This window comes from Telmatherina bonti, assembly GCF_933228915.1.
Source record: "Telmatherina bonti genome assembly, chromosome: 9".
NCBI lineage: Eukaryota > Metazoa > Chordata > Actinopteri > Atheriniformes > Telmatherinidae > Telmatherina > Telmatherina bonti.
Genome location: NC_136627.1, coordinates 8,183,972 through 8,328,150, shown reverse-complemented (window position 1 = coordinate 8,328,150; position 144,179 = coordinate 8,183,972). Strand labels below are relative to the sequence as shown.

At 42.4% G+C, this 144,179-nt stretch overlaps 2 protein-coding genes across 2 annotated transcripts in view; one reads left to right on the top strand and one right to left on the bottom strand.

The window, feature by feature from the left end:
- Positions 1–38,901: 38,901 nt before the first annotated feature.
- Positions 38,902–105,910, bottom strand: LOC306760546 (solute carrier family 12 member 9). Its single transcript, XM_079246441.1, has 13 exons — positions 105,499–105,910; positions 99,327–99,461; positions 96,988–97,125; positions 95,855–96,166; positions 92,760–92,867; positions 92,571–92,682; positions 75,322–75,479; positions 72,906–72,988; positions 60,508–60,632; positions 49,651–49,843; positions 42,958–43,132; positions 41,884–42,030; positions 38,902–40,559 (listed from the first exon to the last, which is right to left on the bottom strand). Exons 1-13 carry the CDS (start codon positions 105,707–105,709, stop codon positions 39,607–39,609), a joined length of 2,850 nt encoding a protein of 949 aa, XP_079102567.1. The 5' UTR covers positions 105,710–105,910; the 3' UTR covers positions 38,902–39,606.
- Positions 105,911–142,562: 36,652 nt separating this feature from the next.
- Positions 142,563–144,179, top strand: part of chrd (chordin) — an 18,724-nt gene continuing 17,107 nt past the window's right edge. The window contains exon 1 of the mRNA XM_079246125.1: positions 142,563–142,759. Within this exon, the coding sequence (XP_079102251.1) occupies positions 142,579–142,759 (181 nt within the window). The 5' untranslated portion in view covers positions 142,563–142,578. The remainder of the gene's footprint in view (positions 142,760–144,179) is intronic.

The following is a 144,179-nucleotide window of genomic DNA, read 5'->3' as shown; positions in this document are numbered from 1 at the left end:
TATCCCTTTGTAGCTGCTGCAGAATTAGATTGATAAAGTGGAGGTTGCCTGCACTTCCAGTTCAAGTGTAATATACCCAGATGGATGGTCCCCAATTCATTAGGGTCTTTCAAAGTCAGGTGTGCTCAAATGTTGTACAAACAGTGGCCAGTATGGGGATTAAACTCATGACCTTGGCGTTGTTAGCACCATGCTCTGACCAGCTGAGCTAACAGGCCCAGACATGGCAGACTTTTAGAGCACAGAACATTGCTCTGCTCACAGTGATGCCGGTAAACAACCAATGAAAATTCTGTTCATTCATTCACTTTCCGAACCGCTTATTCCAATTCAGGGTCGCGGGGAAGCTGGAGCCTATCCCAGCTGGCTTTGGGTGACAGGCAGGGTACACCCTGGACAGCTCGCAAGTCCATCGCAGGGCCAAATAATGAAAAGGATTTTTTCTTAAATATAGTTCAGCAGCATTTACTTCCCAATTAAATCAACTTTGCCCAATTTACAGTATTTTTATCAAGAATTAATGATGCTCTTTCACTGTAGGTTTTCAGGCAGGCAGAAACACTGTCCTATGTTATTTCATGGAGCTCAAATCACAACTTTTGGCATGCACACAGTGTATATACAAGGTCTCTTTTCACAGTTTACTAGTAAGCCTGATCTGGCTGGAATGGTATAATCTGTCAAGATCTTTTGGCTATGGCTGTGACTAAAGTGGCAAAATGCTTGTCTTCAACAACAACCTCTTGTTGAGTTTCTCATCTCATGTGAACAGTTGCCCTTAACATCAAAGAATTCATCCAATAGTCAACCACGAAGGGACTCGAACCCTCAATCCTCTGATCCGAATTCAGATGCCTTGTCCATTAGGCCACGTGGTCAGAAGATGCACTTGTGTTGCTGTCGATGCAACAGGCCAGTCGTTCCATATTGGTGAGATTTTCTCGTTTTGGTTTTCACGCCTTCCAACCCAGCTCTGACGGATTTGAAAACAGCAGAAAACTGGCAGACTTGATCAATGACATCCCTGCACCCCTCCACCAAGCCTATGCTCATAGTGTAGAGAGATTGCCCAGTTAGGCCTAAATTTCTTCAAAAGTCTAAACCAGACTGATGAAGGCAAGTTTTTGGCTTCATGCCTGACTTTGGAATCAAGACAATCAACATGCTTTCCTGTGGACACTGGAATAGCTGTAAACCTTTGCCAGGATTCAGACGGAAGTTTCTTATGTTGCCCAAACTGTCTTTTGTATACCCCACGCAGGGCTACAATTGTTTGCTTTAGTCTGAAGAAGTATGGATAATCAAGTTGTTTGCTATGAGCTGCAGCTGTCGATGAACCCAACAACAAGGAACAATTGGAGTTGGTTGTACGTCCAACACATTTATGATGAACTCTGCCAGTCTTGGCCTTTCTCCCAAGGTTCTCTCACAGACCATTGGGCAGAAATTCTTTTGTTTTTGCCAATTTGAATGGGAAGGGGTTAAGGGTGTGGTCAGGTGACAGTGGTTTCCAGGAAATTAGCATTCTGTGTTAGCATGAGCAGTGGTTTAGCATTAACAGGGGTGACTTGCAGCCATGTGTGAAGCAATTGTGATGTAAAGGAGACACTCCTTCCACAAGCTTGGTTGATTCCTCAATGGGAAATGGCTGTTTATCCCTTTGTAGCTGATACAGAATTATATTGATAAGGTGGAGGTTGCCTGCACTTCCAGTTCAAGTGCAATATACCCAGATGGATGGTCCCCAATTCATTAGGGTCTTTCAAAGTCAGGTCTGCTCAAATGTTGTACAAACAGTAGCCAGTATGGGGATTGAACCCATGACCTTGGTGTTATTAGCACCATGCTCTGACCAGCTGAGCTAACCGGCCCAAACATGACAGACTTTTAGAGCATAGAACATTGCTCTGCTCACAGTGATGCCGGTGAACAACCAATGAAAAGGATTTTTCTTAAATATAGTTCAGCAGCATTTACTTCCCAATTAAATCAACTTTGCCCAATTTACAGTATTTTCATCAAGAATTAATGATGCTCTTTTGACTGTAGGTTTTCAGGCAGGCAGAAACACCGTCCAATGTTATTTCATGGAGCTCAAATCACAACTTTTGGCATGCACACAGTGTATATACAAGGTCTCTTTTCACAGTTTACTAGTAAGCCTGATCTGGCTGGAATGGTATAATCTGTCAAGATCTTTTGGCTATGGCTGTGACTAAAGTGGCAAAATGCTTGTCTTCAACAACAACCTCTTGTTGAGTTTCTCATCTCATGTGAACAGTTGCCCTTAACATCAAAGAATTCATCCAATAGTCAACCACGAAGGGACTAGAACCCTCAATCTTCTGATCCGAATTCAGATGCCTTGTCCATTAGGCCACGTGGTCAGAAGATGCACCTGTGTTGCTGTCGATGCAACAGGCCGGTCGTTCCATATTGGTGAGATTTTCTCGTTTTGGTTTTCACGCCTTCCAACCCAGCTCTGACGGATTTGAAAACAGCAGAAAACTGGCAGACTTGATCAATGACATCCCTGCACCCCTCCACCAAGCCTATGCTCATAGTGTAGAGAGATTGCCCAGTTAGGCCTAAATTTCTTCAAAAGTCTTAAATAGACTGATGAAGGCAAGTGTTTGGCTTCATGCCTGACTTTGGAATCAAGTCAATCAACATGCTTTCCTGTGGACACTGGAATAGCTGTAAACCTTTGCCAGGATTCAGACGGAAGTTTCTTCTGTTGCCCAAAATGTCTTTTGTACACCCTAAGCAGGACTGCAATTGTTTGCTTTGCGTTAGTCTGAAGAAGTATGGATAATCAAGTTGTTTGCTATGAGCTGCAGCTGTCGATGAACCCGACAACAAGGAACAATTGGAGTTGGTTGTATGTCCAACACATTTATGATGAACTCTGCCAGTCTTGGCCTTTCTCCCAAGGTTCTCTCACAAACCATTGGGCAGAAATTCTTTTGTTTTTGCCAATTTGAATGGGAAGGGGTTAAGGGTGTGGTCAGGTGACAGTGGTTTCCAGGAAATTAGCATTCTGCGTTAGCATGAGCAGTGGTTTAGCATTAACAGGGGTGACTTGCAGCCATGTGTGAAGCAATTGTGATGTAAAGGAGACACTCCTTCCACAAGCTTGGTTGATTCCTGTTTATCCCTTTGTAGCTGCTGCAGAATTAGATTGATAAAGTGGAGGTTGCCTGCACTTCCAGTTCAAGTGTAATATACCCAGATGGATGGTCCCCAATTCATTAGGGTCTTTCAAAGTCAGGTGTGCTCAAATGTTGTACAAACAGTGGCCAGTATGGGGATTAAACTCATGACCTTGGCGTTGTTAGCACCATGCTCTGACCAGCTGAGCTAACAGGCCCAGACATGGCAGACTTTTAGAGCACAGAACATTGCTCTGCTCACAGTGATGCCGGTAAACAACCAATGAAAATTCTGTTCATTCATTCACTTTCCGAACCGCTTATTCCAATTCAGGGTCGCGGGGAAGCTGGAGCCTATCCCAGCTGGCTTTGGGTGACAGGCAGGGTACACCCTGGACAGCTCGCAAGTCCATCGCAGGGCCAAATAATGAAAAGGATTTTTTCTTAAATATAGTTCAGCAGCATTTACTTCCCAATTAAATCAACTTTGCCCAATTTACAGTATTTTTATCAAGAATTAATGATGCTCTTTCACTGTAGGTTTTCAGGCAGGCAGAAACACTGTCCTATGTTATTTCATGGAGCTCAAATCACAACTTTTGGCATGCACACAGTGTATATACAAGGTCTCTTTTCACAGTTTACTAGTAAGCCTGATCTGGCTGGAATGGTATAATCTGTCAAGATCTTTTGGCTATGGCTGTGACTAAAGTGGCAAAATGCTTGTCTTCAACAACAACCTCTTGTTGAGTTTCTCATCTCATGTGAACAGTTGCCCTTAACATCAAAGAATTCATCCAATAGTCAACCACGAAGGGACTCGAACCCTCAATCCTCTGATCCGAATTCAGATGCCTTGTCCATTAGGCCACGTGGTCAGAAGATGCACTTGTGTTGCTGTCGATGCAACAGGCCAGTCGTTCCATATTGGTGAGATTTTCTCGTTTTGGTTTTCACGCCTTCCAACCCAGCTCTGACGGATTTGAAAACAGCAGAAAACTGGCAGACTTGATCAATGACATCCCTGCACCCCTCCACCAAGCCTATGCTCATAGTGTAGAGAGATTGCCCAGTTAGGCCTAAATTTCTTCAAAAGTCTTAAATAGACTGATGAAGGCAAGTGTTTGGCTTCATGCCTGACTTTGGAATCAAGTCAATCAACATGCTTTCCAGTGGACACTGGAATAGCTGTAAACCTTTGCCAGGATTCAGACGGAAGTTTCTTCTGTTGCCCAAAATGTCTTTTGTACACCCTAAGCAGGACTGCAATTGTTTGCTTTGCGTTAGTCTGAAGAAGTATGGATAATCAAGTTGTTTGCTATGAGCTGCAGCTGTCGATGAACCCGACAACAAGGAACAATTGGAGTTGGTTGTATGTCCAACACATTTATGATGAACTCTGCCAGTCTTGGCCTTTCTCCCAAGGTTCTCTCACAAACCATTGGGCAGAAATTCTTTTGTTTTTGCCAATTTGAATGGGAAGGGGTTAAGGGTGTGGTCAGGTGACAGTGGTTTCCAGGAAATTAGCATTCTGCGTTAGCATGAGCAGTGGTTTAGCATTAACAGGGGTGACTTGCAGCCATGTGTGAAGCAATTGTGATGTAAAGGAGACACTCCTTCCACAAGCTTGGTTGATTCCTGTTTATCCCTTTGTAGCTGCTGCAGAATTAGATTGATAAAGTGGAGGTTGCCTGCACTTCCAGTTCAAGTGTAATATACCCAGATGGATGGTCCCCAATTCATTAGGGTCTTTCAAAGTCAGGTGTGCTCAAATGTTGTACAAACAGTGGCCAGTATGGGGATTAAACTCATGACCTTGGCGTTGTTAGCACCATGCTCTGACCAGCTGAGCTAACAGGCCCAGACATGGCAGACTTTTAGAGCACAGAACATTGCTCTGCTCACAGTGATGCCGGTAAACAACCAATGAAAATTCTGTTCATTCATTCACTTTCCGAACCGCTTATTCCAATTCAGGGTCGCGGGGAAGCTGGAGCCTATCCCAGCTGGCTTTGGGTGACAGGCAGGGTACACCCTGGACAGCTCGCAAGTCCATCGCAGGGCCAAATAATGAAAAGGATTTTTTCTTAAATATAGTTCAGCAGCATTTACTTCCCAATTAAATCAACTTTGCCCAATTTACAGTATTTTTATCAAGAATTAATGATGCTCTTTCACTGTAGGTTTTCAGGCAGGCAGAAACACTGTCCTATGTTATTTCATGGAGCTCAAATCACAACTTTTGGCATGCACACAGTGTATATACAAGGTCTCTTTTCACAGTTTACTAGTAAGCCTGATCTGGCTGGAATGGTATAATCTGTCAAGATCTTTTGGCTATGGCTGTGACTAAAGTGGCAAAATGCTTGTCTTCAACAACAACCTCTTGTTGAGTTTCTCATCTCATGTGAACAGTTGCCCTTAACATCAAAGAATTCATCCAATAGTCAACCACGAAGGGACTCGAACCCTCAATCCTCTGATCCGAATTCAGATGCCTTGTCCATTAGGCCACGTGGTCAGAAGATGCACTTGTGTTGCTGTCGATGCAACAGGCCAGTCGTTCCATATTGGTGAGATTTTCTCGTTTTGGTTTTCACGCCTTCCAACCCAGCTCTGACGGATTTGAAAACAGCAGAAAACTGGCAGACTTGATCAATGACATCCCTGCACCCCTCCAGTAAGCCTATGCTCATAGTGTAGAGAGATTGCCCAGTTAGGCCTAAATTTCTTCAAAAGTCTAAACCAGACTGATGAAGGCAAGTTTTTGGCTTCATGCCTGACTTTGGAATCAAGACAATCAACATGCTTTCCTGTGGACACTGGAATAGCTGTAAACCTTTGCCAGGATTCAGACGGAAGTTTCTTATGTTGCCCAAACTGTCTTTTGTATACCCCACGCAGGGCTACAATTGTTTGCTTTAGTCTGAAGAAGTATGGATAATCAAGTTGTTTGCTATGAGCTGCAGCTGTCGAACCCAACAACAAGGAACAATTGGAGTTGGTTGTACGTCCAACACATTTATGATGAACTCTGCCAGTCTTGGCCTTTCTCCCAAGGTTCTCTCACAGACCATTGGGCAGAAATTCTTTTGTTTTTGCCAATTTGAATGGGAAGGGGTTAAGGGTGTGGTCAGGTGACAGTGGTTTCCAGGAAATTAGCATTCTGTGTTAGCATTAACAGGGGTGACTTGCAGCCATGTGTGAAGCAATTGTGATGTAAAGGAGACACTCCTTCCACAAGCTTGGTTGATTCATCAATGGGAAACAGCTGTTTATTCCTTTGTAGCTGCTACAGAATTAGATTGATAAGGTTGAGGTTGCCTGCACTTCCAGTTCAAGTGTAATATACCCAGATGGATGGTCCCCAATTCATTAGGGTCTTTCAAAGTCAGGTCTGCTCAAATGTTGTACAAACAGTGGCCAGTATGGGGATTGAACCCATGACCGTGGTGTTATTCAGCACCATGCTCTGACCAGCTGAGCTAACCGGCCCAAACATGGCAGACTTTTAGAGCATAGAACATTGCTCTGCTCACAGTGATGCCGGTGAACGACCAATGAAAAGGATTTTTCTTAAATATAGTTCAGCAGCATTTACTTCCCAATTAAATCAACTTTGCCCAATTTACAGTATTTTCATCAAGAATTAATGATGCTCTTTTTACTGTAGGTTTTCAGGCAGGCAGAAACACCGTCCAATGTTATTTCATGGAGCTCAAATCACAACTTTTGGCATGCACACAGTGTATATACAAGGTCTCTTTTCACAGTTTACTAGTAAGCCTGATCTGGCTGGAATGGTATAATATGTCAAGATCTTTTGGCTATGGCTGTGACTAAAGTGGCAAAATGCTTGTCTTCAACAACAACCTCTTGTTGAGTTTCTCATCTCATGTGAACAGTTGCCCTTAACATCAAAGAATTCATCCAATAGTCAACCACGAAGGGACTAGAACCCTCAATCTTCTGATCCGAATTCAGATGCCTTGTCCATTAGGCCACGTGGTCAGAAGATGCACCTGTGTTGCTGTCGATGCAACAGGCCAGTCGTTCCATATTGGTGAGATTTTCTCGTTTTGGTTTTCACGCCTTCCAACCCAGCTCTGACGGATTTGAAAACAGCAGAAAACTGGCAGACTTGATCAATGACATCCCTGCACCCCTCCACCAAGCCTATGCTCATAGTGTAGAGAGATTGCCCAGTTAGGCCTAAATTTCTTCAAAAGTCTTAAATAGACTGATGAAGGCAAGTGTTTGGCTTCATGCCTGACTTTGGAATCAAGTCAATCAACATGCTTTCCTGTGGACACTGGAATAGCTGTAAACCTTTGCCAGGATTCAGACGGAAGTTTCTTCTGTTGCCCAAAATGTCTTTTGTACACCCTAAGCAGGACTGCAATTGTTTGCTTTGCGTTAGTCTGAAGAAGTATGGATAATCAAGTTGTTTGCTATGAGCTGCAGCTGTCGATGAACCCGACAACAAGGAACAATTGGAGTTGGTTGTATGTCCAACACATTTATGATGAACTCTGCCAGTCTTGGCCTTTCTCCCAAGGTTCTCTCACAGACCATTGGGCAGAAATTCTTTTGTTTTTGCCAATTTGAATGGGAAGGGGTTAAGGGTGTGGTCAGGTGACAGTGGTTTCCAGGAAATTAGCATTCTGCGTTAGCATGAGCAGTGGTTTAGCATTAACAGGGGTGACTTGCAGCCATGTGTGAAGCAATTGTGATGTAAAGGAGACACTCCTTCCACAAGCTTGGTTGATTCCTGTTTATCCCTTTGTAGCTGCTGCAGAATTAGATTGATAAAGTGGAGGTTGCCTGCACTTCCAGTTCAAGTGTAATATACCCAGATGGATGGTCCCCAATTCATTAGGGTCTTTCAAAGTCAGGTGTGCTCAAATGTTGTACAAACAGTGGCCAGTATGGGGATTAAACTCATGACCTTGGCGTTGTTAGCACCATGCTCTGACCAGCTGAGCTAACAGGCCCAGACATGGCAGACTTTTAGAGCACAGAACATTGCTCTGCTCACAGTGATGCCGGTAAACAACCAATGAAAATTCTGTTCATTCATTCACTTTCCGAACCGCTTATTCCAATTCAGGGTCGCGGGGAAGCTGGAGCCTATCCCAGCTGGCTTTGGGTGACAGGCAGGGTACACCCTGGACAGCTCGCAAGTCCATCGCAGGGCCAAATAATGAAAAGGATTTTTTCTTAAATATAGTTCAGCAGCATTTACTTCCCAATTAAATCAACTTTGCCCAATTTACAGTATTTTTATCAAGAATTAATGATGCTCTTTCACTGTAGGTTTTCAGGCAGGCAGAAACACTGTCCTATGTTATTTCATGGAGCTCAAATCACAACTTTTGGCATGCACACAGTGTATATACAAGGTCTCTTTTCACAGTTTACTAGTAAGCCTGATCTGGCTGGAATGGTATAATCTGTCAAGATCTTTTGGCTATGGCTGTGACTAAAGTGGCAAAATGCTTGTCTTCAACAACAACCTCTTGTTGAGTTTCTCATCTCATGTGAACAGTTGCCCTTAACATCAAAGAATTCATCCAATAGTCAACCACGAAGGGACTCGAACCCTCAATCCTCTGATCCGAATTCAGATGCCTTGTCCATTAGGCCACGTGGTCAGAAGATGCACTTGTGTTGCTGTCGATGCAACAGGCCAGTCGTTCCATATTGGTGAGATTTTCTCGTTTTGGTTTTCACGCCTTCCAACCCAGCTCTGACGGATTTGAAAACAGCAGAAAACTGGCAGACTTGATCAATGACATCCCTGCACCCCTCCACCAAGCCTATGCTCATAGTGTAGAGAGATTGCCCAGTTAGGCCTAAATTTCTTCAAAAGTCTAAACCAGACTGATGAAGGCAAGTTTTTGGCTTCATGCCTGACTTTGGAATCAAGACAATCAACATGCTTTCCTGTGGACACTGGAATAGCTGTAAACCTTTGCCAGGATTCAGACGGAAGTTTCTTATGTTGCCCAAACTGTCTTTTGTATACCCCACGCAGGGCTACAATTGTTTGCTTTAGTCTGAAGAAGTATGGATAATCAAGTTGTTTGCTATGAGCTGCAGCTGTCGATGAACCCAACAACAAGGAACAATTGGAGTTGGTTGTACGTCCAACACATTTATGATGAACTCTGCCAGTCTTGGCCTTTCTCCCAAGGTTCTCTCACAGACCATTGGGCAGAAATTCTTTTGTTTTTGCCAATTTGAATGGGAAGGGGTTAAGGGTGTGGTCAGGTGACAGTGGTTTCCAGGAAATTAGCATTCTGTGTTAGCATTAACAGGGGTGACTTGCAGCCATGTGTGAAGCAATTGTGATGTAAAGGAGACACTCCTTCCACAAGCTTGGTTGATTCATCAATGGGAAACAGCTGTTTATTCCTTTGTAGCTGCTACAGAATTAGATTGATAAGGTTGAGGTTGCCTGCACTTCCAGTTCAAGTGTAATATACCCAGATGGATGGTCCCCAATTCATTAGGGTCTTTCAAAGTCAGGTCTGCTCAAATGTTGTACAAACAGTGGCCAGTATGGGGATTGAACCCATGACCGTGGTGTTATTCAGCACCATGCTCTGACCAGCTGAGCTAACCGGCCCAAACATGGCAGACTTTTAGAGCATAGAACATTGCTCTGCTCACAGTGATGCCGGTGAACGACCAATGAAAAGGATTTTTCTTAAATATAGTTCAGCAGCATTTACTTCCCAATTAAATCAACTTTGCCCAATTTACAGTATTTTCATCAAGAATTAATGATGCTCTTTTTACTGTAGGTTTTCAGGCAGGCAGAAACACCGTCCAATGTTATTTCATGGAGCTCAAATCACAACTTTTGGCATGCACAGTGTATATACAAGGTCTCTTTTCACAGTTTACTAGTAAGCCTGATCTGGCTGGAATGGTATAATATGTCAAGATCTTTTGGCTATGGCTGTGACTAAAGTGGCAAAATGCTTGTCTTCAACAACAACCTCTTGTTGAGTTTCTCATCTCATGTGAACAGTTGCCCTTAACATCAAAGAATTCATCCAATAGTCAACCACGAAGGGACTAGAACCCTCAATCTTCTGATCCGAATTCAGATGCCTTGTCCATTAGGCCACGTGGTCAGAAGATGCACCTGTGTTGCTGTCGATGCAACAGGCCAGTCGTTCCATATTGGTGAGATTTTCTCGTTTTGGTTTTCACGCCTTCCAACCCAGCTCTGACGGATTTGAAAACAGCAGAAAACTGGCAGACTTGATCAATGACATCCCTGCACCCCTCCACCAAGCCTATGCTCATAGTGTAGAGAGATTGCCCAGTTAGGCCTAAATTTCTTCAAAAGTCTTAAATAGACTGATGAAGGCAAGTGTTTGGCTTCATGCCTGACTTTGGAATCAAGTCAATCAACATGCTTTCCTGTGGACACTGGAATAGCTGTAAACCTTTGCCAGGATTCAGACGGAAGTTTCTTCTGTTGCCCAAAATGTCTTTTGTACACCCTAAGCAGGACTGCAATTGTTTGCTTTGCGTTAGTCTGAAGAAGTATGGATAATCAAGTTGTTTGCTATGAGCTGCAGCTGTCGATGAACCCGACAACAAGGAACAATTGGAGTTGGTTGTATGTCCAACACATTTATGATGAACTCTGCCAGTCTTGGCCTTTCTCCCAAGGTTCTCTCACAGACCATTGGGCAGAAATTCTTTTGTTTTTGCCAATTTGAATGGGAAGGGGTTAAGGGTGTGGTCAGGTGACAGTGGTTTCCAGGAAATTAGCATTCTGCGTTAGCATGAGCAGTGGTTTAGCATTAACAGGGGTGACTTGCAGCCATGTGTGAAGCAATTGTGATGTAAAGGAGACACTCCTTCCACAAGCTTGGTTGATTCCTGTTTATCCCTTTGTAGCTGCTGCAGAATTAGATTGATAAAGTGGAGGTTGCCTGCACTTCCAGTTCAAGTGTAATATACCCAGATGGATGGTCCCCAATTCATTAGGGTCTTTCAAAGTCAGGTGTGCTCAAATGTTGTACAAACAGTGGCCAGTATGGGGATTAAACTCATGACCTTGGCGTTGTTAGCACCATGCTCTGACCAGCTGAGCTAACAGGCCCAGACATGGCAGACTTTTAGAGCACAGAACATTGCTCTGCTCACAGTGATGCCGGTAAACAACCAATGAAAATTCTGTTCATTCATTCACTTTCCGAACCGCTTATTCCAATTCAGGGTCGCGGGGAAGCTGGAGCCTATCCCAGCTGGCTTTGGGTGACAGGCAGGGTACACCCTGGACAGCTTGCAAGTCCATCGCAGGGCCAAATAATGAAAAGGATTTTTTCTTAAATATAGTTCAGCAGCATTTACTTCCCAATTAAATCAACTTTGCCCAATTTACAGTATTTTTATCAAGAATTAATGATGCTCTTTCACTGTAGGTTTTCAGGCAGGCAGAAACACTGTCCTATGTTATTTCATGGAGCTCAAATCACAACTTTTGGCATGCACACAGTCTATATACAAGGTCTCTTTTCACAGTTTACTAGTAAGCCTGATCTGGCTGGAATGGTATAATCTGTCAAGATCTTTTGGCTATGGCTGTGACTAAAGTGGCAAAATGCTTGTCTTCAACAACAACCTCTTGTTGAGTTTCTCATCTCATGTGAACAGTTGCCCTTAACATCAAAGAATTCATCCAATAGTCAACCACGAAGGGACTCGAACCCTCAATCCTCTGATCCGAATTCAGATGCCTTGTCCATTAGGCCACGTGGTCAGAAGATGCACTTGTGTTGCTGTCGATGCAACAGGCCAGTTGTTCCATATTGGTGAGATTTTCTCGTTTTGGTTTTCACGCCTTCCAACCCAGCTCTGACGGATTTGAAAACAGCAGAAAACTGGCAGACTTGATCAATGACATCCCTGCACCCCTCCACCAAGCCTATGCTCATAGTGTAGAGAGATTGCCCAGTTAGGCCTAAATTTCTTCAAAAGTCTAAACCAGACTGATGAAGGCAAGTTTTTGGCTTCATGCCTGACTTTGGAATCAAGACAATCAACATGCTTTCCTGTGGACACTGGAATAGCTGTAAACCTTTGCCAGGATTCAGACGGAAGTTTCTTATGTTGCCCAAACTGTCTTTTGTATACCCCACGCAGGGCTACAATTGTTTGCTTTAGTCTGAAGAAGTATGGATAATCAAGTTGTTTGCTATGAGCTGCAGCTGTCGATGAACCCGACAACAAGGAACAATTGGAGTTGGTTGTATGTCCAACACATTTATGATGAACTCTGCCAGTCTTGGCCTTTCTCCCAAGGTTCTCTCACAGACCATTGGGCAGAAATTCTTTTGTTTTTGCCAATTTGAATGGGAAGGGGTTAAGGGTGTGGTCAGGTGACAGTGGTTTCCAGGAAATTAGCATTCTGCGTTAGCATGAGCAGTGGTTTAGCATTAACAGGGGTGACTTGCAGCCATGTGTGAAGCAATTGTGATGTAAAGGAGACACTCCTTCCACAAGCTTGGTTGATTCCTGTTTATCCCTTTGTAGCTGCTGCAGAATTAGATTGATAAAGTGGAGGTTGCCTGCACTTCCAGTTCAAGTGTAATATACCCAGATGGATGGTCCCCAATTCATTAGGGTCTTTCAAAGTCAGGTGTGCTCAAATGTTGTACAAACAGTGGCCAGTATGGGGATTAAACTCATGACCTTGGCGTTGTTAGCACCATGCTCTGACCAGCTGAGCTAACAGGCCCAGACATGGCAGACTTTTAGAGCACAGAACATTGCTCTGCTCACAGTGATGCCGGTAAACAACCAATGAAAATTCTGTTCATTCATTCACTTTCCGAACCGCTTATTCCAATTCAGGGTCGCGGGGAAGCTGGAGCCTATCCCAGCTGGCTTTGGGTGACAGGCAGGGTACACCCTGGACAGCTCGCAAGTCCATCGCAGGGCCAAATAATGAAAAGGATTTTTTCTTAAATATAGTTCAGCAGCATTTACTTCCCAATTAAATCAACTTTGCCCAATTTACAGTATTTTTATCAAGAATTAATGATGCTCTTTCACTGTAGGTTTTCAGGCAGGCAGAAACACTGTCCTATGTTATTTCATGGAGCTCAAATCACAACTTTTGGCATGCACACAGTGTATATACAAGGTCTCTTTTCACAGTTTACTAGTAAGCCTGATCTGGCTGGAATGGTATAATCTGTCAAGATCTTTTGGCTATGGCTGTGACTAAAGTGGCAAAATGCTTGTCTTCAACAACAACCTCTTGTTGAGTTTCTCATCTCATGTGAACAGTTGCCCTTAACATCAAAGAATTCATCCAATAGTCAACCACGAAGGGACTCGAACCCTCAATCCTCTGATCCGAATTCAGATGCCTTGTCCATTAGGCCACGTGGTCAGAAGATGCACTTGTGTTGCTGTCGATGCAACAGGCCAGTCGTTCCATATTGGTGAGATTTTCTCGTTTTGGTTTTCACGCCTTCCAACCCAGCTCTGACGGATTTGAAAACAGCAGAAAACTGGCAGACTTGATCAATGACATCCCTGCACCCCTCCACCAAGCCTATGCTCATAGTGTAGAGAGATTGCCCAGTTAGGCCTAAATTTCTTCAAAAGTCTAAACCAGACTGATGAAGGCAAGTTTTTGGCTTCATGCCTGACTTTGGAATCAAGACAATCAACATGCTTTCCTGTGGACACTGGAATAGCTGTAAACCTTTGCCAGGATTCAGACGGAAGTTTCTTATGTTGCCCAAACTGTCTTTTGTATACCCCACGCAGGGCTACAATTGTTTGCTTTAGTCTGAAGAAGTATGGATAATCAAGTTGTTTGCTATGAGCTGCAGCTGTCGATGAACCCAACAACAAGGAACAATTGGAGTTGGTTGTACGTCCAACACATTTATGATGAACTCTGCCAGTCTTGGCCTTTCTCCCAAGGTTCTCTCACAGACCATTGGGCAGAAATTCTTTTGTTTTTGCCAATTTGAATGGGAAGGGGTTAAGGGTGTGGTCAGGTGACAGTGGTTTCCAGGAAATTAGCATTCTGCGTTAGCATGAGCAGTGGTTTAGCATTAACAGGGGTGACTTGCAGCCATGTGTGAAGCAATTGTGATGTAAAGGAGACACTCCTTCCACAAGCTTGGTTGATTCCTCAATGGGAAATGGCTGTTTATCCCTTTGTAGCTGATACAGAATTATATTGATAAGGTGGAGGTTGCCTGCACTTCCAGTTCAAGTGCAATATACCCAGATGGATGGTCCCCAATTCATTAGGGTCTTTCAAAGTCAGGTCTGCTCAAATGTTGTACAAACAGTAGCCAGTATGGGGATTGAACCCATGACCTTGGTGTTATTAGCACCATGCTCTGACCAGCTGAGCTAACCGGCCCAAACATGACAGACTTTTAGAGCATAGAACATTGCTCTGCTCACAGTGATGCCGGTGAACAACCAATGAAAAGGATTTTTCTTAAATATAGTTCAGCAGCATTTACTTCCCAATTAAATCAACTTTGCCCAATTTACAGTATTTTCATCAAGAATTAATGATGCTCTTTTGACTGTAGGTTTTCAGGCAGGCAGAAACACCGTCCAATGTTATTTCATGGAGCTCAAATCACAACTTTTGGCATGCACACAGTGTATATACAAGGTCTCTTTTCACAGTTTACTAGTAAGCCTGATCTGGCTGGAATGGTATAATCTGTCAAGATCTTTTGGCTATGGCTGTGACTAAAGTGGCAAAATGCTTGTCTTCAACAACAACCTCTTGTTGAGTTTCTCATCTCATGTGAACAGTTGCCCTTAACATCAAAGAATTCATCCAATAGTCAACCACGAAGGGACTAGAACCCTCAATCTTCTGATCCGAATTCAGATGCCTTGTCCATTAGGCCACGTGGTCAGAAGATGCACCTGTGTTGCTGTCGATGCAACAGGCCGGTCGTTCCATATTGGTGAGATTTTCTCGTTTTGGTTTTCACGCCTTCCAACCCAGCTCTGACGGATTTGAAAACAGCAGAAAACTGGCAGACTTGATCAATGACATCCCTGCACCCCTCCACCAAGCCTATGCTCATAGTGTAGAGAGATTGCCCAGTTAGGCCTAAATTTCTTCAAAAGTCTTAAATAGACTGATGAAGGCAAGTGTTTGGCTTCATGCCTGACTTTGGAATCAAGTCAATCAACATGCTTTCCTGTGGACACTGGAATAGCTGTAAACCTTTGCCAGGATTCAGACGGAAGTTTCTTCTGTTGCCCAAAATGTCTTTTGTACACCCTAAGCAGGACTGCAATTGTTTGCTTTGCGTTAGTCTGAAGAAGTATGGATAATCAAGTTGTTTGCTATGAGCTGCAGCTGTCGATGAACCCGACAACAAGGAACAATTGGAGTTGGTTGTATGTCCAACACATTTATGATGAACTCTGCCAGTCTTGGCCTTTCTCCCAAGGTTCTCTCACAAACCATTGGGCAGAAATTCTTTTGTTTTTGCCAATTTGAATGGGAAGGGGTTAAGGGTGTGGTCAGGTGACAGTGGTTTCCAGGAAATTAGCATTCTGCGTTAGCATGAGCAGTGGTTTAGCATTAACAGGGGTGACTTGCAGCCATGTGTGAAGCAATTGTGATGTAAAGGAGACACTCCTTCCACAAGCTTGGTTGATTCCTGTTTATCCCTTTGTAGCTGCTGCAGAATTAGATTGATAAAGTGGAGGTTGCCTGCACTTCCAGTTCAAGTGTAATATACCCAGATGGATGGTCCCCAATTCATTAGGGTCTTTCAAAGTCAGGTGTGCTCAAATGTTGTACAAACAGTGGCCAGTATGGGGATTAAACTCATGACCTTGGCGTTGTTAGCACCATGCTCTGACCAGCTGAGCTAACAGGCCCAGACATGGCAGACTTTTAGAGCACAGAACATTGCTCTGCTCACAGTGATGCCGGTGAACAACCAATGAAAATTCTGTTCATTCATTCACTTTCCGAACCGCTTATTCCAATTCAGGGTCGCGGGGAAGCTGGAGCCTATCCCAGCTGGCTTTGGGTGACAGGCAGGGTACACCCTGGACAGCTCGCAAGTCCATCGCAGGGCCAAATAATGAAAAGGATTTTTTCTTAAATATAGTTCAGCAGCATTTACTTCCCAATTAAATCAACTTTGCCCAATTTACAGTATTTTTATCAAGAATTAATGATGCTCTTTCACTGTAGGTTTTCAGGCAGGCAGAAACACTGTCCTATGTTATTTCATGGAGCTCAAATCACAACTTTTGGCATGCACACAGTGTATATACAAGGTCTCTTTTCACAGTTTACTAGTAAGCCTGATCTGGCTGGAATGGTATAATCTGTCAAGATCTTTTGGCTATGGCTGTGACTAAAGTGGCAAAATGCTTGTCTTCAACAACAACCTCTTGTTGAGTTTCTCATCTCATGTGAACAGTTGCCCTTAACATCAAAGAATTCATCCAATAGTCAACCACGAAGGGACTCGAACCCTCAATCCTCTGATCCGAATTCAGATGCCTTGTCCATTAGGCCACGTGGTCAGAAGATGCACTTGTGTTGCTGTCGATGCAACAGGCCAGTCGTTCCATATTGGTGAGATTTTCTCGTTTTGGTTTTCACGCCTTCCAACCCAGCTCTGACGGATTTGAAAACAGCAGAAAACTGGCAGACTTGATCAATGACATCCCTGCACCCCTCCACCAAGCCTATGCTCATAGTGTAGAGAGATTGCCCAGTTAGGCCTAAATTTCTTCAAAAGTCTTAAATAGACTGATGAAGGCAAGTGTTTGGCTTCATGCCTGACTTTGGAATCAAGTCAATCAACATGCTTTCCAGTGGACACTGGAATAGCTGTAAACCTTTGCCAGGATTCAGACGGAAGTTTCTTCTGTTGCCCAAAATGTCTTTTGTACACCCTAAGCAGGACTGCAATTGTTTGCTTTGCGTTAGTCTGAAGAAGTATGGATAATCAAGTTGTTTGCTATGAGCTGCAGCTGTCGATGAACCCGACAACAAGGAACAATTGGAGTTGGTTGTATGTCCAACACATTTATGATGAACTCTGCCAGTCTTGGCCTTTCTCCCAAGGTTCTCTCACAAACCATTGGGCAGAAATTCTTTTGTTTTTGCCAATTTGAATGGGAAGGGGTTAAGGGTGTGGTCAGGTGACAGTGGTTTCCAGGAAATTAGCATTCTGCGTTAGCATGAGCAGTGGTTTAGCATTAACAGGGGTGACTTGCAGCCATGTGTGAAGCAATTGTGATGTAAAGGAGACACTCCTTCCACAAGCTTGGTTGATTCCTGTTTATCCCTTTGTAGCTGCTGCAGAATTAGATTGATAAAGTGGAGGTTGCCTGCACTTCCAGTTCAAGTGTAATATACCCAGATGGATGGTCCCCAATTCATTAGGGTCTTTCAAAGTCAGGTGTGCTCAAATGTTGTACAAACAGTGGCCAGTATGGGGATTAAACTCATGACCTTGGCGTTGTTAGCACCATGCTCTGACCAGCTGAGCTAACAGGCCCAGACATGGCAGACTTTTAGAGCACAGAACATTGCTCTGCTCACAGTGATGCCGGTAAACAACCAATGAAAATTCTGTTCATTCATTCACTTTCCGAACCGCTTATTCCAATTCAGGGTCGCGGGGAAGCTGGAGCCTATCCCAGCTGGCTTTGGGTGACAGGCAGGGTACACCCTGGACAGCTCGCAAGTCCATCGCAGGGCCAAATAATGAAAAGGATTTTTTCTTAAATATAGTTCAGCAGCATTTACTTCCCAATTAAATCAACTTTGCCCAATTTACAGTATTTTTATCAAGAATTAATGATGCTCTTTCACTGTAGGTTTTCAGGCAGGCAGAAACACTGTCCTATGTTATTTCATGGAGCTCAAATCACAACTTTTGGCATGCACACAGTGTATATACAAGGTCTCTTTTCACAGTTTACTAGTAAGCCTGATCTGGCTGGAATGGTATAATCTGTCAAGATCTTTTGGCTATGGCTGTGACTAAAGTGGCAAAATGCTTGTCTTCAACAACAACCTCTTGTTGAGTTTCTCATCTCATGTGAACAGTTGCCCTTAACATCAAAGAATTCATCCAATAGTCAACCACGAAGGGACTCGAACCCTCAATCCTCTGATCCGAATTCAGATGCCTTGTCCATTAGGCCACGTGGTCAGAAGATGCACTTGTGTTGCTGTCGATGCAACAGGCCAGTCGTTCCATATTGGTGAGATTTTCTCGTTTTGGTTTTCACGCCTTCCAACCCAGCTCTGACGGATTTGAAAACAGCAGAAAACTGGCAGACTTGATCAATGACATCCCTGCACCCCTCCAGTAAGCCTATGCTCATAGTGTAGAGAGATTGCCCAGTTAGGCCTAAATTTCTTCAAAAGTCTAAACCAGACTGATGAAGGCAAGTTTTTGGCTTCATGCCTGACTTTGGAATCAAGACAATCAACATGCTTTCCTGTGGACACTGGAATAGCTGTAAACCTTTGCCAGGATTCAGACGGAAGTTTCTTATGTTGCCCAAACTGTCTTTTGTATACCCCACGCAGGGCTACAATTGTTTGCTTTAGTCTGAAGAAGTATGGATAATCAAGTTGTTTGCTATGAGCTGCAGCTGTCGATGAACCCAACAACAAGGAACAATTGGAGTTGGTTGTACGTCCAACACATTTATGATGAACTCTGCCAGTCTTGGCCTTTCTCCCAAGGTTCTCTCACAGACCATTGGGCAGAAATTCTTTTGTTTTTGCCAATTTGAATGGGAAGGGGTTAAGGGTGTGGTCAGGTGACAGTGGTTTCCAGGAAATTAGCATTCTGCGTTAGCATGAGCAGTGGTTTAGCATTAACAGGGGTGACTTGCAGCCATGTGTGAAGCAATTGTGATGTAAAGGAGACACTCCTTCCACAAGCTTGGTTGATTCCTCAATGGGAAATGGCTGTTTATCCCTTTGTAGCTGATACAGAATTAGATTGATAAGGTGGAGGTTGCCTGCACTTCCAGTTCAAGTGCAATATACCCAGATGGATGGTCCCCAATTCATTAGGGTCTTTCAAAGTCAGGTCTGCTCAAATGTTGTACAAACAGTGGCCAGTATGGGGATTGAACCCATGACCTTGGCGTTATTAGCACCATGCTCTGACCAGCTGAGCTAACCGGCCCAAACATGACAGACTTTTAGAGCATAGAACATTGCTCTGCTCACAGTGATGCCGGTGAACAACCAATGAAAAGGATTTTTCTTAAATATAGTTCAGCAGCATTTACTTCCCAATTAAATCAACTTTGCCCAATTTACAGTATTTTCATCAAGAATTAATGATGCTCTTTTGACTGTAGGTTTTCAGGCAGGCAGAAACACCGTCCAATGTTATTTCATGGAGCTCAAATCACAACTTTTGGCATGCACACAGTCTATATACAAGGTCTCTTTTCACAGTTTACTAGTAAGCCTGATCTGGCTGGAATGGTATAATCTGTCAAGATCTTTTGGCTATGGCTGTGACTAAAGTGGCAAAATGCTTGTCTTCAACAACAACCTCTTGTTGAGTTTCTCATCTCATGTGAACAGTTGCCCTTAACATCAAAGAATTCATCCAATAGTCAACCACGAAGGGACTCGAACCCTCAATCTTCTGATCCGAATTCAGATGCCTTGTCCATTAGGCCACGTGGTCAGAAGATGCACCTGTGTTGCTGTCGATGCAACAGGCCAGTCGTTCCATATTGGTGAGATTTTCTCGTTTTGGTTTTCACGCCTTCCAACCCAGCTCTGACGGATTTGAAAACAGCAGAAAACTGGCAGACTTGATCAATGACATCCCTGCACCCCTCCACCAAGCCTATGCTCATAGTGTAGAGAGATTGCCCAGTTAGGCCTAAATTTCTTCAAAAGTCTTAAATAGACTGATGAAGGCAAGTGTTTGGCTTCATGCCTGACTTTGGAATCAAGTCAATCAACATGCTTTCCTGTGGACACTGGAATAGCTGTAAACCTTTGCCAGGATTCAGACGGAAGTTTCTTCTGTTGCCCAAAATGTCTTTTGTACACCCTAAGCAGGACTGCAATTGTTTGCTTTGCGTTAGTCTGAAGAAGTATGGATAATCAAGTTGTTTGCTATGAGCTGCAGCTGTCGATGAACCCGACAACAAGGAACAATTGGAGTTGGTTGTATGTCCAACACATTTATGATGAACTCTGCCAGTCTTGGCCTTTCTCCCAAGGTTCTCTCACAAACCATTGGGCAGAAATTCTTTTGTTGTTTTTGCCAATTTGAATGGGAAGGGGTTAAGGGTGTGGTCAGGTGACAGTGGTTTCCAGGAAATTAGCATTCTGCGTTAGCATGAGCAGTGGTTTAGCATTAACAGGGGTGACTTGCAGCCATGTGTGAAGCAATTGTGATGTAAAGGAGACACTCCTTCCACAAGCTTGGTTGATTCCTGTTTATCCCTTTGTAGCTGCTGCAGAATTAGATTGATAAAGTGGAGGTTGCCTGCACTTCCAGTTCAAGTGTAATATACCCAGATGGATGGTCCCCAATTCATTAGGGTCTTTCAAAGTCAGGTCTGCTCAAATGTTGTACAAACAGTGGCCGGTATGGGGATTAAACTCATGACCTTGGCGTTGTTAGCACCATGCTCTGACCAGCTGAGCTAACAGGCCCAGACATGGCAGACTTTTAGAGCACAGAACATTGCTCTGCTCACAGTGATGCCGGTGAACAACCAATGAAAATTCTGTTCATTTATTCATTTTCCGAACCGCTTATTCCAATTCAGGGTCGCGGGGAAGCTGGAGCCTATCCCAGCTGGCTTTGGGTGACAGGCAGGGTACACCCTGGACAGCTCGCAAGTCCATTGCAGGGCCAAATAATGAAAAGGATTTTTTCTTAAATATAGTTCAGCAGCATTTACTTCCCAATTAAATCAACTTTGCCCAATTTACAGTATTTTCATCAAGAATTAATGATGCTCTTTCACTGTAGGTTTTCAGGCAGGCAGAAACACTGTCCTATGTTATTTCATGGAGCTCAAATCACAACTTTTGGCATGCACACAGTGTATATACAAGGTCTCTTTTTACAGTTTACTACTAAGCCTGATCTGGCTGGAATGGTATAATCTGTCAAGATCTTTTGGCTATGGCTGTGACTAAAGTGGCAAAATGCTTGTCTTCAACAACAACCTCTTGTTGAGTTTCTCATCTCATGTGAACAGTTGCCCCTAACATCAAAGAATTCATCCAATAGTCAACCACGAAGGGACTCGAACCCTCAATCCTCTGATCCGAATTCAGATGCCTTGTCCATTAGGCCACGTGGTCAGAAGATGCACTTGTGTTGCTGTCGATGCAACAGGCCAGTCGTTCCATATTGGTGAGATTTTCTCGTTTTGGTTTTCACGCCTTCCAACCCAGCTCTGACGGATTTGAAAACAGCAGAAAACTGGCAGACTTGATCAATGACATCCCTGTACCCCTCCACCAAGCCTATGCTCATAGTGTAGAGAGATTGCCCAGTTAGGCCTAAATTTCTTCAAAAGTCTAAACCAGACTGATGAAGGCAAGTTTTTGGCTTCATGCCTGACTTTGGAATCAAGTCAATCAACATGCTTTCCTGTGAACACTGGAATAGCTGTAAACCTTTGCCAGGATTCAGACGGAAGTTTCTTCTGTTGCCCAAACTGTCTTTTGTACACTCTAAGCAGGGCTTCAATTGTTTGCTTTGCGTTAGTCTGAAGAAGTATGGATAATTAAGTTGTTTGCTATGAGCTGCAGCTGTCGATGAACCCAACAACAAGGAACAATTGGAGTTGGTTGTATGTCCAACACATTTATGATGAACTCTGCCAGTCTTGGCCTTTCTCCCAAGGTTCTCTCACAAACCATTGGGCAGAAATTCTTTTGTTTTTGCCAATTTGAATGGGAAGGGGTTAAGGGTGTGGTCAGGTGACAGTGGTTTCCAGGAAATTAGCATTCTGCGTTAGCATGAGCAGTGGTTTAGCATTAACAGGGGTGACTTGCAGCCATGTGTGAAGCAATTGTGATGTAAAGGAGACACTCCTTCCACAAGCTTGGTTGATTCCTGTTTATCCCTTTGTAGCTGCTGCAGAATTAGATTGATAAAGTGGAGGTTGCCTGCACTTCCAGTTCAAGTGTAATATACCCAGATGGATGGTCCCCAATTCATTAGGGTCTTTCAAAGTCAGGTCTGCTCAAATGTTGTACAAACAGTGGCCGGTATGGGGATTAAACTCATGACCTTGGCGTTGTTAGCACCATGCTCTGACCAGCTGAGCTAACAGGCCCAGACATGGCAGACTTTTAGAGCACAGAACATTGCTCTGCTCACAGTGATGCCGGTGAACAACCAATGAAAATTCTGTTCATTTATTCATTTTCCGAACCGCTTATTCCAATTCAGGGTCGCGGGGAAGCTGGAGCCTATCCCAGCTGGCTTTGGGTGACAGGCAGGGTACACCCTGGACAGCTCGCAAGTCCATTGCAGGGCCAAATAATGAAAAGGATTTTTTCTTAAATATAGTTCAGCAGCATTTACTTCCCAATTAAATCAACTTTGCCCAATTTACAGTATTTTCATCAAGAATTAATGATGCTCTTTCACTGTAGGTTTTCAGGCAGGCAGAAACACTGTCCTATGTTATTTCATGGAGCTCAAATCACAACTTTTGGCATGCACACAGTGTATATACAAGATCTCTTTTTACAGTTTACTACTAAGCCTGATCTGGCTGGAATGGTATAATCTGTCAAGATCTTTTGGCTATGGCTGTGACTAAAGTGGCAAAATGCTTGTCTTCAACAACAACCTCTTGTTGAGTTTCTCATCTCATGTGAACAGTTGCCCCTAACATCAAAGAACTCATCCAATAGTCAACCACGAAGGGACTCGAACCCTCAATCCTCTGATCCGAATTCAGATGCCTTGTCCATTAGGCCACGTGGTCAGAAGATGCACCTGTGTTGCTGTCGATGCAACAGGCCAGTCGTTCCATATTGGTGAGATTTTCTCGTTTTGGTTTTCACGCCTTCCAACCCAGCTCTGACGGATTTGAAAACAGCAGAAAACTGGCAGACTTGATCAATGACATCCCTGCACCCCTCCAGTAAGCCTATGCTCATAGTGTAGAGAGATTGCCCAGTTAGGCCTAAATTTCTTCAAAAGTCTAAACCAGACTGATGAAGGCAAGTTTTTGGCTTCATGCCTGACTTTGGAATCAAGTCAATCAACATGCTTTCCTGTGGACACTGGAATAGCTGTAAACCTTTGCCAGGATTCAGACGGAAGTTTCTTATGTTGCCCAAACTGCCTTTTGTATACCCTACGCAGGGCTACAATTGTTTGCTTTAGTCTGAAGAAGTATGGATAATCAAGTTGTTTGCTATGAGCTGCAGCTGTCGATGAACCCAACAACAAGGAACAATTGGAGTTGGTTGTACGTCCAACACATTTATGATGAACTCTGCCAGTCTTGGCCTTTCTCCCAAGGTTCTCTCACAGACCATTGGGCAGAAATTCTTTTGTTTTTGCCAATTTGAATGGGAAGGGGTTAAGGGTGTGGTCAGGTGACAGTGGTTTCCAGGAAATTAGCATTCTGTGTTAGCATGAGCAGTGGTTTAGCATTAACAGGGGTGACTTGCAGCCATGTGTGAAGCAATTGTGATGTAAAGGAGACACTCCTTCCACAAGCTTGGTTGATTCCTCAATGGGAAATGGCTGTTTATCCCTTTGTAGCTGATACAGAATTATATTGATAAGGTGGAGGTTGCCTGCACTTCCAGTTCAAGTGCAATATACCCAGATGGATGGTCCCCAATTCATTAGGGTCTTTCAAAGTCAGGTCTGCTCAAATGTTGTACAAACAGTGGCCAGTATGGGGATTGAACCCATGACCTTGGCGTTATTAGCACCATGCTCTGACCAGCTGAGCTAACCGGCCCAAACATGACAGACTTTTAGAGCATAGAACATTGCTCTGCTCACAGTGATGCCGGTGAACAACCAATGAAAAGGATTTTTCTTAAATATAGTTCAGCAGCATTTACTTCCCAATTAAATCAACTTTGCCCAATTTACAGTATTTTCATCAAGAATTAATGATGCTCTTTTGACTGTAGGTTTTCAGGCAGGCAGAAACACCGTCCAATGTTATTTCATGGAGCTCAAATCACAACTTTTGGCATGCACACAGTCTATATACAAGGTCTCTTTTCACAGTTTACTAGTAAGCCTGATCTGGCTGGAATGGTATAATCTGTCAAGATCTTTTGGCTATGGCTGTGACTAAAGTGGCAAAATGCTTGTCTTCAACAACAACCTCTTGTTGAGTTTCTCATCTCATGTGAACAGTTGCCCTTAACATCAAAGAATTCATCCAATAGTCAACCACGAAGGGACTCGAACCCTCAATCTTCTGATCCGAATTCAGATGCCTTGTCCATTAGGCCACGTGGTCAGAAGATGCACCTGTGTTGCTGTCGATGCAACAGGCCAGTCGTTCCATATTGGTGAGATTTTCTCGTTTTGGTTTTCACGCCTTCCAACCCAGCTCTGACGGATTTGAAAACAGCAGAAAACTGGCAGACTTGATCAATGACATCCCTGCACCCCTCCACCAAGCCTATGCTCATAGTGTAGAGAGATTGCCCAGTTAGGCCTAAATTTCTTCAAAAGTCTTAAATAGACTGATGAAGGCAAGTGTTTGGCTTCATGCCTGACTTTGGAATCAAGTCAATCAACATGCTTTCCTGTGGACACTGGAATAGCTGTAAACCTTTGCCAGGATTCAGACGGAAGTTTCTTCTGTTGCCCAAAATGTCTTTTGTACACCCTAAGCAGGACTGCAATTGTTTGCTTTGCGTTAGTCTGAAGAAGTATGGATAATCAAGTTGTTTGCTATGAGCTGCAGCTGTCGATGAACCCGACAACAAGGAACAATTGGAGTTGGTTGTATGTCCAACACATTTATGATGAACTCTGCCAGTCTTGGCCTTTCTCCCAAGGTTCTCTCACAAACCATTGAGCAGAAATTCTTTTGTTTTTTTTGCCAATTTGAATGGGAAGGGGTTAATGGTGTGGTCAGGTGACAGTGGTTTCCAGGAAATTAGCATTCTGCGTTAGCATGAGCAGTGGTTTAGCATTAACAGGGGTGACTTGCAGCCATGTGTGAAGCAATTGTGATGTAAAGGAGACACTCCTTCCACAAGCTTGGTTGATTCCTGTTTATCCCTTTGTAGCTGCTGCAGAATTAGATTGATAAAGTGGAGGTTGCCTGCACTTCCAGTTCAAGTGTAATATACCCAGATGGATGGTCCCCAATTCATTAGGGTCTTTCAAAGTCAGGTCTGCTCAAATGTTGTACAAACAGTGGCCGGTATGGGGATTAAACTCATGACCTTGGCGTTGTTAGCACCATGCTCTGACCAGCTGAGCTAACAGGCCCAGACATGGCAGACTTTTAGAGCACAGAACATTGCTCTGCTCACAGTGATGCCGGTGAACAACCAATGAAAATTCTGTTCATTTATTCATTTTCCGAACCGCTTATTCCAATTCAGGGTCGCGGGGAAGCTGGAGCCTATCCCAGCTGGCTTTGGGTGACAGGCAGGGTACACCCTGGACAGCTCGCAAGTCCATTGCAGGGCCAAATAATGAAAAGGATTTTTTCTTAAATATAGTTCAGCAGCATTTACTTCCCAATTAAATCAACTTTGCCCAATTTACAGTATTTTCATCAAGAATTAATGATGCTCTTTCACTGTAGGTTTTCAGGCAGGCAGAAACACTGTCCTATGTTATTTCATGGAGCTCAAATCACAACTTTTGGCATGCACACAGTGTATATACAAGATCTCTTTTTACAGTTTACTACTAAGCCTGATCTGGCTGGAATGGTATAATCTGTCAAGATCTTTTGGCTATGGCTGTGACTAAAGTGGCAAAATGCTTGTCTTCAACAACAACCTCTTGTTGAGTTTCTCATCTCATGTGAACAGTTGCCCCTAACATCAAAGAATTCATCCAATAGTCAACCACGAAGGGACTCGAACCCTCAATCCTCTGATCCGAATTCAGATGCCTTGTCCATTAGGCCACGTGGTCAGAAGATGCACTTGTGTTGCTGTCGATGCAACAGGCCAGTCGTTCCATATTGGTGAGATTTTCTCGTTTTGGTTTTCACGCCTTCCAACCCAGCTCTGATGGATTTGAAAACAGCAGAAAACTGGCAGACTTGATCAATGACATCCCTGCACCCCTCCAGTAAGCCTATGCTCATAGTGTAGAGAGATTGCCCAGTTAGGCCTAAATTTCTTCAAAAGTCTAAACCAGACTGATGAAGGCAAGTTTTTGGCTTCATGCCTGACTTTGGAATCAAGTCAATCAACATGCTTTCCTGTGGACACTGGAATAGCTGTAAACCTTTGCCAGGATTCAGACGGAAGTTTCTTATGTTGCCCAAACTGCCTTTTGTATACCCTACGCAGGGCTACAATTGTTTGCTTTAGTCTGAAGAAGTATGGATAATCAAGTTGTTTGCTATGAGCTGCAGCTGTCGATGAACCCAACAACAAGGAACAATTGGAGTTGGTTGTACGTCCAACACATTTATGATGAACTCTGCCAGTCTTGGCCTTTCTCCCAAGGTTCTCTCACAGACCATTGGGCAGAAATTCTTTTGTTTTTGCCAATTTGAATGGGAAGGGGTTAAGGGTGTGGTCAGGTGACAGTGGTTTCCAGGAAATTAGCATTCTGCGTTAGCATGAGCAGTGGTTTAGCATTAACAGGGGTGACTTGCAGCCATGTGTGAAGCAATTGTGATGTAAAGGAGACACTCCTTCCACAAGCTTGGTTGATTCCTCAATGGGAAATGGCTGTTTATCCCTTTGTAGCTGATACAGAATTATATTGATAAGGTGGAGGTTGCCTGCACTTCCAGTTCAAGTGCAATATACCCAGATGGATGGTCCCCAATTCATTAGGGTCTTTCAAAGTCAGGTCTGCTCAAATGTTGTACAAACAGTGGCCAGTATGGGGATTGAACCCATGACCTTGGCGTTATTAGCACCATGCTCTGACCAGCTGAGCTAACCGGCCCAAACATGACAGACTTTTAGAGCATAGAACATTGCTCTGCTCACAGTGATGCCGGTGAACAACCAATGAAAAGGATTTTTCTTAAATATAGTTCAGCAGCATTTACTTCCCAATTAAATCAACTTTGCCCAATTTACAGTATTTTCATCAAGAATTAATGATGCTCTTTTGACTGTAGGTTTTCAGGCAGGCAGAAACACCGTCCAATGTTATTTCATGGAGCTCAAATCACAACTTTTGGCATGCACACAGTCTATATACAAGGTCTCTTTTCACAGTTTACTAGTAAGCCTGATCTGGCTGGAATGGTATAATCTGTCAAGATCTTTTGGCTATGGCTGTGACTAAAGTGGCAAAATGCTTGTCTTCAACAACAACCTCTTGTTGAGTTTCTCATCTCATGTGAACAGTTGCCCTTAACATCAAAGAATTCATCCAATAGTCAACCACGAAGGGACTCGAACCCTCAATCTTCTGATCCGAATTCAGATGCCTTGTCCATTAGGCCACGTGGTCAGAAGATGCACCTGTGTTGCTGTCGATGCAACAGGCAGGTCGTTCCATATTGGTGAGATTTTCTCGTTTTGGTTTTCACGCCTTCCAACCCAGCTCTGACGGATTTGAAAACAGCAGAAAACTGGCAGACTTGATCAATGACATCCCTGCACCCCTCCACCAAGCCTATGCTCATAGTGTAGAGAGATTGCCCAGTTAGGCCTAAATTTCTTCAAAAGTCTTAAATAGACTGATGAAGGCAAGTGTTTGGCTTCATGCCTGACTTTGGAATCAAGTCAATCAACATGCTTTCCTGTGGACACTGGAATAGCTGTAAACCTTTGCCAGGATTCAGACGGAAGTTTCTTATGTTGCCCAAAATGTCTTTTGTACACCCTAAGCAGGACTGCAATTGTTTGCTTTGCGTTAGTCTGAAGAAGTATGGATAATCAAGTTGTTTGCTATGAGCTGCAGCTGTCGATGAACCCGACAACAAGGAACAATTGGAGTTGGTTGTATGTCCAACACATTTATGATGAACTCTGCCAGTCTTGGCCTTTCTCCCAAGGTTCTCTCACAAACCATTGGGCAGAAATTCTTTTGTTTTTTTTGCCAATTTGAATGGGAAGGGGTTAAGGGTGTGGTCAGGTGACAGTGGTTTCCAGGAAATTAGCATTCTGCGTTAGCATGAGCAGTGGTTTAGCATTAACAGGGGTGACTTGCAGCCATGTGTGAAGCAATTGTGATGTAAAGGAGACACTCCTTCCACAAGCTTGGTTGATTCCTGTTTATCCCTTTGTAGCTGCTGCGGAATTAGATTGATAAAGTGGAGGTTGCCTGCACTTCCAGTTCAAGTGTAATATACCCAGATGGATGGTCCCCAATTCATTAGGGTCTTTCAAAGTCAGGTCTGCTCAAATGTTGTACAAACAGTGGCCAGTATGGGGATTAAACTCATGACCTTGGCGTTGTTAGCACCATGCTCTGACCAGCTGAGCTAACAGGCCCAGACATGGCAGACTTTTAGAGCACAGAACATTGCTCTGCTCACAGTGATGCCGGTGAACAACCAATGAAAATTCTGTTCATTTATTCATTTTCCGAACCGCTTATTCCAATTCAGGGTCGCGGGGAAGCTGGAGCCTATCCCAGCTGGCTTTGGGTGACAGGCAGGGTACACCCTGGACAGCTCGCAAGTCCATCGCAGGGCCAAATAATGAGAAGGATTTTTTCTTAAATATAGTTCAGCAGCATTTACTTCCCAATTAAATCAACTTTGCCCAATTTACAGTATTTTCATCAAGAATTAATGATGCTCTTTCACTGTAGGTTTTCAGGCAGGCAGAAACACTGTCCTATGTTATTTCATGGAGCTCAAATCACAACTTTTGGCATGCACACAGTGTATATAAAAGGTCTCTTTTTACAGTTTACTAGTAAGCCTGATCTGGCTGGAATGGTATAATCTGTCAAGATCTTTTGGCTATGGCTGTGACTAAAGTGGCAAAATGCTTGTCTTCAACAACAACCTCTTGTTGAGTTTCTCATCTCATGTGAACAGTTGCCCTTAACATCAAAGAATTCATCCAATAGTCAACCACGAAGGGACTCGAACCCTCAATCTTCTGATCCGAATTCAGATGCCTTGTCCATTAGGCCACGTGGTCAGAAGATGCACCTGTGTTGCTGACGATGCAACAGGCCAGTCGTTCCATATTGGTGAGATTTTCTCGTTTTGGTTTTCACGCCTTCCAACCCAGCTCTGACGGATTTGAAAACAGCAGAAAACTGGCAGACTTGATCAATGACATCCCTGCACCCCTCCACCAAGCCTATGCTCATAGTGTAGAGAGATTGCCCAGTTAGGCCTAAATTTCTTCAAAAGTCTTAAATAGACTGATGAAGGCAAGTGTTTGGCTTCATGCCTGACTTTGGAATCAAGTCAATCAACATGCTTTCCTGTGAACACTGGAATAGCTGTAAACCTTTGCCAGGATTCAGACGGAAGTTTCTACTGTTGCCCAAACTGTCTTTTGTACACTCTAAGCAGGGATACAATTGTTTGCTTTGCGTTAGTCTGAAGAAGTATGGATAATTAAGTTGTTTGCTATGAGCTGCAGCTGTCGATGAACCCAACAACAAGGAACAATTGGAGTTGGTTGTACGTCCAACACATTTATGATGAACTGCCAGGCTTGGCCTTTCTCCCAAGGTTCTCTCACAAACCATTGGGCAGAAATTCTTTTGTTATTTTGCCAATTTGAATGGGAAGGGGTTAATGGTGTGGTCAGGTGACAGTGGTTTCCAGGAAATTAGCATTCTGCGTTAGCATGAGCAGTGGTTTAGCATTAACAGGGGTGACTTGCAGCCATGTGTGAAGCAATTGTGATGTAAAGGAGACACTCCTTCCACAAGCTTGGTTGATTCCTGTTTATCCCTTTGTAGCTGCTGCAGAATTAGATTGATAAAGTGGAGGTTGCCTGCACTTCCAGTTCAAGTGTGGAAGCAATTGAGATGTAAATCACTCAATCACTCCTTCCACAAGCTTGGTTGTGTTCCTAGATGCACTAAGTTCTAATTTTGATCAAATAAATTACTCCTTTACATCTGAACAATCCCATGTCTACAGCAGACATGTTGACGTGGTGACGTGTCATTGTTCGCCTGAAACTTGCAACAGGAGCATACAGTGTGTGGAAACGCAAATAAAGTTATATTTTAATTTGTATTTGATATCTCATGTTTTAAAAGTCTTTCGATATCAAGACTTGTTGTCTACACATCACTTTTTGGAAGACTGATGTGTAGACACCACATACATCAGAAATAATTGTTTTGATCCTCTTACAGTTTTTACTTAAAAGTAGTTACTCATTACTTCTGTAAATTGAGATGATTGCACTTGTTTTTGCACGACTTATTACTTTACTTTTCCCGTGTACTAATTTACCGTGTAAATACATGGAGAAACACTCTGCATACATTTGCTGTCTGTAGGAATAAATATGTCCACAGGATGATGGAAAGTGAGATAAAGCTATGCTGTGTTAAATTCTACTGAAAGCTATGAAAATGTGAGGAGGAATTCCCCCACGACTCATTAACTATGTGTTCTCTATAAATTAGATCTACAAATGCTTTCCTGGATGAACCTTCATGTCTAACTTCCAGCTGGGGTCTCTGTTGTAGGTTTTAGTGAACGTACTAAAAAAAATTTTTTGTTCAAAATATCTTGCATGCCATCAGCATTTTCTGATCTCTTGGTGGAATGATTTTGCACAGCAGCTGTTGGATCAGACTGATCAGCTTTAGACAGTTTCCTTCCACTGATATTAAATGTCAAAGAATGTCAGCTGAATAAAAACTTAAATGAGTTCAAAACAGTTTTGATTTTTTTCTATGAAGTTTAGAAGTGGACACTCAAGTGAGCAAATTTCATGAAATCATTAGAAAAAGAGCCATGGCATTATAGCTTTGTTTTATTTTAAAATTACATGATTAATTTTTATGTGAGAACTACATTCAAATAAACTCTTAAACCATTTAAGTTAATTTTGTACATTACAGTATTTGTTACTGTTGGTGGCATCAGTTTTTTGACATAGATATAAAAAAAAAAGTCATTGACAGCAAACTTTTGTCTGGTGTGGACGAGATGGGGCTCCCACAGAGCTGGGAGGAAGAAAATTGGCCTTCATTCTGGTACAATTTTGAATGCAAATGGTGAGTGTGCCTTTTTTTTATTGCTGGTGTCCACATAAAGGTGAATTAATTCCATCTGGGGATGGAATAAGGAATAATTTAAACAAAATACTTTGTCAGACATAAAGGAGCAGACCCTGCACATCTGAGAATGTTACTGTCACCATCAGCTGCTTGGCTGATTGTTATGAATTGGCTCAAACTGATTTGTCTGTAAAGTGCCTTGAGATGACATTGTGATTTGGTACTATACAAAATTAAACCTAAATTAAATTAAATTGAATTTCCATCACTCTTTTAATTGTCCAAAATCCAAGTGTCGCAATAAAAAAACTGGTAATGAAACACATCAATCTAGAAAAAAAAAATCTCTGATTGCATGAAAATTTTACCCAATCATGTCGTTTTTCAGACGTGCAAATGAAACATTCAACCGAATGAAAGAGATCTTCAAAAGGGAAGTGTCTGCAAATGCTGCACAAACACTAACCAGAATAGGAATTAAACCCGTGACCTTGGTGTTATTAGCACCATGCTCTGCTACCAGCCAAGCTAACTGGCCAACTGGTACAGTACCTCCAGAGCATTGTGAAAAGGATTTTTGAGCAACATAATTCAGCACCATTCACTTCCAAATGAACTTTACCCAGTTCACAGTGTTTTGATCACAGATTACCGTGGCTGTGGCTATGTAGGTAGGCAGGCAGACAGTCACACTTGCTTCTGTTTTCAGTGGCTTGCAGTGGCACATGGCATACACAGTCTTCAGCCAGAATCTCTTATCTTTGTTCACAACTCTGACCTCAGGTGTTTTTACTTGACATAGGCCTTTTCTTCAACTGTGGAAGTATGCTTGAAGTAACAATGTACACGAGATGTTCGAACAAAGTCAGCCCCACTTAAACAACAAATATATTTCTGCCTGATCGAGATTCAAAGGTAAAACTGATCTTTTCCATACTCGCACATCATCAAGCCACTGGTGCATCTACTTTTGGCTTGAACTGCGTCATTTGCAGCCAATTTTGTACCTTTACTTTTTTGAATGGGTAACTGACTTCACTGTTGCAGAATCCATTTCATAATTTGCATGGCTATAAATTTTGTTTATGCTTTAAAAGTTTGATTCAACACACAGACTCAATCATTTTACCCACAAATAAACTTTTGTGACATTCGGTTTCTGCATTCATGACTGCATCCACAACTACAGTACTCGTGTTGTTTGTGCAGGCTAAATGAACGTTGTGGGTGTGCTTTGGCTTAGGAAACCCTCCATTACTCGTCTGCTCCTGCTGCATGCTAGCATGAACATTCTGCTCACTGTGTTATGCTCTTAATTACAGCTGTAAACACAAACAATGCTTCCCATTTACAGATTTTACAACGCTGCAGATGTCTTGTCTGGGCTCTCTCGGCTTTGCCTGATTTGTTTAAAGTGTTCATTCCTGTCTTGACTGTGTAAGGAGACATCATTTGTTTGTTCCTTCAACAACAGGGGCGACCAGATTCATCGAATATGAGTGGGTAGATGAGATGGAGGGCAATTTAATTTTCATCGTTTAAAAGAAGCGATTATATCTTAGGGAGAGTATCTAAAGGAGGTGAAAAGCAATAAATGATAATGACATATGATAAAAGTAAACAGAGCAATAAACTTTTTTCATCATTTTTTTGTTGTTTTTTTTTTTTTTTTACTGTTGATTTGGGTTGCTGCTCTAAAGACAAGTACATATGGAATTATACCAGTTCCTTCAGCAGTTCTATAACAAAATTAATTCTTGCAGATGATTTAGTAGTTGTATAAAATTGGGTGGCAACTTGCATAAGAGCCCTGCGATGGACTGGCAACCTGTCCAAGGTGTACCCCGCCTCTGGCCCGAAGGCTGCTGGGACAGGCTCCAGCTCCACAGCGACCCTTACTCAGATTAAGCCGGTTCAGAAAATGAGTGAATGAATGAATGAACTTGCATAAGAGTTAACGTTTCACATATGTAACTTATTGGATAATTACCAGGATCCTGTTTCATTATTATAATTTTACTTTAACAATAGAATTCTGACATTCCTCAAGAAATTTTTAATAAAGATATCAAAATGATAATAATAAATATAAAATAAAAATAAATAATTAAAATAAATTAAAAAGGAAGCAAATCCTACAGGTTTTTTACTTTTTTCCTTCTTTTTTCCCTTGGCCATACTGATATTCATTTTTACATTTCAGGAAGTTGGTGAGCCTTGTGGGATTTTTCCTCCCAAGTTTCCTCCCATAAATTCTGATCAGTTTTCACCTGCACTGATTAGTAATAAGTAACTTTGGAGTGTTTTGATGTTTTTCCACAATGTTTTTTGATTGTGGTTGTATATTTGGGAATAAAGAAGACCATTCATGTTTGGAGCTGTGTGATGGTTCATCTCCTCACAGCTGGCAGGTTTCTGCTTCTGGTGTTTTCCATGTTCTCCTCAGGCCAGTGTGGGTTCTCTCCTGGTCCATCAGCTTCGCCCCACAGTCCAGAAACATGATGTAGATCAAGTGGTTCTGCACTGACCCTGGGAGTGAGTGTGAGTGCATGGATGATCATCTCTGGATTGCAAACTGCATTTTGCCTGATGATAACTGTGATAGGCATGAATGAGTACTGAAACAAGGCTTTGCTGTCTTGTGCTAAGAAAACATGATGATCATGACATGGAACCAGAACAGCTCTTAATGGAGCAAGTCTGATTATATAGAAGGTTTGCTTTTCTTTTCTTTTCAATGAGTTATTTCTTTTGAGAAAGAAATCGTAGTTTTACCTTTGAGATGTTTCAACTGTTCCCTCAGTTTGTCTTCAGCAGCTATCGCCATGGCAAACCCCTGGCCACCAACCTAGTCGTGATGGACTCGGATCTTAAACTTGATAGACAAGTTAATGTGGTTGTGAAAAGTAGTTTTCATCATCATCAAGTTTTTGCTAAAACTGAATATTTTTTTTTATCTTTCTCTGATTTTGAGTGCCTCATGCATGCTTTTATTTCCTCACGTCTGGACTATTGCATCCCATTTTATTCTAAAATTAATCGCAGCCCACTTTATTACCTGCTGTTAGTCCAGAATGCGGCGTCGCGCCTCTTAACAGGTACAAAAAAAAGCATGAGCACACCTGTCCTATTCTTCCGTCTTTGCACCGGCTTCCTGTTGGTTTTAGAGCTGATTTTAAGGTTTTATTGTTTGTTTTTAAGGCGCTGAATGGACTGGCCCCGAAATACAATTCTAACCTCATCCAAATCTACACTCCAGGTCAGAGGGCCAGCTCTGCCTTATGGTCCTGAAGACGAGGCTTAAAACTCGGTGGGACGGGGTCTTTTCTGTTGCAGAACCTAAACTGTGGAATGCCCCGCCCCCCCCCCCCCCCACGTCAAAACAGCCCCCACCCAGAGTGTTTTAAGTCTCATCTTAAGACTCATTTTTATTCTCATGACTTTTAACACCGCATGACTTGTGTGGTCCTCTGTGTCTTTTTATTTCATTTTAATAAATTATTTTTTTGTATTTTTAACTTTTTATTGGGATTGATTTTAAGCTTATTACTTTGTATTTATTGCTATTTTAGCAGAGTTCATATTTTAGTATTGTAACAGTTTTTTTTAAAACTGTTTTATAATATTTGTGCAGCGCTTTGGAAACTGTTTATGATTATCAAATGTGGTACAGAAATAAAGTGGACTGGACTAAACGTAATCCGACATCCGTTGTGACATTTGTTTATCGGCTGGTTGGATCCTGGTGGATTTCTTGGAAATCCAAGACCTGCCTGGAAATGTGACATGTTTATAGCAGTCGACACGCCTCCTGATGCCCGGTGGTCTTTGGAGGAGAGACTTCCATGCATGGGACAGAAGGAAAGCCCCGTAGTCGCGGTAGATGGTGTCATCGCATCACCTCCTGATTTCTACAGCTTCTTTAATCCACTCTTATCGCGCTTCGTACACTTCTGATCCACAACAACCAATACGTTTTACAAATGAATAATAACAGAAAAAAAAAGAACAGACTGCATCAAATCTTCTCCTCCATCCAAACCTGCAAAAGGTCACATGATTTGTGTTCACATGATATGCATTTCCATAACACTGAGAACTGCAATAACTAAATATCGCAATAAAAAAAAAATGCTCATGGAAACACCTACATTTAGAAAAAAGGCTGAAATATCATTAAAAAGTTTTTATGCTCTCATGAAGTGGTTTTTCATACGTTTTGATAAATGAGCATGTTGCAAAAGCGTAACGGAAACACTTTAATTTACGGCTTCCGGTGAAGACGGCGCGGTGCGGAACAAACAACAGCGAATGTCAGAGTTTTAGAAATGAAAATGAGGGAGAAAGGTTTTGAAAAGAGCAAATTCTCCAAAGCAAGTTGAAAAACGGTTCTCATAAAATTTAGTCAGCCAGACAGTTTTTTTTTTTTTTTTTTTTTTTACAAAACTTAGGCTCGTGCGCAAAAAAAGGAAACACCTGCAAATCGCAATTGTTTGTCCAAACATACAAATATCGCTTTTATTTTGTGAAAAATGTAATGGAAACGCACCCTGTGATGGACTGGCCAGCTGTCCAGGGTGTATCCCGCCTTTTGCCCACAGACTGCTGGGATAGGCTCCAGCTTCCCCGAAGCTGAATGAATGAATGAATGAATGAATGAATGAATGAATGAGTGTAATGGAAGTGCAGCTGTGGATTTGTTTCTGAAATTGTCTAAAACACTCATTTTCAGCTGTTTGTATTAATTTGAAACTTTTAAAACGTAAACTCTATCATAGTTGTGCAATAAAGGTTTATTTTTCTGCATTCCAGCTCTGAATCAGGTTTTGCAGTGTTGAGTTTGCTAATGTAAAAAAAAAAAAAAAAAAAAAAGCTGCAGGGCAAAAAGAACAAGAGATGATGACAGGAGGGTGGAGGGTGGGTGCAGCAGCAGACACGAAGCGCTGCCCCATGGGGGGATTTCTGAAATATACGTGTGTGTGTGTGTGTGTGTGTGTGTGTGTGTGTGTGTGTGTGAGCTAAAATGAAGATAGAAACCACGGGTGTGTTTTTGCCTCAGAGTGTAAAACTCAGTTCTGTCATGTCTGCAGCCTGATCAGAGGAAACTTGTCACAACATTGCCACTTCCACGGATCGTCAGGTCCAAAACCAGCAGGGACGTTGTCGGCACGCGCGCGTCATCGCTGATCATTTCTGCAGCGCTTTAAATTTCATCTCCATCCCCGCAAATTTTACATCCACTTAATTGTATGTGGCATGCAGATTTCCAGAGTCATCAGATGGAGGGAGAGAGATGAAGCCGCGAATGTCAAACAGGATTTGGTCTCGCTGACTCCCAGATTGTATAAGTAGCTGAGGCCAAACAGACCTCTGGCTTTTTCTCTGAATCATGTTTGCATTCAGATGTGCAGAAAGTTGGAATTTGTATTCAGATTCACATTTAAAGAGTTTCAAATCCTCATAATCTACTGTTTACAGCAGCAGAACCCCTCAGAAACACATCTGAGCTGGATTATTGTGTGCTTACATGTATTTACATGCAGTAATAACAGACTCAGGTTTAGAACAAGTGTCACCTAAAGATTTCGTCTGGAAGTTATTCACACTGGGAGCAGCATATTTTAGTGTTTGAATTGGAAAAAAAAATGAATAAAATGTTAAAATATCAAAATCTTTGAGAGAAATTTCTGATCTTCTGATATAAATTCCAGAAAAGATGTAAATATTGATAACTGGTAGGAGACAGCAGACAGGTTTTGCTGATGTAAATATAAATGATGTAATTGTTTGGTTTTCAGGTTTTGTATCGATGTGAACATCAGGACTGTGTTGAAGCTGAAAATGGATCATTTATGATTTAAAAACGTTTGAAATCCTCATCTTTAACATCGTCCTGCAGCTGCAGACGTGTCAGAGCCTTAAATTTAAAATGTGGTAACATTTAAACGTATTTCTGAGGTTAGAGGCGGATGGAGCGAGATGTCACACACAGATGCGCAGACTGGTGAGGTTTGTGTCATTCAGAGAATTTCTGATTTTAATCGTTTGTCTGATGAATCCATGTTCACATGATTTCAGTTTCTTAAAACCAGCTTTTATGTTTAAAAAAACTCTGGTTATCGTATCTGAATGAGTTACTTATGTTAGAACCCTCCTTTATAATGGAAAACAGGCCATTTAGCACAGCTAATGTCCCGTTACAGGAAGACTTCCACAAGTCTTCCTTATTCATGAAGGTACAAAGCTTGCTGTGTCGAGGATCCCACATCTGTCATAAGGGAGAAAAAATGGCAAAATCCCTTCATTATCTGGTGACATTGATAAAAAGTTTACGTGGGGTCATGCATTAATAAATCTTAGAAAAAGATCCACCAAGTAAACTTGTTTACAAGTCTATCAAGCTCACTATTAATAACTATTAGTGTTTTTGTCCTGTTAGGAGTTTAACATCAGCAGGCTGAAGGCTCTGTAGACCAGATAAGGTCTGTGTGTTTCCGTCCTGGTTCATTTAGTCTTTCCAGACAGGAGCCCTGTCAAACCCCCCCCCCCCCAGAGGTCTATCAGAGGATGAGCCTGACTGTGTTCATCACTTACATTTGTTGTTATTACTGTCTTTGTAAATAAAGCTGTAAAAAACAGTCAGGATGCCGTTGGACTTTCATCTCATTGGCCAAACTAAGTCAGCTGTTTGGAGAAATTCGTCCCCAAACTTGAACAGGACTTCAAGTTTTAAGCCATTTCTCTTCAAATGTAGCTAAATTTGGTTAAATCTAGAGTTCAGTTTATAATAGTTCTAGGATTTTCATTGACAGGTTCTTTTCTTTCCAAAGAAGCATCTTCACCAACAACGCCAGTAGACCTGAAGCCGTCAGTCTGCACACACTCCTCCAAACATGAAATTCTCCCCGGGTCTTTCACTCACTGATTGTCAGCCTCCCTCCTCCTGAACACATATCAGCAGTTATTTGGTCTTATTTTCTCCAATCTGCTGTTCACCTCGGTGCTGAGATGGAATCCATTTCTGCCCGCCCATCAGTGAGGGACGGCGCAGGACGAGCTAATCTGGCTGGCAGGCTCCATCTTGTATCTCCGTGTCTGAGCTGCTGAGCATCTCAGTCCTGATTTCCCAAGTTTACCTCAAACAAACAGAAAGAGCCCTCAGCTCTGCTAGGAGACGCACAAAGTCCAGACTCCCCAAGCTGTCAGGAGGAAAAAAATAAAGTACTGAGCAAATGGAAAAAGGACATTTATTCCTTCTGTAATTTCAGTTTACACTTTATACATATTTCATTTTTAAACAAACTTTTAATGTTTTATTCCCTCAGTGTTTGGAAGAAACGTAGTGTCACTGGAGTGATGAGTTTAGTGTCCAAAGATCTGCAGAAACCCAATGAAGACACTTCCTTCTGAGTCGAGGAGTCAAGTTCAACCACAACATGAGGAGAATTTAATCATCACACATCTTCAGATTGCTGATAGAAACGGTGAAAAATCATTTAAAAGAAACACGATTTGTCAGCTGCAATTCAGCTGGTTTAAAAATCCCCAAAAAGCAGCTTTTTTTAATGCAGAATTTACAGAAACGAGTTTAGAGGCTGCAGGTCGTTCCAGACTACAAGCTGCACAACCGAACAGGTATGAAAATGTTTTCAGCCGACTTAACAGGAGGCCTGCGGAGCAGCGAGGGGCGCCGCGGAGTGAAAACAGTGATTTCTACAAATCCCAGCGGGATCGTGGACGATGGGTCGCCTCTGTGGCTGTAAACACGTAACGTCTGCGAAGCTGCACAAGATGTTTGGCAGAGGAAGGAAAAAGTGCACTTAGATAAAAGGAGTAAAAGGAATGTCGTCCTGAGATCCAACAGGAAAACTTTGGAATAAAACCTTCAAGATGATTCAGGAGCAGCAGCTCTGCTGTGAGTGATCAGAGAGCGACAAGGCGCCGGCGCCGCCTGCAGGCGCTCAGGAGCTCGACTGGAAGTTAAGAGCAGAGATTCAAAAAAAAAAAAGAGCAAAGGTTAAATGAGGAGACGTTTAGATTTCTGTCGTGTTTGGCTCCTGAACATGTCAGAGGTCAGTGGTGATGACGGGTGTGACGCCGTGGATGAGAAGCGTCGGCCCCAAGTCCTGAGTCAGCAGCTCCAGCTGGTGCAGGTAGGAGGTGTAGCGCCGCGTGTCGGCCGGGGGCCGCGGCAGGTAGAGGAAACGCACGGCGGGGGGAGGCCGGGCCTCGTCCAGGATCATCTTGTTGACAGCCGTCAGGTAGCTGTCCGACAGGCGGGTGGCGTTGCTCGGAAAGCTGTTGACGAAGTCGTCTTCGCACTCCTGATCGTCGACCCCCGCCGTCTTCTCGTTGGCGCCGTCATCCGTATTTGGCTGCTTCTGCCTCCAGCCGCCTTGGCGCTGCCAGTGTAGCGCCACCACCTCGTCCCAGTGCACGGGGTAGATATTGGCCTTGATCCTCAGGTCCTTCAGCAGCTGCCGCAGCTTGTCCTCAGACGCCCTGACGCTGCGGCCCTCCTCCACGCACAGGAAGAGGCGCAGCGTGGCCTTCCTCCAGGCTCTCACCATGTTGAGGATGCACGCCAGCTGCAGCAGGAACAGCGAGCACGTGTCCACGTAGCTGCTGCTGTCGGGACGCAGGAGGTTCACCGGCCAGACGTCGACAAACACACCCCCCGTCCCTGAAGGCGAGGGGGGCGGCGAGAGGACCTTCGCTCGGTCAAAGCCGCTGAAGTATCGAGCTAGCACCACGTTTTTCAGCATCTTCATGGCATCAGAAATGATCGCCACGTACTCCTGAGGTCCGAGGACCTTCCCGTCCCCCAGTTCACCTCCATCTGGTCTGTCGGCGGACCCTCGCAGGGAGGGGAAGTGGAAGAGGGGAGGCTCCTGTAGCTCCTGGGAGGGGCTCAGGGCGTCGGTGGACGAGCTGGACGACTGGAAGGGATCCACCAGCTTTTCCTCTGGAAGACAGTCGTCATAGAAACCAAGAACCAGGGTGTTGGGCCGCATCCCACCTGAAGGAGAGGACAGGTTGACAGAGATCATCATCATCGGTGATTCTGTTGGACATGAATCAAACTGATTCAGTTTGTTATGGATGAAGAAAAGCATCTGTTCCCTGAGATGCTATAAGAAATGCAGAAGATGGTCTCTAAGGACCCGTCTAGCAAATGGTTTAAGCGAGTTTGTAAGTCAGAAAGAGGAAGGATTTGTAAAAGCCGTCGCAGTGAAAGGAACAGAAGTCGCAGGAAAATGCAGCGACCTCTGGACGTTGCGCTGGCGGGTAAAGCAGAAGCACTGAAAGGAGGAAATGATCTAAATGACAGCAGCGTCGTCGGACAATGAACTCCTTGAAGCTGGTGATAAAATGTGGAAAATAGTCTATAAGGAACGCCATCAGCACACTGACGGAAAAATGACGATTTAGGGGTTAAAAACAAACAACTTCTGCAGCAGATGTGTTAGTTTTTGTGTTAATTTAGCAGAAAATCTTGTCTTTTTAAAGCAGGATGATTAAAAGCTAACTGTTTAAAAAACAAGCAAGTAAAAATAAAGTTTCAGGTCCAGATTTACTAACAATCTGCAGCTGCTGCAAACTCTGCTTTGGTGTTAAAAAGTCAAGTTTAACGTTTTTTCTCTGGAAAGCGAGACATTTCAGCCAACAGTCTTCAGTCACAACCAGAAAAACATCATCCAGCATTGCTCAAAAAGCAGCAGGATTATGGGACAAGATGTTTCCTAAAGGAGATAATAGACACACTTTCCCATTAAATATGATGGAAAAGTTTCTAAACTTGACTGGTGCTTTAGTTTAACAGAGACCAACTGAGTCCCAATAATAGTTTTGGTTCAAAAACAGCTTAGATGTCACATTTCTCTGCTTCTGCCAAACTGAATAAACCATTAATGACCAAAACTTAGTTTACATTGAAATAACTGAAATAAAAAGACCAGGAGTCGGGTACATCCAGTACATCCAGATGGCCTCTTTATTAGGATGGTTGGAAAAGGCTCGTGTTTGCAGGTTAAAGCAATCTCACCTCAGTGGACAGTTAGCATCGGGATGCTAGCTTAGCTGAGCTGTTGCTAATTTAGCAACTTCACATTTTTTCTTTAATATTGTTGCTGAAGGAAATTAAGAGAACTTTGTCAGGGATTTACTGGTCGAGACGTTTTATTTTTTAGAAAAATATTTTTTAAAATGTAAATATGTAAAAGTTGGTGGAAGATAAAATTCAAACAAAGTCGCATAAAAAACCCAAAGGTGTCATTTGCAGCTGAAAGAAACATAAATCTGGCTCTAAATGCACTGTGTGTGCTGCTGGCAGCGGTACTGACCCAGTCCTGAGATGAAAAGGAGATGTTGGACACCGTGACGAACGGAGTCCGCCAGCGTCAGGTTGACGAAAGCCTTGATGTTTAGATGGTCCACCAGGGACAGCCAGGAGTCGTACTGGGACTGCAGGGGGTCGGATGGTAAGGTCTCTGAGAGGCAGGAGGAAACACAAAGATCATCAGAGGTCTTTCTGGCCAAGAACCTCAACGTCAGTATGACTGAAACATGGCGGTAACACAGAGAACAAAACACAAAGTAAAACTTAAAAAACATCAGGATGCTCCAAACCAACATTCCTCCAGCTTATAGAGTCAAGTTCTTCTTTTCACACGGATCAGTGGATCAATCAAGAATTAAAAAAGCTTCTAAGTGAAGGAAACGACGTCGTGTCGACCCAACAGAAAACCTGGTTGTAAGCTGGATCTTTCCCTAAGGAAGGGAAGCGGGACAGAAACGGCTGAAGGGTGTCACATGGGACGAGAACTGGACTGTAAATCAGGGGCAACAGGTCTGATGGGGGGGTGAGTCCTCCCCTGAGTCATCCAGCAGAGACATGGAACAGAGGACAGAAACATCTAATGAAGAGCTTTGGAAAGTCTTAAAGAAGCCTGAACTAATCCTGAGAAGTCGCATCTAAGAGATTTAAATCATGTTAAAGAATAAAGGAAAAAAAAGTCGCTTTCAGGCTCCTCTGACTTGGACAGTTTCTGTAACATACACTGTTTACACGCATGTTTCAGTAAATTACTGCATCTATTTCAACTTTCCAGCCAGTAAACACGGGACACACACTTCTATCTGCACATTCAGGCCGTCTTCAGCTCCTAACAAGACGTTTCAAATGGACACAAGTATTTTATGAAGCTTGACAGAATAAATGAAAATTAGGAGGATGGTGTGGAAAGAGCAGAGAATCCTCGACAAGAAAATCCACTTGTGTGTCCCCGTGGGAAAGAGGAGCTCCTTTATGTGAGTAATTGAGAAAAGAGCTCTTGGTGGATAATGAACATCTTTTTCCCCCACTCTGGACGTATTCATGGTTGGCTCCAGATTCTCATCATTCTGCGTGTCCTTACCGAGGTCTCCCAGCTGGACGTGTCCCAGCACGTAGAGGCCGCTCTTTTTGATGTCGTTAATGAAGGTGATGAGGCCCACGCTGCTACGGGGGTTGGATACCATCAGGAGGACCTGAGGCCTCCAGAACTTGACGTGGTCTTTCCTCACGTCCAGCATCAGCAGGTATTTACGCACCTACAGGCAGGAAGAGAGGCGCCACAAAGTAACTGCATAAGTGTGCACGTTCGCTGAAAGCTGCAGGAGTAAATAAGTAAATAAGTGTTATTGATCATCAGAGCAGCCGAGCTGAAAACGTCTTACTGTAATAAATTCTAATGAGTTTAAAGCCTGTAGGATTTAAATAAAGAAACATTGCTGGTTAGTGACATTTCATAAACAGAGTTGGCACAATAATTCATCTAAATTAATCAAACACATCAAACTCTAGAAGCTTTTTATGAATATTAGGAGGGGCTGGAAAAAAGATCTGCGACGGAGCGCCGACCGTTCCAGGCTGAACCTGCCTGCTGAGTGCTGGGATCGCCTCCAGCTTCCCTGCAACCCTGAACTGGACTCAGTGGTACAGAAAAGGAATGAATAAATGTAAAAAACATGATAAAACTTCCAGAAACTTCTGAATTATTTTCCCACCTGGTGCCTTTAACATTTGGGGCATTAAGGCTGTGTTGATAAATAATTATAAGGGTTTGGTGATAAAAGTGTAATAAATACAAATGAATGAGTAATAGAGTAAACCAATGTGGATAGAGGTGTACTAGAAGTATTATAATCAATTATATAGGTTGATTTTTGTGAATGAATAGTTTATATGATACGATGTAACATGAATGGACATGACATGCATGCATTTACTATGTAAAAATGGATGTAAAGAGATCATTTTGAAGATGTAAATAGCTTGTATTCCAGGACTGAACTGAAGTGCTGATGTGCTGTGAAACTTTTCACACGTTTTTGTTTGTTGATGTTATAATTGTGCTGGACCCCAGGAAGAACAGCTGTAGCTTGCAACAGCTAATGGGGATCCTTAATAAACTCAACTACAACTGTGGACTCGTGTATTTGAGTGTTCAGATGAACAAGAACTGGACCGGACCACCTCCAACAGGCTTTTTATAAGAACGGCCAAAGCAGACTTCACCTGCAGACCGAGGTCCTTCCGAGTGCAGAAAAGTCTCTTATGACTCCATTAAGGCCTCAGTCATATCACATGGCGTGGTTTGCTGAAGTGGCGGAGAGAAAGAACTGAACGGTCTCAAGCCTGTGGAGGTGGTGTGGGACAGGAGGATGATGGCAAAGCTGTCATCCATCGTGGACATTGCCTCCCACCCCCTACAGGAGACTGTTAGAGTCCTGGAAGGTACCATCAGTAGCCGGCGTCTTCACCCACGACACACAACAGAAGTACCGCAGGTCCTTCCCTCTGCTGTCAGACTCTCATCAGGCCTGCACCCAGCAGAGATCATCATCCTCCATCGACAGCTTCATCATCGCGCAACATCCAGTCATACTCGCTGCATGTATACATGTTTAAACCTATTTGTTCAAAACTAACTTCCATACACGGCTTTTTCACACAGTATTTATAACTGCTCTACTTTCTACTGTTAGCTTCTGTTGTATGAATGTAAATATATGTGTGTTTTATTTCTTGTTTTGGTTCTGTGTGAGTGTGTATACTTTACCCAGCTGTCTGTCTGCAGCACCAGATTTCCCCAGCGAGGGATGAATAAAAGGCCCATCTTATCCCATCTTCAATAACTCAAATACATATTTTCATAGATATTTTTTTTCTTTGGAAAAAAATGTTTTCTGGGTAAAAATGTGTAAAAAAAAAAAAAAAAACACCACAAAGCAAGCACACAAACTGGGTCTGATCTTCGTTGCTCAGGAGTTTTAAAAGGATTCCTGTGTGAAGCTGGTTCACAGGTTTGTGTTTAGATTAATCTGTTATTAAACCGAGTCTGAAGACTTTCCTGTTCTCACGCATCTGATTGGCTGATTAAAACTGAAGGATGCTGAATAACTACTCCTGTAGAATAAAGGCCAACCAGATCAGAAGTTCCCTGCTCGAGGGTCTTTTTGGTTGTTGGCGATGTAACGGAGGCGTCTACTTTTCCTGGCCGGAGTCTTCAACTCAAAAATTCCTTAAAATAAACTTCATTATTTTTCTAATTGCTCAACCTCTATCCACGACATGGATTCTCCACACAACCTTGTGTGTATTCTGTCTTATCTGTATTCATGTTGTTTGGTAACCATTAGGACTATAAACTACCAGGACTGTGTGTGTGTGTGTGTGTGTGTGTGTGTGTGTGGATTAAGATATATGAGCATGTAATATGTGTGTGTACATGTCATTCAGATTGTCACTATGACTAATGTGCCTGTGTTATAGCTTATGAATGTACATAAAAAATACCAGTACGTATTAATGTGTATAACGACGCGTGCTGGAACACACCATCATCAGGATTTCCAGCATGTTGTCGAGGTGGTGGCAAACGTCACCAAGCTGAACCAAACATCACATCTACAGTCTGCCGGCAGTGATCAAACGATAAAAATACAAACGATAATATTAAAAATGATAAAAGCCGCAAGTGGCATCCATCGGGTCTGAGCTTCAGTCTGAGGATCTCATCTCGGTACCTAATGGCAGTCAGGCTACCTCTGGCGAGCACATGGAGGGCTGTGCGGCCCTCCAAAGAAATGCCACCCCACACCATTACTGACCCACTGCCAAACTGGTCCTGCTGGAGGATGTTGCAGGCAGCAGAACGTTCTCCACGGCGTCTCCAGACTCTGTCATGTCTGTCACATGTGCTCAGTGTGAACCTGCTTCCATCTGTGAAGAGCTCAGGGCGCCAGTGGCGAATTTGCCAATCCTGGTGTTCTCTGGCAAATGCCAAACGTCCTGCACGGTGTTGGACTGTAAGCACAACCCCCACCTGTGGACGTCGGACCCTCATACCACCCTCATGGAGTCTGTTTCTGACTGTTGGAGCAGACACATGCACATTTGTGGCCTGCTGGAGCTAATTTTGCAGGACTCTGACAGTGCTCCTCCTGTTCCTCCCTGCACAAAGGAGGTGGTAGCGGTCCTGCTGCTGGGTTGTTGCCCTCCCACGGCCTCCTCCACGTCTCCTGATGTACTGGCCTGTCTCCTGGTAGCGCCTCCATGCTCTGGACACTACGCTGACAGACACAGTAAACCTTCTTGCCACAGCTCACACTGATGTGCCATCCTGGATGAGCTGCACTACCTGAGCCACATGTGTGGGTTGTAGACTCCGTCTCATGCTACCACTAGAGTGAAAGCACCGCCAGCATTCAAAAGTGACCAAAACATCAGAAAGTATCAGAACTGAGAAGTGATCTGTGATCACCACCTGCAGAACCACTCCTTTATTGGGTGTGTCTTTCCAATTGCCTATAATTTCCACCTGTTGTCTTTTCCATTTGCACAACAGCACGTGGAACTGATTGTCAATCAGTGTTGCTTCCTTAATGGACAGTTTGATTTTACAGACGTGTGGTTGACTTGGTGTTACATTGTGTTGTTTGGGTGTTCCCTTTATTTATTTGAGCAGTATTTATAAAAAAAAAAAAGCCCACATAATGCAGACAATGTGTATTTTACGTAAAATGTGTTCATGTGTTGTGCTTTTCTCAGTGTGAAATAAATATAATAAATATTATCCTATTACTCAGGTCACACTGTTTGTCATTTTTAAGCTGAAAATCACTGAAATGCAGTGGAGCTGTGCCCTGTAGTCTTACTGACAAACTTACTGACTGGAAAAATGGGCTTCAGTAGCTTCAGTTTCAGTACCAGCTGATCAGACTGGTGCCACTGGTGTAACTGGAGTGATGGGAACAGCAGACATTATGTGAAAAAGGAAACTTTAGTGGTTTGATGAAGAAGGTCGAGTCTCAGGTACTTCCAGCCAAACAAAGAGCTTCAGGATGACTTTAATCCTTTGAAAACACTGAGGGTGTGTTTCATCGGCTCCTGGTTATGACACTGGATTGTTAGAGAAAAAAGCATTTTCTTTGTGCTGGAGCTCCCATTTAGGATTTAGCCTGAAAAGACCCAAAAAAATCATTCTGATAACGACCAACTTAACAATGCAAGTTCAGCTGGATCTCCTGAAGCTGCTGAGTGCGTCTCCCCGGCGATCCATCAAAAATAAAGACGGAAGCAACATTATTATTTCCATCATAATCACCACGACTATTGTAAAAGATGAAAAACAAGGTCCCAGAGGCAAAATCCAACTGCCTCCACTCATCTAATCATCCGTCTCTCTTTATCTCTCCGTTCCTCCATCTTCTCATCCATCAGGCTATCATCATTTCACTGCTGCTTCTGTCTCATCCATCACTCATTCCCTCTCCCTGCTGATATCCTGCACCTCGTTCTCTTCCCACGATACGAATCAGTATTCCTCTCCTCCGTCCGTCTTTCTTTTCTCTCCTGAACTCTGCTGTTGATCAGCCTCCATCTCCAGTTGTGTTTCGTTGTTGCTCTCATGTCTGTTTCGGTCCCACACCTGGCACTCCCTGCAGCGCGGATCGAGCTGATGCATCGCCTACATGTGTGCCCTGTTTTACCAGCTTCAACCCTTTTATTTCACCACACTTCAGGTTTATAAAGTAAAGCTTCGGGGGGATTCAAAGAAATGATTAATATTTAACTCTTCAGTTACATCTGGTGCATATTAAAAATGTAAGTGATGTCATTACATCAGGTTATAACGGATAGGTAGAAATGTGCACGACTGCAGGTCAACAAACAGCACAGGCTTTATTAAAACTGATACTACAGTCCTTTATCAGTTATTATCAGTATTAATAACCAACCACAGGTGTGTTGAAAGTGATTGTGTCATAAGTACCGATTTATTATGGGTCCATCATGGTCTTTTGTCACTGGGACAAAACCAGTTGTTTGTGTAACAAACTGATTGTTTACAGCAGGAACACTGAACTCTGGTCCCTGAGCGCCGCTGTCTTGTGGTTTTAGATGTTTATGATACAATAAGACACAAATATTACCTGCTCCAACACAGCTGACTCAGATGACTGATTCTGTGCAGTACCTGATAGGATGTTGGGTCCATTTCATTTGATTCAGGTGTGTTGAAGCAGGACTACATAGAAAACCTGCTGGATTTCCACCTTTGCAGAACTGAATCAGAAACCCAAACTAGGGAATGAATGAATGCAACGAAGGTAAAATGAAATTAACTCCTCTCCGGGTCGGGAGTCAGGTCCTGCCTCAAGTGGAGGAGTTTAAATATCTCGGGGTCTTGTTCACGAGTGAGGGAAGGATGGAGCGTGAGATCGACAGACGGATCGGTGCGGCGTCTGCGGTAATGCGGACTCTGCGCCGGTCTGTCGTGGTGAAGAAGGAGCTGAGCCAGAAGGCGAAGCTCTTGATTTACCAGTCGATCTACGTTCCTACCCTCACCTATGGTCATGAGCTGTGGGTCGTGACCGAAAGAACGAGATCTCGTATACAGGCGGCTGAAATGAGTTTCCTCCGCAGGGTGGCCGGGCTCTCCCTTAGAGATAGGGTGAGGAGCTCGGTCATCCAGGAGGAGATCAGAGTAGAGCCGCTGCTCCTCCGCATCGAGAGGAACTAGTTGAGGTGGCTCGGGCATCTGGTCAGGATGCCTCCTGGACCTCCCTGGTGAGGTGTTCCAGGCACGTCCCTCTGGAAGGAGACCCCGGGGAAGACCCAGGACACGCTGGAGGGATTATATCTCTCGGCTGGCCTGGGAACGCCTCGGGATCCCCCCCGCAGAGTTGGCAAATGTGGCTGGGGAGAGGGAAGTCTGGGCTTCCCTGCTTAGGCTGCTGCCTCCGTGACCCGACCCGGATAAGTGGCAGAAGATGGAGGGATGGACGGATATCCTCTCAGGCCGTGATTCTGAACGCGTCCAGTAAAACTTAAATCCACACCGCAGCTTGCCGCTGCTCCCCCCCCCCCCCCCCCCCCCCTCATTGATTTTTAGGGAGTGATGCCTGAGATAGCGGCGGCTGTCTGGTGAACAAAGAAAAGGGATGAGGATGAGGAGGAAAAGTGCAATAAGTTAAGTGGTTATCATATTGTTCTGCCTTATGACAAACCCAACCCCCCCCCCCCCCCCCGCTCCCCACCCCCTCCCTGCCCATCACCTCTGCCAGCCTGCAGCCTTGGCAGAAGCTGCTGGGCTCCAGGCCCTCCTGGCAGCAGCGGCCCCTCTCCTTGAGAGCAACAGGCACACCACATAGAGGACAGAGGCGGCTGGATGATGCAGAGCGGTGTGTGTGTGTGTGGATCTGTGCCATACATGCTGTGTGTGCGCATGTGTGCGTGCATCTGGTAAACCTGATATATAAACTTGATAGCTGTTGCGAGGATGACACAGTAAAATGTGTACAGAAGAGGGAAAAAAAATGGAGGATGTGTGTTTTCGTCTGCTAAATGCAAAGTGACTGGATGAAAGTGTGTGTGTGTGTGTGTGTGTGTGTGTGTGTGTGTGTGTGTGAGAGTGATTCACTATAAACCTGATAGAACGATTGCTTGGCGGAGGTACAGGCTCTTGTAAAGCAGAGGGGATGAGATTTTAGTTGCTATAGTAATGACAGGGCAGTGTGTGTGTGTGTGTGTGTGTGTGTGTGTGTGTGTGTGTGTGTCAGACCTGGTGGAAAATGAGAGCCTGGCTGATGTATCCCCAGCTGGAGGTGGGGCTGAGGTAGTGAATCAGCAGGAGCAGAAGCAGCATGAAGGCGATGCTGGCTGAGGCGTAGATGGCGTTGATCAGGAACATCATGACGGCACAACCAATGATACCCAACACACACGTGTACCACGTGAAGTACCGGAAGGTGGGCCTGGGAGGGAGGAGAAGTAGAGGGGTGAATGTTATAGCATCAGCTGGAGGAAACTGAGAACATTGGGATAGAATTAAAAAAAAAAAAACGGATGGCAGCCTGAGAGTTCATAAATGTGTGTATGCAGGTGTGTGTGTAGTATTTATCATATCAGAGGTGAAGTAAAGAGTACTGCGGACTCTTTCAATATAAATTCCCCAGAGGATGTTTGTCTCTAAATGAGTTTTTATGCTTTGCATCTGCAGAATAAACTATTAGTTGATAACTTTAATTTGTTTTACATTTTTCTGAACATTTTTCTTTTTATTTCGTTCCAAACAGGAACAAAAAACAAAGTTTAACATGATAATTTAAATGTTTACAGGTTGCAGGTTCTCTTCAATGTATTCACAAAGCACTTCAACACCAGTCACGTCTGAAACATCTGACATTGTTCAAATAAAAGCAGAAAAATGACAAAATATTTAGTAAAAAGATTACGAGGAAAAAAAGATTAAATTTGAGTAATAAAAACAAAACGAAGTAAAACCGAATGTTGGGCCGAAGCAGAAGTAGTCCTGCTTTTTCAGCTGGGTCGGGTGACTTGAGGGACTGGTTGGGAGAATAATAGTGAAGTACAGATAAATGAGGTGAGACAAATCCATTTAAAAGTCTACATACAAAGATGAAGACGGACTGTAAACTGCAGAGGCAGTCTGAGTAGAGAAGCCACAGCCGAGCTTATTTGCTTTTTTATCGTGGTTCCTGTTAAAAGTCCTGCAGCAGTGTGCTGAACACACTGGTTTGCAGACAGTCCAGTTAGTACTGAGTAACTCCAAGACAGGGATTGCAGGAATCCAGCCATGATGGTGTAAAGGTCTGAATTTGTTTCCTGGAGCGGTTTTAGAAAAATGATCGAATATCTGGTTGATGACATGAAAATGAACCTGAAGGCTGCATCCCTGCCTTTCGCTGAGGATGTCGCTCCGTTGGTTTCCAGTCCTCAGATCCTTATTCTGGTTTCCCATCAGTCAAGAAACTGAATTCAAATCCTGTTGTTACAACAATCAATCAGTGAAAATGTATTTCTAGAGCACTTTTCATACAAAAACAGGACAAAGTGCTTTAAAGGATAAGAAGCAAAACTAAAACAAGGTTAAAAACAAGCCTTCAAAGACAAAAACATAATTCACTCGGAGTCCAACACACCCACTCATGTTTTCACACACACTCACAGGTAAAACCTAAAACACTCATCCAACGCCTCAGGCAAACAGACCCCAACACCAGGCTTAGTGCACTGTGAGGAAGCGATATCTTGGGGATCCATCCTCACCGGGACACTAATCATAACCACAGACAACCACCATTGTGGACCCACCCAGTCCATGGCAGGCCCGGGTGCCGACCAGTCCCCATTCGGACAGTGGAGGACGCGACCAACCCACCATGATAATGGTAATCTCCGCAGTGGTGACTCCATAAACCCAGCAGGACCAGGCCCCAGTGTGGAGGAAAAATCCGTTCAGGATCTTCTGGTTTGTTCAGAACCAACCAGATCTCTCAGGTCATCTGGGTCAGGTCTATTTTCTGTACCCAAAGTCAGATCTAAATATGGAGGCAGTGTTCACTTTTTAAGCTCCTCACATGTGGAACAAACTCCCAGAACCCCCCAGGTCCGCTGAAACTGTCAGCTGTTTTAAACCAGGGTTGAAAACCATTTAATTTGCCACCTTTTATCCAAATAATTTCATTCTGTATGAACAGCTAAACTGTTAAAACTAACTTGTCTTCATGCATTTTCTTTTTTTTAGTCCATTTAAATGCTTCCTGGATTAAGCTGTAATGCTTTTGGTGTTTTCATGTGAAACGGAATTGTTCTGCACATTAAACCTGCAATACAAACCTGCTTTGCTGTCCTCAGACCAACATCTTCAGCATGAACTGGGATGGTTCACAGATGAACAGATGAGTGTGAAGCAGTTGGGATGAAAGTCTATGACTATATTTTTATATCAGAAAAAACCTCCTGGAGCTGGTGACTGACTCACTGCCTCAAGCAGAGGAACTAAGTATCTCAGGATCTTGATGGCAGTAGAGATGGACAGACAGACTGGAGCTTTGTCAGCAGTAATGAGGGTGCTGCTCTAGTGTGATGAAGAGAGAGCTTAGCTGAACATAAAGCTTTTTATTTTCTGGTCTACCAATGTTCCAGCCTTCGTCTATGGTGACGGAAAGAGATCATGGATATGAGCAGCTGAAAGGAGATTCTTTCAGAAGGCAGTCGGGCTCAGCCTTAGAGACCAGGTGATGAGCTCGCACATCCAAAGGGAGCTTGGTGTGGAGGTTGTAGGCATCTGATTAGTTTACATCCTGGTCGCCTCGTCTTGGAGGATTTTTGGACATGTTGGAAAGCAGCACGGACACGGTTGGGGGATTATATATTCATCACAGGTTCAGAAGGTTCCCCTAACTTCTGTCAAGTTTACGATGGATGGATGGACGAATAAATGTACGGATAGATATATGGATGAATGAATGGATTGATGGATGGATGGACGGACGGACGGAGATATGGATGGATGGATGGACGAATATGCGGATGAATGAATGGATGGATGGACGGATGGATGAATACACGGATGGATAGATGGACGGATAATTTTGCTGACATATTGTATATTTCAACACTAGTTAAATCTTAAAATGTTTGACAAATTAAAATGTAAACACTCAACCCCCATCATCTACGCACACACACACACACACACACACACACGACTTCACAGCAGCATTCAAACAAATGGGGACTTAATGCTGAGATAAGATCAGTTAAAACAAACAGAATGAAGATAACAAGCTGCTCACTGCTGCAGTCGTGTCAGTGTGTGTGTGTGTCAGTGTGTGTGCGTGTGTGTGTATATATAATTAAGTTCAACAGCTTAATTTCCTGACCTCAGAGCGTCAGCTTCAGTTTTTCAGAGGAGATGCACCCAGGATGAAACTTTCACCCAGGAAGAAATATTTAAATCATTAACTCATTTTGATTCTCTGGAAGAGGAACTACCAGCTACAGTGTCTCAGTGTTTCACCAACCAAGATACCTGGAGAACATCTTCTCTGAACATGCAACATGTCCAACCTTACAGCAGATGGTCTCCAGCAGCAGAAGACCACAGCGGGTTCCCTCCTGTCAGTAAGAACAGGAAACTGAGGCTACAATTCACACAGACTCACCAGAACTGGACAATAGAAGATGGAGGAAAGAAGCTCAACCGTTGAATCAGTTTAACCTGGATTAATATTAAACAAGAGAAAACCACATCCATCCCTTTCTGAGCACAGTGCAGCATCTTCTGATGGAAACTTCCAGCAGGATGATGCACCATGTCACAAAGCTCACATCATCTCCACCATGACGATGAGTTCACTGTCCTCCAACGGCTCCACAGTCACCAGATCTCAGTCCAGCAGAGCAGCTTTGGGATGTGGTGGAACGGGAGATTCTCATCATGATGTGCAGCAACTGTGTGATGCTTCATGTCAACATGGAGGAAAACCTCTGAGGAACGTTTCCACCTTGTTGGATCTATGTTGATGGCAGTTCTGAAGGTAACAAAGGGTTCAGTGTAGTATCATGATAAAGTGGACGGTAAGAGGAATTTTAGGTCTACAAGTTGCAGATGAGTTTCAATGTCATTCATGTCAGCACCCTTTAAAAGACTGAGGATCACACAAACTGAAATAATGAATTAATGTTAAAACAATGTTTCTTTACACTGGAACACTGAAGACACCTTTCAGACAATCGAGTGAAAATTTTTCTCAAATAAAAACTTTCATCTGAACTACACAGGCTTCAAACTTTGCTTTTTATTTCGACTACACTTGTTCACCAAGCACAAGCCTTGGCCACAGTTCTTTAATCAGATCCTTCTTTCCATCCCATCAAAGAGGGGGAGGGTGTAATTACGATAAAAGCTTGCCCACCAGTTGGCTCTCCCCTCCATCCCCTTTGTCTCTGTAGCCCCTCTATCATCCACAGCACGGTCACTTCACCCGTTCTCCAGACTTCCTGCTAATCCAGCGACTGATGTCACTTTGCTGACACAGCAGAAGCTCCTCCAGGAAAAGCGTCCTTAGAGACACTTAGGAAAAGGAGCAGAGAGCAATGAAGATGGAGAGAGGAGGTACAGGCTGCAGCCAAAAAACACGTCATAACCGAAGAGAAGTGGGAACTGTCAACCCCCTACACACACACACACACACACACACACACACACACACACACTCTGCCAGCAGATGTCCATACGTGAGACGTCAATGAGTGGACGAGACATTACGTCAGGACTAAGACTTCACAAACCTGCAATCACCCAAATCGTGCTGCTGTTCTGAATCCAGATCAACCTGTTCTGGATCTGAATCAATTTGTTCTAATCTGGATCAACCTGTTCCCAATCTGGATTAACCTATTCTTAATCTGGATCAACCTGTTCCCAATCTGGATTAACCTATTCTTAATCTGGAACAACCTGTTCCCAATCTGGATTAACCTATTCTTAATCTGGAACAACCTGTTCCCAATCTGGATTAACCTATTCTTAATCTGGAACAACCTGTTCCCAATCTGGATTAACCTATTCTTAATCTGGAACAACCTGTTCCCAATCTGGATTAACCTATTCTTAATCTGGAACAACCTGTTCCCAATCTGGATTAACCTATTCTTAATCTGGAACAACCTGTTCCCAATCTGGATTAACCTATTCTTAATCTGGAACAACCTGTTCTGATCTGGATCATTGTGTTCTGAATCCAGATTAACCTGTTCTAAATCCCATCACCCTGTTCTGGATCCAAATAATCTTATTCTGGATCTGGATCAAGGTGTTTTGAATCCACATCAACCTCTTGTAAACTGGTTCTAAATTTAGATCGGCGTGTTACGAATCAGGATCAACCCATTCTGATTCCAGATCAACATGTTCTGGATGAGTCTCTTTAGAGTCCTGATACTAGTTCAGACTCTGGATGTTTTAAATCTGAATTACTCTCTCCTGAATTCACATCAGCCTCCTGTGATTCTGAATTTAGATCAGCCTGTTCTGAATCTGGATCAGCCTGCTGTGAAACCAGATCAGATTGTTTTAATCTGCGTTTGTCTTGTCTCTGCCTATGGAAACTGTTCTGCAGAGTCACAGGAAGGGACTTTTACATAAACCATCAGCCTGAGACATGAGGTCAGCGTAGGACACGCCATTAACCTGATCTGAATTTCTGGTCGGAACTGATCCACGGCACTTCGTCTTCAGTCATAACCATCCAGTAACATAATGATTCTCTTCCTGCCATTTTCTCTCATCCATCCAGATGCAGTTGATGATCCATCTGGATTTTTATCCCCTCCATCTCATTTACAAACACACTCCAGTCAAATCACTCTGACTCACATTTGGATGAGGACGATCGCAGCAGAGGACAAACCTTTAGTTTTTTAAGCTAATTATAGCTGCGTTAAATCAGAGACAATCAGGCGGAGCTGAATATTGCTGTAATTTACACGGTAAAGTTACAAAAAAAAAAAAAGGAGTGTGTTTGTGTTGAGCTGCTGGTTTAACTTCAACTGAAGGTCACCGAAGCTCCGAGTTTCACGCTTCCCACAAACATTACTTGGCGCCGATGCAGAGCACTCGGTCGTATCTAGAATGCTGGCCACTGACCCTGTGTGTGTGTTTTACATACTGTGTTAATATGTGTGTAAATCGACCGCATGAGGATCGCTCCGTGCTGCTGCAACCACCGCTGATAAAGCTGCAGCCAGCCTCTTCCCACAACACACACATGCAGAGATAAAACTGCAAATACATGCAAAGGATGGAAGCACACAAAAACCTCAGAGGTGACTACGAAGTCAGAACACTCATCTCTCCAGAGCTTTGTGGATCTACTTTCTGCAGACACACACACACACACACACATTTAAGCAGGCATCTTTTCCGCTACATCATAATTTCAGCCCCTTCCCTCCCATACACAACAGCAAATTCAAAGAAAAGGGAAATATTTCTGCTAAATTAGTTATGCTAATTACAGAGCAGCTCTCAGGGGGAGAGAAGGCGCTAAATGGCTTTTAATTCTTTTTACGCCTGGAAAGAGATGTGTGAGCGCGCCAGACAGAGAGCCTAGAGAAAGAAGCACAGACAACAAACAAAAAAAAATAATTAAACCAATAAACACATCAACTGGCATTAAAATCTGCCTGGTGACACAGCAACAGTCAGCGCAGTGAGTGAACGGCTCAGGGGACGAGGCCCCGAACCAGGCAGCCAGCCAGACAACAAGTCGTCTTATCAGCTCCGGGAGCTCCGGGTCCCTCGGCCAACAGGAAGGGGACGGTAAGAGAAAGTTTGCAGCGAACTTTGAGTCAGCTTTTGCCAGCGGTCATACAGTGATAATGAGGCAGGAGGAGATAGTACGCTGGACATCAAAGGCACCAGAGGAAAGATCAGGCGCTGACTGGGCTGCTTTTTTACTCTCTCACACACTAAAATATGCCCAGCATGGTGGTGTAGATGCTTCTAGTGTGAGAAGACCATGATGCAGTTTAACCAGAACACCGACATGTGTGATAAAACCTCTGCTGGTCCATTCACATCAGGACAGTCCGCTAGACTCGGTCCCATTGGGGACTCGGCTCCGCTGTAGGGGGGTGTATGCATGCGGACTGAGATCGTGTTCACGCTGCACTTTGGTCAAACGAGTCAAACAATTACAACAATATATCCCCATTCCCACCAAAGGTGGCGCTGTACTAGTATTTAGGAGACAAAATTATTGCTGCTTTGGGTTTTTTTATTCAGTCTCATGCAAGTAAACTGCAGAAATACGCTGCAACAATAGACGCAGTATGAATAACAGACGAGGCAGAGGAATCTTAACGCCATTGCTATGTGTTTACCCACAATGCAACACTACACCAAATGCAGGAAGTGACTATTTGTAGTCCGCGTCTTGTATTTGGTGCACTTGAAACGGACCGGGACCTGCGTTTGTTGGCGGACCAAGTCTGCTTCTTTGATTCGAGTCAGAATACGTTTGGCGTGTTCACGTTCCCCCAAACAAAGCGACTTTCCGAGCAAACGGATGAGTAGAGGTGGGAAAATGGAATGGAAAAATCGAATAGACGGAGTTTTGCGTCACAATTTTAAGATTGATTTTTTTTAAATAAATCAATGGTTTTTTCAAATAAATAAAATGAATCTACAATAAAACATATCTTTTTATTGTTTTTGTTAATCTTTTGACTTGTCCTCTTGGGCATTCTAGCAGCAGAACGATGGTCTGGCTACTGGGTTGTTTTTTCTAATTGAAATCAAGATAAATGACGAGCAAAAAAAAGTTTTGTACATTTTTTTGTTTTTAATCTTTAATAATCAGCAATATCAAAGAATTGCGAGAATCGCAATTTAAATTGAATCGGCACCCAAAAAGTCTGAATCGAATCGGGACAAAAGCAAATCGTCACAGCCCTACAGATGAGGATTCCAATCAAAAAGGCTGATGTGAAAATGTCCTTTTCACTGCTGAGTTTGAGCTGTTATTGTTTTTCCTTCAGTATTTGTTTCCCCAGAACAATGCACGCAGAACAGAACTCCTCACAGGTACGACTCTATGATGAACTCCACAGGAAAAAGAGAACCAGACATGTGACTCAAGTCTGCAAGAAAGTCTCCAAAAAATCTGAGAAGTTTCTGTCAGCAAGACAAAAAAAGAAGAACTCAGAGGGTTGATGGTAACAACATGCATTTAATAACAGGCGACCAAACTAACTCACGCTAAACCAAGAGGATGTTTTCTGCACAAAAATTTATCATGCTTCACTTTGATGTGTTGCACAAACAGAAAACTTCTGGAAAATAAGGATGCAGAAGCGTGAATATGTTTAAACTAAGCTGTTAGAGAACATGCTCAACAAGCTGCAGGTGGTAAGCAAAGCTTCACTGCAGACAGATTTAACAAACTCATCACCTTTTTCCTGCCAGACACTTCTACCTGAAGTCCTGCTCTCCAGGAACATGCCTGTCGACAGAGCACAGGCTCACTGAACAGGGATGAGTATGAAAATGATGCATTGTGAACAATAGGAAAGCTTTCTTCTGCAGCAGCGTGTAACATGAGCTGCACATCATGTATGTGCAGTGAAAGCAGATATAAATGCAGGTATTTTAGTATTTTGCTGTGCGACAGTGAGGACTGAGACTGTCTATGTTATTATATTCTGCACTAAATACTGCCCCCACCAGATTAAACCATTACTGAGCTATGGGACTGGTTCTGTTCTGCAGAACCTCCATGGCAACACTGTGACTCAGCAAAACAAACAGAAAACTTAGAGATAACATTCAACTTATGTTTTTACATTAAAGGTGGAGTATATAAGATTTTCAATATTTTCAAAATAAATTAACTAAAAAAATAACTACAAACATAATTAGAAAGTCTTTTAAACATGTAGGTTCCAGTCTGTCCATATTTGATGTGTTATTAAATTACAAGTTTAATTAATGACAAAGACCCTTCTTAAATGTTTGCCTACCAGTAAAAAAAAAAAAAGTGCTTTTTGTCATTTGTCATTAATTAAACTTGATTCAAAGAATCATCACAGATTCAAAGAAACGCAACAGGATTAGGGAAGAAGTGACAAACCAAGAGTAATTGTAAGATCGTCTTTTGCTGGCTGGAGAGAGCTAACAGGTCAGGTAGGAAGCAGGATGGATTGATGGGGGCGCGTGACGGGAACATGGCAAAATGCAATCTGTTGGTTTTCCTTATGTAGGCTGTTTATTATGAACTGGCTGGAATTGATGTGTTTGTAAAGTTCCCTGAGATGACATTTGTTTGTTTGTGGATACAAATAAACATAAACTCAACTGAATTCATACAAAGAGCTCAAAATACCTGACCTTGTTTTTAAAAAACTTTTTGGGCTTTAAGTGCCTCTTGTAGACCACCCCACACATATTCTGTTTGTTAACATCATGAAATAGTTAGAATAAGAAGAAAAACTAAGGATGTTTACCTCAAGCACACAGTGAAAACTCTTTATAACTCCAACTTTTACTTTGTTTTTGTGAAAAAACAAAGAGTCATTGTGAAAACAATGGTTGTGATTCTGCAGACATCCCAACTCATCATGGTGAACGTGCTCGCTCATAATAGTCTTGTTTATTTAGAACAAAAAACAGCTTTTTCTTTTCTTTTCTGGTACATTTTGCAGGGATGAACAGAAAACACTGAACTATACGATAGTTTATATTCCTGTCCAGAACACGACGTTTAAGTCACAGCATAACATTTGTTTTCACTTTTTGATCAACATTTTGACAAACATCTTAAAACATGTCAGAGCTCAGTTTTTTCTTCTCATAATCATGTATTTACATTTCTATTTGCTTTGTAATGGGGCAGAAACTTAAAAAAATGTCAAAGAAGAAAAACATGACTTCATTTGTGAAGAAATTCACTGTATTTGTTTTTTTTTTTTTAAAGTCTGCTTATTTCATGTCATGTACTGATATTCCTAGAGGCTTTTTACAGCCAATATGACTGGAGCTCTGGACGAAAACATCCCCCAACGTCACAGAAGACTGACATATTCCATTTAACCTCCATCATTTCTGTTTCATTGGACTTAAATGCATCATATTAAACAAGCAGCTGCTGCCAAAGAGCTTCATCTGCAGCTTCAAGCGATCTTCTGTTGGGTGTAAGATGAGACTACAGTTGTTCTTTGCAGCGTCAACACGCAGATATCCCTTTAATCCACCCACACCCTCTAACTCCACTTTCAGAGAACAGTTAAATGAATCCTTCTGCTGAATAAATCCTTACAGAAAGCTTTTGTCAAACTGAATTACTGATCAGCCTCTCCGCTTCCCAGACACGCAGCGTGTTAACACTGTTTGCTGCCGGATCTTCATTCCAGCCACTGATGTGTCTGAGATACGGGAAGCTTCTTTCAGGCCATGTGGCTCATTTCCAACTGCAGGAGAATATATAATAGTAAACGCAGCGTTGGAGGCAATCTGTCAAAACAATGAAGCAACGTGTGGTATTTAAACACTCGCTCTGCTTCTTAACAATAAGACAGAAGCACTTTAAATGTTTAAGATGTATTTCAGTGCTGCTGCTAGAAAACAACCTGGTTATTGGATTTTGGAGGATGTTTTGTGGGCGACACCGTCAGCAGCTCAGACTGGAAACGTGGGATGACTCATAAAAAGGTGCAGAGTGAATCAAAAGTGGAAATCTGGCTGTGTCATGATGTTGCCCAGCCACATAAACACCGTCCTCAGGTTATCGTTTTAATAAATTAGGCTTACTGTGAGTGTCCGAGGAATACAAACACACACAGATGCACACGCAAACACGGTAAATTTTAACCTCAGAGCATCTCTATGCACCATTACTCCAACATGCAGCTCAGGCTGCACCCCACAAAAACAGTCACCGTTTTACTGTCAGTCCCCGTCCAACACCGGGCTGTAAGCACGGCCCAGTTTTATGTCTTTAATTAGCATCCCGCCACTTCACAGCTTTCCAGCTTGCATATAGTGGCACACACTTAACAGCGCAGAAGAGACAAAGGGAAGGTGTGTGTGCTGAGGCGCTGATATCTTTACCTGAAATTAGGTGCAGAGGCCCATTCCAGAGCGAGGCAAGCCAAGTCAACGGCAGCGTAGACCAATAGGAAGAAGATGGTCACAATGCTGGCGATGGTGTTCAGCTTCCCTGCAAACAGCACCAGCTGCAGAGGAAACACAGGGAGGGTTAACATGAAGGGTACGTCCAACAACCTCCACCAGCAACCTCCTCACATCATCATGTTGATGTGAGGAAAGCAGCTTCAACATGTGTTCACATTGTTTATCAGCTCAAACAAGGAAGAGGTTTTCCACTTCTCAAGCAGATCCAAAGCCCTGGTATCACAAACCAAACCACAACTATAACAACCTTTTATCTGGTTTTTGTATGGTGGCCCTGAAGATCAAACCACAACGTCAAATAAAAAAATACAACAAATCACAATGAAGTGAAAATGCGGATGACAAAATAAACTACATGAACCTACTGGAAGGAGGAGGTACCAGTGGGCAACATGAGAAGTCGCTGATTGGACGACGGCACCAGCATCCAATCAGTGATTTCTTCTGTTGCACATTTCCTCCTCTGTAGTTGTGATTTTTCATTTGTAGGTGTGGTTAGCATTTCAAGGCTGTCAACTGTATCTTGTCTGTGAGAAGGGCCGCTTGCCAACAAGCATGTCAGGTGAAAGTAGCGACCATGAGCATGAAGGGGGGCTCCTAAGGGGTGACCCGCTTTGAAACCCAACAGAGCAGTGACAACATGGAGAGTTTGTGATGAGTGGTTGGCTGGTGTGGTGACGAAGGGAATATCCACACCAGCCTTTTTGGAAAGTCCACTTTGTTTGTGGTCTTGTGAATGTGCAAACAAATTCTGATTTGATCCAAAGCATTGGACTCAGTCCACCTACAAACGCAGGTCTCTGTTCTTTTCAAGAACAAATACAGGAAACGGACTACAAAACAAAGAGCATTGTGGGTTTGGTACATGGCACCATCAGTAAAACAACCAAAACATGGACACATGCTCTAACACGAGCAGTCATTACTCCACTGACAACATAAAAAAAACTCAACAGACTTGTGAGAGTCACTTAACTTAAAACTTTGGGGCATATTCTAGGAGACCGCTCTGACGAAACCCTTCTGATTTCTAACCAGAAGCGTGTTTTTCATGGCAGTGGTACGTATTTCAGCACAACACCAGCATAAGACTGCTTAATGTTTGCTGCCAGTAGTGCTGTTTGTTACGTAAACAAACTGTTATTTGTATAGCAGTGAGAAAATGAAGAAAAATAGGAAGAACATGAAGAATAAAGTGGTAAGTAGTGTCGTTTAAACCCAAGCTAATTTCGCTCTGAGCAGCTCAACCTGATCTGCTCCTGTTTGTGTATATTTTATTCTGTTTGTGTTTGGTAGGATTTATGCTGAAAACTGTTTATCTATGTCCTGTTATAAAATCCTAAAGAGCCATAATGGAGACATCAGCACAGTTTAATCTTCTGTGTTGGATCTGTCATGATCAGCATTTATGTATTGTAGTTTCTATTCTGTTCTATTCTACAGTTATTTAGCAGACGATTTTATCCAAAGCGACTTACATATGAGAGTGAGAACAACACAAGCACGAAATCAGTCTTGTGGTTAGTTCTGGTTTCCTGTTTTATTCTGTCATTCGTTTCTCTTTTGAGTACCGTTTTGCTTTCCACTTCGTCATGAGTACACCTGGTTTCAGTTAGCTAACCCACTCCTACTGTGTTACGTTAGTGTTGCTCAGTGTATTAATACACCTCGCCTAGCAGCTCGTCCAGTCAGATCATGTCACATCTCAGCCTTGTCCATGTCTGATCAGTTTTCTTAAGTTTGTTGCTGGGATTAAACATTTGTTCCTGCACCTTCCTGCCTCTCATGCCTGCATTTGGGACTTCATCATCGAAATCGTGACAGGATCCATGTTAAATGATACTGTCTTTGATTAGTGAAATGAAATGATACAGAAATAAGTACAAGAACAGTAAAAGCTGAATGAACATTTAAGATATTCAATACTGTAACAAAGAAGCCTTTATAATGTAATATGTTCATGTATTTAAACACTGGTTGGAGGCCATGAATTTAGCCCAAAGAGACTCTAGAACTGCCTCTGGTTAGATGTGGTCATCAGTTTGCACCTGTCACCTGGGAAGCTGGACACCGTGAAAATGGGACCTTCTTGTATTTTTCCCAGAAGAACCTGAAGGAACCACCAGATGCTGTCTGGCTGCAGTGGGAGCCGCCAGCTCAGAGCGAGGATAACTTTTAATTAAGATGCTATCAGAGTCTCTGCTCAGCTACTTGCACTCAGCGGTGTTAGCAGTGGCAGCTACATGACACGCAGCCTAACACGAACATGTTATTTAAATTCTCTGAGTCTGATTCGGAGGAAGAATATGACTCACCCCCCTCCTTTAATAGACAGAAAAGTGAAATGATGAGCACAGAGTAACCCGCAATGTTCTGACATCAGGACATGTGAACAGGCAAGATACGCGTAGAGGGGAGCAAATAAGTACAAGCTTCCACAGTTCAACTCCACGAGTTTATTTACATCCTAAAACACATTGGATTTGTTTTACTTTTTGGTCGTTGAAGGGAAAATATAAAACTTTTGAAAGTTGCTTGACTGAATGTGTTCTGAATTCTGGATCCAGCAGAAACGAGATACTGTTACAGTTCATGCTTAAATATAGACTCACTGTCTACTTTGTTGGGTCCAACCCAAACCCCAATCACATGCCAGCACCTCGACACATGTAGACAGTCAAGATGGTTTACCCAAGTTCAAGCCGAATGGGGGAGAAAGGAGATTGACTGTCATGGTTGTTGTTCTTGTTACACACAACCATAGCCAGGGTTTCCAGAGAAGGTCTGAAGAAGAGAAAACATCCAGCGAGCATCAGTTGTCTGGACCAGAATGTCTGGTTGATGTTAGAGGTCAGAGGTGAATGGACAGACTGGTTGGAGATGATAGACAGGAAGTCAGATAAACACTGGTTCCAACCAAGATATGCAGAATATCATCTGAACAAACAACACGTCCAACCTGTAAGCAGATGTTCTCCAGCAGCAGAAGACCACACCGGGTTCCCTCCTGTCAGTAAGAACAGGAAACTGAGGCTACAATTCACACAGACTCACCAGAACTGGACAATAGAAGATGGAGAAACGTTGCTGGTCTGATGAGTCTCCATTTCAGCTCCACATTCACATGGTGGGATCAGAATTTGGTGCAAACATCATGATCCACTATGCTTTGGATCTAATGTTTAACCTCTTTAGTACCAACATGGCATGGATTCCACTGATACTGAGGTCAGTCACCAGATCTCAGTCCAACTGTTGCTGCTCCTAAGATATGGAATAGTCTTCCTCTTCACATCAGAGCTGCTCAATCTGTCTCTGATAAGTCTGTCCTTAAAACCCACTTCTTCCGCTGGTATTTGGTCATATCTGAGCTTTTTCTTTTCTTTGTGTATTTTAATTTTTTTTACTTTTATTTTAGATTTTTGTTTTGAGTCCAGATTTTATTCATTTTTTAATGTGCAGTGTTTAATTTTAAATTGTGGAGTGTTGTTGTTTTATTGTTCAGCACTTTGGGCAGCTGCTGCTGTAGGAATGTGTAGAACAGCTTTGGGACGTGGTGGAACGGGAGATTCTCATCATGATGAGCAGCAACTGTGTGATGCTTCATGTCAACATGGAGCAAAACCTCTGAGGAATGTTTCCAACACCTCGTTGAATCTTTGACGCCAAGAAATAATGCTATTCTAAGGGGTAAAAAAGGGTCCAACCAAGAACTAGCAAGGTGGTCTTCTTACAGTGGCCATGAAGTGTAATCACACTTATGGATACTGAGGTGTATGTAGTATTATCTGTTCTTTATAAGTTATCTTTTGGATTGTGATTTCTTCCTGCACAAGAAAAAGAGGTCAAACAATCCACTGTATTTCACTACAATGAAAAAGATGAATGATTATTATTATTATCATTATTACTATTATTATTATTATTATTAACGGTGAATTTTCTGAAAGCTAAAGAAGCAAATAGCTCCTCAGCAGATCTGCAGAAAAGTAAGGTAACATTTGTAAACATTTCCACAAATAATCCGAACTTCAAACGTTTTTATCATGCCACTGGTATAAACACTCAAATGTCTTCAGTAGCATAAGAAGACATTTTAACACCTTCCCTTTATTCTAATCAATCAATCAAACATCACTTCAAAGCTTTTTTTGTTCATCTTGTTTTAAAAGGTCAGAGACTAGAATATAAATCTTTGTTTCATATCTGACCAGTAAACAATCAGCAGTTGTTTCTGAGTGCTCTGATGTCTTTCGCTTATTTCTTTAATCTTCACTGCAGAGCTTTTCATGTCGGCTTATTTGATTAAAGTTTCATTGGTGCACATTAAGTAATTAGCCACTTCCTAAAGTTCAGTAGAACTTTATTTTGCATTTCAGAAACAAATTTTACCGACAAATATAAAAGTTTAAGAAGAAAGCAGAAGTCCGTCATTCACTGTGCATTTTTACATGAACTGTAACTAACACCTGATGTCTTCATATCATCCCCATAGTTTCACTCTCAGACTGCACAAACAGAGAAAAGATCAATTATCTGGAGAAAGTCGTGTCTCACCGGCAGGTGGTCAGAAAAAAAACTCCACGAGATGCACAGAGAGAACGCAGAGGAGAAGAACGGGAAAGAGGGGGGGGCCGTTGGAGAGGAGAAAATAAAGACGAATGAAAATGAGAAAGAGCATCGCTGACCTGCGGCAGTCAGAGTTAGTGGGTGTCTCTCCAGCACTCCCCAGGGAGCCGGCTTTACTACGGCATTAATTAGTCATTAACTCAGACACGGGCCAGCGTGGACGACCATGGTGACAGCACACCCACTGTGTGTGTGTGTGTGTGTGTGTGTGTGTGTGTGTGTGTGTGTGTGAGAGAGAGAGAGTGTGTGTGTGTGTGTGTGTGCATACGAACACAATAAATCTCTCTTGGGTAGATTTCTGTGTAGCCATCTAAAAGACTTTTTACTGGAGGGTCATGAACATCTTCCACATATTTTACTGCAAAATGACACACACACACACACACACACACGCAGAGTACTTCATAAAGAGAAACACTTTGACAACGCTTTGCACCACAAACTCTGTTTCAGGTTGCAGGACAGAGTAACTCCTGCATGCTAACGTGCTCATACGTCTTAAACAGGTAAGTGAAAGAGGAATTGTATGTATTTTAAGATTCTGCACCTCCGGAAACTGCAGGACTAAAGGGATTGCTTGTGATATTTCTTTACTCCAATTTCATGGTAAGAGAACTGTCACAGCATAGTGAGAACTCAACGCTGCTACATGCTTAACATAAACTTACTGAATAAGAACAGAGGATCTACGCTTCACTCCAGAATCAATACAAACAGTTTCTTTTTGTACAAGATGAAGAAATTGAAATCTGCCTCATCTAAAGATCAGTTGTCACATAAAATATGATATACTGATATGTTATTACATCGTTGAGACTCCAAAGGAGGAATCTGCAGGACAGTTCCTGCAGAGTTTCTCTGTTTCCCTGCTTCAACACACTGGACTCCAATTGATTAAAAAGCAGAATTGTGGAGAGCTTGTCAGACATCCATTTAATCTGAATCAGGTGCATTGCAGCAGGAAAACCTCACACTAAGAACCAGATGTCAGCCTTTTCAGAAAACTGGAATCCTTTCACAACCCAAACATAACTCCCTAACCACATATATTATAAAACAATAACCTTGTTTTTCCGGCTCTTCATGTACACGCATGCATAATGCCCATAACTCCTGCTGTAGCACATACACAATTCATCCTCAGTAATTTCTACTACAACTTACTGACATCTGGATAAGCTCATGGAACGGCCCCCCATCACTCCTTTCTGATATGTTGATCAAGTCTTTGCAGGTGCCGTCCTAATCAGTGGCATGAGTCACACCTGGACCCAGTGTGCTCTGCCACTGCTTAAGGCCTTGTCCATACATAGCAGGAAGCTCACAAAACAAAGACATTTTTCTCCGATTTCGCCTGTCATCCACATAAAAACACAGACTGTCAAAAACAATTCTTTAAAAAAAACAAACAAAAAAAAACTGACAAAAGTGAAGATGTGACCAAGTGAATTCTGCAAGGGGATGTGCCGTGATAGCAGTGCACAGACTCTTGCGTTGACTGGACTCAACCGTAAGCAGGATGCCAGCCTGGCCCAAACTGGTAACCTTGCATCGGTCCCAAAGCTGGTACGCAGAATTGATTCCAACATGGAGAGGATGTCTGCAAGGATTGGTGGAAATTGACCGCCCCATTCGGCAGTTTGGAGCTGCCAGCCTGAGACCTGCTATGGACTCAAGGCCATGGGCAAATTATTTTCCTCGCCTGGAACCCAAACAACAATCATATCTGGATTCGGCTTCCCAGCGGCCTTGAGCCGGTGCAACCCCCCTGAGAACAGAAGAAGAGATGTTCATAGACGCTCTATCCCCCTCCTCAACCACCCCTCGCCCCTCCCCTCCTGACTCACCGCCTCCCTGGACTGTGTGTCCCGTTTGAGTTTGTGTTTAAGTGTATATGAGGTGTTTTTTTCTCTCTTCAGAGTCCGCCATCTTGAGGCACAATCCAGAGATAATTTTTTTTTTTATTCCCTTGACCCCTACATTCCTAATGTATCTCTGTTCTTATCTTTTATAAGGTGGCACCAGTAAAACGGCTGTGGGGCCTAATATTAGTTTAGATCTGTAAAAATCTGTCATAAATGTTAAATGTCTGTATGTCAAACCTTGGACGAGCTGGCTTGAACTTTGAATTTCCTCTCGGGGATGAATAAAGTATCTTTGATTTTTTTTTTATTTTTGATGTGTGAATACGCTGTTGGCACGTCTGCATGTGGACATATATAACATGTGATGAAGATTTTTCATCTGCGACAAAAAAATATGTCACAGATGCGATCTTTGTTTCCAACAACATGGACGTCCTCAGAACTGTGTTAGCTTTTATCCATTGTCCAAACGATTTGTGTGCAGACGACCAAAGACAAAGGACGACATTTAGGGCAGTTATTTTCTGCCTAGGTGTACGGGTGATACCGTCACCTAAAGGTTTGATATGCTTATGAATGTGCTTAACAATGAGGTTATGAGGATAGGTGTGGACGGATTTCTTTTTGAAAAACGAGGTCGGGTGGATGCTTTTTTTTTTTCTGGCCGGGGGGGGGGGGGGGGGACATTCAGTTTTACAAAAACCTGGCTACGTGTGGACATGGCTTTTTAAATTAAAACCAGAGCTTTTTTCTTGGTTTCTCTCATCTCTCCTCTAAACCCTGCAATCAGATTCAAAATCTGCATTCAAGATGGTGCGTTAATGTATTTGGGATTCACTTCAACCTGTTTATTTTTTCTCAAAATTGGACATGGTTTAAGAGTTCTTCCAGACTTAAGCTGGGAGATTACCTGGGTTTGTGCAGGAGTGGCACCTTGTGGTTTGGTCTGTTCTGTTTGGGTTTACTTTGGTTATGTTACATACACATGCCTATGCATCTATGCACCACCTTCATTACTGACAGTCTTTCACATGTTTTCCTTATGCTTCTTCTGTAAAGTTAATTTTTGTAGAAAACCCACGGAGCCTGCCTGCCTTTATATTGCAGCCTTTGAGCTAGGCTGTAACACACAATCTATCTGGTCATGTTTAGCAATAATACTGTCTGTCTTGTCCGTCTTGCCCACCGCTCTTGTTTCTGCTCTGTGATTTAGGAAAAAAAAAAAATCATCTTCCGTTTATTTTTTTATTTATTTATTTTTTTGCTTCATCTTTTAGTTTCCTACAACGACCACAAAAACTCTTCTCTCACTGATTTGAGGCTCCTCGATTTCCAAGGTGCAAAGTATTGATAACATAAGTGTGGGAGTTCGATTCCAGGCTTTCCTTGACTATGTGCCGAAGTGTCCTTGGGCAAGACACTGAACCTCAAGTTGCCCCCCTCCCCCCCCCCCCCCCCGATGTGCCTATCGGGCTATGAGTGTTTATGTAAGTCGCTTTGGATAAAAGCGCCGCTTTGCTAAATGACTGTAGAATAGAATAGAGTAGAATAGAATAGAACCACTAGGCTATTTATCCTATCTGCCTCTTAATCCGGTTAGAAATTAAACTAGTCGTTAAGGTTGTCACAAATATCATGGAATTATCCGATCACAAGTGTTTCAGTTAATCAGTTTTTTTTTTTTACATCATCATCATGGTTGTCTTTATTTGTACCTGTACAAAACATTTGAGTCAATTTCAATGTTTTCTGTGCCAAAGCACCATGACATCCTTTTTGTACGTCTGTATTCTGCAGCACAAAAGTTTTACTGCCCCCTAGTGGTTGTTTTAGGACAACTTACTTTCACAAGTAGCCACGAGTGTGCCAAGAGTCTTTGCTTTCTGCAGCCACAGTTTGTCTACAGTTGCTTTGTTTGGTGTGAACGTGCATGCTTATTGCTTATCCAAACGCTTCTGACCTCTTGCCACCTGTGGAGGTATTTTACTCCTTTTAATCAAGAGGACAGTTTTTTTAATTTAAGTTTGATTGAAAGTCTGATTGTAATCTGGTGTTGAACACTCAAGACTCTGCGGGATGAAAAGGGAAGGAGTGGCTCTTGGTAACTGGCACTCTTGGTTAAAGTAAAATGGCTGCAGAACTCAGTGAAAAGTTTGAAGAGATTCAAGTTGGTTTTAGTTTTCTACAAGAGTTGGAACAGTACAAGAGTTAAGCGATCTGCACAGCCATGGCAAAGAGAAGAGGAAAAAACAACACATGATGCTTAGCCAAATTTGGCCCCAACTGCATCTAATATACAGCCCTGTTGATCCAGGATCTAGGCTGGAATGACGAGGTGCTAAGAACAACTTTTGCTCCTCACTTTCAGTCCAGTAAAGTTAGTATTTAATAGTTCTCTGCTTTGAATTGGATATGTAATTCATGGTTCCAGTCCTCATTAAATGTCGCATCATGTCGCATGTTGGAGTGACATGTCTGTCATAGCTTCCAGTTTTCAGATTCTTCAACACACCACTATTGTTTCACAAGCAGCAGAGGAAATTTCAGCAGAAGCCCAAGTGGATACTTCTTTATCCAAGTACAGTTATTGTTGTGTCTGGCCTTGTCCAAATGTATTTGGAGGAGTTTCCCTTTTAAGATCTAAATTCTCACTTCCTCTGCCTCTGATCCGGAGGCCACTGACGAGTGTGAAGGTATTTTATCTTCTTAAATTAAAACCAGAGCTTTTTTCTTGGTTTCTCTCTTGTCTCTCCTCTAAACCTTGCCATCAGATTCAAAATCTGCATTCAAGATGGTGTATTAATGTATTTGGGATTTACTTCAACCCGTTTTTTCCTCAAAACTGGGATATATATATATATATATATATATATATATATATATATATATATATATATATATATATATCTACACACATACACATACATACACACACACACACACACACGTGGAGAATAAGTAAAGACAAAGACTTATTTATGACACATTTACAGTCAAGTTAGACTTGGTGAAACTGGGTCCTCATCAGTAATCATGAGAAAATGCATATTCCTTAACAGCTAAATTTACAAATCTTTGCTTAACTTTGAAAACGATTTTTCGATGCTGTCACAGCGTCATCATATCTGGCTCTCCATTGGCTGGGACTTTTGACAGGGTCAGCAAATACTTAATGTTTTTTGTACTTGTGTAAAGAAACAACTAATCTCAATGTGAAGCAAGAATGTAACCAAAGCATCAGAAAACTGGAAGCAGTGCTCTTCTGAGAGAAAATGTGAGTCACAGCAGCGAGTGGCATGGTTCAGACATCTAATGAAAATACTTCTAGAAACCATCCTGTGGAGCCAGGAGGAACATGTCCAACTCTGAGCAGATGGCACTCTGAATTCACCCAAATTAAACACTGTGTGAGAAGGACTGAGGAGGAACAGAAGCTGTACTGTTCTTCCTACCAAACACTCCAACCTGGACCCCGGATGAGCAGTGGACAATGCAGGAAGTCCATGAAAGTAAAATCAGAGCTAAATTTCACTTAGACAGACCTATAACAGATCGAATCTTTATTTTCTTTTGATTTAACGACCACCATGTAGATCTCGTCAACTATTTTACTGTTCCAACTGTTGTAGAAAACTTAAACCAACCTGATTCTCTTCTGAGTTTTCTTTTCCCCGAGTTCTACGGTCATTTTTCTCCATCTAAGAGCTCCAATAACAGCGAGCTGCCCCTTCCCGCAGAGTCTCGAGTGTTCAAGGCCAGATTACAATCAGACTTTTGTCATCAGTTAATCACTCAAATGGAGGAGGAGGACACAGAGAGGAAGAGGAGGACAGTAAATGATCTTTGATAGCGGCAGAGAAGCAGCTAACGATTTCAATCTAAACGCTCATCCTCGTCTCCTTGAGAGTGGCGAAGGATGAGAGGAAAAGAGCGAGAAGGAGCAAATAATGACAAGCCATTCAGCCTTTAACACTCACCTCAGATAATGATGGTTTAGTCTGGACTATTTGCTCGTAAAATCCTCCACCTCCTCTTTGTCCCCCCCATCCCCAGCCTGCTATCCTCTGCCAATATTTTCTCCTCTGTAAAATTGACTTCTTTCCCCTCATTTAGAAGACAAGAGGAGGGAAAAAGCACAATCACATTTCTTGCCTTTGTTGGGCAGAATGAAAGAGATGAGGCCACACTCGTCTCATTCTGCATTAGAGGTTCGGTTTAAGGATCTGATTGCTCTTTGTTGCAGAATAAATATTAAACAGCTGTTTGTCCTGTTCTTATATTTGACTTCCAGTATATTTGATTATTTATCATGTAAAAAAATTACATTTTTGAAACATTGTGGGTTTTAAATTCCTAATCATTTAGTTTAAGCCAACTTTAATTTTAATCCATTCTGATCAAAGCAAAATTTTAGTTAACTGACTGTTTTTATCAGCACACCAATGAGTTGTGCAGTTAAAGCGGCACAAGTGGGAGGTGAAATGACAGAATTATTACTGTAAGATGCTGCAAGCATCTGGGTGTTACCAGAGGGCCGTGTTACTAAATCTTGCAGGGTTTAACTCCAGCACCAGTGGGCATGTAGACTTAGCAGGTGGTCAGCCAAACAACTCCAGCATCTCCTGGCTTTATAACTGAGGCTGTGGGGAATGCATGTCCGAAAACAAACCATATCAGAAACGTCACGCTGACCAGGGTTGTATCAGAATAAATACAAGATTCTGGTTCTGACCTGAAACGGATGATGTGAACACATCCACAGGAATTGGTGCTTGAGTTAGAAACTCGCTGTATTGTTAAAGTAGCAATACATAAGTTTACAACCTTAAAACTCTGTACTTCTTTCTCATTAAGATGGTACGCTGATGTTCATGATGTTCATCACGGTTTCCCTGTAGCATCCAGGGGCTGAGAAACCACACTTCACTACTTTTCATCCTGCTCCTTTTGCTTTACGCCACAACACAACATCCATTTTCTATGTGTACAAATGTGTGATTCAGCAAAGAAATACAAGAGGACATTTTCAGAGGAAAAGAAAGAAAAAGGGACGAAGCAAGAGAGGAGTCGTGATTGGATGGACTTTTCCCGACTGAAGAGATCTCAGAGAAGAGACAGGATGCAAGATGGATGCTAAATTACACATCATTAAGGACATTAAAAATATAAAAGATACTGAAGTTCAGAAATGATGCTTTAAGCCTAATGCACTTAGCTGGCATGAGAAAAATGTGTTTTTTCACCTGAGTTTGTCTGTCATCTTTCAGCAACATAACTCAAAAGATTTTGGATGGAGTTCAGAATGCAAATACGGACCACAACTTAGAGGGGCCGCCTCAACATTTGATCAGACTTTCAAGCAACCCGGATCACTGCCTGGATCCAGGAAATCTTTTAAAGGATTCTTTGTGATGGGGAGATAGGAGAGTAAATAATGCCCCCCCCGTCACTGAAACAAAACATTGCACTGGCTTGGCTGAGGTCTGCACTCTGATCGCTTCTGATTATCCAGAAAATGATCAGTTGTGAGAACTGTAGCAGAGCAGATAAAAGCAGAAAGTTTCAGTGGGGAAAAACACTTCATGACTTCATGATCCAACAAGTTTGAACTGATTTAGGTAAAACTCTCTGAAAATTAAATGCATTCATAAAGTGTTCATGGATCGATACAAATCATCACTGATTTCATATTCGTAACTGGCTTCTGGATCTATTCTGCTTTACATGCTTCGATCAACGATGTGGATGTTACAAGTTTTCCAGTTAAAAAAAGAAAGTTTTACTTAAGGAAACAAACGGAGGAGGAGCAGGTCCACTAACCTGTACGAAGAACCAGGAGATGAGCACAGAGACCCATGGGTTCCCACTGTGGGACGTCCTCGTGGCCGGAGACAACACCTTACCTGCAGGGATGAAGAGAGACATTTTTCAAACACACATCAGTGAAATGTGCAGAGAAAACACCACCTGCAGTTTTTGGTTGACAGTTTATGCACAGAGCTGCTTCAGGTGGACAGATACCTGTACTCAGCAGTTCCACAGAGATAATTCATGATGTCTTATGATTTCCTGAATCAGACCAAGTTTCTTTTTTCCCCCCATTTCATGATTTTTTTTTTTTTTTTTTTTTTTTTTTAGGGGGGGCTGACAGTGTTTCCAGATATTTTCATAAAAACAAGCTTTAAGCTTAAAATACTGGTTTCTGAATGCAAACAAGGGAAAATGGACGCACTGTTGCCATCTGGACTCTGGTGGCCAGTGTGTAAAAACATTTCCTGTTCCCTGAACCAGGCTTTCAGTCAGAACCCCATGAATGGCATCGTTATCTTGGAACACAGCCTGCCATCGGGAGATTAAATAACCTGCTCATTCGGTATGTTCAGGTATCGACTAACCCCATTCTTTGGACATGTAATGTTTCTGAACTTGGACTTTAATCCAGACCTGACCAACTGCAGCAACACCAGGTTATAGACTGCCTGCACCCCCCCCATCTTTTAATTCAGTTATAGTAGTTTCAGCTTCTCCTTTGATGTTCTTTTCCCCGACCACACGATTCTTCCAACATGGCTGTTTTAGAAATGGCTAGCTGCTTGTTGCATCACTCATTGTTAAATAACTTGTTACCAGGTGATTCATCATCCATGCAGGGATCATCCAATTGGAGGCCCGTACCTATTAGTTAAATCCAGGTGGGAGTTTTGTTTTTTTGTGTTTGTTTGTCTTGGGGGGGGGGGTGTACATTCATGCACTCCCTCTCACACACACACACACACACACCTAACAACAAAGACAAAAAGCGGTTGAGCAGGTGGGGAGGATGGAAGGAATAGAGATGGATGAAGAGGAGTCAGAGTTTCAGAGTGAATTTCACACCTGATGAAGGATAAGAATTAAATCAGTGAGACTTTCAGGTCGAGTCAATGCAGCTGACTGATGGAGAGGATGGAGAGAGGCAGGACGGAGGTGAAGGAGTTACAGATTAGTGAGTTATTGAGGAGAAAGTGATGGAGATACGTGGGAAGAGAACTCCTGAGTGAGTGTGTGTGTGTGTGTGTGTGTGCTGGGAAGCTGACACATCTATCACTGTGTTAGCATAGGACAGGTTAAGTAGTGAGCTGCAGGCATTAATGAGAAGAAAGCCACACACCTGTACACTCACACCGTTGTCATAGTAACCATTTGTTTGAACTATTTCTTCTCTTCTCTCCCATAAAAGCATATTTATGGTGTTACAACCAGTGATTACTGATTAATCTGGTTCATGTTAACCCTTTAGCTGCTGGTGACGATAGCTCTGCAAAGTAACTCATGCTAATACCGCCATCAATCCCTCCTGACACACACAGGCTCGCCTCAGGCTCAGACAGAAACAGGCCAAATCGATGGGCAATGTAGTTTTTAAAAAAAAAAAAAAAGATGAAAGGAGTGGAAGCTGCTGACAATCTTTAATAATGACTGCAGCAGGAACAGAAACCCCGATTTCTTGATTTTACAATTTATCACGGTATTAAATGGTACGATTAATTAATCATAAAGATCCCTTAATATCAACCTTTCATAATAGATCATGTCTGAACCGTATCGGCAGATCAGCGCAGCTCACATGGGTTGACACTAAGCTAAACAACATCCACGTGTGACCATTTGTGTTCATTTGTTTTCATTCCAAGAGGCTCGTCGGAGCGGGAAAGTATAGCAGAGGGAGAGTTATTGCCTCCAAAAAATGGATTAAATGGTTATTTTGGGATTTCTTTGGTTCAAGAACAAAAATGACCAAGGTGTCATCACGGAGGACGACTTGCCTTCAAAATCTAAAGAAGTTGCAGTAAAATGAGGAAATACATGCAATGTTTCACAACATGCACCCTCCGTACCTGGATTAAATAGCATTAATGTTTACCTAACAGAACATTGAAATGAAATGTTATTGTCACTAGCAGTTGTGTAATTGTGTACAACTGGTTGGGCTTTCAGTGCAACGAGACCAGTTAATTTGCCCAAGTCAATATTACATACAAAACAAAAAGCTCTTTTTGATGGATAGTTTTGCTGTTTAAACATGACTGACTTGGGAGTTTAATCCTGTTTGTAGTTTTCAGCGTGAAATGGACTGTGGAAGAAATCGCATCCATTTCCACTGTTCCAGTATTATGCGTCAAACAGCTGCTAAAGCTAGCTAGAGGTTTTTGGGTTGTTTTCCCCATAGGTTTCTAAAGTCTAAAGAGCTACCCACCAAACAAGTCATCCCTGGCCAGTGCGTAGAGGATCCGCGACGCTCCGATCATATTGCTCATGGCAGCTGAGATTGTGGAGGAATAAATTCCGATGGTGACGAAGGGATGCCAGACGTTGATGTCCCTCAGGAAACCGTAATCCCTCTGGAGGAGGATGCTGTTTACATTTACAGAAAAAATACAAACAAAACAACAGATTTATAATAATAACGATAAAACAGGTAAAGGATGGCAAAAGATTCGCTTCACCAGTCAAACTCCTTTCTTAACATCCTACAGTATGTATGTACCAAAACCATGAAATGAGAAACACACAACTGTAGCATCATGTTTTTGGTGTTACAGTAACTATTCACCTCATCACTGAGGCTTTCAGGTAATATCACATATGAAGATGGTTTTGTATTAATGCAGTGAGGTATGATGTCAGAAAGCAGAATGTGTGTGTTTGCATGTACTCCGTTATATCATGATGAACTAGTTCTCCAAATCTGACAAACTGGCATCGTTCTGAAGCCATGTCAGCTTGTGACAGATACTGGCAAAGCTTTTCCTGGCAGCATTCTGGTTCACTCACTTTTCTTCATTACAGCTTGGAGTTGTGTTTTTGCTGATGACAGTAGATAAAAACATGTACAGACCTTTAGAGTGCAGTCATTTTGGTTGCACATGTAACCAAAACAATTTATGGAGTGCACTTTTTTTTTTCTTCCGTCCCACTGGTGCATCAAACATGTTGTAGATCTATGTTTATGACTTGTCGGTTAATTTTGTACGAAAGAATGACACCATGACAAAATGCCAATTAAAGGCAGAGGAATGGTGGATCTTCACCTCTAATTGTGTTGTGTTTGTTTAACAGTGTGACTGGTGCACATTAGACACCCAGTACAACTTTACAGATGTGACTCACAGAGAATTGCTGGTAGAAACAGAAGTTGTCCAGAAGAAAAGGAAGGAATTTAACCATCGACTGTATACAAAGAGATGGATGGAGCCTCTGTAACGTCACCCGTAGGTTTCTGAGGAGCTGAATTGAAGCTCGGTTCCTACCGTCACCATGTTGACAGAGTCACGTGCGTCGTCTCGCCCAGAAATACAAATATGGGCAAAGAGGTGGAGCTGAGAGGGCAGTCGTGAGCGTCATGGCGGATGATTGACATCGAGCGAACTCCGAGCTTTCTGTAGCTAAAAGCTAACCAAGCTAACCACGAGATAACGGGAGCTAACCAGCTAACGAAGGTATGGGCTAAAGCTAAGTCACGTTATTAACGGGCTAAAAACCGCGGTTGTTCTACGTTCTTCTGACTTGAAGCCGGAGATCGGTACCTGTCAATCAAAAGGACACTCCCCTAAATATGTGGAACTTCGAGATTAAATTACTTTAAAACGGACGAGTTAGAAAAAAATTCACTCCCCCCCACAGTTGTCATGAAGATAAACCTGACCTATGAACCTAAAATGGATTTTTGAACCAGGCTGTAAACATGTTTATTTCTGCTGTGAAGTTGGTCTTTTTAACATGGGAGTCTATGGGGATTTGTTCTGTTTTGCAGCCCCTAGTGGATGAAGGGGGAACTGCTGTTTTATGCACTTCCGCAAAGGCTTCACTTTTTAGCGCCGGAGATTGCCGCTTGAATTTAACGCTATACGTCTTTAGAAGAAATAAAGAAGCTGGATCTGTTCCTGGTGAAGCGTCAGGCAGAAATAAACTAGCCGACAAACATCACCAGAAAACCAGACCAGCATCCATCAAACTCAACCCATGTTTGAGCAGCACCTGGAGGCGGTTCTGAAGCTGATCTGTGGAATAAATGTCAATTGTCAACAAAACTACTAACAAGAGACGCCGCTATGCATTAAAAAAAAACAAACAAAACCTGGATGTTAATGGCTGGTTGCTTAGCAACATATCTGGCAAAAGGGTTAAATTAGGTTTCTTTCTGTTTATTTGTTTCTTTACCAAATATTCTTGCTTCAAATTCAGACATGTCTCTAGACCTCATTCTTGTTCACAACTTAAATAACCATTGATGCATATTGGTAATGATCAAGGCAATCCTGAAAATCTATGAGAATGTGGTGCTGAGAGTGATGCTGTGAACATGCTCAGTTATTTGCTGACATACACCAATTCAAGAAGCTGCATGCACCAATCCATCCATCCATCCATCCATCCATCTTCTGCCGCTTATCCGGGGTCGGGTCGCGGGGGCAGCAGCCTAAGCAGGGAAGCCCAGACTTCCCTCTCCCCAGCCACATTTGCCAACTCTGCGGGGGGGGATCCCGAGGCGTTCCCAGGCCAGCCGAGAGATGTAATCCCTCCAGCGTGTCCTGGGTCTTCCCCGGGGTCTCCTCCCCGAGGGACGTGCCTGGAACACCTCACCAGGGAGGCGTCCAGGAGGCATCCTGACCAGATGCCCGAGCCACCTCAACTGGTTCCTCTCGATGCGAAGGAGCATCTGAGCCCCTCATCTGAGCCCCTCTCTGAGCCCCTCCCGGATGACTGAGCTCCTCACCCTATCTCTAAGGGAGAGCCCGGCCACCCTGCGGAGGAAACTCATTTCAGCCGCCTGTATACGAGATCTCGTTCTTTCGGTCACGACCCACAGCTCATGACCATAGGTGAGGGTAGGAACGTAGATCGACTGATAAATCGAGAGCTTCGCCTTCTGGCTCAGCTCCTTCTTCACCACGACAGACCGGCGCAGAGCCCGCATTACTGCAGACGCCGCACCGATCCGTCTGTCGATCTCACGCTCCATCCTTCCCTCACTCGTGAACAAGACCCCGAGATATTTAAACTCCTCCACTTGAGGCAGGACCTGACTCCCGACCCGGAGAGGGCAATCCACCCTATTCCGGCTGAGGACCATGGTCTCAGATTTTGAGGTGCTGATTCTCATCCCAGCCGCTTCACACTCGGCCGCGAATCGCTCAAGCGAGAGCTGGAGATCACGACCAGATGAAGCCAACAGGACCACGTCATCCGCAAAAAGCAGGGACCCAATCCTGAGGCCACCAAGTCGGATCCCCTCAACACCTCGGCTGCGCCTAGAAATTCTGTCCATATAAGTTATGAACAGAATTGGTGATAAAGGGCAGCCTTGGCGGAGTCCGACCCTCACCGGAAACTAATCCGACTTACTACCGGCAATGCGGACCAAGCTCTGACACCTGTCGTACAGGGACCGGACAGCTCGTACAAGGGGGTCCGGTACCCCATACTCCCGGAGTACCCCCCACAGGAGCCCCCGGGGGACACGGTCGAATGCCTTCTCCAGGTCCACAAAGCACATGTAGACTGGTTGGGCAAACTCCCATGCCCCCCCCAGGACCCCAGAGAGGGTATAGAGCTGGTCCACTGTTCCGCGACCAGGACGAAAACCACACTGCTCCTCCTCAATCCGGGATTCGACTATCCGGCGGACCCTCCTCTCCAGGACCCCTGAATAGACCTTACCAGGGAGGCTGAGGAGTGTGATTCCCCTGTAATTGGAACACACCCTCCGGTCCCCCTTCTTAAAAAGGCACCAATCCAACTAATGTAACGTGCCGAACCATGACACATATATACATGTGCATGTTTCAGTGTAGCTGAAATACAACCTAGATTCAATATTCAGATGTAATACCCCACTGAACCACTAGAGGTGGTATCAGTGTGGTGTATAATCTGACCTGGAGCCTGGTGGAAAAAAAAGAGGAAGCAGCAAAAAAAAAAAAAAAAACAGGACAGAGACGAGCAGAAATGAGTGAAAACAGTGGTGATAACAGCAGAAAGAAATCTCTGCAATCACATGTTACCTTAACCTCCTCTTCCCTCCCACAAAGCGGTGGTATTTGGAGGTAGACACAGAAAGAAAAAGTCAAAACACACACTGGAATTTGAACCTTTTCTTCCAGACCACTGAGCTAAAATCTTGTTATTAATGGTGTGAATCCAAATCACATCGTAGCAAACACCTGAACTACCAAAAGGTAAGATCTCGGATGCGTAGCCAGACGTAGTAAATGGAGCAGTACCACCCAAAACAACAGGGGGGCAGTGTTGCTCAAATGCAAGCAGCAATAGAAAAGAACAAGGAGCTTCTACATTTAGGCTGTGTCTCAATTTACGGTCTCCACACTGGTAGCCTACGCTGACGACTTAGGCTAGAAAGTGTTCTACGTCGTCTGCACACTCCAAAGTGATCTAACCGATAGCGAAATGAGACGGCTCATCGAGTGTACGAGAATTACCCATAGTGTTCCGGTCCTCCGTTGCCTAGCAACTACATATGCAAAGTTTATCTAATTACTGATCCCATTCTTCCACAAAAAAAACCCAACAATATTCTTTTTAAAATTACAAAAAAAATGGCTCCAGTAGTTTAAATTTGAATTTGATGTATCTTTAATCTTATTTATTTTTATTTATCTTTGTGATTAAATGAAAAACGTGGAGAGGAGGCAGCAGCCCGGACGAGCTCTCTTCTGGCTGACTGCTCATCCTGTCAAGCTGATGTTAACTTAAGTAAAAAATAATCCTTGTTAGACGCATGTAATGAAATTCATTTGTGGTTATTGGACACAATGCCGCTGTCATCCCAGCTTGTCTGCTGGGACAAATGTGTGTGTATATATAAATATGCCAGTTTGGTACCTACACCAGCGCTCTGCTGGTAATTCCTTTCTATCAGGTGCGCAATGAATTCTGGGAGAGGCCATGAAGGATGCATCACTCGTAGCCTTCGTTTTAAAATATTCTGGTGCAGATCTGAAGTGAGGATTCGAAGGAGCCTTTGAATTGGGACAGCACTTGGCATGCCACAATGACGTATGCAGCTGACGAATCAGCACTTTAAAGTGCGAAGGCCCTGAATTAAGACACAGCCATTGCTGCAAAGACCACCAGCTTCTCCAGCCCCATCCCTTTCTGGGAATGTTTACTTCATACTTAACAAGCAACTTCCTCCGTGGCAGGGCGGGATGTGTGTGTTGTGTTTTGCCATATGTGGTAAAAATGTTCGTACTTTCTCACCACCTCGATCAGCTGTTTTACCAAAACAATCGGTTTTACCTGCAACAGCAAAAACACAGAAGCGACAACTTTCCGCTTCATGCTTTTCCCTGATAACCACGCCCACTTTAAATGTCCGACCAATCACATGACACTTCTCAAAGCCCCACAAGAAAAAAGTTCTGCAAGCCTGATGTGTCGAGAATCAGCTGTAATCACATCCACAAGAACTAAAACCTCATTTTCTTCTCGGGGACTCGAGAACAAGAAGTAGTTCTCGCTTCTCGTGGAGGATGTAAGAAGCTTTATCCTGAAAGTGCCATCAGAACTGAAGTGAATAAATTTGACTTAAAAAGAACAGAAAACTAAAAACACACCACATAATTTGATCATGTTTACATCAGGACACCAACATGAAACAAGTTTCCAATGACTTCATGTTGGGTGGCAAAACGTCCCAATATCACAAGAAGAGCAGATGAGTGGAGAGGAAGTGATGATTACTCTGCCAGGGCGTCTAATAATGAGATCCTGAAATACAGAGCCCATTACACACACTATGTGTGTGTGTGTGTGTGTGTAGGGCAGAGTGAACTATCTACGCTGAAGGAGAGATCAGAAAAGAGAAAAAACAAAAACAGCAGGGTGTGCATGATTATGGCCTGCCCCCCCACCTTTTTTCAATACAACACAGCAAGACAGATGAGAATTAAAGTGCAAACTATTTCTCCATCTCCTGATCCATCTCAATCTCTTGTCGTGGCTCGATTCACACACACACACACACACACACACACACACACACACACACACACACACACACACACACACACACACACACACACACACACACACACACACACTCAATCCATCCATCCCCCTCTTTCATCACCTCCCTCTCCTTCATTCTGATGGTTGGCAGGTCTATCTTTTCTGTCTCACTCATCCTCATTTTATTTCTATTTGAACCAGTGACCACTCTCTCTCCCCTCTCTCTTCTCTAATTAATACTCTCATCACATTTTCTTTCAGGTCCACTGATTTTAATACTTATTATCATGGCCCTATTAAGTATTGTTCACTCCATCCAAACATCTGAGAACACTATTATTTCATACGGAGCCCAAGAGGCAGTCAGCACTAGTTCACACACACACACACACACATCTACACGTATTTAACTAAAATGGTGAGTAGAGTAGTGAACACAACCCTGACTTTAGAGAGTTTAACACGAGTCCCAAAGAGGATGAAGGTCCCAACATCATGATCAGCTGAAGTCGGGTTTAAACTGGTCAGGCAAGCAGAATCTGCTTTGTCGACTTTGTACAAAGCTGCTTTCAGACTCTACAATGAATCAGATCACCAGTAAGCCCACCGACCAGAACTGGCAGACCAGCAGCAGCTCTGAGGTTCAAGGGTTAATGATCTGACACGCAATCCTGAGCCTGACGGAGTCCAAGTGTTTCTAAAGGTAAAACATTTTCTGATAAGAAAATTGTGTGTGTGTGTGTGTGTGTGTGTGTTAGAGGTGAGTGATGATGTGGGGCTAAACTTGTTGGCTGATTATTAATTTCTCTGACGTGCAGCAGGACCTAAATAAATCTTGAGGTTGACATTTCCAAACTGGCTCTCAAAAACAAAGACGCTGCAAACTGGGCAGCAGCGACGACAAATGTGTGTGTGCATGTGTGTGTGTGTGTGTTAAAGGGACAAACAAAGCCAAATTGTTTGTTTATAGAAGGATGAACAATATTTTGCCGTTTACTTCTGTTTCCTATGAAGCTTTATGAACCAGTAGACAGTATTATGTAGAGTCTGTGCGTGTGTGTGTGGGGAGGTGTGTGTGTGTGAGACCTGGACGGTAATTATTGATCAGATAATCCACCTGAAATGAGCCCTGTTGTGGAAATAAAGAGGAGAAGGAAAGGGTTTGGGAGCGAGTGACAGATGAAAGAGGAAACGCAGCTCGGCGAATGAAACGATCCCACAGAGATGCTTCGGTCGATTGTTGACGCTCCGTCCACGACGCGTTTGTTTACTGTTTTAATTCATGCCATCAACTGTGTATTCATGCATATTCATCACTTAATCCATCATCTCGTGTTTGTGCTTCGGATAATTCACCTGCGCTTCGGTCGAACATTATGGATTAATTATGTGTGATTTTTCAAATGAGATGAAAAATGAAGTGCTGACACCAGGCGTGTGTGTGTGTGTGTGTGTGTTGAGGTGTGTGAACACTGCCGTCACGTATGGTGTGTGTGTGTGTGTGTGTGTGCTGTTGTTGGAGGGCGAGGTCAGTCCTCATCAGGACTGATGTTAACGATCAACTTAATGATCCAACAGAGCAGCCAATAAAAGCTCAAATGGGATCAAAGTTAGTTACTGGGGGGGTCTGTAGCTGAAGACCAACATCGCTGTCATGCTCACGGAACCAGTAAGAGACCAGTCAGACCTCTGGAAAGTATCAAAGACAGACCAGTGAATCAATACGTCAACAGCTTTGGGGGGGGGGGGGGGGGGGGGGTTTCCGTTAATGCTTTTTTGTTTAGATTCCTGGTCAATTCAGGCAGAAAACGTTCTAAAATAAGGATCTATCTGGAGCATCGTCTCTGGAATAACAAGACTTTGGTCAGTGTCTGGATCCTCCACTTCACTCGATCACGCGTGGATTCCAACATCACGCGATAGCTGGTCTACTTACAGACATTTAAAGAGAACAATCAGCAAAAAGTGATTTAGCACGTCTGACCCAGTTTGATGTGCTTGCTGTTTGTTTCCTTTCTAGCAGGGATGTTTGGCGTCTTTCCACGTTCAAGATTAACATCTCGTCATCCATGTTGTCAAGTTTCAGGTGAGACCCTCTCTCACCAGATGGCTTGGTGCCCAAACTGTCTGTTATGGTGCAATATAGATGTTTCAGAGAAACATTATATGTGTTTTACTGTTTAAAATGACCAGATCCTGTCTGATCTGCTCGAGTTGATGCAGTTTCCAAGCAACATATTAAGGGGGAAGCGGAGTGACGCAACACTTCCGGGTTGCTTCAGACTCACTGCACAGCGTGCCTTGTGGGAATTTTCACGATAAACTGCGAGGCTGCAGGACCGCCACTATGCTTCACTTCCATGGTGGAAGAGAGGAGTAACGGGCAGTTTCTGTGTGCGCTTCGTGACGGCTACGCCACCGTAGTTTCATTCCAAACTTTGCAGCACATCAACAGAGAAGTGGAATTTATGAAATGTAATGAAATCAAATGAGAATCCGGAGGGAATAAATATTAGAGGTGGGAAATCAATTTTTTTTTTTTTTTTTTTTTTTTTTTTTTTTTTTTTTAAATCGAAAATCAGGACTTTTTGCTTCACGGTTTTAAATTTTTTTTTTTTTTTTTTTTTTTTAAATAAATAGAGATAATCCAAAAGTTTTGTCATTTTTATTGATCTTTCGACTTGTCTTCTTGGGCATTATGGCAGCAGAATGATGGTCTGGCTACTGTCTTTTGTCCTGATTGAAATTAAGAAAAATGATGAGCAACAAAGTTTTGTATACTTTGTTTTGTTTTTAGTCCACAAAAATCGACGATACTGAAGAATCCTGAGAATCGTAATTTAAATGGAATCGGCACCCAAAAAACAGGAACCAAAGTGAATTCGAACAAAAGGATATTGTCACAGCCCTAATAAACATGTTTAATCGGTATGGTAAGTCTTATCTTTTTATTTAATAGAAATAAAAACTCATTAGAATTCATTAGAACATCGCTTGTTCCAAACGACGATGGCTGCGGGCCGCAGCGATCTCTGCTAACAGTCTTGCATTGGAGTTTAAGAAAATATTTGTATATAATCCAGCTGCCAACCAGTGATGCCACATGAAATTTACATGTAAACATCATTTACACTTTCTCTTAAAATCTTTAAATCTCCAGCCGTAGAGGTTTAATTATTATACTCTAGAATGAAGAATGAAAAATGTCAAGATTACTGAGGTCTTCTGAATAGTAGGCTCAGATACGGGTCAAATATCTGAAACAGGATTCAGACTTTAGCTGAAGCCTTGGCATGCTAAATGAACATCTTTGTGACTCTTTTCTAAAGGTTATGATGAAATATCCACAATATTATGACATCAGGTTAAGTTTTTTTTCCCACAGAAATTGTTACATCAGGTTTTACACATAAAAACTAAAAAAAAAAAAAAACATTTTGCACAAACGGAGCACAAAGCTAACCAGTGGTGAACGTCAAATGTAAGAAATGTAACAGCTCAGCTAAAAGAGTTGAAAAATGACTTTTTTCCACCATGCCAGTGGGGAAAAAAACACAATGGAGGAGTCTTTTTTGCAAGCACAGCCAGTATGAAAACCCTAAGAGCACACTACAAAAGTTCTGAGCAGGAACAGCCTGAATCTGTGAAGCTGTTAATAAAGAGTCTGGATTAAGGCTCCGCTCAGTGAAGTCAGACCTGTTAGACACATCTGAACCGACTGTACATCAACAGCAACAGTACGACATTTTACCTCTGGAATGAACTGTTTAGCCTCCTTTCTTCATACAGCAGGTACTTTTAGAGAGTAACCACGGAGACCAAGGATGCAAACAGAAAGACAAAACAGGTGGGGCGAGAAGGGGAGCGTTAAGTACCCATTGGGGGATAGACTAGTTAATGATTATTAAATTAGATCAATAACTAACAAGGCCTCTTGCCATTTTTCCAAAATCAACTCGTTTTTTCCATTTAGTTTTATGTTTTATTTTTCAGTCATTTCAGAAATAATTATAACATTCCATTATTTATGGTTTTAATGGTTCTTTGAGCATGCAGTATAATCTTTATGCTTTTCTTCTTACACCATCCTTGTCCGCGACACATTTCATCTGCGGGGGGATGATGTGAACGTACCGACCACAACCACCTAACAACGCAGAAATATGTTTCGTATTGCTGGGAAAAGCAGATGCAAAAGACATTTTCAATTACAGATTGCACCAAAAGACAAAATGATGAGTGACATCAAGATGTTGACTCATCTGTGTAATCTGATCAAACCTGCAAATTAGAATTCAGGATTAGTGCGTCTCGTAGACCACAGGTGAAGTATCCATCAATAAACTGCCTCATATCTAACTGGGACAGCATTAAGTGTCTGCCAATCCATTTTAAATGACTTCCTCTCCTTCCTCTTCCTCTGCACGCTGCTGCTTTTCATTCAGGGCGGACATGCTGTAAAAGACTTGGCCTGAGCTGCCGCCATTGTTAAAGCCCTTCCTAAAAACAAAGCGGGACAGCAGAGGGGGAAAGAAAAAAAGAGGTAGAGGGGTTACAAAAAAAAAAAAAAAAAAAAGTGACTGGGATCTCTGCAGCGAAGCGATAGGAGGTGAATAACAACGGCCGATGGATGGATGGCTGAATGATAGACGGGGAGCGGAGGGAGAAAGGAGAAATGGAAGCCAAGGATGCTGCTGTGGGGTGATAGTGCCACAGAATTGGATGGAGGAGGAGGGGATGCTGCACTTGTTGCCTTCGACTAACTACAAACTGACAAGCAGGACGGGAATCCGGAGGATGGGGAGGGATGGAACAGCGCCAGAAGGAACAAGAGCAGCTTAAGATGTGGCCCATCGTCAAGCTGCAGGGACAAGACATAGAGGCAGGAACTTTAAACTTTAGCACAGAGAAAGAAGCCGAGTCGTGAATTCTTGTACGATCTCGCAGAGCGAGGGACGGAAAGCTGCACGAATAATCTGCAATGGCTCTAAAAGAAGACAAAAGCTCGCACAGAAAAAAGGATCTTCCCAGGGAACAAAGAAAAAAGGGGAACCGTACGGTGATATCCGATGTGAGCTATTCAGTGTGTTTGTGTTTGCGTGGGGGGGTGTGAATAAAGAAGACAGACAGAAGCACTTCAGTGGGCGTACGGATTGGACACACACTCACAGAGCTGCATGTCAGAGATAGCAACACAAAGAAAGCCCACAAATTAATATAATTATCAAGTTGGTTATTAATATAAAGGCTTCTATAGCACAAGGCAGATTAGGCCACAGGTCACCGACACACACACACACACACACACACACACACACACACACACACACACACAAGTCAATCAAGCAAAGAGAGCAAGCTCGGGGTCAATCACATTCCAGCATGAAGCAATTTCTTAAATGATCACCATAATTTAAATTTTATATATATATATATATATATATATATATATATATATATATACACACACACACACACACACACACACACATAACTAACTACAGAACAACTGAATTAGTCATGTGTCCTCACACACACACACACACAACCCAAAGATCTTGATAAAGTCAGGACAGGGTAATCTGTCATGGCTGGCTGGTCGGTCACACAGGGTTAATGGATTGGCCTCTATCTCACATCCCCTTAGCCTTCATCATCATCATCATCATCATCTGCAGCCATTTTTACCAAATCAGCAGATCACATGACCAATCAGAGAGCAGAGTCTGTGGCTGCTGTGCTCACGGTGACCTGCAGGATGAAGCGACTGGCATCTTCTGTACACACGTAAGGAAGCTGAAACACACACACACACACACACACACACACACACACACGTGCGCGCTCAGTCCTGTCGCTGCATCTGCAGAGTCATCCTCTAAGTTGTTTCTCCTCCACTAAAAGCAGCTGAGGCGTTGGGAAGCAGAGCTGATGAACTTCCTGCCATGACTTTCCAGGAACTCTGCGACAACGCGGCGTTCAGAGCCGAGACCGGCCAGCTGCAGATAAAATGAGGGAAATGACCACATCTCTGCTTGTTTGTGTGGAGAACACACAGCAGAGACTGCAGAGGCTCCCTCAGACAGCGGCGGGACTTCTCCCATCTCTCCAGGTCTCTCAGTTGGGACTACTTTACGATGCAGAGCTTCCAGAAGACATGGAAAGGCTGCTTGTCTCTCTGCAGGGTCTCTGCACAGCAAGCAGGTCCGTCTGCTGCAGAGAACATGACTGCCACACTGTGGACAGACGCTGCAGCTGCAGGAGCGCGACATGCTGTCTCAGTCACCTCTCAAGCAGTTTGGACCCGTACATTGTTTTTACATCACTTCTTCACCAATCTGCAGGGAAAGTCTCAGCCTGTAGGACTTTAGGTCTTCTGCTTGTACATATTTCAAAAGTGAAAATAGATCGTATTTTCTCAGCAGGTCCTTTCCACCCCTAACTGGACCAGACAGATGGGCATCTTTCCTGGTTCCGGTCCTGATGGAGGTTTTCCATCCTGGTTCCGGTCCTGACGGAGGTTTTCCATCCTGGTTCCGGTCCTGACGGAGGTTTTCCATCCTGGTTCTGGGGTTTTTCTCTCCACTGTCTCCTCATACAGCTCAGGACGGACGTTTGAATCAAAGATGATTGGATGCCATCCATAAGTTTCCTTAGCAAGGTAATAATTTTTATTGTTGGAACATATTTAGTCTATTGGACATGAATCATATGATTTGTTTTAAACTGATGAAAATCAATTAGAATAAATTGGATGTTGTCTGTAAAAGTGACTTGAGATTTGCTGTGGTGGTTCTGCACAAAAAGCTAAATTAAATTTCCAGAATTGTTTCTAAACGTCTAAAGTTTTATTCCAATCATGCATTATGAAAGCATTGAATCTGCTGTGTACAATGCTCTGATTGTAATCGTGTATCATTATCTATGATTAATTATATCTATAATATGGTAAAAATGATGAAAATATGAAGATATAAATTAGCTTTTTGAGTCAACAGTGACATGCTGTAATAAAGTTTCAGACATGCAAAGTAAAGCCAAAACATTTAAATCTTTTGTCTTGACTGTTGAATCTGCCTGAATTTACAACTAAATCAACTTTAACTCCAAGTTTGTAAACTTTTAATTTATAATATACAAGGTTTTTTTTTCTAATTTCAGGAAGCATTTTGGCAGAAACGAAATGCTTCTTTCAGCTTCCTTGCAGACATTCAGTAAACTTTTATGATGTACTGTAGACTGTGCTGCTTGTATTTATCTGCTGCTGAAACGGCAGTGAATGAAACTCTTCGTCTGGAAGCAGGAGATGAAACTGAAAGCAGGTAAAACAGTCGTTACTTCCTGATCATGGCTGCTTTTCCTGATGCGTCTGTCAGATGATCATCTGTTGGATTGCTACCCTTTCCTGTCCAGCACCGTTACATACAGAACAGCAGTCAGTGTGCCGTATTTTACCGACAGACTTGCTCTACGAGGGGAGACGTTAAATATACGTCTGTCTTTGATATTCAGAACACATTTATTCTTTTTATTGTGATCTTTAGTCCTGATATGACCATACTGAACCGGGGGAAACAGAGGAGTGGAGAGGAAGGCACAGGATTCAACTGAGCAGTACTACAGGATGCAGAAAGTAGAATAATAATTTGATTCTAAAACACAATAGTAATCAAACATTCCTGCAGAGGAAGGCAGGAAACAGCCTGAGACCCCGAGGCCGAGCAGGCCGACAGGACAGAAGCTGCCGCCCATCCAGACCAGATCTGAAGAACCCACAAGGCTGGAGCCGCCGGTGTGACGGAGCAGGGACACCAAGCAGCTCAGGGTGATGATGAGCAGACCCAGCGAGGGGGGGGGGGGGGGGGGGGGGGGATTTAAAGCCTCGGTTCATCTGTGATGGCACTCTGGGGTCTGAAACTCAGGTCTTCCAGACCCAAGCCCACCTCTGCAACACTAAGCGACCTGATCCCATCTATGATTTCTTCTGCCTTTAACGCTTCAACTCGCTCACTCACAGTATTTCATATCAGGTGTTTAGTCATGCATCTAGACCTGGAGGGGCCACATCTGGAGGCGCAGCATCCAGTCCAGACCGAGACGCTGGAGCCAGAAGCCGGATGAATCCAGCAGCATTTACAGATAGTCTGTCAGCTGACACTGATATCAAGGCGACCAGGCGTCTGCAGCCTCTTGCAGCGTTTTCAATGAGCTGCAAACGAAGCTGCATCTTTTCTGCATCATGTCCGACTCCCTTTGAGCTCAGACCAGGATCCACTCTGCAGCAGTAAGAAAACATCTCCAGCAAACGTGGAGCTCATGTGGACAATATCACAAATACGTCGTCCAGTTTTACTTTCACTTCAGCAGCTGCAAGTGTGTCTTAGTTGTCTGTGTGTGAAAAAACATTAAATTCATATTTTACTACTGTCGGTAAGAAACAACAGAGTGTTTGGTTCAGAGGAAGATATGTGGCTTAAGAAGCTGTTATCAGTGAGTGTGGCAGGCAGATGCAGGGAGGACAAGGTGGAGCAGGGTAAATGATGGCTGTATCGATCTCCAATGCTCTTTAATAGCCTTGTCATGTCAGTTTAGCACCTCGGCAACACTTATAAAGCTGCATCAATACTGACGTCTGGCAGCTGACAGGTAGAGAGACTGTTGGGAGACGGGGGATAAACAGAAAAAAGTAAATACTAACAACCTCGTCAAAGAATGCGAGACTCACAGCTCTGATCAGAAGAAGATGCTTGCATTGAGGTAAAGGTCTCTCACAGAATGTACTTCAATACTTCAGCTACAAATGATACAGTCCTACTAGAAACAGTGCAAACTGGTGTTAAGTTTAAAATCCACTAATTGTGTTAGAAACTCATTCTTAAAGACAATTGTTTTGTTCTTTGAAAGACGGTGAGTTTGATAAAGTACAGACATTGTGTTCTGGTTAGTACATGTTTCATTGTTATATATGTATTATTGTGAAATGAGTAGAAGTCTTATTTTATTCTGAAGGTATAAAACCAGAAGGAAGTGGGTCTGTGTAGAAGTGGTAAACATGGCGTCAGTTAAATAAAGTTAACGTTCGACTTCGAAAGTGAGGTTTTTTTGTTTTTTTTTTGTGTAACAACTGGGACCTGAACCTGCAACATCATGCTGCTAGTCGTGCAAAACAACTAGAGGACTTCCACCTCTAATGTTTTATCGGTTAAGTTGTATTAACTATAATGATAATAAATGGAGAGGGATGATTCCCAAGTAAAAAAACTTTAAAGACAACAAGCCTCAGAGGACCTGCAACACAAACCAGAAGCCCAGATCTACATCTCAGACTCTCCAGGCCTCAGTCAGCATGATGTTACAGTTCATGACTGATAGAAACAGACTGAACAGGTCTGGCTTGTTTGACAAGGTGTCAGCAGAACGACTCTCCTCTCTAATTATTTACTTAAACATTAAGTTAGCTGAGGCAGATGTAGGAGCAGTCTTCTTTCAACCAGAAAGTTGGAGGATTGATTCCAGGCTTCATCAGACTGCATGCCAACACACTGAACCCGGCATTGCCAGGAAATAAACTAACAGGAGCAGTTTGACCGTGTCTCACGTGCTGCTCTTTCTTTCTATCAGGGATGTGTGGTGTCAAAACACAAGGCTGCAAACAGAGCAGCTTTCCTCCTCCAACGTAAATGAGTGTTATTTATGAAGCAAAAGCCTCTCTTGCCTCACAAGGAAATGATGTTTCAGAGTAAAATGCATCCAAAGTGGACGGTGAAATCCACCAGATCCACCTTGGTTTTCATCAAATGATTTGCCAGAACGATCCGCTCTGCTCTAGACTGACGTGGTTTCAAAGCAGCGCAAACAGAACAGGGGTGGAAAGCGACGGTGGATCTGGGATGCTTCAGAACAGAAATGTACCGCGGCACACCTGGTAGAACCACTCCCGTTAACTCGTGTCGCTGCGATCAGCTGCGAGGGCACGGCGCTTCACGTTCGGTGGAAGGGAAGCGAGCTGCAGGTAGTGTGAAGCACTTTGAATGGTCAGCATGACTGGAAAATCCAGTACAAGTCCATTTATTTAAAAATAAATAGCAAGATATTGCAGATGGTAAAACTTCTCTCATTCTTCTCTGTACTCTACAGTGTTTTAGTGTTTGTTACACAACCTTCACAAGTGTCTAAATGAACAGGTGTGTGATCCATGAATGGAACAAAACATTTCTTCGTTTATTCAGAGCTGGTCTTGTTTTCCTCTTGCTTTCATATTTTGACATGATGAGACCAAGACGATGCCGAACAACTGATCAGCAGAACCTCGCCATTGTTAGGATCCAAACAGGGAGTTCACAGATGGCGTGTCATCAGCATGATGTAACAGAACTACAGACAGACAGGAAGAGTCACAGAAAGGTGTATCCGTTGGCTACATCCCACACTGATGAACCTCACCCTGTGGAACCAGATGGTGAACTCAACTCCAGAGACACCCACGTGTCATGTTGGACCATCTGAAACTGTGGTCTGCGTGGTAGACAACCAGTAAGAGCACCTGGCCACTTCACCAGGCACAGGAACCGTCTTGCATGGAGCATTTACACTGGACGATGAACCTCTGGAGCTCAGCGCTTTCCTCTGATAAAAGTCGATTCAAGCTGAGCGAGAATGATGTTGAGACATCAAGGAGAGCGCTCTGCATCGCTGCCGTCAGCAGACGAGCCTTCGGTGGCGGCGTTACAGTGTGGCCACTGAGCAGGTGTGTCCAGTCAGTATAAAACGGCCCAAACTGGAAACATTTGATCAGAATGAAAAGCAGCATACTGGGAGAAAACCAAACAGATGAGCACAAACACCTCATACAGCCAAGCACGGTGGTGGAGGGATGATGATCTGGACAGCTTGCAGTCATTGTGTAAACCATGAACTCCTCTGGACACCAAAGTATTACAAGTCAAATGTATTAAATGCTGTGAGATAGAGAACTAATTGTTTCTATTTTAGGATGTGGAAGTTTAAAAAGTGAAGTTTTCACACTGTAAAGCTTCATTTTGCAGTTCAATCATAATATAGCTGTAATATATCACATAAGATCATCTTCTGGTGTTTTTCATCCATGGTTTAAAATGAACCACTGCACACACTGCAGCCATTTGTCCACTTTCACTCTCGCCTGTACTTGACTTTGATTAAACAGACACCTGCATCAGATTACATTCAGTTGGATTAAATGGTTTTATAACCATCTTTTCCTGAAACTCTGTTCTGTCCAGTGAAGCAGAAAATGAGCCTGATGCTGTTTAAGCAGCAAATTTCCCCTCCTGAATACACAACATGCGAACACCTATCACAGGCAAGCATCGGGTTTTCATTTGATGTCGCATGTTTGAGGTGGTTCTTCTGCTTTTCATCGTAATATCAGAACATTCAGAGCGGAACTGAAAACGCGGAAATGAAAACAGGAAACAACATGAACTTCCTACAAACCGATCACAGGAGCAGGCCACAAGAACGCTGAGCAGGTTGTAGATGATGAAGGTGAAGATGACTGCAGTGATGGTGCCGCGGGGGATGGCGTAGCTGGGATTCTTCAGGTCACCTGTCGGAGGAGGCAGCTTTAACCTTACGTCCTCTTCCAGGTTAACATGAACCCCTCTCAGTTGCTCCCTGACCCACCTGACATGTTGGAGCCCGCCATGATGCCGGTGCAGCCGTTGAACATCACAGCAAACACTGTGGCGAAGGTCATCATCGTCCCGGTTGTGTAATCTGTGGTGTAGTCAGCTGCAGAAAGAACAGGAACATGACTGCGGGTTGGTTTTTATCCAGACCGCCAGGCTGAAAACAGGTTGGTGAGCAGCTTCAGTCAGCTTGAAGCTTAGAGTTCAGCTCAGTCTCGGGATACGTCAAATTAGCATCTAAAATAAGAAGATTAGTGTTTGGTGGATTATTTCCTCATTGTAACAAAGCTTCTTGCCAATGAAGCTTAAACAGATGGAAAGTCTGTTAATTTCCCTTTTAAATGGAGCCAAATGGAGAGAAAATGTATGTGTGGATGAGGAGCAGAGTCAAGTATGAGTTCTGCCTCCACCTAGTGGGTTAATCAGGGACCATTTCCAGAGGGTGGATAACCCATCTGGAGTCATGACCTCAACCCCGCTGTAGGATCATTGTTACAACCCTCAATGGGGTTCGTCCAGGCGTAAACAGGGGTGGCAACATTAAAAGAAAAACAGGAAAATGCGCAAATGAAGGCTTTATTTTGGACCCACTAGTCCTTAAAAGCATCAGATCAGAAATCAACAACCAAACAAACCCGACAACAAAAGCATAAACCAAAGCTGGCACCAACCCAGCGGTAAACACAACAGCGTTAAATCGAACACCAAACAGTCTCCTTCACAGGAAAGAGTGACAAGCTGTGGCACCAAGGCTCAACCAAAACACAGCTGCCAGGAACGAAGGTTGGGGACAGCCTTTATTCGGGTGCTCAGTAGAAGGTCCGGCCAATCAAGAGTAGCTGGGCATGTGGCGACCAATCAGCATCCAGCACACATCAGCCTGAGGGCAGCTCCAGGAAGAAAGCCAGGTGTATCAGATCCCCCAGGTGATGATGAGCTAGATGACTGGCCATGGGCCGAAACAATCATCATGGGGCCAGAATGACCAACAGACTGGTGACAAATACTGATTGAATGGGATGCCATCTCACAGCTGTTTGGGACCAGCGTGAGGTGGAGGAGCCATGAGAAGAGACGGATGCAAGATGGCGGAACCAGCTGTCGTTACGCGGCGCCAAACAGAAAATCGCCTAAAGTTTAGTGGTGCTGCTTTTAATAAAATAACTGTTTAAACTGCCTCTACGTCATAGTTCTTTATACCTTTATCGTCCAATAGAAGACATGTTTCGCTGGTGGAGAAGCCAAACGTGTCTTTGATTGACAGGTTTGGCTCCTCATGAAAAACTGTGCTCAGGTCTTCATGAACACAGCTGACAAACTCATCTCTGCTCCTCATCCCACAAATATGTTTTCCTTCCAAATGTGTTTGATTTAAAAGGAAACAGACTTTCCACCGTATGAGATTTATTCCCAAGCAGCACAAAGAAAATCCACCAACCTTTCTTTCAGTTCACAATCTGGGTAAATACGCCAGTTTCTTTTTTTACTGACATTAAAACAACATGAAAGAAACTCCAAAATATTAACAAACTGTATTTAAATAGCATTTTGACCTCTTAACCCTGTAAAGGGACTCCCATCTCAAGCACAGCAGGAGTTTTTTTAATCATTATTTACAGACTGAAAGAAGGACTGAAGCCTTTTCCAAATGTGTCCACCATGGCTGGACGTGTCATGTTTTAGTGTTTTTGTGTTGTCTTTAGTTCTGGTTTCCTGTCTCATTTTGTACTTTTTACCATTTGTGTTTTTGGTTTATTTCCTGTTTAAGGTCACCTGGTTTCAGTTAAAGCTGCGGTAGGTAATGTTGCTCAGAAACATGTTTTTTTCTTTACTCTGGGTAAAGTGGTTCCTCGTCCTGCTAGTAGTCTGTATATTTTGTAATCACGAACAATAAGAAATATAGTTAGACCTTCAGTTTACTGTAAATCTGTAAAAACTCTGACCAATCAAAACATTAAGACCCAATTTCTTATATTTCGTAAGCTTCTTCTTCCGGCTCCCCTCCTCCCCCTCCAGCAGCACATACCTGATAGCCACACCCTGCATATAAACAGCGTGTTAGGATGAAAATACAAAGTAGTGAAGAAGAAACTCTGAAGGCAAACATGGCTGAGAAAATGCAGGAAGGATTTCCCGACCCGGCTCGGTTTATTTGCCTCCTCCTGCTAAACAGCCGAGAAAGAGAAAATAGTTGGTGGAAAAAGCTGTGAATAAAAAAAAAAAAAACCTTGGCTCACGTAAGGAGCAAAACCAGAGGGGGAGGAGCCAAGACAGGGGGTGGAGCCAAGACATGGCACCGCTTTCACGTCTTGCTAGCCCCCCCCAACATTACCTACCCCAGCTTTAGGTGCGATCCACTCATGTCTTGTGTTTTCCATGTACATACACCACCTGGTTTCTGTTTTTATTTGCCTGTTTGTTTGGAGTCTCGACATTTCCTCTGCCTTCCTGTCTCTCCGTTCTGCAATCTGTTCCACATCTCCACGCATCGCAGAAGGACATGACGAAGTTATCTGATACCTAGTTCCCCTTTTAATAATGTTTGATAAAGTAAAACTCCTGGTGGAGAATTCAGGGTTTGCAGTGACACCATCTTTCTGTGTGTGTGTTTTTGCACACACACCCAGTTAAACCAGGATTTAACTTGAAGCATGGGTGTGTATGTAATCATTTTCACGTGCACATGCCTAAGTAACAAGTTAGCTCAGTAATCATGTGCTTGAATATAAATCCTTGTAAACTGAGCAAAGTGCTCACTCAGGTTTTCTCAGACGCCGAGATGGAAAGAGCACAAGATCTAATTAAAGATGGAGGGAAAAACTGGGCTGTCAGCCAGCGGAGGACAAAGGTTCTGTGCCGTCTGTCACCGGGTTTATGGGTGCTTCAGGTCAACCACTGCATGAAACCAGCAGATTCCTCACTGTCCTGTCCGAAAGCAAGAAGAAAACACGGAAACGTTCCCGATGTGGAGCAGATGAAACTGCAGCTAAGTTGGATTTTAGGGAAAAACTTATGTTAACCACACAGATCGGATAAAAAAAAAAACGCCCGACTGAAAACTAAATGTGAGCGGAACACAAGTCGCCCTACCCCTCAGGTTCCCGAGCAGCGTGTCCAGTTTGAAACCAGTAAAGTTGGCTGTGGTGGGAAAGCTTGTCCCGTTGGTTGGTGGGTTGTAGACCGGCAGCGTGATGTTTCGAGGATGTACTGCGAAGAAGCTGATGAAGATCGTGGCCAGGACTACCATGACGATCAGGAAGATGATGAAGGTGGCCTTGGCATAAATGTGGGCTCCCACCAGACACACCAGAAGGCACAGCAGGGCGATGCCAGTAGCGTACAGCAGAGACCACCAGTAGCCTGACGGCAGGATCTGGTAGGAAGACGGCGCCACAGTCACGTCTGGGGAAACACAGCAACATGAATTAGAATGGAATTTCTATCAGATAATATGAAGAACCTAGATAAAAATAAAAAAAAATTTAAAAGTGTTAAAGGGTCACATTCACACCATAAAATCTCAACCTTCCCCCCAAAAATCACCTGAGCTTCATAGTGCCGGTTTAACAGATTAAATCAGTAATTACATGGATAGAATAGAACAGCTCGGTGAATGAAAGAAACTGTTTATTTTTCATTAAAAAATATTTTAATCTTTTATTTTGAAGTGACAAATATGACTGTAGTCTGAAAGATATGATAAATGAATCAGAATATAATAATAATTCTCAGCTTTAGAAACATAAGGTGTATTGCACATTTTATTTCTGACCCATAAAAAAAATCTGCTTCATTTTAGGAAACTTGATGGAAATATAGATAAATGTGACTTCATGGCGAGAAGGGAGGGGCACGCAAATAAATTATCACTCAAAAAGATTATCACTGATCTATACATGTGTTAATTTATCTATTAAACAGAAAGACTAATTATGATTATAGCCGTTTGATAATGGACAAAAAAGGCATTCAGCTGAGAAAAAGATTTTGATGCTTTCATGAATTTTCAACAGCTTCAAACACACTGGACACAAGGAAGGAATATGATCATATGTCTAATTTAAAACAGCACACTTCCATTTGATTAATGGCTAAGTAAGTTCAGGCTGCCAGTTTATATTTCCCCCACACATGCTGGAAGATGTTTTCCATTTTCTAGTTAAAATATTGCACCCAAGTTTGAATGTTTAATGCATTTGTTGTAGAGCAAACCGTAAAATTACCTTCTGGGACTCCATACGAGGCCAGGATGGCTTCAACCAGACCGAGAACATAGAGGGCGCTGCCACACACGTTGGCCAGGAAGAACATGAGACCGATGCCGCCGCCGAACTCTGGGCCCAACGCTCGGCTGATCATGTCTGAGGCGCACGTCAAGGTCAAGTTGGTGTGTGTGTTGATAAATAAAATATTCCTTTTCCAAAGCTCCAGTATCCAGGTAAAACAATTGTGTAATAAATCCTTATCAGCCTGTCAATTTCAATCCATTATTTATCTGAATCAACTCATTTCTTAAATTTCCCCACCTTTCATTTTAAATCTAAAATATATAATTCAAGTGAAAACTAAAATCTGTAAACGAGCAAAACGAAGGACAAACTATTCATAACAAGCTGGTTGCATAAGTGTGGACACCTTTAAAGACACATTACGTAACTTTCTGACCCTAAAACGCTGCGTTCCGGACTTGTTTGATGACATCTATCGTGTGCATTTCCACTTCTGAGAAACACTTCACAACTTTAACATCCAGCACTGCATGACGTTGCAGCAAAGGTTCTTTTCAATCACTACAAAATGGATATGAAACACCGTTTCGAACAAGCAGCATCACTGATTCAGCAAAGAAACACTAAAAGTTTGTCTCATCAGACCAGAACACATTTTCCAGAAGGGTTTAAAAGATTCGGTGCATTTATAGTCAGGCTTGGATGGTTGTCTTTGCTAGTAAAAGCTTCAATCTTCAACCTTACCCTGTGGTCCAGACCAGGGCTAACTACGAGAACTGCAGTCCTGCAGGTTAGACTGACTTAACCTTACCTGAAACCCTATGAAGTTCAGCACAATGGTTCCATCATTTCAGTCAGGTGTGTTGCAGCAGGGATACACTGAACATCTGCAGAAATGTAGCCCTGATAGGACCAAACATGAGCCCCGTTTCCACCAGCAGGTACGGCACGGTATGGGATGGCTTGGTTTGCCTGATCAGTTAGGTACAGTTGGATTAAACCTTCACCTGGTAGGCCTGGTATTGGCTGAATAGCGATTGATGTGGGAGCTGCATAACAAGCAAAGCCCTCCTTGACTTATAAGGAAGGTGGCGACCCAGAATCAAAGGAGAACAGTGGACATCCAGCAGGTTTCTTCTTTCCTCCACTATGTATTCAACACAGAGCTGCTCCTGCTTTGCTCCTATTGTTTAGTCACACATGAAGTGATGAGCATTTCCACCAATCAGTGCACTGCTTTGTGTCAAGCTTCACCCTTTAGTCAGACCGGTAAGATTGGGACCCCAGTGGAAGGGTCCCAACATCTGTGACGGCTTGGGTCGGAAACTATGTTACCCATCAATCAAAGTTTATTTCTACAACACCGTATAGCAACACACAAGCTGGCCAAGTGGTCAACATCATAAAACCTGCAAACACACATTACAATAAAGTAAATAGGAAGCAGTCAAAGCCCAAAACTGATTATAACATATAAGTACTAGAAGTATGACTAACATTACCTTTCCAGTTTTCGTCCATAGAAATGCAATAAAAGTGTACCGAGCTGTCCCATACCAAACCAGACCCATTGGTGGAAACGGAGCCACATGAGGAACACTGGACAATATACTTCTACAACTTCCTACAGCTCCTTCAGCAATGCTGGAAGCCTCCTACAGAACTCTTGACTGCAGAAGTTAAATTAAAAGGTTTTGCTAAAATATCACGTAAAGTGTTTCAACACCTATCCATCCAGCTTGGTTTCAGTGTTTTAGTTTTTATATTTTTCTCCTAACTGATTGTAATACACAGGTCCCTAAAGGTGGGAAAGGTCAGATTTTGTTTTATATCATAAAAACTGGACATTCTAACAGGGTTAAAACATAAATTTACCAGCACATGGGGAGGGTTGGGTAAGCTGGGCTGTTGGCATGTTTGCGTACTGTGTGTCGAAGCAGGCATTTCCACCCATAATTACATCAGACATGGTAAGTTATGACTTCAATAACAGTGACTGAAGGCGTTTTCTGAAGTTATAAAGGCAGACACGCAGGCCTCCATCCAGACACTTTAAAATATCAGTTCACCTCCAGATTGGCAGATTTCCCACAAACAAGTTGGTTTATGCAGGAATTCCAGCAACACAAACAGGATATGCGACACAGATGACAATCAAATCATACTTTAGTAAACGTCAAACACAACTGGAGTAAAATCCAGAAAAATGTCAACTTTGTTGGAGTTCAGCATCTCTGTGGGTTTCATTCATACCTGATAATGTTACAGAGAGCTGACAGTCACATGTAGATCGTCAGCATGTGTGTGTGTGTGTGTCTTTGTAAAGAGGATACAATAAGCTCCGCCAGCATCCAGAGCTCCGTTGGTGGAGATGGCGCACACTGACAGTACAGTCATACAGATAATGAAGTACGCCACCAGGAACATGATGATGGCTTGGTACAGTCCAGCATGGCCCACCACGAATCCTGCAAAGACGAAACCAACCCAAAGTCTGTTAAAACACATCAAATGTTTTTAGAAAATCCCATTCTGGAGCCGAGTCCGACTCTAATCAAACTTTTAAAAGGGTGAAGATATCCGTCATGGGAAGAACTGGTCGAGTTGGATCGCTTCCTGGAACAGAACATTTAGCCGAGTCCAAAGTGTCTCCAGTGGAAATCCACCGTCAGGAATTTTCCACCAAAAGTGGAATTTTCCAGCAGTAAAACTACAGGAGTCTTTATCCTTTTTTTTGTCTCACTTGATAAAGTGTCCCAGCTGATATGACGCCTTGTAATCTACTACTACTTTGGAAACAAAGAGAGAACAACATCATGCATTTGCAGCCTTCAGATAAACAGAAAGCAGGATTAGAATCTCACATCTTTTACATGTGGAGGCGAGATGACTCTTTACAAAAAGCACATCAGACATGCATGTACATTTAGTTAATACTATTATTATCCAGATTTCTTGCCTATGAACTCTAACTTTGCACTCTGGGCTTGACTATTTAGCTTTATGTCTTGCGCCTAACAGGTCTGCAGTGTCATAAGCATGAGTGGAAATACAAAAAGTCCAGGATCGCAGCTAAAAGCTCATTAAAAGCTCATCTATGACCACTAAGCACATTAAATACATAAAACAAAGTCTGGAAAAAATGTATAAAAACACAAATTCTGCATCCCTGTGAGCCCCAAATGGCATGTACACATACAAATGGCACCTCACACATCAAAACAACTTGGTAACACTTTACATTGTAGCCGGTAATAGTATGGAAACATGATGGTAATACAGAAGAAATAACCAAGTAATGCCCTTTAATTACCAAAGTACTAACTTATATCCTGGTAGTAACACTGCGTACATCATGGTAACAACAGGCTGAAGCTGAAGTTAAAGGGTAGTAAAGGGCGCGTAACCTACAGAGGTAAGACGGAAACTAATAAGGTCAAACTATTTGGTTGTACTATGGTAATATTGTGGTAATTACTCAATGACTGTCTGGAAATGTTTACAAAAAAATACATAAAAACAATGAAAATTATGGTGACATATTGTCATTATAACCTAATTATAACTGATCTTTCCTTTGTAATAATCATTAATCGGGGCTGTGAAATAATCAGTTGCATGTTTCCATCTTTTTTCCTGGTAGCATTACGTTAAACCCTAGATCTGCACATAACAGCATGGGACAACCTTTAGTTTCTGTGTAATAACCATAAATCAGGGCAGCAGATTGACCAGTTATTTTTCCTGTGTTATAACAAGACAACAGTATAACAACAACAACATGAAAACAACATCAGTGTTTTCTATAAAATAACAATGAATCAGGCTGCAGAATGATCAGTTATTTGTTTCAACATGGAAACATCATCAGTACTTTCTATGTAATGACCAGGATCTCTAAACACACTGAGTATATGTACGACTGTAGCCTGATGAACATGAAGCTCTGGTAATTGACTTGGTCATGTATAAGTCCATCTTGTCTCAGTCTGGGGTTACTCCAACGGTCACCAAGATATATATTTCTTTACAAAGCAGCAGACCTTTATTATTCAGTGTGCGGGCGCATTTTAACTTCTAACGGTCGCATCCAAGCCGCAACAAGCTATTCGCATACAAACAAGGACAAAACATAATGGGCAGCTATCTGAACGACAGCCTTGTGGTTGTGAAGATGAGATTGGAAATGGACAACCCTCATGCAGGCGTAGCAGCAGTCCCACCTAACCCCGAGTTGTACACGGTTAACAGATTTTATAGGAAGAGCCCTGGCTGCTCTCGCTGGGTTTATGTCTTTGTCCTTCTGAGAATAAACTACCTTGATAAAGACATTGAAACATGAAACGCATACCATTTCTGAACAAATCCCTGATCAGATCCCCGATCGGTTCGCCGAACAGATTCCAGATCAGATCCATAAACAGATCCCTGACCGGTTCGCCGGACAGTTCCGCAGTCGGCTCGCCGGACAGTTCCGCAGTCGGCTCGCCGGACAGTTCCGCAGTCGGCTCGCCGGACAGTTCCGCAGTCGGCTCGCCGGACAGATTCCCGATGAGAATCCCGATCAGTTCGCTGATCAGATCCATAAACAGCTCCCCGACCGGTTCGCCGGACTGATCCCTGACCAGATTACCAATCAGGACACTGATCAGCCATGTTTCTAGTTGCAGAAAATGTCTGAAAAGTCTTTAAAACGTGAAAAACTAAAACAGCTTTCTGTTCAGTTTCAGATGACTCATCACAATGTTTCCACCTCAGAGAAAGTAAAACTGAAACCACGAGTGGAAAGAGTCACGGCTTCCTCTCCAACTGCGAGAGTCTTAAGTTAACGCTGGACATGAATCATCAGGAGTCGTCGTGTTTCCTCAACCTCAGAACAAACTGTTGCCATCATCACCTTTCTACGGCAGACCAGAAAGGACAAACTTTGAAATAACTTTAGATCCGTTTGTGCTCTTCAGAACCCCTTGACCACTTCTTCTGAGCACTTGGAAGAAACGGGTTTTACTGGGATTTTATCTGCAGTGTCAGTAACATTACACACACTGGACCTTTGAATACAAGTGTGTTTGGAGGAGATAGAACAGCTCAATGTAAAACTTTCCACTTCCACATGAACAAAAACATCAGTCACATCTCAACCCTGATGGACAAAGTCATGTGTATTCAGAATCAGAATCAGAATAAATTGTATTGCCATTGTCAGTGAGTTACAAAATTCACAAACTAGGAACTTGCTTCGATGCTAATGTGCAACATATAACATTAATAAAGTAATAGTATAAAAGAAGGAATATTAGTTATGATAAAAAATAAAAAATACTTTAAAAATGTAATATAAAATAAAAGGGCATACAAAGGAAATAAGTATATCTAGAATATAAAAAGTGCAAGTAGAAAGATGATACTAGTATAAGAAATAAAGTGACAGGTGTAAAGTGACCATGTGATGAGTCCAATGTTTTATAAAGTGTTCATGAGTCCAACGGCAGAGGGAAAGAAACTGTTCTTGTGGCGTGAGGTTCTGGTCCGGATGGACCGTAGCCTCCTGCCCGAGGGGAGTGGTTCAAAAAGTCTGTGTCCAGGGTGAGAAGGGTCAGCTGCTATCCGACCTGCACGCCCCCGAGTCCTGGAGACGTACAGGTCCTGGAGAGATGGAAGGCTGCAGCCAATCACCTTCTCAGCAGAGCGCACAATGCGCCGCAGTCTGTGTCTGTCCCTGACCGTGGCTCCAGCGTACCACACGGTGATGGAGGAGGTGAGGATGGACTCAATGATGGCCGTGTAGAACTGCACCATCATCTGGGCCGGCAGCTTGGCTTTCTTCAGCTGCCGAAGAAAGTACATCCTCTGCTGGGCCTTTTTGATCAGGGAGCTGATGGACGGCTCCCACTTCAGGTCCTGTGTGATGGTGGTGCCGAGGAAGCGGATGGAGTCCACAGTGGTGATGGGGGAGTCTGTCAGGACGAGGGGGGGAGAGGGAGCTGTGACTTTCCTGAAGTCCACGATCATCTCCACTGTCTTCTGAGCATTGAGCTCCAGGTTGTTGCTGCTGCACCAGGACACCAGCCGGTCTACCTCCCTCCTGTAGACAGACTCATCACCGTCAGAGATGAGCCCGATGAGGGTGGTATCATCCGCAAACTTGATCAGTTTAACAGAGTCATGGCTGGAGGTGCAGCAGTTGGTGTACAGGGAGAAGAGAAGGGGAGAAAGTACACATTCTTCCCCAGCCGCACGCTCTGCCTCCGGTCCGTCAGGAAGTCAGTGATCCACCTACAGGTAGAGTCGGGCACGTTGAGCTGGGAGAGCTTGTCCTGGAGCAGAGCAGGGAGGATGGTGTTGAATGCAGAGCTGAAGTCCACAAACAGGATCCTAGCGTAGGTTCCCGGGGAGTCCAGGTGCTGCAGGATGAAGTGAAGGGCAGGGTTGATGGCATCGTCTACAGACCTGTTGGCTCTGTAGGCGAACTGCAGAGGGTCCAGGAGGGGGGAGGTGAAGGACTTGAGATGAGAGAGGACCAGGCGCTCAAATGACTTCATGACTACAGACGTCAACGCCACAGGCCTGTAGTCATTAAGTCCAGTGATACGGGGCTTCTTGGGGACAGGGACGATGGTGGACAGCTTGAAGCAGGCTGGAACATGGCAGGACTCCAGGGAGATGTTAAAAATGTCCGTGAAGACCGGAGACAGTTCGCCTGCACAGTGTCTCAGGGTGGCGGGGGAGACACCATCTGGGCCGGGAGCTTTCCGTGGGTTCTGCTTATGGAAAAGCTTGAGCACATCCTCTTCTGTCACCGAGAAGGCAGTGGAGGGGGAGGGGTGGTCAGAGGGGATTGTACTATCCACAGTGGTGAAGGTGGTGGGGGAGGGGTGTGGCTCCGGAGTGGCTGAAGAGACTTGTGCAGTGAGGGGGGTGGAGGAGGGGTGTGAAACTTCAAACATGGCATAAAAGGTGTTAAGATTTTCAGCCAGTTGTAAGTCATCAGCAGCAAGTTGGGCTCTAGGCTTGTGGCTATCATTACTGATAGCGTTGCACTGTTGGACACATGGTCCACATCATCACATTCTTCTGCTGACACGTTCAACTTGGATCAGCAAGCGGCGGCAGGTTGGAACGATCCATCTGCGTGATCAGCGCAGAAAGTTCCTAAATACACTGAACTTTAATCCTGATGAGATTGTTTACAGTAAAACATGTTTTTTTCTGTCCAATGCAGAAAACCCTCCGTCTGCCTACGCCTGTGCAGCAGTTTCACATCCACACTGAAACTGCTACTTCCTGCTGTCTAGCATGTTCAAGTGTGAAAACAGTGTGTGTGTGTGTGTGTGTGTGTGTAGGGGGGTGGAGGGTCCACTATCCAGCAGCTGACATCTCACGAGACTGGGAGGAAGTAGGGAGGGTATGAGTGAAAAAAATGTCTATGAGCAAAAGAGAAAAGAATGAAAAGGGAAGCAAAGAACCTGAATAACTGAATCAGAAAGTAAAATGCGGACGCTTATCTGCAGCTTTTGTTGCATCAAACATTCGCACAAGCTGTTAGGCTTACCAATTTACTCTGATTACTGAGAAATTAGTAATCAGTTTACCCCATCAACCAATCAGAGACGGAGGCAAATCAACAAAATAACCTGAAAGATTCAGCACGAGTCATTCTGAACTCATCCTTTGACTTTTTCCATCATCAATTATTATGATTTAACCAGGTTACCAGGCCAGAGCAGAGGTGAGGGAAACATGATGTAGTGACATTAAATGGTAAAAGTCTAAAAGGGATTTCCTGGTTGAGACTGGAGTTGAGAGGGATGAAAAACACAGCTGTGATTGGAAATCAGCTCAGAATAGGAACAGAACAACTTCTGTAAATGTCAGTGATTTTGACAGTGTCATTAGTTGTTATGCGGATTTCAGCTCCTTTCATCTTCACTTCTACAGTAGTTCTTGCAAAGGTCAGATGTCCTCACACTCAGATTTTACTTATAAGCAATGAATCACTGTATGACTGAATTTTAAACAGACCCCTGCTGTTTAGAATCTACAAAAGCAAAACAAATTATATTAAAAATGACTCAATATGAAAATAAAACAAATATCCACAGATTTAAAAAAAAAAAAAAAAAAAAAATTAAAATAAAAACACAGAAGATTTAAATAAAATTGAAAATTTAAAATACACAAAGATCAGGAGAGGGGGAAAAAAAAAATCACAAAAACAAGCAGAAATGGACAAAAAAACCAAAAAACAAAGAAATGGCACACAAAATTAAAGATCATGGGGTAAAAATATAACACACACACAAAACGCAAACACAGAAACGGATGCACATTATTGCACATTAAATAAAGTTGCACACATAACCATACCACAAATACACATTAAAAAAGAAAAATCACGCACACCAAAAACAAAGACACATACAGAAATAAAACATTTCAACAAAACAACAGAAGAATAAAAAGTCAGCCAGAAGATGTGCAGTGATTGCAGCTGGTAACACTCACCAATCCTGAGAAACAGCACCACGCTGAACATGGACAGCAGGGTCGGAACCACCACCCCGAAGAACACGGACAGCTTCTTGGGTGGCCGCGGTTGGGCCGACCTCTGCCCCGGGAGCTGCTCCGGGGCTTCCCGGGCAGGAACACACCGCTGTTCGGATTCATTAACGCTGGAAACGAGGCGGTAGTGAAGCAGAGGAGTCCGCTCTGACATTGTGATAACTTAGAAAAGCGTCCCGGACAGACGAAAGATGTGTCAGCGCTGATTTACCGCAGAGATCCAGATTTTTCGTCAATAAAACTGCAGCTGCGGCGAGAAGTGATTGTCGGCTGCTGCAGAGTAAAACTTCACCGGCTACATGGCACAACAGACAGGTAGTGGTTTGTTGATAAATATATAAATATTAAAATAACTTTTAAAGTAACCCACGCGGGAAACCTACATGTCTTTGGCTGAACTGAGATAAAAATGTCAGATAAAAGCTGGAAGACTTCATTCGTGTGGTCACAGCGGTTCTGAGTTAGTTCAGTGATTAGCTCCGGACAGAAAATCATGTGACACACGGACGTCACGAGACGTCAATCACAACCAAACTTCCGGTTTTTACCTTTGACTATACAAGCACTGACAACTTTATATGTTTTTATTTACAATATAAAACGGCAAAGAAAGGCACAATAGCTCAAATTTATGCAATGTAAGTATTATGTTAGTTTAGAAGCTGAAAAGATACAAACTTCTACTTTTTATAATTTGTTTTCATACTTTATTATGAAAGTAAAACTTCCGGTTTATCATGTGTGTGACGACTTAACCTGACAAACTACGATCCCTTCGGGTTTTCCAGCCTGTTGCTTTCGGTCATGTGATTACTGTGGCTGGACCAATAGTAGCAGCGCATTCCTGACTGACTGACAGACAATTGACAGCTGCTAATACACTGAATCATTATTATTATTATTATTATTATTATTATTATTATTATTAGACTGTTGCTGGTGGGCCTCTTATTGCATCTTTTAAAGTGGTACTGTCATTCACATTTCAGTCTAATTTATTTTAATATGCAAGTCCAGAAGAGCAAGAAATAATCAACCATTTACCACAAATCCCTTTATTCATTGTATATTGATCCTTTCAGATCAACATCTGCCAGAAACAAGCGAACTGAAGGTGGGTGTGGCTTTCCTGTCATGAACGTGCACAGCCTAAAGAGGAAGACCAATCAATGAGTCCCTATCCCTGGACGTCACTAGAATTTTGAAGTAGAAAAAAAACGCCCTAAAACCATAGACCGTATATGAAAGATGGACGGAGCCTCCGGCAGTAAAAAGTGAAGCCTTTGCGGAAGTGCATAAAACTGCAGTTCCCCCTTCATCCACTAGGGGCTTCAAAACAGAGCTAATCCCCATAGACTCCCATGTTAAAAAGACCAACTTCACAGCAGAAATAAACATGTTTACAGCCTCGTTCCATTATCCATTATCGGTTAATAGGTCAGGTTTACCTTCATGACAACTGTGGGGGGAGTGAATTTTTATCTAACTTTCCCGTTTAAAAGTAATTTAATCTCAAAATTCTGCATATTTAGGAGCGTGTCCCTTTGATTGACAGATACCCGATCTCCCGCTTCAAAAACGAAGAATGTAGAACAACCGCGGTTTTTAGCCGGTTAACAACGTAAATTAGCTTTAGCTCGCTTAAATCTGTTAGCTGGTTAGCTCCTGTTAGCTCCGAGTTAGCTCGGTTTGCTTTTAGCTACGGAAAGCTCGGAGTTCGCTCGATGTCAATCATCGACCATGACGCTCACAGCCCCCCTCTCAGCTCCACCTCTTTGCCCATATTTGTATTTTCTGGGCGAGAAGACTCGCATGCCAAGATGGCAATGGTAGGAACCGCCCACCGAGCTTCAATTCAGCTCTTCAGAAACCTATGGAAGACGTCACGGAGGCTCCACCCATCTTTTTATATACAGTCTATGTCTAAAACCAATTGTTTCTGTCACCATGGAAACCAAATCTAGAGAGTGCTGGAAAACTCAAACATGCATTTAGGTGATAAAAAATGGCAACGCTGATATGTCTGATGAGTATTCCAATCGACTCAAACTTTATTAATAAAACAACACTATAACACTGTAGAAAGCTCAGAAAATTAGGAATTGCATCATAGAGTTGCTTTAAATGAGAGTGTCTGTTTTATACTGTGAAATGAAGTTCACTGAGAAAAGACACAACTTCTTTTCTTATGAAACCCCTTTTCACCGGTAATCACAATAAAATCACGCTGATATCAAGATCTATTTTGGTAAAGGGGATATCTTTGTCTTGACAACATGCAAACTCCACACAGATTTGAGCCTTGTCATTGTTGCTTTAAGAGGACCACCACACCACCCTGCAAGCCCTTATACTGTACGCAACACAATCTTTTCAAAGAAATAAATAGCACATAACAGTCTTCATGTCAGTCTTCTCAAGATACCACAAGCAGCTTTACACATATATACACTCCACAACTGTACATATATTACATCTACATAAACTAAGTAAATGTACATAACATCAACTAAATCAATTAAAGCTATAAAAAATTCTGTAGTTACATAGTTTTAGTTATGTTCTATTTGGCAACAAAATATGTTATAATATAAATGTGTACTCCTGTGTTACAGTGGCATGCTGTAGTTTATTGAACCCATGTTTACCTTAAACTGTGTCTTTACGCATGTTAAATAGCTTATCTCTCTCGCAGAGATCAGTTCCTAAAGTAATCATGTAAAAACTTTTGTGTGGACCAAGAATGAAATATATAAAGGTTGAAAGGCACACAGCAGTTGTCATCCAGCACCTACAGAGGGAGCCACGATCACAGCTTTGACTGTGTGTTTCATAATATTGAGTGAGGAAACAAAAATCTTTCAGTCTATTTCCAGCTAAGGAGTCTTTTTGATCTTGTTTTGAGTGTGAAATACTCAACTAAAGCAGAACATTTAAAGTTATTATTTGTTTTTTCTTGACAGTAAATTCCTTGAGAAGCTGTTTAAATTGCATTGCATCTTTCACACCCAGTTTTAGTTACCTCCCAGTTCACACACACAGCAGAAAGTTGCCGTTGTAACATTACTGTAATAAAACACACGTAACCTGAGAACATTAATACCATAATCAAAAACTCATCCCAAGTCCTTTACTGATAAAATAAATATTATTAATAAAAGTTGCAGCTAGTTTTTGTTGGGGGTTTTTTTGTTGTTGTTTTTTTGTTTGTATGTTTTTGTTTTGCTTAGTAAATTATTGGAATGAACATTTCACAACTTGTTGTATCACAGTGGTTCTCAACTTTTTTTTCAACCTTGCATCCCCTGTGGAATAATTTTTTACCCAAATACCCCCTAAACCAGTGGTTTTCAAACTGGGGGTTGGGACCCCATTGGAGGTCGCAAAAAATTTTTAGGGGGTCGCCAGTTAATTGTTAAAAAAAAAAAAAAGCCTAGATTTATCAAATGAATTTGAGATTGTTACAAGGTCTGTCAACAAACTATTAATGCAGAGATAAAGCTGTGAAATTAGCTGGCATTAATGCATAAACAACAACAAAGTTAGTACAAATGTCATTAAAAAATCAGAATTTGGCATTATCTTCTCATGAGAACACTTTGCAGGTGTCTTATCACAAAAAACATCTTATCCTGCTTATTCATAAATATTTTCACACTTTTCCAGGCTAAGAACACTCATTTAATATGTCACGCAATTAATCACTGTATTGTTGCATGGGGGTGGGGGGTCGTAAACACCAGCGGATGTTATCTTGAGGGTTGTGGCTCAAAAAGTTTGCAAACTGCAGAAAAATGAATGAAGTTTCAACAGTATTTTGCTTCAGTTACACATTTACATGATTTCATTTTTATATATTTTGTTTGCTATTTTTTAAATCTATCTTTTTAATATAAAATATAAAATGATACATTGTTATATTTTTTATCAAATATAAATGGATTAACTATTGCATCATTTTTTAAAAAAATAAAATAAAAATAATATTTCCCAAATGAATGTATTAACTTTAGATGTATTAAATATATTCTATTACAGAGTCCATTTCCATTTTTTTTAAACCAATATTAACTTTTTTGTTTTATGTACATATTAGATCAATTTTAGACGTTTTCACATTCATTTGAGCTTCCAGATCAGCATGGATCTACATGTGTGAAGTAATCACATGAACTGACTCACCTCATCATACAAACTGAAGTCACATCTGTTCAGTCAGAAAGACAGAAGAAAAAAAAAACAATTGATTTCTCTTTGTTTACTTTCCTTACGTCAAGAGATTTCATGTTTGCAGTGTGGCTCTCTGTACATCTTAGCATGGACTGCTAAGCTTCTAGATTTGCTTAAAATCAATAGGATATTATATAAAGCTCATATGAAATAACATTATTCATTACAGTTGTTGCTTTCTCTGATTTTTTTTTTGTTCGTGCCATCTGACTTCAGGCTTTCCTGATTTGAGGGGGTGTTGAGGTCAAAATTCCAGTTTGTGCAAGCGAGGCCCAGCTAGCAGGAACCACAGTAGCTGTCAGTATTCTTTGTGCTAACTAGCAATGCTAGCATGCTATCACAGAAAAGCAAAGAAAAGCAGCTGTTTTGGCAGCATGTTGTCTGTGTCGTCGCCAGCAGGGTAGGCCACAGGATTTCTCTTGAAACTCTTTGGCACTGATGTTTTTTAAAGAGAGGATTAGTACCAACAAGTTTTCCCGCATTGATGAGTTCTGCATGAGCTACTAATCCTTTGTGATTTCCAGTTTAAGTGCAGTGTGGGTTCCAGTCAGTTGAATCCTTTTGCAAGCTGCATCTGGGTCTAAAAACCCAACATGGCAACAAACACATGTCAAATCATTTGTACTCAGGCTGTGTCAAGGATCTTGTTTTGCTTTTGGGTATTATCTTCAGCATTCTTGAATCCAGTGCAAACAACAAACCAAAATATTCATTCTGGCACAGTTCTGTTAAGCAAATAAAACGCTCCCAGTTATTTCTTCTTGGGTCTTCGTCAACATGACAGACGCTCCCAGTTCACACAGTGTCCTTTCCGTTAGCTAGAGTTGCCATTATTGACGTCAATTTTTGTGCAGATATCTACAGCAAGGTGTCCTAGCCTTCCCTCCAGAAGCACTCTGTATGTTTCCACCACTGTCTCAAAGCTGGTCGTCCTCCTACAGATCTGTCCTGATGACGACAGTCCAACACACTGTAAGATAATAGAGTCAGTTACACACACTTTACTTCCTGGATGCTATGCAATGAATGGGGAACACGTTTTCCAGATCCTTTTCAGCCATTTGTCACGTCTTGCACGACATCAATCAGGCCCTCCGTTAAGAGAGTTTTCATAATGGGCAGGCTAGTGCTAAAAGCTACTTGTGACAGGAAAACAGAGGGTAAAAGAGGATAATCTAAAACACCTCAAATCTAAAAGAAAAAAAATGGAGGTTCAAAGGATTTAATATCTACATCAAACATTGTTTACATTTTTTCCAGATGCCCTGCAGCAACAAAGTCAGTGAAGTGTTAATAACAGCAATGCCATGTGGTAACACGGATCATGTGCTGACATGGATCATTACGAACAGATCCTGTAAAAGAATGTAAATATGTGAAAAATTATAATGGGTTTTGGTTTTGGTTTTGAATTAATTTAGATCAAAAGTGTCAAACTCCAGTCCTCAAGGGCCAGTATCCTGCAGGATTTAGCTGTTTCCATGCTCCAACACACCTGACCAAAATGAATGAATGAGTTGACAAGACGTTGTTGGATCCATTTGATTTGAATCAGGTGTGTTGGTGCAGGGAAACAACCAAAACCTGCTGGATACTGGCCCTCCACGACTGGAGTTTGGCACCCTGATTTAGGTGGTGAGGAAAAAGTTTGTTTTGTCAAAGTTCAATGCTCTCTCTGCCATTAAACGTCGCCTTCTGTCCGGAATTATGCTTGCCAAAGCTAGATTTTGCTTTTTGTTTGTCTGCATGACCATACACTCAGGTTCTTTAGGAATTTTTAGCAACTGCATAGTTTTTGTAACTCCAGCCATTCATGACCCTTTGAGTCAAATAATATAGAACTTCAACATTAGTTATCACAGTTATGCAGATGACATGCAGCTTTATGTGTCTTTGTCACCAGATAACCACAGTCCAATAGACTTACTGTACCAGTGTTTGGAGCAAGTAAACACCTGGATGAGGGAGAATTTTCTTCAATTAAATGAGGACAAAACTGAGATTATTCTGTTTAGTAGCAAAGAGAAGAGGGTCAGCGTTGGTAAACACCTGGAGACTCAAGCTCTCAAAACCACCAATCAAGTCTGTAACCTTGGAGGGTTGATAGACTCAGATCTGACTTTCAGCTGCCACATAAAAGCTTCACTAAGAAGCTTTTTATCAACAGGATTTAAAGTTTAGTCTCCCACAAAGATCAGGAGAAACTCCTCCATGTATTCATCTCCAGCAGACTGGATCACCGTAACGGTCTTTTAACAGGACTTCCTAAAAAGAGCATTAAACATCTGCAGCTCATCCAGACCGCTGCTGCTAGAGCTTTAACTAGAACTAAGAGGTCTGAACACATCACACCAGTTATAAAATCTTTACACTGGTTTCCAGTCAGTCACAGGATAGATTTCCAAACCCTGCTGGATGTTTAGAAATCCCAGAATGGTTTAGGACCAGAATACATCTGTGATCTGTTCAGAGAATATAAACCAAGCAGAGCTCTTCGATCCAAAGACTCGGGTCAACTAGTCAGGACCAGAATCCAGACTAAACATGGAGAGGCAGCATTTGGCTGTTACGCTGCAAACAAGTGGAATAATCTGCCAGTGGAGATTAAACTTTCACCAAATGTAGAAACTTTTAAATCCAGAACATTTCTTTTCTCATGCATGACATATGCACAGTAACTTTTAATTAATTCTATTTTAAATTATTTTCATATCATTTATAATTTCATTGTGACTTTGCTCTTTGTGTTTTCTTTTATGCTATTTTTTGTCTTTTTTTTTTTTTTTACACCATCTGTAATGCTTTTAATGTTTTATGTAAAGCACTTTGAATTGTCTTGTATATGAAAGGTGCTATACAAATAAACTTGCCTTGCCATTCTCCAATAAAAAATTAATAATAAAGAAAAAAATATAGAACATCTTTAATATTTAGTCAAATACAAGATGCAGACATCCAGTATACAGCATGTTAGATTTTGTGAACAAACAACAGATGGTGTAAGGAACATTCCCTGCTTTATTTTTTGCTGTCTAACCTTTCAAAAGCTTTAGTCGCCACATGGTTGCATCTTAAAGCCTTTATCTTTTGCGCAGAGTTGCAAAGAAATGGACACATGGCGTTTTAATGTTTACCTTTAAATCAGCTTGACGGACAATATTTGCAAGAAAACTGATGCTTTTATTCAGCCTCGCCAGCAATGCTGTCTGGCACGGTGAGCTCGTGTCATTCATGGCATGTTGCACACCTTTTCGAAACACCTCAAGGGCTTCTGACACATCTGCTTGCTTCTCCTGGGCCTGGACACACACACACACACACACATGCAGAATCTGTTAAATGTCAGAAGTTGTTTCAAACCAAAGTGAAAGTCTTGTTGTGTGAGGCTTAATGTTAACATGTTGCCGTTAATGCTAGCAGATTGGCACAAAGTACTGCGTCTTTGTTTTCCAGGTGTTTGTTCACTAAAATTTCTCTTGGACTAATCAGATCAAAGACACACCGCTGTCAGAGCAACTCCGCGAACACAGCTAAAGCAGCTTGAGAAAGTATGGAGCATAACCTGATAGAGTCAATAAAAAAAAAAAAAAACCATTGTTCTTTCATTTAACCTCCTTAATCACCACTGTCACTTCACTGTCTTACAGTTTACATTCCTGTTATGTCATTCACATTCTGGCAGCTTTAATTTCCTGCTGAACATCCATCAGAACTTGTGTGGGCTTGAATTCAACAGTGTTTCATTCAGTAAGGAAATAGTGGAAAGATTCTTTTCTTTTCTTTTTTCTCACAGTTACTCATGGATGTCATAATCCAGCAACATTCACCTGTTGATTTTTATCTGCACTTTCTATTTCATGCAAGATTATTTTCCACTGGTGGGCAATAAACAGCCATTCTATTCTATTCTATTCTATTCTATTCTATTCTATTCTATTCTATTCTATATGTGTTTTATTCTACCATATTTCCAACCAACCATAGACATTTTAAGTGCGCTTCATGATTGATTGTCTACAGATAATGAACAGCGTTCATGAGCAGCTTGGCTGGTCTTTACAGCTGGCTGTATCACAAAAAGGTAATAAAAATGCTGTTTTTTAAAATACACGTGTCATAAACAATAGCTGCTTTGATCTTGATAGCGTTGACATTTGGCACCCAAATGAGTTCACCTGGTTAAGCGACTGAGGAGCACCGAGGTGAATGTTGTTGTAACACGAGCTTGTCACGTACCACTGCCATCATTCATTTTTGTGTTTGCATTTAAAAATGTATTTATACAACTAGAAACTGATGCAACTCTGGTTAGTTTCTCAGCTGTTCTATTTTCTGCAAAATTCCTCGGCACAATCACTGAGGTTGTAAAACTATGTGATCGGCAAATTCTGACAAGTTAGGTGAGAAGTTTCGTCACTTCCCTGGAAGTCTTTGTTGAAGCATGAAAAACACTTTGTGCTTTTATCTTTGGTAAAAAAACAAAAAGTTTTATATGTTACTACTTGCTAAACTCGACCATCACCCTGAAACTACGAGATTAATATTGTTAATGCCTCTTGTTGAAAGAAAACATTGTGATTTCGTGCCGATTTTAAGTGATTTCTCTGAATCACACGCAATGCAACATTTGCAGAACTGGTGCCTTTCAAGAAGAAAATTCAATATATTAGTGAAGGTTGCTATGTAGTACTTACAGATTTATTCCTCCATTCTCTATTAATCTTCGTACATGGAAGCTGCACATCAGAGGGCAGCTCATCGCTGCAGTTAACCTGATTCTAAACACATAAATGAGAAGCCATTCATTACAGATTGCACTTTGTTTTATAAAATATTCCTGCAAAATTTAGCACATTTTTCATCTATCCAAGTTTCTGCTTAATTGAATGAATTTAAAGCATCACTTATTTCCTCACCATGTTATTAAGCTCTTCTAGCCTTCTTTCCATGTGTCTGTTGTTGCACCAAAAGTCTATAGGTTCGCTGTGGACTTCAGGCAGGTTGGTAGAAATCACTCCTATCAGCAGCAGCAGGAGTCCTGTAGGTGCGCATGACGGAGACGACTGAGGACCTGCCATCAAGCTCCTTCACACAGCAGCAGACAGAATTTAACTTGTCCACATTTGGATTTGAGAGTTTTGCTTCCCTTTTTTTAATTTCCGAGCATCGTACCCCTGTTTCTAACCGTCAGCAGCATGTTGCTTGACACTTATCACTTGCTCATCTCACCAAAATTCCACCCACACACCGTGCCCTGACAGGTTTTACAGCTAAATTCAGCCATAATGGAAACTGATTTTACTGTGTTAACATGGGAGGAGATCAATGCTCCAGAAATAGATCAAAAAGGTTTCTTTAGACTTTCAGGCCAACCGGATGCATTTAGTCACTGTCAGGTCAAAGCAGTGTACAGAAATTCCTCGGGAACTGGGGCATTGTGCCAAAACTGCCGCCTGAAATGGTTAACAGGTCGAAAACATAATAATATTTATTATGTGACATTATGTCTGACGTTAAATGTAACTGTTTCATACAAACCATAAAGAAACTAAGTTTCTCTCATTACAGTCAAATGTTTGATGGTCAAAGGTCATGAGTCGAGGTTGTTAACTTACTGCCGTAAGCCATAACCCAGTCCTCCTGGATACATGTTCGCTCTCAGTTGTTGTCACTCAACCTGCAGCTCTCTCTTCTCTTCAGTCTTTGAGGAGCTCTTGTCACGGTTAGATAAAAAAAAAAAAAAACATTAAATCTGTTAAAAATCTGTTATCAGTCTGCAAATCTCTTTAATCCTGAGTCCTGGAGCTGGGTGAAGACAGATTTCCTTTGCTGCTTCCTCATTCCAAGTGCAACATGAGGCTGTCTGGCAAGTTTTTCAGAAGCCAGAGCCGTTGTGTTTGATTTAGCCCAAAAGTTAATGTTTGATCCTGGATACTCAGTGCAAATAAGACAAGCGTGTACTAACCCAGTAATGGCATGACGATTACGATCCGTGGGAGGAACTTTGTTTTTGACAAGGTTTTCTTAGTGGCCGTCAGCCGGCTCATGCTGGTTCAGATGGCACAAACTCAGAGGAGGGTCAAAACCAATACAACTTTTCCGTATCTTGAAAGGAATACTTCTGCTGATAATAAACACAGTTTTCAGTGGACATAAACAAATGTGCTTTGGCCAGTTTACAAAAAGTGGAAGTACTGTGGGAATTGCATCAGAAGAGATTGGGGTGGTACTCTCAAAGGTACTATTGTTGTACCCTCAGCAATGGATTTATACCCTTGAAGTTAGAACATCATAACACGGTTAACATTTGGGGGATATAACATGGCCCCTTGAGGTCTGATTATTGTATTATATTATCAGATCTCATCAGATTATATATTATAATTTGTTATGTTACGTTATTATATTATATTATATTATATTATATTATATTATATTATATTATATTATATTATATACATACACATCATCACTTCCATTATATTGCTGGTCTTTAGAGGGTACAAGCTGTTGAGGGCACAACAGCAGTAGTTGACACCCCAGTAACAATCTTTACTATTAGTTACTTTATTTCCTGAGAATGAAGATGCATAGATAGATATTACAAAAAGTCAAAGGGGAAAGGAATGCTGCAGTGACTTAGCAGGAAATTAATTTCATCACCAGTGTCTATATTATGCAATTATCAGTCAAGGATTACTTCACAGGAATAAGACGTTTGTCTGGTCACTGATTATAGGAAATCCAACATTTCTGCTTTTTCAGTTGTAGTTTGTCTTCAGGTTGTGTTTCTTCCTCAGAATTGTCTCCATTTCTGGCACCAGGAGGCCTACATCCCATACCCAGAACTGTTTTGGTTGTTGTTCTTTGGAGAAATCTTGTTTTTTTTTTTTTTTCTACGGTGACCAGTACTGCTCCTGCAGCGAAACTGTTGCTCTGTAACTTCAGAGGTATTCTACATGACGAGGCCCTTCAAGGCAGGGCTCATGAATGGACAAATGGTTTAAGCTTCAGAACTCCCATGGCAACATTAACATTATCCAGTTTCACAGCCAAAATAAGTTATTTGTTTTATTTTATTTTTTGCTGGGACTGTGACAAGATACACAAAGTGTGGCAGAATTCTACGTTGAATTGAGGACCTTTGTCAAGGCTCGAGCTGCAATGACTCTGCTTTGAAGTAAATAATTGCAATAAAAAACATAATGATTTCTTGGTTTCCTTATAGATTCTCTTGTATAGATTCTTTTCTCCCCAAGATCTTCAAATTAGACAAAATGAATCAAGAGTAGAAACACAAGAACAATTTGTTGTTGAATGCTTTATTCCCATGTGTCCATGTTTCCCCAGCCTATACTCCTAAATTCCACCCAAAACACACTCTTTGATCCCAAGGTGGACCCCAAGCAGAGGGACATGTCAGACTGACCCCAGAAGAAAGGCCGTGGTGCTGCTGGGCATCAGCTAGCTGACCAACAAAAAGACGTAGCTCACCGCTACTGGTGAGCACTGGGGATACTGGTGAGCTGCTCAGTTCTTGTCATTTTACACACACGCAACTTTAATTTTCAATCAATCAGTAAAGTCCTTTCCACTTTGCTAGATTCGGGAGCAGAGGATTATTTTTTAGATCAATTGCATTTCAATGTGGAGGTCCAGTGGTGCCATTGAAGAAATGCTGACAGTAAAGAAGTTTAGTGGTAGAACTTTAAGTGACTCATTCTTCAAGTTAAACTTCAGCAATCTTGTAAGTGTTTGGAAGACATAACTCTCCATCTTATCCCTTCTCCAAACTCCCCATTGGTCCTAAGCTTATCCTTGGCTGAGTCTTTATGATCCTAATATCGAGTACCAAGCAGTAAAGTAGTTAGTTTGAAGGAAGTTCAGCTATTCTTCTTGTCTTCATTCCTCATCAGTGCAGATAAACTTGAGACTACTCCTGAGTAGGGTTGTGAATGGGAGGTAAATTTCCAGAAAGTTTCCATTTGAGGTTAAGTTGGCGAACTTTGAAAATATTTCAAATGGGAAAATTTCCACAGGAAGTATATTAATTTATGTTGAAAGTTGGGAACTTGGAGATAATTTCAACAAACTATGTCATATCCAAACATAAATATCAAGATTTTGTTTTGCCATATGTAGACATTCATGCAATATACTGGAAAACAGGTAAAAACATGATATTTCAACTGATTTATTTCAGAATAAAACTTTAATTGTTGTACTGAGCAATCAATTCTTTCAAAAACAACAAAAACATGAATGTTGAGTAAAATATTACACATCCAATTGCCTCCATGATTCTCACCCAATCAAAAGGTGAAGAAGGACCAACTTTGGACACTCCTGTTCGACAATTTTGCCAAGCCCTTTCAGTCAGTGACCTCTTCCTGCGACCCATGTGCATCCTCCTTGTTCACCTCTTCAACATCCGACTCATCCTCTTCAGTGTCACCATCTACAGTGTTCAGCCTTGTTCAGGATGGCTCTGTGTCAGGTTCAAAGAGTCTTTGCCCAAAATGGACACCAGTTTTTCAACTCTCACATTTGTGAGCTTGTTGCAAATCTTTGAGTGCGTGTTCCCAAGCACTGACCGGCTGTGCTCAGATTTGGCAGATGATGGTGGGACAACTATATTTAAGTTCTCTGTTAAAGGAATAAACTTTATAGTTAGTAAATTTCTAGATAATTTCCATGTATTCCCAGTTATTTCTTATGGAACGTTTCAGTCGCTCATTCAATTTCTTAACTGCTTGGTCCAGTTAAGAGCATATCCCAGCAATCATTGGGCGAAAGGGCAGGGTACACCTGGACAGGTCACCTGTCTATCACAAGACCATGCAGAGAGACAAACAACTGTTCATGCTCACACTCAGTCCGAGAGAAACTTCATAGTAACCAGTTAACCTACAGTAACAGGCATGTCTTTGGATGGTGGGAGGATGCCAAAGTACCTGGAGAGTAGCAACTCATACACATGCTCTGTTTCTCTAATATATTAATGTATAAATATATGCCAATATTGTCGTCTCTAACTTATTTCTCCTTTTTTCTGCAGGTCTTCTGCATGTTGATATGTCTTTCCTGTCCTCTCCACCCCAACCAGTCGAGGCAGATGGCTGCCCTCCCTGAGCCGGGTTCTGCCGGAGGTTTAATTTCTGTTAAAGGGGAGTTTTTTCCTTCCCACTGTCGCCGCATGCTTGCTCAGGATGGGGGATTGAATCGAAGTCATGACTCGATGCAATCAGTTGGTTTCTATTATAGGATATGTATGAATTGGCTTTAAATGATGTGTATGTTGATTTGTGTAAAGTTCCCTGTGACAACATTGTTGTGAAGTGGCTCTATACAAATAAAGTTGAATTGAATTGAATTGAAAACTCCACACAGAAAGGCCAGCGAAGCCTCGAACTGCAACCTTCTTTCTGTGAGGTCACAGTGCTGACCACTACACCACAATTCAGCCTAAATAAAGTCTCCAACATAAAAGTTCTCACATCCTTGAAGCTCAAAATTACCTGTGTGAGGGGTTTAAAAAGGCAAAACTTTGATGTAATCACCACATTGCTACAGCTGAACAATAAATATCTCACCTGGCCCTGATATCCAGGGGTCAAATTGGGCCGTGGCTGTCTGGAGCTGAGCTTCATCAGCCAATGCCAACCTGAACCTGGGCTTCCTGGGAACTTATGGCTCAGTTATGGCGCTGACATATGTTGTGTGGACCAGATGTCACTTTCGGCCTGGATTGAATTGTGGGAAGTCTCCTGAGGGCCACATGTGACACAAGATGTCAGCTTTTGACAGAACTACTCACATCTAAGTGGGTGAATGTTAGATACCCAAGCTAAAATGAACAACACAGCACATACTGGAATGTCCTCCGAGACTGCTTGGCGTGACATGCGGTCATAGTTCATAGCAGTGGTGTCTCTGCATTTGGGGCCAATGGGGCCTGGCCCCACCAGATGTCGCTGTTGAGCTCTAGGATTTCTTAAAATAATTAAATGGAACATAATCTATCTTTATAGAGTAAGAATTTATAAAGAACGACAATGTTTTATAAAGATCAATTCTGTTACTAAGACAATTCTGTTATAAACATTTTTCATATTTCAAAGTGTTTGTCTAGAATACTGACCTGCTCAGTAGCCTCCTCTCAGAAGAACCTGAGAATGGGGCCGGCCCATCACCATTGGTTTATGCAATGAAATGTTGAAAACACAATGTGCATGTCCAACGTGCTCTCAGTAAGCAGCTGAGGGGCACAATTACTACGGCCTCAAGCTTGGGGCATCCAATTAAAATACAGGAACAACGTAGGCCTACGTCAAAGACGTGCTAAACGTTTACAGTTAGTGGCAGATGGTATAGAGCAAGCTTGCATAGATTATTATTGTTAGCAAACAAGACAAAAATGAATGAAGTAGATTTTTTGATAAATGCTAAATTTAGCACTTTGCCGCTTGAGCAAAAATGGGAGATTAAACGTTTAGGACCTCACCAGCCAGTGGATTTTAACATCGTTCAAGCGGGAAAGGACAAGACTTGTTCCTTCAACTCCGAATGGTTCAAGAGGAAAACATGGCATCACTGTTCTGCTTTCCTTGCCTGCTCTTTGGAGGAGATACTACATGGACTACATCTGGATTCAAAGATTTAAAACATCTTTCGGAACGTCTTGCTAAGCATGAGAGCAGTGGCTCACATGTTGAAAATGCTCTTAAACTGGGCTTGCTTGGCAGCGCTAACATTGCATCTCAAATAAATTCCGCCCACAGATGTGCCATTGAACTACATAATCAACAAACTGAAGAAAACAGGTATGTGCTTGGGAGAATTATCACATGCCTAAAACTTTGTGGTAAATGTAAAATTGCCTTACGGGGCCGTGATGAATCTGCAGATTCAGTGAACCCTAGTGTTTTCAGGAGCATTTTTGAGACAATGTGTGAGGGTGACTCCAGACTCAGACGACATTATGAGTCGCAGTCGTACTTCAAAGGGATCTCTGCAATAATTCAAAATGAACTTCTGGAGTGTATGTTTAATGTATATCAAGAGGAAGTTATGAAGCAGGTATCTGAAGCTCCTTTCGTCGCAGTTCAAGCAGATGAAGCAACAGACGTCTCCTGTAAATCGCAGATGGTGGTTGGACTGCGTTACATGACTGGAACAACTGTGAAAGAGAGGTTTTGGAAGTTCATTGAGGTGAAAGATAAAACGGCGCCTGGTCTTGCTAGTGCAATAAAAGAAGCCATCGAGCCTTTGAAATTGAAAGAAAAATTAATTGCGCAAACATATGATGGTGCGGCAGTCATGAGTGGGCACATCCGTGTAGTTCAGACACTGATCAAAGAGGTGAATCCAAATGCGTAATTTGTGCATTGTTATGCACACCAGTTAAATCTGACTCTGCAGCAGGTGTGTTCTGCAAGGATCTCTGATCTAAAAGTATTCTTTGCTGATTTGTCAGCCTTTTCTACATTTTTCTCCTACTCGCCAAAACGAACCGCTGCTCTATCAGAGACATCGGATCCCAAGGCCACCGGCCACACGGTGGAATTTCAAAAGCAGAACAGTAAATGCTGTTTGGGAGAACCTTGTGGATATTAAGAAGTGTCTGGATAAAATCTGAACAGAACCTGGATGGGACAGTGTTACTATTCGTGAGGCATATGGTTATTTTTACAGTTTTTACGGTTTTTCTACCAGCTGATGCCAGAAGTGGATATTCTGTACAACACTTTGCAAAAACGAAACGTCGACGCGGCCACAGTCAACCGTGCCATTGGCAGCTTCAGAGACAGCGTGGGTCGACTAAGAGAAAAAGTGGATGACATTGCTGAAGGGAGAGAGGCAGTGCAAATGAAACGGAGGAAAAAAAAAAACAGCTGTGGTTATGAAGGAAGCTTGCAATACTGTGGTTGCCCAGGTGGAGGAGAGATTTTGCAAGAGTGATCACCTTATAGCAGCACAGCTTGTGGACTGCACACTCTTTAGTAATTTCAGCAAGTCATTTCCAAGTGCTGAATTTGAATCTGCAACCAAGATATGGCCAGTTGGAAATAAAGTTAAGCTTGAAACTGAACTGAAGTCACTGTACAGTCACTCAGAGTTGCATGCAAGAAATACCCTTTCTCTGCTGCAGTTGATTTATGACAATAACCTACAGGATGCCTTGTCTGAGACAGTGTCACGGCTCAAAATGATTATCACAACACCAAGGACCACATCTGAGTCAGAAAGAAACTTTTCAACACTGAAAAGGATCAAGACATTTACAAGAAACACAATGGGGCAACAGAGGTTAAACACACTGGCTATGCTGTCTATTGAAAATGAATATATCCATGGATTACTGGACTTTGACCAAAGGGTTATTGACAAGTTTGCCCACATAAAAGATCGACGGGCATCCTTTTTATTCAAGATATGAACAACACTGGTGACTGACCCTTTATTCGTAATGCTATACATAAAAAAGTTGTATTATTGAATTGCATGGATATAAAACAGCATTTTAGGTGTGTAGGTTGTTTTGTTTTATATTACTAGTTCATGGCTGATCATGTGCTGTATATATGCAGTGCAACCCACAAGAGAGCCACTATGTGTTGTGCCCCACTCATGCCAGAGACGCCACTGGTTCATAGAGAATCTAATACTGATTTTACTGCCATCATAAACTCTGGTTCATATTCAACAGTTTTCCTCATTTACGGTTTGCAATATGAGGTTTAAAAACTGGTGCCTCAAGAGTTAAAAGTTAGTTCATTATTCCCTGAAATCTCCACCTTTCTTTTTACAGGTCATCATTTACACGAGCCACCCTTTTCTCAGTCTGCGTCCTAACCCCCACATTAAAAAGTAGATGTGTCTAGACTCTAGACCCACCCGTGGATTTGTTATGAGGCTTAGGCAGCAGGACTGAGGAGCAGACTTCTAAATGTAGCCAGTGGTAAAATGTCCCTCCTGAGCTTCTGTATGGATCTGTAGGCCTTATCTCGTCCTTCACCACCAGTGTGTGTGTGTTTATGTAGAACTTGCTAAGAAGTCTGTGGCTGTGTCTCAATCAGCGCACTAACACTACTTCGCGCACTATGTTTCAGTGCGTAGTGCGTTTACACTGACTTTTGTGCCAAAAACTCAGTGCACTGAAAGTACCCGGATGCTGCCCTAAACCCGCCCATAAATGCAGTGTGGAACGATGGACATTCGCGCACTAAATCGACGCCATTTTGCTGACGTAGCGGAAGAGGATGGACTTTCCATCAGTTTACCAGGTAAATAATGGCGGAGTTTGACGCCGGTCCAGGCGGGGATTCATTTGTATAAATGTGAGTATTAAATTATTCCGTAAACTATTAACACCGATACAGTGCCAGTTTTTAGAGAGCGGTCCGTTACTATGGTTACCACTGATGCCATAAATCTGCATCGTATCGTCAGATCTGAACTGCTGAGACTGAACGAGAAAATATGGATATAAAATAAACATAGTAGTGAATTTAGTTGGTTTGATTATTAGAGTGCAAAGTGTGAGGTATGTAACTTTCTTCTGCATGGCTCCACCTCGTCTGTCCCTGATTGATAATCGATCGAGTGTGTGTGTGTGTGTGTGTGTGTGTGTGTTTAGTTTACGTTGTAGTTGGTGTCATGTAATATTTACTGAATGTTTTGTGTGTTTTGTGTATGGTAATTAATTAATCATTACAAAATATTTAATTATATTAGAAAAATGTAAAGAGAAGTTCATTGTAGATCTTCATCATATAGAGACACACAATTTGAGTGGGACGAACTGTCCCTGAAACGATAAGCCAACAATGAAGCGAGGCTGGCAACAGGTCCGCACTCTGGGTATGTATGCAGGCGGGTCATACACGTTAGAAATAAATAAATATACACGTACCAACTCATGTTCAGCCAATCGGAGGAGGATCCTTTGTCACCCTTAATGCGATGGAGTTTCATGAGAGAAGCAAATTCATTCTCCTAATTTAGCGCTTTGTTTTACTTTTGACGGCAGAATAATTGTGGTCAAATGCGAGTTCGTCACTACCGGTTAGTGCACGACGTCCATGTTCCATTTGGGACAGCACTAACCCACCGTAGTGCACACTACAGAAAAAAGTGCGTAGTGCACACTATGCACTATACACTATGCACTAACGAATTGAGACACAGTGTCCTCTTGTCTTATTCCATGCATGGTGTATGTAGCAGGTTGTAGCTGTGAGTGGTCTTCACCAATCCGTGCAGCCCGAGTTGATCATTTATTCTTTGAGCTAAGTGAATGTTGTAATGTTGTGAAAAGTTGTTTCAGCTGCTAATTAATGTCACCCAACATTGTGAAATACTGAAGTTAAGGAGGATTCTTCAGTCCCGAGCCCAAACGGGATCCCAAGATCATTTCATGGGGTTACCAGTATGCATGGACTCTCCTCAGGTCCTTGGACTTCTTCCCAAAGTCCAAAGAAATGCTGCTTAGGTTTATTAGTCACTTGAAATTCTCCTCAGAAAAGAGAGTAGGTGTTGTTTGTCCCTCTGTGTTGCCGTACTGGCAGTCTATCCAGTGTACCCTGCTTCTTACCAGCTTATTGCTGGGAGAAGATAAGCTCCAGTTATCCTGTGATGTTGAATAGAAAATGGATGAACAACAAAGTTATTAATCATATTAACTAAAAAATTCACTTGTCTTCTGTAATATATTGATGTGGGTTAAATAAGGAAGACGGACACTGGCTCAGCGTGCAGACTAGCACTTTATCTGGCAACGTCAACAACGTCAACAACACAGGTTACAGTCAGTACCTGAACATGACCACAAGAGGGCAGAGGCCGCATAATATATTATAAATACACTACACTCCTCCCCTTTAAACTTTAACCCCCAAAACCAAAATATGCTGCACTTTAATAACTATTGTCAGCAAATGTTTACTTTGCAAAACTAGCAAACAGAAATATTATTTTGTGTTTTTAGTTTTCTCTTTTTTTTATTTTATTTTTTTTATTTTTTATTGTTAGCTACTTGCAAACTAAACAGTTAGCTTTCACTATAGTTAACAGTAAATTATTCCAAAACATTTTTTTTCTTTTTTTTTTTTTTTATAATGAACACTTGACTCAAAGGTTTCAAAGGTCCAGTCTTTTTGGTGGAACTCTCACGCGATCTGGATAACGACGTCTAGGTTGTTGTGTAGCAGCTGAGACAGTCACTGGCTCCGCAGGTTTTACAGGCGTATTCCGTGGAGAGTGTGGGAAGTGAGCAGGGATGAGTGTTACCGGAGTTGCCGACTTCACCACAGAGCGAGCAGGGACTGGAGTAGCGATCTTCTTTTCTGCCTCCTGGATGCTGCTGGGTTGGTTTGAATCCAGATCTGGTGTCATATGATCATCACTTGCGTTGCTGTAATCCACAATTTCTTCATGCGATAGTAACAGGTGATCTATGTGAACTGTGCGCTCTCTCACACCATCATGTATGAGATAGGAAACGGGTCCGAGTCTTTTTACAACTCTTCCTCTGATCCATTTCTCCTTCCCCTCACGAAAGTTTCTCACACGCACTAGATCACCACTAGTCAACACTCTCAGCCTGTTCCGACTGTTGTCATGGTATTTCTTCTGCATTTGTTGTTTTCTCTCAACATTTTCTGCAAGACTTGGCTTCAAAAGACTAAATCTGGTCCTCACTTGACGCTTAAGAAACAGCTCAGCTGGCGAAACACCTGTCACTGTGTGTGGTGTGCTTCTGTACATCAGTAAGAAATTTGCCAGTTTATGCTGTAATGTAACAGACCCTTCATCTGCCAAAACTTGCTTCATCAGTGAAGATTTTACTGTCTGTACAGATCTTTCTGCTGCTCCATTGGATGCTGGATGGTATGCAGGGACTAAGGATTGTTTGATGCCATTTCCTCTTAAGAACTGTTTAAATTCACTGGATGTGAATTGTGGTCCGTTGTCCGAAACCACTTCTTCAGGTAGTCCATAAGATGCAAAAATGCTGCGCAGGACTTCAATAGTCTTAGCTGATGTTGTGGTTGTCATGGGAACAACCTCCAACCATTTCGAGTGACTGTCAACCAGAACTAAAAAGTACTGTTTATCTTTTTCACAAAAGTCTATGTGTATCCGTTGCCACACACGAGTTGGCCATTTCCAACAATGCAATGGGGCTGCTGCTGGTAGCTGTCTAACTGTTTGACATGCGCTGCACTCTTGTACAGTTTTTTCAATGTCTTTATCCAAACAGGGCTACCACATGTAGCTTCTTGCAAGCGCTTTCATGCGGCACATTCCAGGATGACCCTGATGAAGATCATACAGCAGCTTTCGTCTGAGAGATGGAGGAACTATAACTCTCATACCCCAGAGCACACATCCTTGTTCCACTGATAGTTCAGTTTTTCTTTGAAGGAACGGCTTGAGTGACTCCTCCTTCACATGACTTGGCCAACCATTTAAAGTGAGTTCCCTGACTCGGCTAAGCAACGGATCTTTGTTTGTGCTGTGTGCGATGTCGTTTGCTTTCACAGGCAAATCCTCCATGACTGAAAAATAGAAGATTTGTCCTTCTTCTGCAGTGCCATCCCCGACTTTGCTTGGCAATCTTGATAGTGCATCTGCATTTGCATGATCTGCAGACTGGCGATACTCTATTTCATAGTTATAAGCCATCAGTATGAGTGCCCACCGTTGCATTCTCAAAGCAGCTAGTGTGGGAATTGCAGACTTCGGCCCAAGGATAGCCAAAAGGGGTTTATGGTCAGTAATGAGAGTGAACTTTCTCCCGTAGAGATACTTGTGAAACTTCTTCACCCCAAAAATAATAGACAAGGCCTCCTTTTCAATTTGGGCATATTTGCTCTCTGCCTCAGTTAATGTACGAGATGCAAATGCTATTGGTTTTTCTTCTCCATTGTCCATCACATGGGAGATCACCGCCCTGACACCATAAGGTGAAGCATCGCAGGCTAATTTCAGTGGCTTTCTGGTGTCATAATGAACCACTAAGGTGCTCTGTAGAAGGTGATCTTTTGCACTTTTAAAAGCAGTTTCACAGTCTGATGTCCACTTCCAAACACTTTTTCGTTTCAATAGCTCATGCAAGGGTCGCAGTTGCATGGACAGATTTTTCAGGAACCTGCCATAATAGTTTAGTAGTCCTAAGAAGGAACGTAATTCGGTAACACTGGTGGGACTTGGTGCGTTCACAATGGCTTTCACTTTCTCTCTTGTGGGATGAAGTCCCTCACTATCCACAATGTGTCCTAAATATTCCACTTTGCTTGTCATGAACTGACATTTTGATTTCTTGACTTTCACATTGTATTTTTCCAGACGACTCAACACTTCCTCCAGTTTACACAGATGTTCTTCTTTTGAACCTGCTGTGATTAAGATGTCGTCGAGGAAACACGTCACATGTTCAATTCCTTGTAAGATTTGGTCCATCACTGCCTGGAAGATGGACGGCGCACTTGAGACTCCATATGACAGCCGGTGGTAAGTGTAGAGCCCTCGGTGAGTGTTCACGGTGAGGTACTTTTCTGAGTCCTTATCCAACTCCAACTGTTGATAAGCATGTGATAAGTCCAGTTTGGTGAATAACTTTCCTCCAGCCAATGTTGCAAACAGATCTTCAGTATTGGGCAATGGGTAAGTTTCTTCTTCCACACTTTGATTTATGTTCACCTTGTAGTTTCCTCAAATCCGTATTGATTTGTCTACCTTAGGCACAGTCACTATAGGTGCAGCCCATTCACTTTTCTCTGTTTTTGATATGATTCCCATGGTCTCTAGTCTGTCCAGTTCTCTTTCCACAGCCTCTTTTAGAGCATATGGCACTGGGTTTGCTTTCTTAAATATTGGCTGTGCCTCTTTCCTCATCTTGATCGAAGCCTTAAACCCCCGGATGGTGCTGGGCCCTTCCTCAAACACCCCCATGTGCCTCTGTAGAATTACTGCCACATCTGGATCAGTAACATCTCCTGTTGCCTTGACTTGAAAGATTTCTTTCCAGTTCAGTTTAAATGTCTTTAACCAGTTTCTCCCCATCAGTGCGGGTCGGTCGCCTTTCACAATAACCAATGGTAGGTTGGCTACTTGTTGTTGATATTTTACATTTACCAACACCCTTCCTAACACTGGGATGGATTCTCCAGAAAAAGTAGACAGCGGTATTTTACATGGTGAAAGTGGCAAATGAGTGAGTGATCTCTTATAGATGATCTCTGACACAAGAGACACACATGCTCCTGTGTCCAACTGCATCTTCATGTTCTGTCCTTCAATGTTCACGTCAACCTCATAGCCATCATTTCCATTTGAAGCAGTGTAAACCGTGTACAGTCCAAATGAATTTTCATCATCCCCATCTGCCAAGCTTGTGTCAGCCTCTTGTTTGACATAATGGGTTTTCTGTGGGGTCTTTTTATTTCTACACATGCGTGCGATATGTCCCACCTTTGAGCAATGGTGACATTTCTCTTGTTTAAATCTGCACACAGAAGCTGAATGCTTACCACCACATCTGTAGCAGGGCTGGTATGGTTGCTGCTGCTTGTCATCCATGCTGCTCTTTTGCCAGGTTGTACTCTTGCCATAGCTTGTGTTACTTGATTTATGCTTGTCATCTCTCTTCTTATTTTGGTTGTACACACGATGAACTGTTGCACTCTCTTTAATTTTCCCCGAAAACTCCAAAGTGTTGCGGGAAGCCATCTCCATGGACAGTGCCGTGTCACATGCAGTTTTAAAAGTCACATTTGTCTCTGCTAGTAATTTTCTCTGTATTGCTTCTGCTCTCAGTCCACTCACAAACCTATCACGGAGGGCATCATCTAAGTGAGTACCAAAATCACAGTTAGTAGACAGTTGTTTCAAAGCTACTATAAAGTCACTCACTGATTCATTTTCTTGTTGATTTCTCTTCTGAAATCGAAACCTCTCCATTATGACAAGTGGCTTGGGCTTGTAATGGTCGCTGAGCGCTTTGGTGAGTTGATCGTAGCTCTTTGTACTTGGCTTTTCCGGCTGAAGTAAACTTTTCAAAAGTTTATAGGCGTCCGCTCCAATTAAGGACAGGAAAACACTGACTTTTTTTTCATCCTCCACTTCATTCGCAACCATCCATTGTTCCAGTCTCTCCAGGTAAGATTCAAAGTCTTCTTTACCCTCTTTGTATTCCGATATACTGCCGATTCGCGCCATGCTGTAGTCCAACAATAACTTGCAGTCACGTTAGTTTGTTAGCTCGTTGCTAGCCACTCATGTTGGGGCCACAATTTTCTTTTCTTGTGATCTGCCGGTTATATTTTTATGTTCCTCGTCTTCCGGGATGCTTTTCCTTGTTTAAGCATCCCATCCTCGTCGCCAAACTGTAATATATTGATGTGGGTTAAATAAGGAAGACGGACACTGGCTCAGCGTGCAGACTAGGACTTTATCTGGCAACGTCAACAACATCAACAACACAGGTTACAGTCAGTACCTGAACATGACCACAAGAGGGCAGAGGCCGCATAATATATTATAAATACACTACATCTTCTGTTCATAAAACTGATATAATCAACAAGAAACCGAAACAGCTACCTCATACTACTTCGCTGTATTTGTATCCTTCTTTTTGCATCTAGCTCATTAGAATCTTGCCTAAATTGTTATTATAATCACCTTTATTAGATTAATAATTATTAATTTTTCATTTTATGCCTTTTAAAGCTCGTTTAATCTTCACTGCCATTACAGATCGTCAGCAGAGCTTCCAGTTCGCTCGTCCTGCCAACAGATGGCGATGTAGACCTACAAGGATGAAGAAATAAAGTCAATCTTTGATCAGGAATCTTACTGAATGTTCTCATAGCTCTACTCAAATATGTGTATGTGTTAAATGAAAATATATGGACATGAAAGTCATCCAAACTCTGGCATCATGTGTTCTGTTTTTTTCATCGCACAGGGAAAAGTCGCCCTGCCGAAAGCTGGACGTCCGTGTCAGCTCCTGCTACATCCACAGCTCAAAGCTTTTGCTTTTGGTTTGGATTGTATTGATGCCAGCTGTTAGTCAGTAAGACTCTGCTTGTTTATACCCACACAGATAAACACACGCACTCATCGTCACTGGTCATGCTTTAACTAACTGACCACAACACTACAGGTCACTGGTGAAGCAGCGGCATTGGGAAGCTCATGTCCATGCAGCTCGTAAACCATTAAGAAAACTTTTGCAAAGTTAAGTGAAAAACAGTGCAAAGAACTACCAAGAGTTTGAAAAATGAATCAAAACAGTGTAGAAGAGCTGTTTCTCTTCATCACCCATGCACACAAGTTTTTAAGGCACTTGGAAGGTAAGCTGGATAATATTATGTTGGAAAATTGACTTGACATCTGTCTTTTTTTTTCTTCCAGTAATCCCAGACTGAGACCAAGATGTTAAAATCATGGCTCTGCACCAGCTGCTGCAGGACTCGTTGTTCCTCTTCTTTTTTGGATCTTTGGGTTTATTTTCATGCAGCAAAAAAAAACAAAACAAAAACAAAATTGAACAAAAATGATGATTGTCTGATTACATCATCTAATTTCTCTGCAAGCAACGAATGTTAAGCAATAATCTCCATGAAATGTAATCTTTTTTGTCTTGTTTCTATCTAAGACATGCCAAACATATATACTTTCTCCAAAGCTTCACATTCTTTTGCTGACTGCAGACATCTCTAAGTACAGGATGCAAGATGGAGGCTGGATTATCTGATGAGGGAAACTGCAAAAGTTTGGTAGTTCATAAACTGCGTGTGGATGTGCTGGCAGAACAGATAGAAAAAGAAGAAAACTGTGTTTGTGGGATGAGCAGCAGAGTTGTGTGTGGGTTACTTCCAAAGAAAATAAAACTCACCAAGCAGCTGATTCAATATAAACTATTTTTCTTATTGAGTGTTTGAAGGTCACATGAAGGTCAGTGGTTCGAGTCCTGTTCCCCTACGCTGCAGCTCAAGGGGGGCACAAGTGTTATCAGAGGGCCAGTCCCAAGCCCGGATAAATGCAGAAGGTTTATCAGGAAGGGCATCCGGCGTGAAACGTGCCAAAGTACAACCATTGGGACCAGCTTGGTAGTTGGAAGCCAATGACTCGCTGTGGCGACACCTTCATGTGGAAAAGCTAAAAAGAAGTGTGTGCAGGTCACAGGATCTAACATAATGCATGTTCATTGTTTAAACTAGAGCTGCAGCTATCGAGTACTTTTGTAATCGGGTACTCTGTCGATTATTTCTTCGAGTAATCAAGTACTCTAATGATTTTTTTTATTATTATAATTTGTAAAACAAATACTAGAAACTCAACCAAAGTAAAATGTATATTGTATATTTATAAATGTATATTTGTGAAGCTGTTGCATGTGTTGTTACTACCTAACGCATGAGGAAAATGTTTTAAAAGTATCATATTTTAAAATGTGCCAACGTGTTTGTGCACGCGCTCAATGTGTGGAGAAACAATTCTCAACCAGTCGCACATTTCTGCATTTTAAAAGATTAAAAAGAAGAATTCACGTAGCAAGAAGGACTGACTTGTAAACATGTCCAAAGTATCTAAGAACTAGCCGATGTCTTTGTGGACGACCATTGTCCACAATGCTCCAGGTGGAGATTCATGTTCACAATACTTGCATTCATATTATATTAAAATGTATTCTCTTTTTAAAAACCTATCTACATTTAAATTTTCTCAAAAGTCTTTTATTATTTTGAATAATAAATATTGAGTTGCATTTGTTGTTCTTGGGCTGGATTTATGATTATAATGATTCTATTTACAGACAGTTAATTTGTTAAAAAAAAAAAATGTTTAAACAATTTTGAGCAGAATTCTGAGCAGCTCTCTTTGAAACTTCAGGAAACCTTTTTCTGCTTGTTATTCCTTGATGTAAACTTGGACAAATGTGGAGCCTTTGATGAGTTTCTTCTGACAAGATAATGAAAACAACTCAGCTCTGTTTCAATTCAGTATTAAATTGTTCAGCGCAAGTTTCTGGATTTCACCGCCATCATAGACCACGCCACATGCTAGAGTATGAGTACACCTACACAATATTTATTTGCTGCTTCATGCTAAAACACACTAAAGGCCTGTTTATGCTCCCTTACATACGTCAAATTTGTGTAATATCGCCGCTCTCATACTTCCATGCATCTGTGTTGCCATGGTTGTTACGTTAGTGTGTCCACTAGGTGGCAGTGCTGAGTTCAGAGTTCTCATCAGCGTTTTGACACAACTGATAGGTTTAATGCACCACTATAAAGCTGTTTACAACCAAAAACACCAGCAGGAGTAGCAGAGTAAAACCACAATGTTGTTGGCTGTTCTCAACTTCTTCTGTCTTTTTGGGTGCTTTTTATTCAGCAGTCTCTGCGTTGTCTTCTTCCGGTTCTTTTTCTTCTTCTCTGGTTTGTTCTTTTCACTGTGTGTGCTATACAACTTCACACTGCATCGCAATTTCCGGTATACACTCTGTTTTCTGTGTCAAGTGAGAGACAGACAAACTCCTTGAAAATGGATCAAATAACACGTGCAAGCGATGCAGGAGACGAACCAAACTGTCCGTCCATCTGTGTATCTGTCCTCTGCATTAAGCATAACACTGACACAAGCAGGATTCTGTTTCAGGTATTTGGTCATAGTAACGTTGAAAACTTTTCATTCAGGACATGGTGATTATGACGATGCTTCATTAATAAAGTTTTTATGCTTCATGGAAAATTTCTTCACCAGATTTCAGAGTCCGTTACCAAATGTAGAACCAGCAAACTAAAATCAGCATGTCTATCCAAGAGAAAGCTAGTGGGATGAGTTCTTATACAGTCATTAAAACCCATGCAGTGATGGTCTCTTCTCCATCTTTCAAGGTTTCCAGGTCTGGTTTTTGGTTTGGACAATGACTTAGAGAGGAGCGACTTGTCCACATGTGGGGTATATGATGGGAAGAACTTCTAAAGCTTTCTCCTCTGTGGGATCTATAAACACGCAACCAAACCTTACCTAAGTGGTTTCATCTTTGGTTCTCATTTGAAAGGCGAATTTTTTAATCTCAAGGTTTTTGACCGCCTTCTTGGCTCTCTGCTTGAACCCAGACCTGAAATTGACTCTCCCTGCTGGACGCGGCTCTTTTTCTCAGCTAAACGACCCCCACTGGTTTTGGGGTTTTGGCCAGGAGAAGCTTCTGTCATGTAATGTGTGAGGAGGGGGTGGGCTCGTAGCAGCTGGACGTCTTGATTTGTCTGTGTGATGGTTTGTCGGACAGTAGGGGTCCCTCACTGTAGAAACACAAGTTTCTACTTTGAGCTTTTGCTCTGTCTCACATGCATTTTGGTGTGTGGGAGCAGAAGGAAACAATGTCCAAGTAGCAGGGGGTGAGATGATGAGGTGCGAGTACAGCGACACCAACAGTGCTGACAGAGCAGCGAGGACAGGTGCTGACATACGTTTATCCTGTGGCCTGTCTTCGATAGGACAGTAAGGGCTCCCCTTTGTGACCCTTTGAAAACTGCAGGACTCCCAAAGACATCAAAAGGGGCAAGAAACGGCAGGAGAATTGAGAGGAGGGACAAAGAAAAAATAGCATGTGGGACAGCAGGTGATGAGTTAGGAAACAAGAAAAAGCTGAAAAGCAATTCCAAAACAGCTGCCATGCCAACAAGTTGTAATAGATAAACCAGTTCAGGGCTCCTCAGAAGTCATTGTACCGCAGCATTGAATGCAACCCTGTTACTGCAAATAACCCAAACACCACTCATCAAATGTTTAAACCACAGTCCTGAGATAAAATCAGCACCCAAAGTGTTCTATAAGGACCTGTGGATGACCCAAGCAGAGACACAAAACAAATCTGAAACACCTAAAAGGAAACAAAACATAAAACATAATTATTTAGTATAGGATGTATAGTTGCCTTAACAGGTAAAAATTAAACAATTGTGCTGGACATCCACAAAAGGAAAAGGAGCAATTACTTTTATTTTTCCATTTCTAGGGGCATATCAACACAATTTAACAGATTGGACTCATGGTTTAAATCATAAGGCTTTTATTTAGTAGGATTGTCCTACACCAGTAATTCGACTTAAAAATAAACTCTTTATAAAAATCCTATCAAGAAGGCCAGCAGGGACCAGTAATAAGAAAACTGGCACACAACTTAGGTTTTGTCCACACATAGCCGAGTTTTTGTAAAAATGAATATCTTCCCCTCCTCTGACCAGTAAAAGAAATCCACACAACCTTATTGATTGGTAATCTTCTGTAGGCCATACATGTTCACAAGAAAGCCACGCCCACCTTCACTGCTCAGTATAACTACTCCTCGCCAATCAGACAAGCCTGCAGGCAGGACAGAGGGCGGAGCTTTCTCTGTTGGCTTTTTTCTGGCAGCGGCTGATCTGAGAGGATCAATACAAGATGAATGAAGGGGTTTATGAAAAATGTTTGATTATATCTTGCCTGTCTGGACTTGCATATTGAAATAAATTAGACCAAAATGTGCATAACAAAAACACTTTAATGTGTTCAGTAAGCGCTGCGCCTATGTTTTTGGGTTTTTTTTAAAGGCCAGACCGGAAGTCTGCGCTGTGTTGTTGGTGAAAGTTTGACAGTGCTGAATTGTAATATAAGATGGCAGCCGGTTCCACAGAAATTCTTCGTGTTCTTGTTTTATAAATTATAAAAGTATAGGCACATGAACAATACCCTCGGTTACATAAACAAAGATCGTACATGTGATATCATGGCATTTTCTGTCGCAGACGGTCACATTTAAAAACCTGAAACCCCGGTTATACATGTTCATATGCTATGTGCAAACAGAGTATTTGCAAATCTTCACTTTGGTCAGAGGTTTTTAAAACAATCATTTTTGAGTGCATAAATCTGTTTTTTTTTGGGTTTTTTTTGTGCGTGTGTGGAATACAGACCAAATCTCAGAAAATATCTCTGTTTTGTGAAATACCTGCTACGTGTGGACAAGGCCTTAGATACCTGAGAGAGAGGAAGACAATGAGAAGATTGAAAAATATCAAGGTAATAATGATTTGAAACAGGACATAGTGACGAACAAACATTTAGGCCTTGTCCGCACGTTGCCGGGTTTTTGTAAAACTGAATATCTTCCCCCCAGTAAAAAAAAAAAAATTAGTTCACAACTTTGATAGATTTTATCCACATTTATCCGGATAACTGTGTTGTTAGGCACATTCATAAGTTGGGCTGTGACGATATGCTTTTTCCAGATTCGATTTGATTCCGATTTTTTGGGTGCCGATTCAATTTAAATTGCGATTCTCACAATTCTTTGATAGTGCTGATTTTTGTAGATTAAAAACAAAATAAATGTATAAAAATTTTTTTTTTTTGCTCGTAATATTTCTTGATTTCAATTAGAAAAAAAACTGCACAGTAGCCAGATCATCATTCTGCTGCTAGAACCCCCCAGAAGACAAGTAAAAAGATAAATAAAAACATTAAAAATGACAAAATTTTTAAAATGGATTATTTTTATTTATTTATTTAACAAAAAAAAAAATAAAAAATCAATTTTAAAATTGTGAAGCAAAAAAATCCTGATTTTTCAATTTGGTTTTCCCACCCCTATACATAAGCACATCAAACCTTTAAGTGGCAGCAGCGGTCCTAATGCTATCCAATCAGAATTATCTTCCATCTCACGACATCACTTCCGCAAAACACTAAACATGCCTCGTACGTGATATGCATCTGTGGCAGAAAATAACTGTCCTTAACGTCGTCCTTCGCAGTTGGTTGTTTATGTGGAGTAGTATTTAAACTTGTAAAAACAAACACAAGCGCATGGACAACAGATAACACCATCACAGTTTCGAGGACGTCCATGCTGTTTTAAGTAAAGGTCGCACATGTGATGTCATCATATTTTTGTTGCAGACCGCGACGTTTCAAAACCTAAAAGTCCTGTTGTACATGTATGTGTTTTTGTGTGGATGACAGGTCCAATCAGAGAAATATATCTTCGTTTTGTGAGATACCTGCTATGTGTGGACAAGGCCTTAGAAATAAAAACAAGAATAAAAAAGTTTCTTTCTTCCTCTTTTAGATAGGATTTCTAGCTTCCAGTCAACACGGTTTCTCAGAGTTGGAGAAAAGAAATGATTACTACTGGTCATAAGTTAATGAACACTTTCACACTGGACTTAACAAGAAAGTGTCCCAAAACTTATAACCAGAGGTGTAATGATTCGAAGTACACAAAGCTCAGATTGAGTAATCAAATTCAACAAAATAATATCACTTCCAGATGGTGGTTTTTGTGAAGCACTGGATAAAACGTTGTCCTGATCCCTGGAGGTTCGGCATTTGAAGCCTTCATACATTATCAGTATCAAACTCAATCACAAAGTAATGCACCCTACCCAGATTCAGCCTTTCAAGGACTTAACTGTAAAAACCAAACCGACAGTTTTGTTATAATCTGTTCAAGTGAATGTAACACCAATACAATAGCTGTGTTTCCATTACATTTGTTTTGCTAAATAAAAGCAGTATTTGTACATTTAGAAATCACCAGACATTTGTAACTCCGACTCTTTCCCTCTGCTTGAATCCAGACTCAAAACTCACCTGTTCCAAGACTGCATACTCTGTAAGTACATTTGTAGAAACTAGTGGGTGCTGTACAAATCTGACCCGCTGCAGGGTCAAGGTGCTGAGTCTTAGTGTGTCAGCTGAGGCTGTTTCAACCATCAAAACTGAGTATTTCCTTGTGATCTGGTGGGATTTCGATTTCATCCCAAGAGGCATAAACAATGGGATGCTAGCAAAGCTATTCCTCCCATGGCTTCAACGACGCCAGTACATTATGCCTAAATGGCTTATAGGGCATTCTCATGTAAGGTTCTGAAAGCTACTCATCTTTTCTTTGCTTTTTCAGCACACGTTACTGGTTGTCAGATGAGCCCACAAGGTTTCCAGTAGTACTGGTAACGGATAAATTTCCCTTTAACATCTTATATTTCCCTTTTTTTCTCAAGAATATGACCCGAGTATAACAGTTTCTCTGTAGAGCAGATGCAGAGATAGTTCTGCTCGCTCATACTTGCAGGACTGACCACGATCAGGGAGCATTGCCAAAAAATCCAGAGGTTCTCAACAGGTTTTACAAGATCGATAGATCTGGATCCGCACTAAAATCTGCATACTACCATCCAGAAGAGAAAAAATCTTCTTGGTGGAGGTCTGTGATCCATACATCCATTTTCTAAACGGCTTAATCCAGTTCAGGGATGTGGAGAAGTTGGAGTGGCTCCAGCAAGCAAGATGCAGCAGGTACACCTGGACAGGTCGTCGATTCAACACAAGAGTGCTCTTCTAGTTCAGGATCTTGTGACTGATGACACACAGGCTCATCATATTCAACTAATCAGAGCTAAAATTGACCTGAAGATAATAATAATAATATTAATGGATTCAATTTAAACTGCACTTTTAAAGTAAACAAACCTAAAGATGCAGGAACATGACAGTCAGCCCACACCAACGAGCTCTCTGACCACTGGAGGCCGTGTGGGGGAAGTTTCTTCCCAAGGACAACGAGCTGACTGGGAAGAGGTGGAATTTGAATGGTTAGGTTTCCTCTCTCTCATTTCGTGGAATTATGAAATTAGTGAAGTCAGACGGATAATAAGCGATGATTCAGAGAAAAGTCTGTTAGACTGTCGCCTCTCAGGCTCCTCATCGGGATGACTGGGTGTTGATGTTTAAGGGTGGAAGTATTTACCACGCGGGTAAAGAATGAGCGTGTCATGACCGCTTCTTTTTCTCTGGAGGTTTATCAGCTCCTGCAAATAAAGTGTGTGGAAGCAATTTGACTCTTGTAAACAGGAATGAGAGCAGAGTGATGCAGATTTCAAAGGGCCGACAGAAGGAGGAGGAGGGGGGGGGGGGGGGTCTGCCAGGAAGGATGGAGAAGGCGCTGTGGCATGCGTGGATTTGGCAGCATCTGGGTGGATTCCTGCTTTCTGAACATGAACTGAATGGAGCGATGCAGAAGTGGATGGGCGCTGCTTTGGGTCGGTGTCTGCAAGAGCTACGAACCAAATATTTCTCCTGGACTTTTATTTGCTCACATTGCAAATAAATTTAAACACCTAAACTGAGTTGTTGTAGAAATGTTCTCCAAATATTCTTGAGGAGCTGGAATGGCTGGGATCTTTAGGCTAGTATCTCCTCTGCCTCCACCGTAGGAGGTGTAAGGAGTCGAGCCACTTGACTAAAATAAACCCCGTCTGTATCTAAAACCAGGATGTATAACATAACTTGGTCCATCTTGAAATTACAAACACAGAGAAAGTCAATAAAAATGCAGGAATGGCCTCCTTGCTGTGTTACAAGAGATCTGAAGAAGCCTCTGACTGAACACACTGTTGCAGGAGCATTTCTAGCGATGTGGAAGGGGGTCAGTGACAGATGCTTGGATGTTTGGAGCCCCCCTGAGTTTACCTAACAGTGACAGACAGATGTCTAATCCTTTAAATCATCCGTAAAAATGTCTCAATCAATCAACCTTCACAAGAAAACAGGCTGCAGTCATCATGTCCGTCTACACGTCAGTGGACCCAAAAAAAATCCACAGTAACACCGACATGGTGTATCCGTTTGGCCTATGTTACTCTCACATCTGACATATATGCCCTGCGATGGACTGGCGAGCTGTCCAGGGTGTCCCCTGCCTTTTCCTAAAAAGACTGCTGGGATAGGCTCCAGCCTCCCCACGACCCTTCATCGGATTAAGCGGTTTGGATATTGGATGAATTAATGTAACTGATATTTTGAAGCAAATAAGTAAAAAAAAAAAAAAAAAACAGGTCATTTTAACTCTTCTCAAATGAAGCTGGACATCCAGGTTCAGGGGCCACATACTGCCTTTTGGGGCCCTTTGCTGCCGATAAGAAATGTCCAAAATGCTCAGCAGATTTTGCAGCATTTTTTCTGGACAACCAAATCTAGAAGCTCCAGAATAGTCCTCATGTCCTTGTGTCCTCATGTCCTTGTATCCTCGTGTCCTCTGGTCCGTATGTCCTCGATTCCTCATGTCCTCCGATTTTTGATACGACAAAAGTAGAACTTTGTTGTTTATACATAATACATTATAAAGTGATCCTTTCACAGATTAATGTCTGAATTAATGGTTTAATCTGACAGCCCTGGTAAAAATGTCCAGACCACCAGTTTTAGAAACTCTGCCTTAAGGGACAAAAATGTACTCCACCATTGTTCTGTTTCCTGTAAGCAGAGACCAGCAGACACCTGGACATGTTGGAAACTCAACACCTAAATAATCCAGAAGTAGATGAAGGGTTTTAACCTGGATTTTCTGTCTTATTTCTGATGCTCTGTGACAGACAGACAGCTGTCCATGAAACCATCTGTTTCCATGAAACCTTCATGTCATGATAAATTCATCCTCACATAAACAAAACCTGTTTGTAGAAATCTCCCCTTTTTCTCTGCCAGAGCATCAAATCTGTTTTACTTTGTTGATTCTGACTAGAGCTTCGTGTCTGCTCTCTAAGGTGTCAAAATAAACCAGGAGGCCGAGCACGCGCGCACCTCCTGCATATCTGGAGCCTCTGCTCGCTTATTGCTCCCAGAGGAGCAGCAGCATCTCATCTCAGCTCGGAAACAGGAGAAAATGGACGAATTTCTCTCCCTGCTGCTGAATGCATTCAGTCATATGAATAAACATCAATCCTGCAAGACTTCCCCAGTTTGCATACTGGCTGAGGAAAGGCGCGTTCGCCCCCCCTTTCCGTTGCCAGCACGCAGCTTTACAGCTGCCGACCGCCTCTTATTACCATCATTATCAGCATCAGCATAACAGTGGCTGGAAATGGCATGGAGCGCTTCTTTTTGTTGCTTTCTGCTTCACCATTTAGGGCCAAGTCTTTCTCTTTTACTGCTTGTTCTGAGGTACATCCTGATGCGCAATGATCCTGTGATTGCTGGAGACTGTTGGAACAACAAAAGGGACGCGCTTTAGTGCGTTCCTCTTCATCTGATTGTTAGTTTTCTGCGTTAAGGAATCTTTTTCTGGGTTATTTTGGTCCCTTTTTGTTAGATGTTTCCCTGTGACAGAGGCTGCATTTGCTTGCATCATGTTAAGAAGCTTTACTGTTTTATTGGATGGTTTTAGCTGTTTTAATTTACTTTCGCACAGAAAGTTGATGTTTCTTTCTTGATTTAGAAAAAAAAAGTGGTGTCGCCTGAGTGTGAGTGAAACAGCTGGCACATCTGCCAAATCATCCATGGCTGAGTGGCGGAACATTCACACCTCCCATCAAGGCAGCAAACAGGATGCGGTGCCCTGTGAGTGCGCGCCGCTAGTCAGGAGAACACGCATTTTCAGAGGGGGGGGGGGGGGGGGTTAAACAAGCCACATGAATAACATGCAAGTTGGAAAAATAGGCTAATACACACGCGAAGGCTGGAGAGTGAAAGTTGGCATCCATCTCTCCAACCTGTAACTCCGCGCGCTCACAGCTTAATATCATTTTAATGATGTCACATCTGTAAAAACTCTGTGATCTGAATGTTTTATTCTCAGTGAGTATGAAGTTATTACAGACAGACAGATTCCCGGAGAGAAAAGCGAGGAAATAAAAACTGTTGCTTCTGCTTCTAATTAACTTCTGATCGGAATCATAAAAGAGTCACAGAGCTGCAAGCATCCATAGCCATCATTAATCGATTTTATTGGGCTGTAAGGCTCCGTGGCACATTGCAGATCTCTCTCTCTCTCTCTCTCTCTCTCTCTCTCTCTCTCTCTCTCTCTCTGTCTTGCCTCCATCTGCGCACATCGGTCCAACATAAAGTCCTGTTATTAAAACGGAGATCTGGGGCCAAACTACACACTGAAATTAAAAGACCTAACAAGAGCAGGCTGTTAATAGGTTGTACATAAACATGCATGAAGTGTTTTTTATTCCAGATATTTTATAATCCTGATTTTAAAAACGCTGGTTTGTGAAGTCTTCTTTTCACAACAATTAATCTGCATTTTCACGCAACAAGATATTTTCCTCTAAATCTTAAATGAATTTTAAGACAGATATATTCTCATTAGTGGTAAAACTAGCAACTTGTTTGTGATGAAAAGTCTTTTTCTTTACTTTGATTAACTTGTGAATCTTCCCTGAAACCCAGTTTGACGCTGGACACCTCCAATACACACCAGTGTTGTGGGGTTTTGTTAACTCCAACAGACAGTTTAGCCTCCAGTCTGCGTAATGAATGATCTGCGCAGCGCAGAAGAAAAGCGCCACTTATCACCTCATGATGCGGAGCAAACAGCCCATCATCGATTCAGACTGGGCGTTGGGGGGTGGCTGGGGGGGCGCGTGAATCCTCACACCTGCATGGAAGTGGCTCCCACAGGGACCATAATGCGATTCATGAATGAAAATAACACCTTGCGCTCGCACCTTGACGCGCACAAACCCGTGTTTGGCCGCTGTTCACGCGCCTCCAGAGGCAGCAGTGGCCTGTTGGTGGATTTATATGAAACTTTATGATCATGAAGTGTGTTTAAATGTGGACAGGAACTATTAGCATTTCACAAATCCTCAACCAATTCTCCTTTTCTTCTAAACATCTCAGGCACATGATAAGTTCATATTCCTGAGCTGGATATAAATCAGCTCTATAGTAATGTAAACTTAACCGTTTGTGTGCCCCCACCCCCTCCCCCCAGTCCTCCCCTCCTCCCAAGGGACCACTGAGGAACCGGACTGTTATTCAACCACTCAGCTTTTGTTTGATGGGAACATTTCCCAGATCTAAATAGGCCCTAATAAATTTCTCCTGTTGTTGATGCTGTGAAGCACCACGCTGGTCGCTGTGAACTTTAAAACTTTCCAAGTTGGACAACTTTCTGGCACCTGTGGACACGAGAAGGTCCACGAGCTTCACACACATTCACACACACACACACACACACACCCACACACACACACACACACACACACACACACATACAGAACTGATCGGGTTTTACTCTACAGGTAGAGTTTTAGGGGAGTAAAGGGTCCAGGAGGAGAGGAGAAAACCGGGACAAATCTGCTTTGAGGTATTCCAGCTATTTTCATTTGTTTCTGTTAAGTCACTTAGGTCTCAGCTCCGCGCACACTTGAAAAAATACAAGCAGCCACAGCAGCAGACGCGCACACACATTCCTTACTGTACATGATCTGGAGATTCACTCTCTCTCTCCACGGGAGCCTCGCGCAGCTCCGCGTCCTGCGGGTGTCAGGTGACCTTCCACTGCGCACTTTTTAATTTGTTCTCTTTTTCTTTTCACATCAAAGACAAAAATGTCATAAATCTTTAGAGTAAAATGACTAAAAAAAACTGCAACAGAGAAATGGGGACTTTTAATTATCAGCGCTGCTGCTTGAATGATGAAAGATTTGACAAAAGATTCAGATTAAGACTCGTTTCCATTTCTTAAACTTTGCTGAATTGATGGAGGCGTCGATTTCCCTTTCCATCACCCACCCCCACCCACCTCCCATCCCATCCTTCATCCCTCTCCCCTCCTCCCGGTCGGTGGCTGCTTCAGGCTGTCAGCGGAGCAGCTATAAAACCGAGAGGAGGCTCTGAGGAGGCTGCTGATCCGGACAGACTCGGATGATTTGAACCGGCTGTTAACGAGACAAATCTGCATTGCTTTTGTCAGAGAGGGTGATTAAAGCAGCCTCATAAATGACCGGAGGACTAGTTTGTGGACATTTGTTTAGGATGCTGGTTCCGCGCGCGCTGCGCTCCTTGCTGTGCGTCCTGAGCTGCGCGTGGTGGCTCCGCTCCGGAGAGGCCTCGCAGCTCAAAGCTGCAGCTCTGCCCATCCAGTCCGAAAGAGAACCGCTGCCCTCCAAAGGCTTGTCAGGTAACAAACCAACTTGTTGGGTTAAACTTTGGTTTTCTGTCTGCGGCTGCGCGGAGTCGCGTGAGACAGTAAGGAGAGAAAAACTTGATGAAAATGTGAATATTTCTGTTCATCTTGTCCTAATTCAGCTGGAAGATGCAAACAAGGTGAGGTGAGTTTCATCTACCAGTTTAATGAAAGCTTTGAAGAGAGTTTTCCATCGGCTTGTTGCAGCTTTAGCCTGCAGGGGGCAGTCACGAGCCCCAAGGAGCAGAAAAAAATATAGCAAAAAAATTCACATTTATGAAATATTTGTTGTTTTTAAATCAGTCTCACAGTGTTGACTTTAGCTGTTGCTATTTCTTTTCGCTAATGGCGTTTCTCTTTATGTTTTTTTTTTTTTTTTCCAAAATAAAGGATTTTCACATTCAGATCATCTGTTATTCCCAGGGACGGGTCCAGGATTTTTTTCTTCTTTTAGTTGCATGGGGGGGGGGGGGGGGGGGAGGTCATGAGGAAAGGGTCAAAGAGAACTTTTTAAAAATAAATGGTTCCAGATCTAATGTAAGACATAAAGCAAGATTTATTAAAGCAAACAAACAGATATGTTTTTAATAAAAAATGATTCTGCATTGTGGGAATTAAATCAGCTGCTGTGTAAACCTTTATATTTTACTGACAAGGAGGGAAAAATGTAATGAGCCAAATCACAAGGTTCATGACTGATTCTGCAGTATTATTGGCCATAAACTTTGCACAGTCGTGACATTTGGTTTTTAAGTCTTTTACATCCTGCTGGTGGAATATAATCAGATTGTACAAAACTATCATGCAGGCAGTTGTGATGCTGCTTTGTCATCATCATGGTAGAGTTGATGCAGATAATGTAGACGTGCTCTAAATATTACTTAGAATTTCAGCCCTTGTTCTTCAGAGCCAGATAGGAGCCCCATTTCATTGTTTAGAAGACACACCATCGCTGTTAATTCCCTTCCAGTTTTCCTCGGTTAGCTTCATTCGAATGGATGTGATTCGTGTCCAAAAGTCCCTCCTTTTAGGATTTATTACACTCTTTTGAAAGTTAAAAATGGTTTCTTTTTTAATCTGGAAATTTAATCAGTCAGTTTCTGATGGCAGGTTTCTGCAGCTGAGAGATGATTTATATGATTTATTCCAGAGACACATGAGCAGTGAACAGCTTTTACCAAACTGGACTGTTTAAAGTGTGAAGTCACTTTAATGAAAGAATAATGTGAACCAGCTTGGCAGCCGTGTGAGCAGCGAGTTATAAGCACCATGTAAAATGTGTGTGTGTGTGTGTGTGTATGCCACACACACTGCTCCTAAATGACTGTAAAACTTCTGTGACCCATTCACTCTAAATGCTGTCACTAAATACTGTTTTTATCTGCTGCGGCATCTTTCCAGTCCAGTCAGTTTT

Bases quoted from the DNA above. Each gene is read 5' to 3' on its own strand.
- LOC306760546 (XM_079246441.1), bottom strand. From the start codon at position 105,709: ATGTCAGAGCGGACTCCTCTGCTTCACTACCGCCTCGTTTCCAGCGTT. The intron at 99,462-105,498 runs GTGAGTGTTACC...TCGTCTTTGCAG, and splicing joins GGTGCTGTTTCTCAGGATTG to GATTCGTGGTGGGCCATGCT. The intron at 96,167-96,987 runs GTAATTTTACGG...GTGTTTCCCCAG, and splicing joins CTCGTATGGAGTCCCAGAAG to ACGTGACTGTGGCGCCGTCT.